General features: G+C 48.0%; 2 protein-coding genes and 1 pseudogene across 2 annotated transcripts; 2 read left to right on the top strand and 1 right to left on the bottom strand.

Annotated features, from left to right (window-relative positions):
* Window positions 1-25,381: 25,381 nt before the first annotated feature.
* On the bottom strand, window positions 25,382-28,780 carry LOC118618444 (annotated as a pseudogene).
* Window positions 28,781-35,264: 6,484 nt separating this feature from the next.
* PPP1R16B (protein phosphatase 1 regulatory subunit 16B) lies at window positions 35,265-113,912 on the top strand. The gene is made up of 10 exons (XM_036245013.1): window positions 35,265-35,514; window positions 91,225-91,295; window positions 95,057-95,202; window positions 100,053-100,156; window positions 102,140-102,264; window positions 104,021-104,146; window positions 104,690-104,765; window positions 105,894-106,023; window positions 106,116-106,284; window positions 109,351-113,912. The coding sequence occupies exons 1-10, from the start codon at window positions 35,265-35,267 to the stop codon at window positions 109,858-109,860; spliced, it is 1,707 nt and encodes a 568-aa protein (XP_036100906.1). The 3' UTR covers window positions 109,861-113,912.
* A 2,721-nt stretch (window positions 113,913-116,633) lies between these two features.
* FAM83D (family with sequence similarity 83 member D) lies at window positions 116,634-136,763 on the top strand. The gene is made up of 4 exons (XM_036245036.1): window positions 116,634-117,131; window positions 128,867-129,034; window positions 132,300-132,424; window positions 135,629-136,763. Exons 1-4 carry the CDS (start codon window positions 116,646-116,648, stop codon window positions 136,599-136,601), a joined length of 1,752 nt encoding a protein of 583 aa, XP_036100929.1. The 5' UTR covers window positions 116,634-116,645; the 3' UTR covers window positions 136,602-136,763.
* The last annotated feature ends 6,469 nt before the right edge of the window (window positions 136,764-143,232 follow it).

Raw genomic sequence — 143,232 nt, 5'->3', positions numbered from 1 at the left:
CTTGAACCAGAAAAAACCACCTGGGCATTCCTTAGAAACTACAGATCTCTTGCCCTGGCCAGTGTGGCTCAGTTGATTAAGCATCATGCTGTTCACCAAAAAGTCGCTGGTCCAGTTCCTGGTCGGGGCACATACCCAGGTTGTGGGTTCACAATCCTCCATTGGGGTGCATGTGGGAGGCAACTGATTGATGTTTCTCTCTCACATCGGTCTCTCTCTCTCTCTCCTCTTTTCCTCTCGCTCTAAAATCAATAAAAAATCAATAAAATACAGATCCTGGCCCTCACTCCAGGAAAACTGAATCAGACTCTCCAAGAGGAGGGGCTTAGGAAACTGCATTCTCCCTCCCCAGACATTTTTATTTTGAAAAATATCAAACCTCCGGAGAAATGGGAAGACAAGTACAAGGAACACTTGAATACCCTTCACCTAGATTCACTGCTTGTTAGCATTTTGGCACATTTATGCTTTTCTTTCTCCTTCTGTCGCCCTCTCTTCAGCATGCACCTCCTAAGAATTACAAAAAGGACCTTTTCCTCCATAACCACATTACCATCATCATTATCTCAGAATATTAACATTAACTCAATAATGTTATCTAGCATCCAAGCAATATTCAAATTCTCATTGGCCTACAACATTTCTTTGACTGCTCTTTACTTTTTCAATCCAGGAGCCAATCAAGGTCAGACATATATGTTCTGTTGTTGTTGTTGTTGTTAGTCCCTTTAATCCTGCTAATCTAGAATAACTCCCTTCCTTAAAAAAAAAAAAAAAAAAAAAAAAAGCCAACAACAAAAACAAAAAAATGACATTAACTTTTAAAAAGAGAGTCCAGGCTTGCGGAGTGCCCCACATTCCAGATTTGTCTAAATTTTCCTCATGATTAAAATCAGGTTAAGTATTTTTGGCAAGACTATGACATAGAAGATGCCGAGTCCATCACCCTGTGCCGCACCAGAAGCCCCCAGTATCAGCTGGCCCCGCGTCTGTGACGTGACGTGGATTGGATCCCTTGGTTCCAGTGGACACGGTGGGTCTCCCTGTTGTAAAGGTGTGTCTCTCCCTTTTCAATTAGGAAGCAACCTGTGGTGTGATGTTTTGAACCATGTGACTATTCCGTTGCCCCAAACCTGTCCCTTGATGGCTTTAGTATCTGCTGAGGACCTGGCTTCCTCAATTGATTTTTATATTGGTGACTGCAAAATGGAATTTGCATTTTTTAATAAGTGCCCCAGGTCACTCTTCTGCTCAGGGAGTTTGGGAAACCCTGTTTAAGTCAAGATAATGAGGTATTACATGATCTCACGTATTTGTAGAATATAATGAACAAAACAAACTGATGGACAAAACAGACCCAGAGACATAGAAGTAGGGTACAGACTGTCAAACTGCAGAAGAGGGAGTGGGTGGGGAGGGGAGATAAACCACAGAACTTATATGCATGTATGTGTAACTCATGAACATAGACAACAATGCTGGGGACAGGGCAAGGATCGAGAGGAGGGGGTCAATGGGGGAAAGGGAAAAACATCTGTAACAAAAATGAGTTAATAAAAAAAAGATAATGAGCCCTGGCCGTTTGCTCAGTGGTTAGAGCGTCAGCCTGCGATCCAGAGAGACCTGGGTTCGGTTCCCGCTGAGGGCACGTACCTCGGTTGCAGTTTGTCCCTGGCTCCGGTTGATTTGTGTGGGTGGCAACCACTTGATGTGTCCCTTTCACGTCGATGTTTCTCTCTCTTTCTCTCCCTCCCTCCCACTCTATCTGAACAAAATATCGAAAAATGTTCCCGGGTGAGGATTAAAAAAAAAAAAAGATAATGAGGTATTGTTCTCAGGGCAGCTGGAGGCATCAGCTAAGACGTACGGCTCATTAGAATCAGTTAAAATGCATATCCATCGGCCCCATACCACACCAAGGAATGAGGGAGGAGTACAAAGGGTAGGTCTAGGAAGCAGTATTTTGACACTTCCATCCTTACCTCCCCCAGGTGATTCTGTGCTCCCGAAGTTTGAAGTTTGAGAAACACAGACGTAGCTGGTGATCTTCAGTCTGGCTGCTCCTTGCACTTTCAACTCTCTTGGGGTTTGTTGTTGTTGTTGTTTTCATTTGTGTGTCTGGGTGTTTAAAAGTACAAGCCCCACGTCCAGAATTTGATTCAGATGGCCTGGGGTAGAGCCTGGGCATCAGCACTTTTCAAAGGTCCCTTTGTGATGCCAATGTACCGCCAAGATGGAGAGCCACAGGGCTAAGAGGGTTCTCTAGAAACTGAACGTGAAAATGAAAACCCACCTGCCCTGACCTGGTTACCGTTAAACTCACAGCGTCACAGGTCTGAGCGCACCTGTCAGCCACAAACATCTGGTGCTCCCTCCACACAGCTGGTGGGGCCCCCACTGTGTGCAAACAGCTTCACCTGTGCTCTTTGGGAGCTCACAAAAGAGATAGAAGAGAGGTCACTTCTCTCAAAAGTGTGGGGACGTGGGAAAAATGCACACAACAACACGCGCGAGTATTGTACAATCAGAGTTTCATAGACCAGGAAACAGACACTGGCAGGGGAAATGACTGCCCAGCGGGTTGGTGGCAGAGCCGGGACTCTTTCTTCTACTTGGCTCATTTCACTTGGGCGAGTCCCCCTCTGCACTCTCTGCACCTCTGCTGGCTGGGCCGGGCCTGGAGCCAGCATCTTCACCAGCAGCAGCAGCAGCCACCTAGCAAGGCATTGGGCCAGGCCCTGCGCTATTTGTTGAATGAATGAATGCTGACAGTTTAGCACTTGCCCACTGGCTGGCATTAAAACTAGCGGATTAAATAAATCCCTTTGAGCTGGATTAGCTACTGCTGCTGCTGCTTCCTTCTTCTCCTTCTCCTTCTCCTCCTCCTCCTCCTCCTCCTCCTCCTCCTTCTCCTTCTTCTATAGACTCAGGAGTCTCTAGGTCTTCCTTATTCTGGAGTCCTTGCCTTGCATCATAGTAACCATATAATTCACCCAAATTCTACCTTCCACATAATTTATATATAGCTATGAGTCCTTGAACTGCAGTTAATTGGTTGACCTAAAGTTATATAGATATTTAATTCTATATTTGTAAGCATCAGTGTTCCAGATTTTATATGTTGGAACCAACCCATTTATTTCCAGGTCCTCAAATATTTTCCACAGTCTATTAGAATGTTCATTAGCTTTGGACTGTCCTCTAATGTCTAAAAGATCATAGGTGACCTTAAAATAAAGGCATTTGCTGTTCATTGGTGGCCTGGGGACAAGAGAGAGAGATTTGGAGGACCTGGTCAATGTTGTTTTCAAGGACCAGAGAATAGTTTAACTTTTGGGGGGTAAAAACTTTGTTGAGATAGCTTTCACACCCTATACAGTTCACCCATTTAAATTCTACAATTCAATAGTTTGGGGTATATTCATAGTTGTGCAACCATTACCGCAATCAATTTGAGAACATTTCATCACCCCTGAAAGAAACTGGTGCCCTTTATCTGTCACTCTCTAGTTGCCCACCAAACCCCCTCCCAACTCTAGACCATCAGTAATCTACTTTCTGTCTCCCTAGATTTGCCTATACCAGGCATTTCATATCAACAGGCTCATACAATATGCGGTCTTGTGTCTGGCTTCTTTCACTTAGCATGTTTTCAAGGTTCATCCATGTTGTGGCAATGTATCAGAACTGCATTCCTTCTGATTGCCAAATAATAGTGCATTGTATGGGTATGCCACATTTTATTTGCCCATTTATCATTCGATGGGCATTTGGGTCGTTTCCACTATTGTCATTGAGGCTGCCATGAACATCTGTGTGCAGGTTCACGCAGATGCACGGTTTTTTCTCTCTTGGGTATAAGCCTAGGAGTGGAATTTCTGCGTCATCTGGTAACTCTATGTTAAACATTTTCAGGAACTCGCTACTGCTTTTGAGAGCAGTGATACATTTTACATTCCCACCAGCAATGTGTGGGGTTTCACCACATCCTTGCCACCACTTGATATTACCTGTTTTTTTGATGATAGCCATCCTAGTGAGTTAGAAAGTGTATCTTATTGTGGTTTTGATTTGCATTTCTTTAAGGGTTAATGATTTGAGTATCTTCTCCTATACTTGGTCATTTGTATATTTTCCTTGGGGAACTATCGAGGTTCTTTGTCCATTTATAATCAAGTTATTTGGCATTGTATTATTGCATTGTAAGAGTTCCTTATATATTCTAGATACAAGTCCCCTATCAGATACACGATTTGCAAACATTTCCTCCCATTCTATGGTTATTGTGTTTGTTTGCGAAGGCTGTCATAACTAAATACCGCAGATAGCGTGTCTTAAACAGCAGAAATTGACTTCTCACAGTTCTGGAGGCTAGAAGTCCAAGGTCAAGGTGTCTGCAGACTTGGTGTCTCCTGAGGCCTCTCTCCTGTAACTTCTCGATGGTCATCTTCTCCCTGTGCTTTTCTCTGGGTGTGCATCCCTGATGTCTCTTCCTCCTTGTAAGGACTCTAGTCATATTGGATTAGGGTCCCGCCTTAAGAGTCTCAGCTTAATTCAATGACCTCTTTAAAGAACTTTCAATGTGGTTACATTCTGAGGTATTGGGGGGGGGTCAGGACTTTGAGATGTGAATTTTGGGGGACACACAATTCAGCCCATAACAGTTATCTCTTCACTTTTTTGGCGGTGTCCTTTAAAGCACAAAGGTTTTTTTTTTTAAATTTATTTTAATGAAGCCCAACTTATCTGTTTTCTTTTATTTCTCGTGCTTTCGGTGCCATATCTAAGAAACCATTACTTGATCCAAAGTCATGATATATGCCTGTCTTCTGAGAGTTTTTCAGTTTTGGCTCTCACAGTTCAGTCTGATTCATTGTGAGTTCATTTTTGTATATGGTGTGAGGTAGGGGGTCCAACTTCATTCTTTTGCATGTGTGAATCTAGTTGTCCCAGCACCATTTGTGACAAACACTATTCTTTTTCTGTTAAATCATCTTGTCATTCTTGTTGAAAATCAATTGGTTGTAAATGTAAGAGTATATATCTGGACTCTCAATTTTATTCTGTATATGTCTATCCTTATATGCGTATCACACTGTCTTGATTACTACAGTAAGTTCTGAAACCAGAAAGTGTGAGTCCCCCACCTTGTTCTGGGCATACTTGAACCTCTGGTACCACACATTGTGAGCAGTGTGAATGGACAGCACCGCACAGAATTTGGGCCCCTTCTCAAAGCTTCATTTCAGGAACACAGACTCCAGATTCTTCTGCCTCAGAGAGAGGGTTCCCGCCCTCTCAGCCCCCAGCCCTTCATGACAATCAATGGAAACATTCTGTGGAGAACCATGATCCCCTTGAGTTATTTTAAACATCACTTTAAGTCCTCCCCACCTGTTCTGCTTTCTAACTGCTCTTACTGAAACAGTGTCATTCACAACTGGATTATTAATGAACTGAGAAGGAGCCAGGGGGCGAGTGAGAGAGGGGCTTTTAGAGGACGTGGGGGCCCTGAAATAAGCCGGATGCAGAGGTTTTCACTTCCCCATGAAAGGTTACTGAGTTTCCTTAGCTAAGAGATTCACTAAACTCAGGTTCAGCCTCAAAAGAGCATTGCTAAAGAGTAATGACCAGAGGGGTTCTTCACACAAGATGGCTGGGAATTAAATTAACTGGGTACCACCCCCAAACCCCAAATTTAAACCTTGTCTGCACCAGGCTGGCTGGCCGAGGGCTCTAATCTGGAGGCGGAGAAAGCTCAGGAAACAAGGCCCTTTGTGGAGAAGAGAATTCTATTGTTCCAAAGCCAGTGTTCAGGGAGTGTGGATTCCACAGAATGTTTTGGAATGGATTTTCCCCCCTTTGTTAACTTTCTCTTCTCTTCCTGAGGGGGTGGGGTGGGGGTGGGGGTCCTCGCAACAGCAACCTTAAGGTAGTTAAATTCCTTGTCTTGTAAAGAAAATATGGTGCTCAGAGCTTTTGGCCCAGGGAAAAGGCCTAAATTGGATGACAGAGGCCACTGGGAGTTTTCCTTTTCATTTTTAGCATTAAATCTCAGAGAGGCAGCCCCTTTCTAGACCGTGGCAGACGTCAGCGGAGGTACGACCACTTCCTTCCTCCCTCGTTTCACCTCCTTTCTTTCCAGAAAGAGGAAATGATGCGAGTCCACGTCGCAGACCACGGCCCCCTGCTCCCCTGTCTCGCTCCTGCTCTCCTCCCCCCACCAGCTGGGGAACCTGCACCCGCAGACCTGTTCCCAGGGCAAGACCTGGCCGGTCTCCTTGGAGTCTTAGGAAGCTTTCAGACTCAGGCTGCATAGGCCCTCAAGGTAGGAGACTTGAATTCTCGGAGTTGTACTAATTGCGTGTGACCTTGGGCAGGTTACTGCTCCTCTCTGGGCTTCGTGGTGCCCTTCCGTCAAATGGGAGCAAGGATACAGTCCTGGGCTTCCCTTTCCAACGGTGAGGTGAGGGAGGGAATGGGGGACGAGCATAAGGGGAACCTATTCCAAAGCCTGGCCAGGTCCCAACTTCCTTCCATTTCCAGCTGCTCTAAGGAGGGGCCCCTACTCTTAGAGCTCTGGATCCTCGCGCGCTCCCTCGCCCGCTAGACCCGGCGGAGCGCGCCCACCGGCTTCCCAGGAGCTCAGGCCCCGCCTTGGGGGAGGAGCCGAGGGGAGGCGCGGAGGCTCCGGGCCGAGCACAGCGGGCTCAGTCGCCTCACGGGCAGCCGCGGCTCGGGGACGGACCAGCGGAGCCGGGGCCGGGAGCCGCCCGGGCAGGGCTCGGGAGAGCGGGTGAGTTCCGCGGCGGCGCCGCCTCCCTGCTGCGCTCTGCGGCTTGACCTGGCGGGCGAGGGATGAGGACGGCGGCGGGGAGGTGGTCCCGGCCTCTGACAGCCTGGCTGGGGGTGTGTGGGGCGCTTTGGCCACCGGCCGGCGGCTTAAGATAATTGGGGGGGGGGGGGCACTGGAAAGGCGGCACCGGAGGCGCAAGGCCGAGGAGGCGGGCTGGGGTGGGGGCATTCTCCCGGGTCTTGAGCGCCAAGACGAGGCCGGTGTGTGTATGTGGGGGGGCGCATTGGCACGTTGTTGGCTGGGGTCGCCGTGGCCCGATCTGGGGGTGGGCAGGGGATGTAGGCTGGTTCTGGACTCCAGGTCGCTGTCTGCCGGGGAGCTCCATACCGGGAATCGGGAGCTATAACCAGCACCGAACTGCACGGCGCCCAGCCTCGGGGCCAGGCATGGGGGCGCCGCCCCCTCGCGTGGCGGCGCTTGGTCCCTGCAGGACCATGCTCAGGAAAAGCTCCTGCTCGGGCCGGGAAAGGTCCCCAGGGGCAAGAGACCCCACGTGCCTACCCACCCCACCGCGGGATCCCGCTGACCCAGCCCGCCGGCCCCAGGGAGACCCCGTGGTGGTTGCGCCCAGGGAGAGGTGCACCCGGCCTCTCCAAAGGGCCCCGTGCGCTGGCTGCTGGGTCCCCCGCTCCCGGAGCGCTCCTCTCCTCCAGAGTCCCGCGCTTCGACTCCGGCCGGAGGAGCGCCCCCGAGCGCCTAGGATGGGCAGAACCTGTGCGGCCCGCCCCAGAGAGGTCGAGCAGGGGGTCTCCCCAAGGTCACCCGGAGCACCCAGGTTGAGCTGCCAGACATCCTCAAGTGGAGAGCAGGGAGGGGGAGGCGCTCGCTGCCGCCTCCTTCCCTGATACAGACTCCTTCCTTCCCTCCTCCTCCCCCGCCCGGGCCCAGCTACACTGGAGATGCTGATGATGCAGCTCCCAGCCCCGGGCGGATAACTGAGTCTCGGTGCGCTTAGAATCTGGCCCTCCCGGGAGCCCGGGACCCGGCGCTCCCGGGCACCTCGGGCGCCTAGGGAGAGAGCCGCGTCTGCATAAGCGCTTCTAAGAACCGAAAGCCGAGCTGCTTGCGCGCCCATGTGATTGGATTCCACATAATGGGCCCCTGTTCTCGCTGTCAGAAAAGCCCACCAGCTCCCCGCAGCCCCGGCACCAGGTGCCGCCTCTGAATCGCCCTCTGTGGAGGACCCGGGCCCTGAGGTACCAGGCGCCCTTTCCCCTAGGGCTTTCTCGGGAAGGGGACTGTCATTAGCTGCCTCAGCCCGCGGGGGTACTTCCCTGTGTGCCCTGCCATTTCCTGCGGCTGGTGCAGCGCCGGAGAAAACCCCTCCATCTGGGAGGCCACCTCCTAGGCTGGTAATAAAGCTTTTTAGCTCCGCCAGTGACTAGCTGTCTGCCCGAGGGCAAGGCAATTGGCCTCTTCCGAGCCTCAGTTGTCTCTGGGAAATGGGGATAAGAATCCGCCTTTGGGGATGGGTTGGGGGACCCCTGGGAGGTACTTGGTGCAGTGGCGCCTGGCAGGAGGAGTGCTCCTAAGTAAACGCTGGCGCCTTTCCTACTGGTTTTGAGTGGGGCGTGTCTCTCTCAGGCAGGAGCAGAAGTAGAGCCCTGGTGGGTGGTTCTGCAGGGGCCGGGGAGTTTCCACATCTCCCTCCCTTGCTTTGTCATGAAGAGCCATCTTGCTGGCGGCTGGTGGGTGCTGGTGAATCCTTTCAGCTGGCAGCCTGCAAGGGGCCCTCCCACAACTCCCCAGCCCCTTCTGTCCCACCTGCCGCCAGGATGTCGCGGGTAAGAGGTCAACCAGACCAATCTAGATGTTCAACTTTGCGCCTTGCTGTCAGCTGAAGTCTACCCAGCCGTGTCCCCAACCATGGAACCTTCTTGACCCCTCTCCTGGTCCAGCTCTTCCCAGCCTCTGGACTATCTTCCTACGGGAAGAACACTTGATCCTTCCTACCCCTTTCAGTTTCCCCCACGGTGACGTTCATGTGGCTCCTTGCATCCTGGTGCTCTCTGGATCTTCCCGGGCATGGAAGGACATGGCAGGCAAGGCCAATGCATGCTCAGACCCCATCTCTTGGGTAATTGATGCTGGAGTGGAGGTTACATTCTAATCTAGCTAAGTCTGTTTGGGAGCCTGAGCCACAGGGCTCAGAAGTTGCTGCCACAGGAAGGTGGGTTTCCCCCCTAAGGTCAGCCCTCCCTGCAGAGCCCATTAGGACTGCTTGGAAACGAGGGCCCCAGGTTCCTCTTAAAACCTGCTCCATCATCCAGAGTGAGCTTTCTCTGACCCCCAGAGCCTGCAGCCAGCCTGGTTTTGCAAGTCTCAGAAGGCACATGCCTGGCTTCATGTGCTGTGCTTGGACCTCAAGATCCCCACCCAACCTTGCTCTCCTCCCCCAACCTAGCCGCCCCCACCCTCCACCTGCACCGAGGCCTTGGTGTATAGTGGGTCCCAACTGGCATCTTCCAGCAGAAACCAGGAGTTCCTGCCATGTTCTCAGGATTCATTGATTCATTCACCAGGTGACCTTCTTTATCCTGATCACATCTTAGAGACTGGGCTTCAAGGAGGGCTTGGGCAAGCCTGCCTCCTACAGAAGGGACCCTACAGGTCTAGTTCAAATTATAGCTCTGTGTTTAAAAGTTCTGTGACCCTGAGTAAATTATTTACTCTCTCTGAGTCCTGGTTTTCTCATCTGTGAAATGGGAGTAAAAGTAATGCTGACTTCATGGGGTTGTGATGATTCTGTGAGACCACAACACACAGAAAGTGCTAGAACAGCACCTGGCGTGGGCAGGAATGCAGGAAGTGTTTCTTGTCACCATCACCACCATTTCCTCCCTTGCACTGGGCTCCCACTGCCTCCGGTCTGGGGGAGTCAGACCTCTTCTGCCTCTTGCTACGGGGCAGGGAAAGCCTGTCAGCCTGAGGGGCCTGCCTCCTGGGAACTCAAGCCCGGCACAGGCCTGTCCCTAGGAAGTCCGTGCCAGAACCTTTCTCACCTGGCTGCCATGTCCTCAGGATTCATGCAACAGATGTTCACTTCATTCTAGACCTTGTGCTTAGCAAGCGATCTCAAGATGAATAAGGCAGCTCTCAGGGTTCTTTCTCTCCGGGGGAGAGACAGACCTGGAACTGGATAGTGAGGCCCCTGTCCCCCAACAGACAGCGAGGGATAACAGTTTCCCTGGCAGGAAGAAGAGTGAAGAGCAGAGCGATGGGTGAGCAGGTGGGCTCAGGCCAGCCTGCAGGTTTCACTCCCGACTCTGCCATCTTGTAGCTGGGTGGTGCTGGACAGATGCCTTGCCTCTCAAGCAGATATGCTACCTACCTAGGGTGGTGATGCGAGGAGAAAAGTGAGACCACGTGGGTAAGAAATGTAGCTAGGGCCTTCTAGATATTAATTCGTGATTGCAAATGTTAGTTGCTGTTATTATTAGTCTGTGATGACCAATAACAGGTGGGCAAAGTTTGCTGTGGGAACCCACTTGAGCCCTTCAGAGACAATTTTCCAGGTGGTGGGTAACAGAGGGGTAGGCAGCCTGAGCCGAGAGAACAGCTTGTGCAAAGGCACGGAGGCTGGCCATCTTTCAGAGCAGTGGGGAGTTGCAGCTGGAGCACCATCACCACAGGGCGTATGGAGACGGGGCAGCAGGCAAAGCCGGGGAGGTGGGCAGACCTGACAAGGGGTCCCAAATTATTAAACACTCGCGACCCGAATCAGATACCCTGCAGACTGTGGAGGGTTGTCTGGTTGTAGCACCTGAGAAAGTCTAGGACTAACTTCTGCCTGGGAGGAAGGGCCAGGCTGTGCTCGTTTGCCAATACATTAACTGTCCCTTCCTCTTCCTTCTACCCAGGAAGCAAAGAGGTCCCCTCCTTCTTCCTGAGATGCTTCCTGAGATGAGATACTTCTGTACTGTTTCTTTCTTCCTGGGACTGTTTCCCATTCGAAGGAAGGGGTTGGGGGTAGAGAAAATGTCATGATCTGGCGCCTTTATTGATCATAATATTGTACCAAGTGCTTTTCTGGGCGGTGGTCATTGTCCAACATCTTTGCTTGCATTGCCATGAATCCAACTCATCGACGTGGACACATTTATCCCCGTTGCACAGAGGGGGAGACCGAGGCACAAAGGATGTAGTGATTTGCAAAAGGCATACAGCTTATATGTGGTAAGAATTCGTGTCTGGGGGTCTCCAAAGTTGTTATGTGCTATCCTGAACCACCTCGCCTATGCTCCTTGTAAATACCTAAAGCCAACTGCCGAATGCCTGGCTTTCTTCACTTTGTACCTTCCTTGGATGCTGGGCAGTAGGCGCCTTGGAGGTGGGCCACCGTGGGGTGTGCTCTAGTTATCTGGGGGCTGCCCCCTTCTCTCCCTGCCCTGACTTTTAGGAAGGCCCTGTGTGCGGGCACTTGGTGAGGGGGAGGTGTTATTGGATGTCTCAGAGTTCAGGCCGCATTCCTCGGCCGCTAGTGTCCCACAAATGTGCCTTGATGTATGCAGTTTGCAGCTTGATTGATGTAGCAGGTGGTGGTTGAGCTCCGCAGTGACCCCAGGAAGGAAGGAGTCTTTTAGGATGGCTGGTCAGAGCATCACGTGACCACACACCCTACCTGTTTACAGAAGACAAAGGCTCAGATTTCCTTTTCCATGGGAAGGCAGCCTTTAAGGCCAGGGTTCAAATCCTTGCCCTGCCTTCCCCTGGCGTGTTGGCCTTGGACAGTTTCTTCATTTCCTTGAGCCTCAGTTTCTTCATCTGGAATACAGATCATATAGATGGTATATTATATAGAAAGCGTTCAGAGTTCAGAGTTGTCATAAAGCTTTGTAATTACACAAAAAATGCCTGGCTTCCAAGTTGTAGATAATATTGGTGTAGTATCCACAATGTTTTTCTTCACGGCACTTATCAAAATTGTGATTAGATGGTTATCTGTGCTCATTACTCTTTTAATCTGTCTCACCTGCTAGGCCAGTGGTCCTCAATGGGAGGCAGTTTGGCTTCCCAGGGGGATGTGACAATGTCGGGAGACACTTTGGTTGTCACCACTGGGAAGGGGTGCTATGGCATCAGTGGGTTGAGGCCAGGACAGTGCATAGGACAGTCCCCACATCAAAGAATTATATGATCCCGAATGTCAATAGTGCCAAGTCTGAGAAAGCTTAGACTGGACTATCAACCCCATAAGGTCAGTGACTGTGTCTAATTCATTCATCTCTGTCCCCACTTGCCCAGCATTATGCCCGGCTCACAGGAGACAATCAATATGCATTAAAGAGATGAATGAGGTCTTGGAACGCCTTATGTCCCCTGGAGTCCCAGAGGTTTGGCTTGCAGGATATTTTGAATGGGAAGAAGAGGTTTAGATGAATCTGAATGACGATCAACCAATTGGAAATTCAGGCCAAAGAGACTCACTCAGGTCATGCTGTTTTCCTTCCCAAGCAGGTGCTTTGGGGTCTGAATGACTTGAATTGCAATCACCACTGCATTTCGCTCATGTAGACACAGTACCCACCTTTATGTGGGCGAGCAGGCTGGGGCAGGGAACATAGGTGCTGACGAGGAACGCCCTGCCAGCTGAGCCCTTGGGCTCTGCCAAGCTGGGGCGCAGCTGCTGTCAGCTTCCTGTTTTTTCCCTTTCTGGTGGAATGAAGGAAACCCTCTGAATGGCTATTTTCCACTGACATTTACAGCAATGTGATAGGCCTTGGATTAATGAGGTCACGCTCCAGTGTGAAATCTGCCCAATCATTTGAAGCTCGGCCAACAGGAAGACATTGCTTGTTTTCTTTGGGCCATCCGATGGCTTTGGATGGCTTTGGCCAGGGAAACGGGGGTCGTGACTCTGTACAAAAGAAGGGAATGTTTCACGCCCCGGAACTGTAAAGCCTGGAGTTGTTGTCTCCTTTTCAATGCATTAAGAAGGTGTATTTTAATGTGGACCTTGAAATAAATAACTCCTTCCAGCAGAGGTTCACTGTGAGCCCGGCTGGCTGCTGAGCCCGAATCTGGGGTATTGAAAGGATCACACTGCATTTCTGGGGCTCTCTGAGAGCTTGAAGGAAAAGATTGGCCCCAAAGGGCATTTGGACAGGTTAGAGGAGCACACTGGTTAGAATTTATTTACATGGGAGAAGGGATCTCAGGTATATGTCTCAGACGCTCATGAATCATCTGAGGGCTCCTGGAAGAAGCAGACTGATTCAGTAGGTTTAGGGCCTGAGCATCTGCATTTCTAACAAGCTCCCAGGGGAAGCCATTCTGGCGGTCTGTCCACTGCACTTTGGGTAGCAAGGGTTTGGGGAACCTAAAGTCTACAGGTGAGGGGTCCTTGGTGCAACCCACTCAAGCACAAAAGCAAATCGAGCCTCTCGTGCCTGTTCACGTAGCCAGCCACCTGCCCTGCCGGCTGCTTGCAGAACTGCTTGTTTACTGCGCGCTGTCTCGAGCCCAGGCTGCCGGCTCTCAAGGAGCAACTGCGACAGCCAGAGCAAGGTGTGAGGGCTTCTGGTGCCTCCAGAAAAGGGTGTCCAGGAACACGCTCTTCCTGAGTCACCTGGTCACCTGGGGCTTGTTAAATTCACAGATTCCTGGGCTCTAGCCCAGCCCCCCTGGATCAGAACTGGCCAAGGGACATGTCGGTTGAAAAAGTGTGCCAGGTGATGCTGATTCACAGCCAGGCTGGTGGAGGGGTAGCCTGGAGGAAGAACTGGCAGGACGTGGGAGTTAATTGCTCAGCAGGTCGGAGGTAAGGTTGCAGAGTCCTGTGCTGCCCGATGGCACCCGGCTGAAGGAGGGGTTGAAACCCAGCCTGCTTCACCTGCCACACTGCACCCTGCAGACTTGCATCTGCCTGGAAGAAAGGGCATCTTTCTCTTAATATGAATATTAATTGTTAACATTTGGTACTTATTATGAGCCAGCCACTGTCTATTTAACTCTTTTAGTCCTCCTAGCAACTCTGAGGGGTGGCATGTTTACCGATTTTGCTGTGGAGGAAACGGAGGCACAGAGAGGTTTAATGACTTTCTGCAGGTCACACAGCCAATAAGTGGCAGAGCAAGGATTCAAACCCAGAACATCTGGCTTCAAAGCCTTTGGACTTGATCGTGATATTCTCTGGCATTTCTTTGGATGAAAATGCTGTGGTGCTCCACAGGGCTGCCCCTGACTCTGAGGGAGTGCCTCTTTCTAGTTCTTCCCCAAATGGGGGGAAGGCTGGCATGACCTTGGCTGGCTCTGGAGTCAGACCTGAGTTTGAATCCCGCCTCTACCACTTACAACATTGGGCAAGTTACTTGCTTAACTTCACCCAATTTCTCATTGTCTAAAATAGGAATAATAATAGCGTGAGATATTATGATTGACCATTTAGCCTCTGCTTGGCACGCAGGATGTACTTAATACATCTCAACTGTTATTGTTACATTAGTATCAGCAAAGTCAGCCCCTGGGAGCCATAGATGGCTTCAGAGCAGAGGGGATAGGTGAGCAGAGCCCTGTGCTGTTGCTGTCCCTGGTGGCCGGGTCAGCTGTTCAGCTCACCCAGGTCACGTGTGTCATTACTTACCTAGGCATCCCTAGCCTTGGCACTGGTTAGAGGCCCTCGTGTTTGTGCCACCCTGGTGAGTTCTCAGAGGTTGTTGGCTCCTAGAGTGGTTCAGAGTCTCAGTCAGAATTGGCTTCATTTCCTGTGATCCAACAGCAGGTAAAAGGCACACACGCTCACCTTACTGTCTTCAGGGCTCTTGGCCCTTCTCGGTGACTATCGCTGTCTCCAGGTCCCTCGGGAACTCTAGTCGTCATCACAGACTGGGCAGCGAGCAAAGGTTGCCTTAAAGACATTGCCTATTGCCTTCTTGTTTTTTCTTTATTGATTTCAGAGAGGGAGGAAGGGAGAGGGAGAGAGAGATAGAAACATTGATGAGAGAGAACATTGATTGTCTGCCTCCTGCATGCCCGCCCACTAGGGATCAGGCCCACACCTGGGCATGTGCCCTGACCAGGAATTGAACCAGCGACCTCTTGGTGCATGGGTCGACGCTCAACCACTGAGCCACACCGGCCGGACACCTATTGCCTTTTAAAGAAATAGGAACAATTTCCTCCACATTTTCCTTAGTTGTTTCTTTACATAGAAAATCCAGCTTTTGTTTGCTTATTGCTATATTTTATGCTTTTTTTTTTTTTCTTAATCCTCACCTGAGGACACTTATCTTCAGACAGATTAGGAGGGAGGGAGAGAGGGAGAGAGAGAGAAAGAAACATCGATGCGAGAGAGACATGTCGACCGGTTGCCTTCTGCATGACCCAGACCAGCGCCGGGGATGAACTGCAACCGAGGTATGTGCCCTGGGCCGGAATTGAACCCGGGTCTCACTGGTCTGCAGGCCGACGCTCTAACTGCTGAGCCAAACCGGCCAGGGCTATATTTTATGCTTTTTAATGATGAAAGAATACAAATACATTATTAAGATTTAAACAATATGGAAACGTGGAAAATGAAAAGTGATATTTCCCCAAACATTACCCCCAGCCATTCATGTTTCCCACAGAAGAAATTCCTGAATGTTTTATGTATCTTTCCATATACTTCTTATATCTATACACAGACCCACATTCATTTACATGTTTATCCTTTTTCCTTTTTAATACATCTATAGATGGTTCTTCTGAAACTCCCTTGCTTCAGCTCATTTGTCACATGTCAACGCATCTCAGTCTTTAAGGCTGCATGATATTCCAGGAATAAAAATTTACCATAATTTCTTTCTGCTTCCTTGCTGACAGTTGAGATTCTTTCCAGCTTTTTCCTGCTACAGATGTAAGATGCGCAACCCCCACGCTTGTATAGAACATATCTTTGTACACTGGTCTGATTTTCTCCGTAAGGAATATTTCCTGCAGTTTGAGTTATGACAGACATTGTCAAATTACCCTCCCGAGAGGCCGGACCAGCTTCTGTCCCATCAACACTATGTGGGTGCCTCTCCTCACCCCTCTTTTCCAACACTGAGTATTGGGTAACTGTCATTTTTGCCAGCCTGATAAAATAAAATAGGAAACGTGTTTCTGAGTCAGGTTCCGCAGTAATTCAAATTTTTTTTTCTCTACTGAGTTTTAGAGAGAGAGGAAGGGAGAGGGAGAAAGAGAGAGAAACATGAATGAGGGAGAACATCGACTGGCCGCCTCCTGCATGCCCCCCACTGGGGATCGGGCCCACAACCTGGGCATGTGCCCTGACCGGGAACAGAACTGGCGACCTCTTGGTGCATGGGTCAGCGCTCAACCACTGAGCCACACCAGCCAGGTAGTAATTCAAATGTTGACCCTTTACACTGCGGCTACATAAAGATTGTGAAATATTTAAAAACTACATTTTACCTTGCTTTATGTTTGGCGTAAGAGACGTAAAATGAGATTAAACCAGCTTCTGCCCTCAGCTGGTCCCTGTCTCCTGAGTCAGCAGACATGTGAGTAAATAAAAATAAGAGAAGAACAGTGTGGTCCAAGTGTGCTAGAGGAATGCATGGACTAAGCCAACTTCTGTTTGCTACCCTGTCTTCACGAAAAGCACAGATGAATTCATAAGATACAGTTATGATGGGGGTGGGGCGGGACTCGAAATCCTCAAAAAAAATAAATGACTTGATTAGAAGCAGAAAAATCATGCAGCTGGCCTCTAGTGGGGACAGCAGAACAGGTGGGCAGTTAGGAAGGGACAAGTCATTTTGAAATAGTCTCTTTGGTGGCTTCCATGTTTACTAATGGGTTTTTTTTTGTTTTGCTTTTTGGAGGGAGGCTGTGCAGAAACCCAGCTGAGTCTGGGAGTTTGCAGCTGGTACTTCTTACTGCTCACTCATACCTGGCAAATGTATGCCAGTCCAGTAAGAGTGAGAGCAGAGGAGCAGAGACTGGCTCTAAAAACCCACAGCCTTGGAGCTCGTAGAGGTTGCACGTGGGTGGCAGGAATAGGCAGTTACCCCAGGGGCTACAAGGAGATGTGCTCTGAACAGTACCCACCGGAGACTAGATACACTGAGTGGGTGTTCAATGAAGTGAGTGAGCATCCCAGATGTCTCTGTCCTGTAAAGGGGACTCCTACTCAAAAAGATTAGATCCCTTTAGAAAGGGGTATGTTCAGCTAATCTCCTCACCTGTGGGGAGCCACGCCTTAGCTATACATTTCCTTTGGGCCACCTGTCCTGGAGAGCTTCATTTACTCGGGATATCTTAAGAACAACACAAGGCAAGGAACAGTGGAGTATATCTGAAACAGTGCCGTGGATGGAACCTAACCATTGTTTTACAGCAAATCACCTAAGCCGGGTGTGTGGAGCCAATTACAAAGCAGGCAGAGTTGAAGAGGTTGTGAAGCCGAGGGCAATCCTAACCCACGCTTTCATGGAAGGCAAGGGGGTGGTGGGGGGAGCAGCTGAGCTGGGTCCTGGGTCTGGCCCTCAGTGTGACCTCTTCCCCCAGCAACCAGGCCTGTTTTGCCTGTTTGATGCTACAGCTCTGTTCCAAGCCAAAGGACCACTCCCTGTGCCAGAACTGGCGGAACAATCCCAGTGAATTTTCAGTCTCATGTCCACTCTCTCTCATTTTTTAAATACCGACCAAGTGCTGGGTGGCCCCGTTGCGGGACGTGCAGGTGGATAATGATACGCCTTGTCTTTCAAGAGCATCCAGCGCAATGGAAGCGGCCGATGTGAAACTAACAATTGCTGAAGGGTGCTGAGTGCTGCAGGAGAGATGTGGCCACGCGCCTTGGAACTGGGGGGGAGGGAGAACCCCACTTGGCACAGGGCAGGTAAAGAGCAAGTCAGAGGGAATCAAAAGAGCGTTGAGACACTATACATGAGACAAGGCCACTGCAGTGCCGAGTGCGGAGACTGGGAAGCACTTACGAGATGATAGATATGATTGTTATAGCATTTGCACCGGCTCGCAAAGAACAAAGGGCAGTTTGCCAGGTGGAGAGAAAGAAGGGTGTTGCCCCTCCATGGAACGGCATGAAAGAAGGCGAGGAGGTGGGTGTGCTGTAGTGAAAACCACATGGATTTGTAGCAGGGAAATCCAATTCTGGGTTCAAGTCCTAGTTCTGCCACTTACATTGGGCATGCCCAGATGAGCCTCCACTTTCTAATCTGTCTATTGAGGGCAGTGAAACCTGTTTTAAATGGCTCATTGTGAGGATTAAAGTTAGTCTACGTGTAGTACCTGGCACCTAGCGGGGTCTCAGAAAATGGCAGGGACCACTGCAAGGTGTGAACCTATCAGATCTGTTCAGTGTAGCTGGGCTATGAGGGTTTAGTGAGCCTGGCCATTAGCATGACCAGAGATAAAGTTAAAATGCCAAGGCCACACACTGGATGGCCTGCACCGTTAGGCTGAGGAGGTTAGACTTGACTCTATAGGCCATGGAGAGGCATTAAATGCTTCCCTACAAGGGAAATACAGAATCAGACTGGGTTTCAGAATGCAGAGTGGTGTGGATGGTGGGTTGGAAGGTAAGGGATGGAGGCAAAGAGACTGCTTTGGGAAATGCTATATAACCACCACTCACATTAGCCCAGTCAAAGCTCTGTTCAGTCCTACAGTTACGTACTGCCTGGGGAGGCAGACAGGGACAGTGGTTAAGAGCCTGCACTTCAGTCAAGGCCAATATGGAGTTGAATCACAGCCGTGTGTGTGGCTGTGTGACCTTGGCTATTACCCCACCGAGGTTTAGTTTACCCTCCGTAAAATAACAATTAACAGCACCTTTATCATAGGTTTGTTGTGAGGATTAAATGAGATGGTGTAGCTAAAGCACTTAGCTCCAGAAATGCAGTGCATAATTAGAATTTTTAAAAAAATGACTTATTTGATGATGGACGTCCTTTTCCATGTACCACCTATTAACCTCCCCTGGAGCTACTATGTTCTGCGAAGTAACATCTGTTTTCGCCTTTGTAGAGAAGCAGCAGCTCTTTCTGCTCCAAGAAATAGGAAGGAGGGTTGCCAAGTTCTAACACAGTGCTTCTTGGAAGCATGTTAGACCCACCAGGGGAGCTTTAAACATTTTTAATGCCTGGCTGCATCTCAGATCAATTAAACTGGAATCTCTCGAGGTGGGACCAGTATTTTAAAAAATTTTAATGAATTAAGGTAAAACAAATATAGAAAAGTACACAAACCTGAATGAATTTTTCACCAACAGAACAGGTCTGTGCAACCCATATCCTGCTAAAACAAAAAACCCAGAATATTACCAGTATGCCGGACGCACCCCTTACGTCATTTTCTAGTCACCCTTGCCCCCAAATCACTATCCTGATTGATAACATAGATCAGTGTTGCCTGTTACTGAATTTTACATAAATAGAATCATATAGTATGTATTTTTGTGTGTGTTTGGCTTATTTTGGTTAACCGTGGGAGAGTCCAACTGTATACTGCTCATTCTCATGGCTGTACAATGTTGCCTTGTGTGAATACACCATAATTCTTTTCTAGACTACTGTTGTTGGGCATTGTAGACAGTTTATACCTTGGGATTATTATAAATAGTGGTATTAAATTCTTGTAAAGGCCTTTGGTAAGTGTATATAGAAATTCCTGTTGGATACATTCCTAGGAATGAAATTGCTGGGTTATAGGGTGTGCGTCTGTTCAGCTTTAGAAGATACTGCCGAGAGGTTCTAAAAGTGGTTGGATCAATTTATATTCCCAGTGTATAAGGATTCTTGCCAACAGTTGCTATTTTCTGTCTTAAAAAAATTTTTTTTGGCCATTTTGGTGGACATACAGTAGTTTTGCTCTGTGATCTTAATATATGTCCCCAGAATCTCCAGGTGATTCCAATGTGTAGCCAAGTTTGAGAAACTCTTTCCTACCAGGTTTTCAAAAAGAAAAACATCTGTTAATGAAACTGGATGAAGAGATGTTACAACAGCCAGTGCCTCCCATTGACTCCCTCTGATGTCTGTACCCAGAGTTTTTTTTAGAGAACTGATCTGTCTAATCATTTAGTGGAGGATACTTTTGCTGTGGAAGGAGAATGTGGAGGTATATCAACCCTGACAGCCTGCCCCTGCCCCTCATTCCTCTGTGTTTTATATGGGGGCGAATCGCTCCATCAGAAGTGATCAGGGAGCTGGAAAGAGGCCATGGCAGGAGTTAATTCTTCTTCTGATTTAAGACCTGAAAGGGAAGGGAGGACCTGAGAAGTGTCATATCTCTCTCTCTCTCTCTCTCTCTCTCTCTCTCTCTCTCTCTCCCTCTCTATCTCTATCTCTATCTCCCCCCCCTCTCTCTCTCTACCTCTGCCTCTACCTCTCTCTCTCTCTCTCTCTCTATATATATATATATATATATATCATCTCTATCTATCTCTATCTCTATCTCTATATATCTCTATCATCTATATCTATCTCTATCATCTATATCTATATCTATCTGTCTCTATCATCTATATCATTTATATCTATCTATATCTATGTAATCTCATAACTAATAGATGAAAAGATCTGAGTGCTTTTTTGTGTGTGTGACCAGAGTTTAAGATTTTGTGTTGTATATTTGTTCTCCAAAGCATGCCCAATACCTTGCATTGGAAGGTGCATTAAAAAAAAATAGTCAATATTAGAACTGTGTAACTGTCCCTAGTGAAAAGCAAACTCACACAGTGCAGAGGAAGGTATTGTTGGGGATTTAGCTGATCTGATTAATCGTTTTTGTTCTCTGTACTTTCTTTACTGTGGCTGCTATTTCTTATTTGATCATTTATTACAAGCATATTTTCCTTTACACCCTTGAGCAAAGTTGTAATAGCAACTTTAAAGTTCTTATCTGTTAACTCCAACATCTGGGTCCTCTTGGGGTAGCTCTCTATTGATTGTCTTTCTTTTTGAGTTTGGGCCACATTTTCTTGTTTGTTTAAAAACATTTTTTTTTTTTTTTTAGTAGTTTTGTATTACCTCCTGAATATTATGAATGAGACTTGAAGAGACTCTTGATTTTATTATATTTCTCAAAACAGTAATTAATTTTTTTAGGCAGTTAACTTGACCAAAATCAAACTCTAAACTCAATTTCCCTAGAATGAGTAATAACTGAAATGTTTCTTTAGTTCTGTTAGCCTTAGTTGGGCTGTTTGGAACCTGCCCTATACAAGCATCATTCAGAGATATTTGGGAAGAATTTATACTCAGAATTTGGGGCAATTGTTCTGTGACCCTTTTCTGGGATGTCTCTCCTTACTTTCCAGCTGTAGTTACCTGAACTCTGTCCTCTAATTCCTCAAAAAGTAAGAGTGAAGTTTTCTATCCAAATTGTAGCCACCATGTACAACTTGACTTGGGCATGCCGTCTGGTCAAAGGCTATAAAAAACAGGGAAGTCACCTATTGCTATTTCTTTCTTTCAAGTGTTTACTCCCCTCCAGTTTCTGTACACTTGTTGTTGAACAAATCCAATGCCTTTTAATAAGTTACGTGTGTGTAGAGTTTATGATAGTTATATGTGAGAAGGGATATCTGCTAAGAGCTACTCTGCCATTACTAGAAGCAGAGCCTTTCTGGTGAATAGTTTTGCTCATCAAGGGACGCTCAGAACTACCCCCCACATTTTATTGCTTAGCACATAGTAGATGGCAATAAATATTTATTGACTAAATGAATGTGGCTTTAAATGAAAAATGAAAGTGAATTAGGGGAGAAAATTTCCTGAAACCAGTTAATTGGTAACATCAGGTATAGAATAGAGAGGGTGTTCAGTAATTTGCTGGAGAAAATGATGAGTGAGATGATTAAAATAATACTAGGACCCCAGATAGCTGAGTGTAGACCAAAGTGGCTGACAAAGTGAACCTGAGATTTCAACATAAGAAGATAAAATCATTTGTGACAGCCCTCTCGTGGGATTGAATCTGTGGCTTACAGAGAATTTCCCATGTTCAACGGAAATCCAGCCGGTCAAAGGGGAAGCATAGGTATGCTTGGAGTTCTCTACATCCAAGAGGAGCCATGAGGAGGGAATCAAAGTGAAGGAACTTTGGCTGGAGATCAAAGCGGGGAAGTAATGTAAAGGCAGTCTACTACAGCTTGCTTTTCTCTCGGTGGTGACCTGGAAGGTCACAAATCCAGTACTCAGAGACTTCAAAGACTGCATATTGGATGGAAAATTCATACCAACATGCAGAGCATCTGGGAACTTCCTGATTTAGCCTACTGACAATTTCATCATTCAGAGAGAAGAGGACAGAGGACAGGTTGCTGCTGGGTGAAACAGAAAATGAGAAAGTGCTCACCAAGAAAGGGGATACTGGTACTAGGGGCTGAGTCTACAGGGGTTTGGAAGATAGACGTTTGTGAGATACAGATCTTTTCTGTCGAAGCCTCCAAAGGTGATGTCAACTTCAATGGTAAGGGGAATTATGGCTTTCCTCTATTATCCTCACTCTGCATGGCTTTAATTTATTCTCCTTCAAGGACTCTTCTTGCTGTCAGTTGTGCTTTTGTGCACTGTCTTCCCTGGCATTTGTTTGTTTTCAAGCAGGGAAGATATTCAAAATACTTAACCATCACGGCTCAGGCAAAGACCAATCAGAAGAGCCGCTAGCCACCAACAACTGGAATGTCAGCCCAGCTTACACATTCCTTAACCTGTCTGAGCATCAGCTTTCTCCTCTTTGAAATGGGGACAATACCTACATTTCAGAGTGGGTGCAATGATTTCAAGAGCTGTTACATGTGAGGAGCTTGACCTGTGCAAGGCGGGCTGTGCACAGAAGCTGCCATTATGACCCTGCCTTCATTTCTGGGTTCATTTCATTTACATGTTTTTAGGTTCTACATGCTCATCTTTAGTTTCATTAAGCACATGTTTTACTCTATACTGACTTCAACAAATATTTGTTGTATTACATATTGATCTGTCTGGTTGCTTAGTCTAAATGTCCTCTTATATATCTGATCATGAATACTGTAGATTTTCTGAAATCCTGTATTTCATGAGAAAAATATTTTAAAGCACTTATGGATTTATTTTTAAAGGCTTTTCCTAGTTCCTTCTGCTCCTTCTCCTTTTATGTACATGGGCTTTGGAATCAAGCAGACCTGGGTTCAAATCCCAGCTCCACCACTTACTGGCTGTGCAGTTAATTGGTATCCGTCCTCTGCATTGTTCTAATTCTTCCCCTTCTCATTATTTCTTCCTCTAGTGTAAGACTGTCTCCTTTGAGTCCAACTCTGTACTTTTAAACAAATATATGTTTTTATTGATTTTCTTTAGAGAGAGAGAGGAAGGGAGAGAGATAGAAACATCAGTGTGGGAGAGAAACATCGATCGGCTGCCTCCTGCATGTCCCCCTCTGGGGATCAAGCCTGAAACCCAGGCACATTCCCGCACTGGGAATTGAACTGGGACCTCTCAGTCCTTGGGACGATGCTCAATCCACTGAGCCACATGAGCTGGGCCCAACTCTGTGCTTTTTATTGTCCTTGTTCCCTTGGAATTATTCTCTAAATCTCAGTGAACAAACAATGTGAAAAGCTTTTAAAAATTCCCATCCCAGCTACTTCCTAACTGGCTAAGAATACCTCTGGCTAAAGGGGAAGAGGAGGCTTGCTAAGGGGTATCTTTGGGCTTTCTGAAGTGGAGAGAAGGATCTTGTTAGGAAGCAGAACCACAGTCCCCCTCCTTTATGTTGGTAATGATGTGGGGTCCAAGATGGTTGGAAAGGACAAGACAGTGGTCCCTGGCTGGTAGTAGTGACTTTGTCCCTTCCCCTTCAAGAATGGACCCCAGTGAGAATGCTCATCTGCCTCCTCTCCAGGGACAGAGTTGGGAGAGGTGGCAGTCGGTGGCAGGGGCTGCCATCCTTTGCTTGAGTTGGCTCACATAAAGGATGGCAGCTTCCTAGAACCTGGATCTCATCAATTTAAGGGGATGGGGTACAGTCCTTCATTCTACCCCCTAGTATAAGTTATTGGAGAAATTCCTATTAGACCTGAAGATATTGTTGATTCTTATCTACCATTGAGGCCATGATGATTTGGGTTTTTGTTTGGTTGAGATAGTGGGATTTGAGGAGCCCTTCTACCCAGTCGGATAACTTTCTAGATGTTTGTGTTTAACACTAGGATTTTGAACAATGGGATGAAGGCAAGCATTGAAATCCAAGTGTAGGTCAGCACGATGTAGAATAGAGTTGCATGTCCGGTGTGCACGCAGCCACTTCCTGCTCCTTTATCTGTGGCAGGCATTACTAATCAATCAGAACACTCATTCCTCCTGTTATGGCCTCATAACCCCTGCCCTCACAGTGCTCCTAGTAGCCACGACAATCTAAGACCTGGCACAGCAGAGCAAAGTTTGGCCAAGGATGTCATGCTGAGAGGGGGAGACAGAGGAGACAGAGGCCGCTCCAGGCTTACCCAATGTGAGTGGCTGTCCTGTTTGATAAATGTGTAACCCAGGAGGGCATTCTGGGGCCACAAGAGGCCTCCTTTGGAAAATGATCCCTTCAGCTGCAAAGGGAGTATTTGTCTCCCTGCAAAGGGAGGGGCTGGACCACATTCCCCCAAGCCTGGAGACACAGTATATGTAACTTGAGTCCCATTTCCCTGTGCTTAGCTATTACATAAGCTCCTTTAGAAGACTGGCTGGTTTAGCACTGTCACTGTGACTGACTAATGTATTCATAGACATCATGTCAGCTTTGTGTGTACCCCATCCTTGGCACCTTCGTTCTGTCCCCTGCAGCCTCCCCCACATTGGCATTCTTACCCACAAGCGTGTGGGCCTCTCTGTGGGTTCAGGTTCTTGGGGAGAAGCTCAGCGTGGAAGACTGGTGTGTTCATGGGTTTTCCTTCATCTGTTTGAGCTGTAGCTTCCTTTGAAGTTTTCTTGGAGCTGAGCCTGAGAAAGCTGTCTCACCTTCACAGGCAGAACGAATCCAAAACATCATCAATTAGTATCTACTTGGAATCATTCTCCCAGGCTGTCTAGCCTGGTGGATCCCAAGCGCTGGGCTGCAAGTATGCATGATAGCGTGCTGGCTGCTAATACCGAGGATCGGCGTGCCAGGCCAGGGTTGGAGCTCACTGAGCCAGTCCCGCCTGCACCCCAACATGGACCTTCTCTCTCAGCAGCCTCATAAGTGGCCATGGGGTTCTTGGAGGTGGGGACCCCAGCATCGTGCCATGGCTGGGCTTTGTTGAATTGTCAACACTAGACAATTTCCTCATGCCAGGCTGATGCTACATCTACATTTTGCCTGTCCATGATCCCAACTCTGCTCTCTAGTCTTGGAACAAAGTTAATCCTCTCCCTCATGGCTTTTGTTAAGGCCTGGTCCTATCCTGCTGATATGGCCCAGCCAGTTCAGCGAGAGGCCCACTGGGCTGTTATCCTAGTGCTGGGTATGATGCTTTCTCTGACAGAGCTCCCGGTGCATTCGTTGTTTGGTCACTCTTCATTCTGCGTGAACTTGTGGTTTTTGAGTCCTGTTGCCCTCTCCCTACCCTCAAGTTTTGCCAGCTTGGGCCTGCAGAGGACAGTGACAAGTCAGGGCCAAGCCTAGGGCCACCAGTGACAGGTCTGAATGAAGAACCACCGTGGGGAAGGTGGGGTTAAGGAGCAGACCCTTGAGACGACCCACATCCCACAACAGATTTCAAACCAGGATGCCTGTCTAGGACGATTGTGCCCGAAGTCTAGAAGGTTCACCCCAGCAGGGATAGGACAGTCAGTCCACAAAATCCCAAGAGAATGGGGTTGGGGGAGACAAGGCTAATTCCTAATGCTGACATTCAGAGCATCAGGGGCCTCAGAGGTGTCTTTGCTAGTGAGTAAAGCATCTCTGCGGGAGGGGGAGGGGCAGCTGAGCTGCGTTTTGTTTTCCTCTGCCCCTCGCGCTCAGTGCTACAGGAAGCTCAGGGAGAAGGCTTCACCGCCCTCCTCCAGGCTGCTGCCAATATTGTGTGAAGGAGACTTGCTTAAGAACAAGGAAAAAAACTCTTGTTTTTTTGGACCATCAATGACTCTTTTCTTTACACTTTTTGTACATTCCAAACTTTCTACAATAAGTACACAACTTTTCTAACGAGAGAAATAATTAGATCATTTAACAAATAACTACCCAGTAACTTTCACGATCCCCTTGAGTGCGCCCAATTGCCAGCAGAGAGGTAAAGTGAGAAAAAAAACCAAAACACATCCATAAGATAAAAACATGTAAGAAAATAAGACACAAAGATGATGCAGACCCACAAGCTGCCTTCAATACATGCTTACAAATAAATGCAGAGTAGAAAAAAGTGTAGGCTTTCATCCCAAACAGATCTGAATTTAATCCCAACACTCCCATTTGCCAGCTAAGCAATAATGAGTGAGTCACTCTAAAGGCTTGTTTTCTCACTTGTAAAAATAGGATTTTAATTTCCATCTCACCGAGCTGTTTCAAGAGTCATCTGAAAGCATTATGTGAAGAGGCTAGCACAGTGTAAATACTGGTGTTCTTCAGCATCTTCGAGACGTTAATGAACGTGGGGATATAATGTATGGATTTGACAAATGGACACCTGAAGGCTGAGACCTGGTCGTTGAAGAAGAGTGACATGGGCAGAGTAAGGGAAGACTGTGTCGGTTTTCTGATCCACAAAAGCGAGGGGTATTGGTGCTTACTAGAAAGAGGAGTTATGCGACTGAATTGAGTTTGGATTCTAGAAGTTTGTCAGGTTTCAGAAAAAGTGACATAAGCCTAACCTGAGGGATGTCCATGCTAGGTGCCTATGGGGCCAGTTTGGATACTGCCAGACCGCAAGTAACCAAAATGCATCCGAAACTGCCTGATACGAAAGGGGAGCAGTAATCTGCGGCAATGAGAAGTTTGGGATTCGGGAAATTCCCATCGTTTGAGGATGCCAACCAAGACCGTGTTTCCTCTTCCTGTCCCCTGTCACTGTGCTCTCCTTGGTTCCAGGACAGCTGCTCACATCATGCTGTCCCTGATGCCCGGGGCAGGCACACACCAAACGGTCCCATTGGAAGGAGCCAGGAGAGAAGCGGAGAAGTGGCTGCTAGAAAGGCAGTAACAGGGTCTGCCGCATCTGTCTGGGCACAGGACATAGAGAAGTCGAACAAAACGTGGAGTCTGAGTGGGTAGAACTGTTATGCTACCAGGGATCAATACGGATGATGGGAAAGAAGATGGCCAAGAAATGGATGTCCCTGGGCTAGGATATAGGTAGGGATTCTTGAGCAGGGGAAGAATACCCTCATTTCCCACCCGTCACTGGTGGCACCACCAAAGATGCTAACAGGCTCAACAACAACAACAACAACAACAACAACAACAACAACAACAAAATTGGCCAGAGCCCTGAGACAAAAGACAAGAAAAGTGTGTCTGTGCACCCTATCCACAGCACTGCAGAGTGAGATGCTCCCAGCCCATGATCTAGGAAAACTCCTTCCCAATGAAGAGCTGGCTCTGGTAGTGGGACTTTCAGGGGAGCTTGTTAGGGGCCAGCAGCCAGCAGACAGCCCGGTTGCCCACATGGGGGCACGTTTCTGACCTACAGGCAATCCCCATGATGTCCTCTGGACACACCCCCACAGCAATCTCCGGGCTCTCTCAGTTCTCAGCTTCCCAGTAAAGTTTCCCTGAAGTGAAAACGTTTTTTCCCCCAAAACACAGGGTCCGTGTTGAAATCTTTCCCCAAATGTGTGGTCTGCTAAGGACTCCTCCATCCAGTAGAGTAGGTCCATGCTGTGGAAAATAACGGCCCAGAACCGGCTGATGCTCCATGTTTCACGTCCCTCCCTCCACGGGAGAAGACAAGTTTGGGATGAGCTGTGTTTTCAGCTAAACTAATGGCCACTTGGAGTCGCTTCAGCGTTTCCTTCACCACTGGTACAGGGCACACAGCCCTCACCTTTAGAACGTCAGGGGAATAGTTGACATCCTGGTTCTCACGCCCGGTCTAAAGCAGCTCCAGGATGGAGCTCTGGCTCTTCTCCCTGACCTCTAAGATGAGCATCTTCCCTTGAAGTGGTTTGATGGAGTCTTAATGTGTTCTCAGTCCGCTTCTTCTTTGTCTCTTCTTGGCTCAACCCCTGAAGAAACGACTGCTCTTCTTTGCAACCTCTGCACTGAATCTCCCTCGCCGGTGTCATCTTGTCCTTCCGCCCTGGAGCGTCCTTCACTCCATGTCCTGTAAACGCATGGCTTTCTTCATCTTGGCCGTTGGACGACACTGAGTGTTGTTTTTCCTGGTAGCCTCAAGGACCTCGTGATGGGCACCATGGTGTGGTTCTGGTGCTCCTGGGACTCCCTGCACAGCAAGCACACAGCCCCTGGATGTCCTCGAAGAAGAGCCACAGTGGCTCCCAGTGGCAGCCCCACAGGCCCTGGGTTCGGACCCTGGCAGGGTGCTGCGTCTTCTCCATCAGCCGGGCCAGGGCCCAGCTGGGTCACAGTGCAGTGGGTACCGAGTCGTGGCACCGGCAGCTGGCAGAAGTCGTGACCGCAGGCGATGGACACCGGATCCTCCAGACAGTCCAGACAGATGGGGCAGGTCAGCTCCTCCTGGAGGTTCTCGGTGTCCACGACACTTCTCTTCCCCAGAGTCACGCCTCCCACCGCAGGGGCAAGCGCGGCTCACTTCTGGGGCTGGGGACCCAGTCGGGCGCATACTGGCCCGGGCAGTGGCCCTTCTCACATGGGTGGCTGGGTGGGTGGGCAGCAGCGCAGGAGCTCAGTGTGCAGGGTTTCCGTGTGTGGCTGCCCGGGCCTGGGCACAGGGCATGATGGGATGTGGGATGTTCAAGAAAATAACATTTTCTTTTAGCAGTGTGAACTTTGAGACACTGTCTGACTCATGTTTTAAAGCCTCTTCCCTTTGAATTCACCTTTCTTCATGTTGTTTTTCTCAAGGCACTAGGCTCCAGTCCAAAGATGTGTCAATCAGCTGTTCCCCTGGGATTGAGGGGTCACAGGGCCTGGGCTCTCTTCTCCCATCTCAGGAAGCAGGAGCCTGGTTTTGACCTCCCCACCCTTCCTCAAGCTCACCCTCAGCTTGTGCCTGAAGGGCCTTAAGTGGCCACTGTAGGGAGTTGTGGGGGTACCTGGTAGCCCACAGTTCCTTCTGGGCTTCTGGCTACAAGTAACACAATTGGATCCAACTGGTCTAAATGATAAAGGGGATTTTGTTGGCTTGGATAGCTGAAGCCCAGAGGCCCCTAAAAAGGACCGTCTTCCAACTCCCAAGTATTGGCTTTATCCAAAGGCACCTTCTTGCATAACTGGCAGCAAGATCACTTCCAGCAGCAACTGGGGTCCCTGCTTCCGGTCTACAGAAGGAGCTTCTGATTGGGCTAATTTAGGTCATGTGCCTATCTCCAACCAATCACTGTGCTTGGACTTAGGCAGTTACTCACCGGCTCTGGCCAACCAGGGCCCAGCACATAGTGATGATGGGGGAACTGCAAGGACCATCACCAAACTGTCTTTCAAAGGACCCATGACGTTCTTCCTCTTCTGGTTTCCCCAGAGGCATCCTCATTCCCCAAACCATGTTCTTGTAATAGTCTGCTTTTCATTTCGGGCGAGGGGGTTCCGTCGTGCACCCTGCTCATCCCTGCTCCACCAGCTCCCAAGCCCCAGCACCTTCCTTGCCCTTGTACTTCCAGGCTCAGCTTGGGGAGTGCAGCCCCTGCTCCCCCGGATGGACACTGACTCAGTTTCTCCCCTCGGAGGCAGGGAGGGTTAGTGTGGATACAGCAAGAGGAGGCAGGTTCAGGCTCTGTCAGACAGCAGCAGATGCTGAATCAAGGCTCGCTGAGCGCCCGTTCCTGCTCGCTGAGGGTCCAGTGCCTTCCTTCAGACTCCCGGCTGCCCATCCACCCAGACTTCACACAGCCATTTGTTGGGAAAATGAAGTACCCCGCCCCAGTCCACCTTGCTTCTGATTTCTCTTACTATATATCACACATGCTTCTTGGATACCCTACTCCCAACACACACAGCTGGCTCTGCAGACCCTCCCACACATGCCTGGCTAGTCGGGCGCTCCATTGACTTGCAGCCCCATGTGCCCGGTTCTCTGCAGGATGGTATTAGCTGGATGGTCCCCCAACACACCAGCTCCAAGTCTCCAAGGAGCTGGTTTTCCTCCCAGCGAGGTCTTTGGGGATCCCCTTAAGTGTGGATGATGCTGTTGCTCCCTCGAGTCCTGGCAGCGTGGGCTGTGTCGCCGTCGCCACCCAGGGCTGTCTCTGGAAGTACAAGATAGGAGTGCACAGGTTTCAGGAGGGGGCCAGCCCCAGCTCTTTGGAGCCAGGACTTCTGTGGGCTACCCCAGCACCCAGGCCAGCACCCTGTCCCGGGAGTCGCCCAGCTGCTGTTAGCTGCAGGGTGGCAATTCTTTAATTAGACCAAGCAGGGTTTTCTCGGCCAGGGGTGGGAGGAGGTGTGCAGGTCTACTGGGGAAAACTAGGTCACCTGAAAACCAGTAGTCAAGAGGGAGCTGTCCTGGAGCCCCAGCTCCAGGGAACCCAGAGGGGCGAGGTGGGAGGGGCTGGCAGGGAGAGCAAAGTCAGAGAAAATGTGCTCTGGCCCCTTTTATTGGCCCTTGGGAGGCGTTGTCCTCACCTTTCTCCAGGGGGCTGGGCAACTGCCCTTAATTCCATAACTCTGAGCAAACTGCCTGAGCCAGGGAGCTCACTGCAGTGAGTGCCTTTGGCCTGCCTGGGGCTTGCCACCATGGGTTCCAGGGATGGCGCATTGCACTGGGAAGCAGGCCCAGGGTTCGAGGTGCCGCTCAATCTCTGTATCCTTGGAGCATGTCACTCACTCCCTTGTGCCTCTGCTTTGTCATCCACCCAGTGGGCAGGGACTGTGCCTATCTTTGACCCTGCTGTATCCCTAGCCCTTAGCACAGTCCTGATAACTATTTTTCAGATGAAATAATGAGCTTATATAAGTGCTTCTCTTATAAGATTGTCATCACGGAGGATGTCAGTCACGTATAATCTTTGCCAGCACTAAATACCACCATCATGTAAGTTTTCTTTGCTTACCACCTTGCTAGCTTGCCACTGAAGTAGATTTATTCAAAAGGGAAAATTTTATATCACTACCATAAATAAACGGTAACCGCGAAAACAAGTCCAAAGAAAACACAACAATGTCATTCCATTCTATCCTGAATATGATCACTTGCCCAAGGCCATGGGGCCTGCTTTCTCTTTGTTTACAAGGGAGACTGGTGTGGTTTTGATGATGTTAAAGGTCTATTAGTACCGCACTGACACTTTCTCCTGGAGAAAACCTGATAAATGAAAAAAGAAGTGAAAAGTATACTTGCTCTCTCTGAGGCCATGCTATATTAAGCCTTGTCCTGTACTTTTGAAAATTCTTTTGGAGTGGATTCTCTTTGAGATGATGGCTGGGCAAGGGATTGGGTGTTTTAACGGTGTAAGTGATGGGTGTGGTTATTCTTACCTTCAGCCTTAGCATGTTTTTGGTTCCTCCCACTTAGCAGGTGATCAGTAAATACTTAATAATGACAAATGAATAGCTGTCTGGGTGCAGAGTCTTAGGAATGAAAGAAATCTTACAGAGTCCTTAGGTTGATCTGATGTAGTGGAAATTTTATCGTCTAGTGAGTGATGAGGAATTTGCCACCCGTGGAGACAGTCACTGGACCATGAGCACCTTGTGGAATTGCTTGTTGGACAGCTTTGGTGTCTGTCCTGTGGGTGCACGCAATGGCTCCCCTGTACCTTGGTCTTGTTCTGCACTGGGGAGGCTCACAGACTATCTTCTCTTTCTTGTGCAGATTGGACCTCTGGGTGTTTGGAGACTTTGTTTCATTCTGCCTAAGACAGGGCTTGCAAACTCAAATGAGCATAGGAGCTGGCAAGTGACGTCATTTATTGAAGGAGGTCAGGAAAGAGTTAAGGGGGCAGGGGAGGAGTGGGGACTTTGGTAAGTTAGAGGGTGTGTGCCCCGTATGAAGGGGACAGCCCCACTCCACACTTGCTGAGTGTTGTCACGTGAGCCCAGCATGGCCAAAGCTGACAATTTGATTTTGATATAAAAGTCTAGGAAAAGCTGACAATTTGATTTTGATATAAAAGTCTCCAAGTTTTTGATGCAAGCAAAGAACTATGCTGTTGTAAAACATTGTGTGGATCACACTTGGACCATAGGGGCTTCCTGGTTAGGTCTGGCCCACAAGCACAACTTGCTCACCACTGCCCCCCAAGACTTCTGTTCCCTCTGGGCTGGGCAGCTCTGTCCCCTTCAAGCCACGTCTGTGTGTGTGGTTTCCGGAACTCCCTCCATGCTGGTCAGCCCCTCTCCATGCCTTTGAACGTGCCAAGCTCCCTCTCAGCCCATGTCTACCTTTTACCTCTTAATGCCTTCCTACTCATCCTTTGGGATTATCAGTTGTCCTTTACTCTGGAGAACCTTTCCTGATAACCCCAGGCAGATTGGTTTGTTCCTTTTCTAGCTGTGTGATGTTGGGTAAATTACTTAATCTCTCTGTGCCTCAATTTCCTTGTCTATGAAATGGAATGATAATAGTACCTACTTCATTAGCTTGTCAGGAGGATTAAATGAATTTATAGATAGGTTGACAGACAGACAGACAGACAAATGGGGATTTCCTAGAAGGCAGAGCTGGTCTCTAACCCATCTCTGAATCAGGGCTTGTCACCAGAGCAGGTGTTCACTGAATGTTTCATCACTTGAGGAAGGGTGGGGGGAGGGGTGTAGGCACGTGGCCTACTAGCTCCCAGTGAGATCTGACCATCATGATGATGCAGTGTGGTTGTGATTTCAACTCTTCTGAGCTCCTTTGAAAAAGGCAACCAAAATATCTATCTAAATGGCTAAAATAAAAGCCAGTGACAACACCAAATGCTGCACAGAAACCGGATCACTCATATGTTGCTGGTGGGAGTGAGAAATGGTACAGCCACTCTGGAAAACAGATTGACAGATTCTCATAAAACTAGACATGCAATTACCCTAGAAGCTAGCAATTGTACTCTTGGGTATTTACTCCGGAGAACTGAAAACTCACGTTCACACAAAAACCTGTACGTGGATGTAATAGCCCCAAACTAGAAACAGCCCAGCTGTTCTTCAATGCGTAAATGGTTAAACAAACTGGGGCACATCCATAAAATGGAATACTACTCAGCTATTAAAAATAAAAAGTAATGAACTATTGATATAGACAATAACTTGGGTGAATCCTAAGGGAATTGTGCTGAGTGAAAAAAAGCCAATCTCAAAAGGTTACCTACTGTCTGATTCTATTTATATAAAATTTCTGAAATGACAAAATTCTAAAGATGGGCAACAGATTAGTGATTGCCAAGGGCAAGGACAAGAGTGTGTCAGGAGAGGGTGGTTAGGGATCCTTGTGTGGCAGAACTGTTTGTGTCTTAACTGTGGTGGTGGGTACACGAACCTACCTCTGTAATGAAATTGCATAAACCTAAACACACACATGGGCTCGCGTAGATGTCAAACTGGGGAAATCTGAATGAGACTAATGGACTACATCAATGTCAGGTTCCTGGCTGTGATATTAACTGTAGTTTTGTGAGATGTTTCCACTGGGATAACTTGGATAAAAGGTACAAGTCATTGTTCTATGTTACTTGTTACAATTGCATGTGTATCTACAGTGATCTCAAAATAAAAGTTTAGTTAATTAATTTGAAAAGCATTGTAAGGTATTCAAAACCAAACCAAACCAAACAAAAGCAACCAAAGCCAGTTAGCTGTTTCCTGCCGAGCCTTGCCTTAGGCTTATGTTTACCCCTGAGGTCACTCAGATCCTTGGACCTTTGCCCTGAGAGTATTGCCAAGCCGCCCCTTCCCCATTCTGACTGTCTACCCTCCAGTCTCAGAGCTGGGAGAGACCTGAAGAAGGTTCTGACAGGCTGAGGCTGAACCCTGGTCTTTCTCCTCTTGAAGACAGGCAGTGCCCCTCCCCCCACAAGCCCCATGGGAATGAAGCAGGGAAACCAGGAGATAATAATCGCTTCCTAAAGCACAGAGCCATCCTGATCCCCTTTGTGATGATGGAAATTTCCACATCGTGCAAATGCCGACCTCTGCCAGTCTTTCTCTGTCACCCGTCATCCCCTGGTTCTCCACCGCCTTCCTGTGGGTTCCCAGATGCACTGCCTTTATGCGTCCCTGCCCGTCTTCCTCCACGCTGGTTTCTTTCGCTACTATACCAAGTGTATAACATTTTTGGTCAGCTCTTTGTATTCCCTGAGCATCCTATAAATTCTAGGAGGTGGGTCCAACATTTTCTAGGTGGGAAAACAGGCTTAGAGAGGTTCAAGTGGTTTCCTCTTTGTTTGAGAGCCCATCGGTCTGAAGACAGGGACCTATGGGCTTCGGACTCTGAAATTTTGTTGATCTCGTGTTGTCCAGGAATCAATGAGAACAAGAGGTATGACTTTTAAAAGGTTTTTTTTTTTTTTTTTTTTTTTTTTTTTTTTTAAGATCAATCAAAGAAGAACACTTCAAGTAATATTTTCTAGGTTTCAGTAGTTCAGCAATGATCAAACTTCATACTCTTAAAATTAAGAATCTCAGAGAGCTTTGGTTCTGTGGGTTATATCTGTCAATATTTAGCATATTACAAATTAGTACTGGGAAATTAAAAATATAGTATTAATTCCTTTCAATCCACAATAAATCCTTACGTTTCAACAATGTTTACAACCTTCCGTGTTGTAACAATATAACCACAATAAATGGTTTGATGTGGCCCTGGCCGGTTTGGCTCAGCGTTAGAGCGTCGGCCTGCGGTCCCGAGAGACCCAGGTTCGGTTCCCACTAAGGGCATGTACCTCGGTTGCAGTTTGTCCCTGGCCCCGGTTGCAGTTTGTCCCTGGCCCTGGTTGGTCGTGCGGGTGGCAGCCACTTGATGTGTCCCTTTCACATCGATGTTTCTCTCTCTCTTCCTCTCTCCCCCTCCCACTCTACCTGAACAAAAAATAGAAAAATGTCCTCAGGTGAGGATAAAAAAAAAAAAAAATGGTTTGATGTGATGGAGGTGTTAGCTAAGACCACAAAGGTAATCACATAGCAATACATGTGTATCAAATCAACACTTTACATTTACACAATTTAAAGGTCAATTACATCTTAAGAAAAAAAGACAGAAGAAAAACCCAATAAAGTAGGGAACAACCTGGACGGGGTGACATAATCCGATCCGAGTTTTGAGCCTGACAAGCATGTCCACCTGTCTCTCCCTGCCACAGGCCCCACCATGAGGCCCCAGCCCCGCCGGAGCCCCCGCGCCCCCGGGGCCCCGGGCGCACTGTGCTAGCCCGAGCCGGCGTGGGGAGGCGCGGAGGCCATGGCCAGCCACGTGGACCTGCTGACCGAGCTGCAGCTGCTGGAGAAGGTGCCCACGCTGGAGCGGCTGCGGGCTGCCCAGAAGCGCCGGGCGCAGCAGCTGAAGAAGTGGGCGCAGTACGAGCAGGACCTGCAGCACCGCAAGCGCAAGCATGAGCGGAAGCGCAGCTCGGGGGGCCGGAGGAAGAAGGTGACCTTCGAGGCCAGCGTGGCCCTGCTGGAGGCCTCCCTGAGGAACGACGCCGAGGAAGGTAGGCCACTCTGCTGCTTGTTCGCCGGTGGCGCCTCGGTCTTCGTGCCTCCTGTTGGGGGTTGGCCCCTCAGACTCTGTGCGCAGAGGTGCGGGCTGGGGGTGGGGGTCTGGCCATCCCGCGTCTGGTGGCCTCACGCGTCTGGGGAAGGCTCCGAATGTTCCTTAGACTTTGGTGGGGAGGGGAGATAAGAATCTCAGACTTTGGCTAATGAACATCCTCATAATTTTCCTTCCCTGCCACAAATATTCACTACTTGAATTATTATCCCAGATAGCTGGTGAACAGGTTGGATCGGGTCTCGCTCCTCCAAGAGCTCAGTGCTCACAGGCTCTGGCATTGCCGGGGCCCTCTGTGTCAGCCACCAGCTGGGGCTCCGTGTGCAGGTCCCTGTCATCTGTCTCCGCTGCAGAGGGAGGTGGTGTCGGTGGGTGACCGCGCAGGCGCTGCTGCCGACTCGCGGGTCCAAGACTGACTGTCAGTTACTCCCTGTGTGACCCTGGCAGGTAGATGTCACTTCGCTCCTGGACCTCAGTTTCCACCTCTGTAAAGTGGGGATAATAATTGTATCCACCTCGAGGGCTTCTGTGAACATTAAATTAGGTAATGTCCGTGAAGTTCTTGACCATTTCATTATATACATATATGTAATGAAATAAAATAGAGTAATAATATAATAATATATATGATAAAATGTAATAATAAAATAAAACAATCACAGTGTTTATAGAATATAAAGTGGTATATAATATAAACATGTTACAAATATATACATTATTATAATATATATGTGTATAAAAATCATAGTTATGTTCATAAAGTTTGCAAACAGAATAATATACACAATGTTGTCTAGGACATTTTCACTTTACAAAGTGAAGGAGTAAATAAATAAAACACATACACCACTCATTTTCACATTTTATGGATACCCTGTACTTGTTATATTTTATTTAATTATATTGTTAATTAAATTGATATCCGATGATCCAGATATCATGATAACCAAGAGTCGGGTATAAAACACCCATTTTACAGATGGGGAAACTGAGGCCCAGAGAGGTTCAGAACCTTGACCAAGTCGGCAGAGCATGATCAGAACTCCAGGATCCAAGCTCTTGTCAGTGGCCTCATAGACTTGTAGGTTTGCTTCCCGCTGTAAGATGCCTGGTTTGGCCTCCGCCCTCTTCTCTGAGCATGCCCTGAAGGGCCGGGTCTGCTCATTGTGCAGCCAAGAGTCGTGCTTGTGCCCCTGTCCACCCTCAGCAGCCTGTGGTCCCTCTCTGTATACCAATCCATTCTGGCTGTGCTGGAGGGGCCCAGCCATGATTCCCGGGTCCCTCTGGGCTCCTGCCTCTGCACACCCAGATGCTTGACGCTAAAGCTGTCAATGAAAGAACCGAGACGTGGTGGCACTTACTGCACTAGAGGGTGTTGGGTTTTACGCCTGTTTTTCCTCGGGTTCTAGAACCCTCTGAGAAGCACAGTTCCATTTCTGCCCTGTTCCAGAGGCATTCCGGGAGGCACTCAGCTGAGCCTGGGGTAAGCAGCCCCTCAGGGGCATGAAGTCCCAGGCTCAGGGGACACGACCCCTCGAGGCTCCTTCCCACGTGCCATTTGCTGGGTGACGTGGCAGGCCCTTTCCACTCTGTGGGAGGCACATCATGATGTCTAATTTCTGCCGTGGGCGATCGAGTTCATCAGCTCCCCTTTCATCTTTCAGTCCCTTCTTCCCTGAGGAAGTCCCCTTTCTCCCTCCCTGAAGGGCCTTTGCAGAGGCTCTGAGGGGCTGTGCCCCTTCAGAAGGTGGCCGCCCGCAGCCCCCGCCCAGGCCCACCCCGTACACCCTGTGTTCTAGTGAGAAACGGGCCCCTCGGCCCTGCGTGGGGCCTTGAGCAGCTGGCTTCACCTCTCTGTGCTCCGTTTCTTAATCTGCAAAATGGGGCTTTGAACCTTGTCCTCAAGGGGGTGTGGCAAGAATTAGACAAGATCCTGGATGTGACAGCTGTTCGAAAAGTGACCCTGAGTGGGGGAAGACTCCCGGAAGGTGTCCGTGGGGACATTAGACTCTCCACGCCCTCTGAGGCGGGAGCGTTCCCGTTCCCTCACCCACCCGAATGGCCCAGCACTGGCCACCCACCCACCGGTGGTGTGCACACAAGTGGGCCTCGGGACCCCAGGCCTTCCCCATCGGGGGACCTTCTGGAGCCCCCTGGTGATGCCCAGGGCTCGTGCAGTCAGTGCTTCGGTGCTAGTTACACCCCCATGAGGTGGGGCCACCCAGAAACCAAAGCCCCCTTGGAAATGAGTTTTTTGATCCTTCCATCAGGTTTGCCCATGGGGTTACAGCAAGGGACACAGTCTCAGAGGATGGCACGGGTGGGGAGACCACCAGGCACGGAAAAGTGCTCATGGCGGCAGGCACAGTGAGGGTGGTCAGGGCGCCCTCTCCCCTGGCAGTCTCTAGTCATTTCCTCTGCTTCCCCCGACGTGGATTCGAGGGCCACCCCTTGAGATGCCTGTTCTAGTCCGGTCGTAGCCACATGCCGTATGAGTGCCAACTCAGGGCTGCCCCCGGGAGGTGCCCTCTCCCTCCCCCATCACTTCCATACATTGTCTTGCCGCCAAGTATGAATAAATGGTATGGTGCCAAAAAAAGAAAGAGAAATGACCCTGAGCCCTGCACCAGCACAATGACCATTTTAACTAACCTTTTCTGTTTGTGGTCTTTTTTTTTTTAACAAGACAGTAATGTTTTTAAAAAACCCAAATGCCCACAAACATTCTTCTTGTAAAAAATCAAACACAGGCCCTGGTCGGTTTGGCTCAGTGGTAGAGCGTTGACCCTCGGACCCAAGAGCTTTGAGTTTGATTTCCGGTCCAGGGGCTACACCTCAGTTGCAGGTTCGATCCCCGGCCAGGGTTATGCGGAAGGCAACCAATCAATGTGTCTCTCTCACATCGATGTCTCTCTCTCTCTCCCTCCTTCTCTCCCTTCCACTCTATCTAGAAATCAATGGAAAAAGAATCCTTGGGTGAGGATTAACAACATCAAAAAAATCAAGCACAGAAATGTACAGAGTAAAAAGTATCTTCCTCCCTCCCTTCCTTCTGAAATTAGTACTGCTATTTCATGTGTTTCCTTCCAAGCATTTTTCTCATCTACCCGTGTATTTGTGGGCTTGGAGAAATAGAGAGCTACTTGGGATTTTTTGTTTTTTGTTTTTATTTTGTAAGTGATGACATCCTGGGTACATTATTCTGCAGTTTCTTTTTTTTCACCCAACAATACATCTTGGAGGTGTTTGCATGCGTGTGCATCTGCCGTGGAGTAATAGGTCTGTGTCCTTCCTTTAGCTGCTGCATACCATTCCATAGTATTCACCAGGATCAGTGACCTGGTGCCTTGCTGATGGGCATGTAAGCTTTTCAGTGGCTTTGCTTTTGTTGACGAGAACATTTTGTGCACACCTGCAAATGTTTATCTCAGATAGATGTGGAAAAATCAAGGAGCTGGATCCAAGGGTATGTGTGTTAAATTTGAACAAGAAAAGTGCCAGCCCCCACGGCTGGTCCCCTGGCTCTGGGGACAGCCAAGTAAGCATGTAGGGCCAGAGTTGTGCACTGTGGCAGGCTGTGGGGGTGGGTGAGCGGTGCCCTGGGGGTCCACAGGTGGCTGGGTTTCCGAGGAGGGATGAGAAGCTGCCATCCGTCAGCAGGCCATGTCTCCCAGCTCTGCTCAGCTTCCAGCTAGATGACAGCCCGCTGCTCCCAGCTGGTCAGGATGACTTCTGTGTGCCGGGGGAGCTGGTGTTGGGGAGGCTGCTGGGGCGTTAGCTCACAGCGGGATGGGAGCGTGGGGGGCAGCGCCCCCGCTTCCCTGAGCTCACAGCAGTGGCTGAGTCAACCTCCTCCACCTGCCAGGGCAATGTGAGTCGATCCAGAGGAAGGCAGTTGCTGGGGAAGTAACTGAATTTCCTTCTCCGACTCCACTTGCGCTCCGGCTGATGTTGGGGCACCAGCGACCCTCCTTGGCCTCAGACCTGCCTAAGCCTCACCCTCCTGTTCCCACTGCCCATGTTTTAAGAACAGCTTTATTGAGGTCTGATTTACATATTATAAAATGTGCCGGCTGGAAGTGTATCATCCAATCATTTTCAGTAAATGTACAGAGCTGTACATCCATCACCACAACCCAGTTTTAGAACATTTCATCACCCCAAAAAGAAACTTTGTGCCCTCTTGTAGTAGTCACTCCTGGTTCCCTCCCCCACCCCCAGCCCTGAGAAACCACTGATCTATCCTCTGCCTCTATTTATCAGCTTTTCTGGACATTTCATTGCTTGGACTCGTACAATATGTGATCTTTTGTGATGGCTTCTTCGTTTAAAATATTTCAAGGTACACGCAGAGTGTGGTATATATCAGGCTGTCATTTCTTTTTATTGTCTTGTAGTATCCATACCCCAGGATAAACATTTTGTTTATCCATTCACCGAATTGACGAATATTTAGATTCTTTCCATTTGGGGATCTGATAAATAATGCTGCTAAGAACATTTATGTGCAAGTCCTTGTGTGGACATGTGTTTTCATGTCTCTTGGGGCGTTTCCTAGGAATGGCATTGCTGGGTCATCTGGTAAATTTATGTTTAACTTTAAAAAATACTGCCAAACATTTTTCCAGAACCGCTGCATCCTTCTGTATCCCCAAACCCCATTTTCCCAATCCTCATGTGAGGGCGATGTCCCTTGCTGAGACCTGCAGTGGTTCTCAACCTTCCTGATGCCGCGACCCTTTCATACAGTTCCTCGTGTTGTGGTGACCCCCCAACCATAAAATTATTTTCGTCGCTACTTCATAACTGTAATTTTGCTACTGTTATGTCTTAGGCGACCCCTGTGAAAGGGTCGCGACCCCTGTGGGGGTCGAACGACCCACAGATTGAGAATCGCTGCCTTACAGGTTTCACATGTCAGACCCAGGGCTTAAAGGCAGAGCAGCTGCCCATGCTTTCAACAACCTGGCGGTCCTGCACCTCCTGCATTTGCTTTGCCCTTAAAAACAAGAGAACCACTAGCTCCTGGTTCTGATTCGTGTGTTTTTGGCTCTTACGGACCCTGGTGTTCCCGCTGACCTCCTGGGCCCTTTGTATTGGGGGGTCCTTGGGTAGGTTCCTCATCCTTAGCTGAAACTTCTTTCCAAGGCCACGTGGGCCCAGCCTGCCTCAAAATGACTGAACATTTGTTAATATGTCAGGGCTCCCGTTCTCTCAGACTCTATAGGGTTTTCTTTCTTTTTTGATTTTTTTTAGAGAGAAGGGAATGGAGAGGGAGATAGAAACATCAATGAGAGAGAATATCAATTGGCCGCCTCCTCCTGTCTGTCCCCCACTGGGGATCGGGCCCACAACCTGGGCACGTGCCCTGATTGGGAATCGAACCAGTGACCTCTTGGTGCATGGGTCAACACTCAACCCCTGAGCCACAGCGGCCGGGCTGTAGGGTTTTCTTAATGGAAACTCTATTCAAACTCAAAACTATGAGCGATTCTCCTGTAGCCTAAATTTAGCCCTTTAACTGTTACTCTCCTGGTAAAGGCTTTTAAACTTCAGTTTTAAGCAGTGGAAACTTTTCTTTAAATGAAATATCATACAGAAACCCGATATGTAAAGCAGGGGAAAGAGCTGTTCTGGTTGGTGCAGGCCAGGGGGAACCTTGTGCACCCCCACTCTTGTCCTACCCACACCTGCAACCTCTCCCCACCCCTGGGTGCATCGGCAGACACGGGGCTCTGCAGGGCATCCTGAAACCATTGACTTGTCTAAAGGAAACACAGCTCTGACTTCTTCTTTTTTAAAAAAAAAATTATTATTTTTTTAAATTTATGTTTTCTTTATTGATTTTTAGAGAGAGAGGAAGGGAGAGGGAGAGAGAGATAGAAACATCAATAAGAGAGAACATCGATTGGCTGCCTCCTGCATGCCCCCCACTGGGGATTTGACCCACAACCTGGGCATGTGCCCTGACCAAGAATTGAACTGGCGACCTCTTGGTGCATGGGTCGACACTCAACCACTGAGCCACACCGGCTGGGCAATCCTTTGATGATTTTGGAAAGGGAAATTTCTTTACTCCTAATTACAAAAATAATGCGTCCTTGTAGAGAATCTTAAAAGTGCAGGAAAAAAAAAAAAAGAAACACAAAGAAGAAAGTAAAATCACGCATACTTCACACTGAACAGCAACAACCACTGAGAATATTTTGGTATTGTTATATCAGCCAGGGTCCTGATAGGAGACAAATGATGCTCGCCCATGGGGTAATTTGAGTAGAGTTTAATAAAGAGGAAATTTGTAGTTTAGAGCAATAGTCTTCCATTTTTTTTCATCTCAGGGCTCCTTTATATTCTTAAAAAAAAAAAAAATGTTTGTGTTGCTCTGACCGGTGTTACTCAGTGGTTAGTGTTGGCCCATGCACAAAAGGGTCTTGGGTTGGATTCCCTGTCAAGGGCACATGCCTGGGCTGCAGGTTCGATCCCTGGTCCTGGTGGGGGCGTGTGCCGGAGGCAACCAATCAATGTGTCTCTCTCACATTGATGTTTTTCTCTCTCTCTCTCCCCCTCCCTTTCTCCACTCTCTCTAAAAATAAATGGAAAAATAACCTTGGGTGAGGATGAACAAAAAAATATATATGTTTTTATTAATTTTAGAGAGAGAGAGAGGAAAGGAGAGGAAGAGAGAGAGAGAAACATTGATGAAAAAAACATCCATCGGCTGCCTCCTGCACCCCCTATACTGGGCATGGAGCCTGCAACCCTGGCATGTGCCCTGACCAAAAATCGAGCCAGTGACCCCTTGGTGCATTGGATGATGCTCAACCAACTGAACCACACTGGCCAGGACCCCCTTTATATTCTTAAAAACTGAGAAAACCCCTAAGAACTTTTGTTTAATTGGTTTCTATCTATCATATTAGAAATTACCATATTAGAAATTAAAACTGAGGAATTAAAATAAGTATGTATTATTCATAAAAACATAACATAAAACCCATCATCTGATGTACTAATTATCTGTTGCTGCAAAGCAGATGAGCTCAATATTTGGCAGCTTAACACAATAAACATTTTTATCTCACACAATTTCTGTGGGTCAAGAATCCAGGAGCAGCTTAGCTGGGTGATTCTCTCTCAGGACCTCTCATAGATTGTGGTCACCTCCAGGTTTAGCTGGGACTGGAGGAACTACTTCCAAGATGACTCACTCACATGGCTCTTGGCAGGAGGCCTCAGCTGACTGCCGTGTGGGTCTCTTCACAGGGCTGCTTGAGCATCCTCTCAACATGGCAGCTGGCTCCCTTTAGTGTGACTGAGCCCACCCATGGACAAGGAGGAAACCTCAATGCCTTGTATGACCTAGCCTTGGAAGTCACATGCCGTCACCTCTGCTGTATGTGATTCATTAGAAAGGATTCACGGAGCCTAACCCATGCCCGGGGGAAGGAAGTTTGGCTGCATCTCTTCGAAGGAGGAGAACGTGGGAATATTCTCCCAAGCCACCACACGTGCTAACCTCACTGATATTTTTCAAAACAAAACAAGAAATAGCGAGGACAGTAGTCTTGGTTTATATTTTTGCAAATCTTTTTACGGCCCGGTTTAAAAGAAGACAGCTGGATTTGCTTATCTGCTTCTGCTTTCAATCTGTTCTGATAGGTTATTTTGGTTGAAGGAGACGAAGCCAATCTCATCTCCTGCAGATACGTAGTTGGAAAAGAGAGGAAGTATTTTAATTGCCTTTCCAGATAATTGTGGATATTCTTTGACACCAGAATCAAACTCCACAGGTGACAGTTTGTTGAAATTTAATTACAATGTGGAATCTGACACCACAGCAATTTTTAGCATTTCTTACTGTTACGTTAAAATTTGTTGGTTTGTCTAGCATTTTGAGTGGCCCTCTTACCCTTGCATGCTATTTTTCCCTCACAACATAATGTATTGGTCTGTTAGAAAATGTTGGTTTCTTCTTCTTTTTTTTTTTGTTGGATATGACACCGAAAGTACGAGCAACAAAAGCAAAGGTAAACAAATCCATACATCAGATATGGAGTTAATAGCCATAATACATAAGAAACTCTTACAAATCCAATTAAACATAGGCAGAGAACCTGAATAGATATTTTTTCCCCCAAAGAAGATACACAAATGGCCGACAGGTACATGAAAAGATGCTTAGCATCACTAATTATCAGAGAAATTCAAATCAAAACTATAATGAGATATCACCTCACACTGTTAGGATGGCTGTCATCTAAAAGAGAAGGGACAGTAAGTGTTGGTGAGGCTGTGGAGGACAGGGAACCCTTGTACACTGTTGGTGGGAATGTAAAGTGGTGCAGCCACTATGGAAAACAGTATGGAGGTTCCTTAAAAAATTAAAAAATAGAACTGTCATAGAACCCAGCAGTATACCATATACTGCTGGTATTTATACAAAGGAAATGAAATCACTGCCCCGTAGAGATAACCTGTACCCCAATATTTGTTGTAACATTATTCAACCAAGATATAGAAGCAACCTAAATGTCCATCAATGGATGAATGGATAAAGAAAAAAATATATATATATTATTCAGCCGTAGAAAAGAAGGAAATCCCCTGCCGTTTGTGACAACATACATGATCGAGGGCTTTAGGCTGAGTGAAATGAGTCAGAGCAAAAACAAACACGGTACGGCTTCCCTTATATGTGGAACCTGAAAACCCCAAACTCACAGAAACAGAGCCGAATGGTGGTTGTGGGGGGCCTGTGTGGGGTGAGGGAAAGAGGGAGATGTTCATCAGAGGGTACGCACTTCCGGTGATGAGTAAGTTCTGGGGATCCAACACAGCATGTTGACTGTTGTGAACAGCACTGTATTAGATCCTTGAAAGGTACTAGGAGAATAGATTTTAGGTGTCTCACCACACCACCCACCCCCACACCCCCACACACACATACTCACAAAGGTAACAGAGGTGTTAACTAACATTATTGTGGTAACCATTTCACAATATAAACGTGTATCAAATCATCACCTTGTAAACCTTAAACTTTCACAATGTTGCATGTCCATTATATGGCAATAAAGCTGGGGTGGGGGGAAGTATCTGTTCACAGAGTTAGGCAACTCTTCTATGTGTCGGCGCATTTCCTTATACCCTATGACAACTTTATCATTTCAACACCAATCTCACCAGAAAAGTCTTCAAAAGCCCTGGAAAACTGTAAGCTCATAGTGGTGATACAAGTTTTCCAAAATTCGAATTTTTGCCTGAAAGCTCAATTTCTTTTCTTTTTTTTTATCCTCACCTGAGGACATTTCTCCACTTTTTTGTTTAGAGTGGGAGAGAGAAAGAGGAAGAGAGAGAGAGAGAAACATCGATGTGAAAGGGACACGTCGAGTGGCTGCCACCCGCATGATCCAACCAGGGCCGGGGACAAACTGCAACCGAGGTACATGCCCTTAGCGGGAACCGAACCCGGGTCTCTCTGGACCACAGGCCGACACTCTAACCGCTGAGCCAAACCGGCCAGGGCTCGATTTCTATCATGGTCAACCAACACTATCAGTTGTTTACTTTAGAGAAGAAGACTGACAGCCGTGGTTTGCTAGTTGTTCTTGAGGTGAAATCGGTGCTCAGGGAGAGGAAGGGGTGGCTTAGCACTCAGCTCGTGGCTCGACCAGTGCAGGTGGAGAGACCGATCCTACTTCATGTGCACCTCGCATTTTGTCACACACAGTACTAAACAGAATGTACTTGAGGGCTGAGACTTAATACAATCAGTATGTTTTATTGCTTCATCAAGGACATTTTAAAGTGGAACTGGCATGATTTTTTTTTTTTTCTGGTTATAGTGTATGTGTTTTTATAAGACTTTATTTTATTTATTTATTTATTTATTCTATCCTCACCTGAGGACATTTTTGCATTTATCTTCAGATAGAGCAGGAAGGAAAGAGGGAGAATGAGAGAGAGAAACATTGATGTGAGAGAGACACATCGAGTGGCTGCCACCCACACGACTCCAACCCGGGCCGGGGACAAACTGCAACTGAGGTTTGTGCCCTTAGTGGGAACCGAACCCGGGACATTCCGGTCCGCCGGCGGACGCTCTAACCGCTGAACCAAACCGGCCAGGGCTAAGACTTAATTTTTTAGAGCACTTTTAGGTTCACAGCAAAATTTAGGGGCAGGTACAGATTTACCATATACCCTCTGACCGCACACATATACAGCCTTCCCCATTATTAACATTTTCCACCAGAATGGTACATTTGTTACAAGTGATAAGCATAAATTGATGCATCATAATCCCCCAAAGTCCACAGTGTACATTAGGGTTCGCTCTTGGTGTTAGGCAGTCTGTGGGTTTGGACGCATGCATGATGACTGGTGTTTATCACTATGGTGTTATACAGAGTATCAGTGTATGTTCCCTGCCCTAAAATCCTCTGCTCTGCCTAGGCATCCCTCCCCTCTCCAACTCCTGGCAACCACTGATCTTTGTACTGTCTCCACAGTTTTGCCTTTTCCAGAATGTCATATAGTTGGATTCATACAGTATGTAGCCTTTTCAAATTGCCTTTTTCACTTAGTCATATGCACTTAAAGTTTTTCCATGTCTTTTCATGGCTTTATAGCTCATGTCGGTTTAGTACTAAATAACATCCCATTGCCTGGATGTATCACCGTTTCTCCATTCACCCACTGAAGGACATCATGATTGCTTCAAAAAAGCAACTTATTCAGAATTTCGGCAATTTTGAATAAAGCTGCTATAAACATCTGGTTGCAGGTTTTTGCGTGGACATGAGTTTTCTGCCCCTTTGAGTAAATACCAAGGAGTTTGATTGTTGGATCGTATGGTAAGAGCATGTTTAGTTTTGTAAGACACCACCAAACTTCTTCCACAGTGGCTGTACCATTGTGATTCCCACCAGCAATGGATGCACGTTTGGCGTTGTTGGTGTTCTGCATTATGGTTATTCTCATGGGTGTGTAGCTGTATCTCATTGTTGCTTACATTTGCATTTTCCTGATGACATGCAATGTGGAGCATCTTTTCATTCGCTCATTTGCCATCTGTATATCTTCTCTGGTTTGATTTTTTTCACTGTACATATGAATCAGGGAATATGATGATTACTAGAACAGTTTGGCGCCACTGGACTGACGGGGATAATGTGAGAGTAGTTTTCCCCACCATTGCTTTTGCAGCATCATTACAGATGTCAACACCGTGAAGAAGGCAAATAACATCTTTGTGTTATTATAAAGATAGTTTTGAATACACTGGAAGAGTCTTGGGGACCACTTTGAGAACTACTGGTTTATAGGAACCAACATGGAATGATGCAGTCAGTAGCCTGGGGCTAGCAAAGTAGGTAGCTGTTACCACCCCCAAATGTGAAGGGGGTATGGAAAGGGGAACCTACTGGACCCTAAGGAGTGTATTTGTAGAGACGTCTGCCTAACAAGAGCAGTGGCTTCTTCCAGTCTTCTTACCATGCTCCCCATCACCAAACCCAACCAGAAAGCAGAATTCAAGGGAGCGTTTGATGTGGTCCAAGTGTTTGGGCTTCCCCAGGCATGAAGAAGGGTGGACTTGGAGGGACAGATAGGACATACCCAACCTAGTTGTCTTCAACTCTTTGGATCTACGCATGGACACAGAGTGAGTGTGTGTATATTTAAAGAAGAACTTTTGCCCTAGCGTTCACTTTTTTATTTTCAATAAAATTAGGCACCTATTCTATGCTTTGAAGAACCTACTCTGTGCTACGAATAAGATGGGAGGCCATGTGCAAGCTGTGGATTTTGAGGTTGTTTCCAATTTTCGCTACTATAAATTATGCCATGACGATGATCATTATGTAAAAGTTTTGGCCACTGCCTTGATTATTTACTTAGGGTAGATTCCTAGAGGTTCAGTAGATATGAGGATATGAACATCTACAAGGCTTCAGTATAAGCAGAGAGCATCCTGAGGAGGTGAGTTAGGCTGAGCTCTGAATGAGGAGGCAGAGGCTGCCCCATGGGAATCTGCAGAAAATGTATAAAGGGTCTGGGATGGGAATGAGCTTGGTGTGTTTGAGGATGAAAGAACACAGGAGAGCCCTGGCCGGTTTGGCTCAGCAGTTGGAACGTTGGCCTGCGGACCAGAGAGTCCCAGGGTCGGTTCCCACTAGGGGCGCGTACCAAAAAACAAAAACAAAAAACCAAAAACACAGGAGACAGAGAGGTAGCCTGGGGGATATTGATCATTGAAGACTGTGGTAGGACGTGTACATGTAATCAGATTGAAATGAAAAGCCATTGGGTTATGTGATGAGATATAGACGGTAAAGCTTTTCCTGGAGAGTAGATTGGATGAGGATATTCTCATGGGGGCATGAGAAGGGGCAGGGAGGCCTCATCGAAAACTATCACAGTAGCCTGGATAAGAACCTGTGGTGGTGGCATAAATCTGAGTAAGTTGGAGAAGTGAGAAGGTAGACATGACATGGCTGAGTGCCAGGTGACGAAAGGAGGGACTCAACGGTGACTCCTTTTGGCTTAAGCGCTTAGGTGAATGATGGTGCTATTTGAGACTGGGAATGTTGGGGTAGGAGGGAGATGGGGATCTGGAGGAAATTAAGAGTTTTGTCCCTAGCTAGTTGGGCTCAGTGGTGAGCGTTGGCCCGCAGACTGAAGGGTCACAGATTCGATCTCTGGCCCAGGTTGAGGTTGTGCTGGAGGCAACCAGTCAATGTGTTCATCTCACATCAGTGTTTCTCTCCCTCCTTCCCTTCTACTCTATCTAAAAATCACTGGATAAATATCCTTAGGTGAGGATTAACACACACACACACACACACACACACACACACACACACGAGTTCTGTAGGCCTGTCCAAGTTGACATGTCCTTTTAACATCTTAAGTGGAAATTTTTAGGAGGCAGGTGAATAGGTGAGTCTGGCTCAGGGGAGCTATCAGGGATGGATATAAAAATTGGGGAGTCATGAGCTTATAAATGCAATCTTTCTAAAGCTCTGGGGCTGTATGAGATCATCTAGGAAGCAAGGTAGAGAGACCAAAAAAGGAACCCCAAGAGAAAGCCCAGGGACACCTCAACAGCTATATGTTGGGCCCCGAAGAACAAGAGAACAAAGGAGAGACCAAGATGTCAGGGTGGTAGAAAGAACACTGGGATGGTGTGGCATTTCAGAAGCCTAGGGAGGGAGATGTTTTTAGAAGGAAGGACTGTCATCTTGCATCACATGTTCCTTAGAGGTTGACTATTTTATCTTGTCCTTACATAGTCTTTGGGAAAGAGATTTTTTTCCCCTTTGTTTAGATAGAGTGGGAGGGAGAGAGAGGAAGAGAGAGAGAGAGAGAAACATTGACGTGAAAGGGACACATCAAATGGCTGCCACCCACACAACCAACCAGGGCCAGGGACAAACTGCAACTGAGGTTCATGCCCTTAGCGGGAACTGAACCCGGGTCTCTTTGGACCACAGGCTGACGCTCTAACTGCTGAGCCAAACCTGCCAGGGCAAGGGAAAGAGATTTTTAATGATGATTTCATGAGGACACGTGTCTGAGTGTACTAGAATTTATGTAATTATTCCTCTATTCCTCTATTTTTGGATTTTGAGGTTGTTTCCAATTTTTGCTACTATAAATTATGCCATGGCCATTATCATTGTAGAAAAGTATTTGGCTACTACTTTGTTTATTTACTTAAGGTAGATTCCTAGAGGTTCAATAGATTTGAGGACCTAAACATCTGCAAAGCTCATTCGGTCACCAGAAAGGTTGGGTCAATTTCACTCCCACCAGCAGTGAGTACCAGGCCTGCCTTCCTCGGCAACACCAGGACACTGAAAACACACCTTTGTGCATACACTTGATATATGGAAATAGTCCTGTTGTCCTAATTTGCATATAGTTGAGAAGTTGAAGGTTGAATGCTCACCTATTCACAAGCTTACTGGTCATTTGTTTTCTTTCTCTGAGTTCTACATTTTTAAAATTCATTTTCACTAGTGTGTTCCTTTTTCTTATTGATTTTAATGATTGTGTTTGTTTGTGTGTGAAAGAGGAGTGGGGGAAGAAGGAAGAAAGGGAAAGAATGAAAACAGAGAAGGAGACGTCAACCCTTCATTGTCATGTATGGTGCAAATATTTTCTGTACTGTGTGTGTGTGTGTGTGTGTGTGTGTGTTTTCACATTTTGTTTATAGTGGTGTTTTATGTCCTGGAATTCTTTTTTTTTTATCCTCACCCAAGATCATTTTTCCATTTTTTGTTCAGATAGAGTGGGAGGGAGGGAGAGGAAGAGAGAGAGAGAGAGAGAGAGAAACATTGATGTGAAAGGGACACATCGAGTGGCTGCCTCCTGCACGACCAACCAGGGCCAGGGACAAACTGCAACCATGGTTCATGCCCTTAGTGGGAACCGAACCCGGGTCTCTCTGGACCGCAGGCTGACGCTCCAACCACTGAGCCAAACTGGCCAGGGCTGTCCTGGAGTTCTTAATTTTCATGTAGTCAAACTAAATGATATTGCTTTTTTCTATTATCTTGTTCTTCACTTTTTTTTTTTTTTTTTTTTTAATCCTCACCCAAGGACACTTTTCCATTTTTTGTACAGATAGAGTGGGAGGGAGAAAGAGGAAGAGAGAGAGAGAGAAACATCGACGTGAAAGAGACACATCGAGTGGCTGCCACCCACATCACCAACCAGGGCCGGGGACAAACTGCAACCGAGGTACATGCCCTTAGCGGGAACCGAACCCGGGTCTCTCCAGACCGCAGGCCGACGCTCTAACCGCTGAGCCAAACCGGCCAGGGCTTGTTCTTCACTTTTATCCCTCCTAAAACAGGGGTCAGAATATGATGGCTGGAAGGCCCAATGTTTCCACCATCTGTTTTTGTAAATAAAGTTTTATTGGAACATAACCATGTTCACTCATTTACATATTGTCCATGGTTGCTTTCCCACTATAGCAACAGATGGGGTAGTTGCAACAAAGACTGTCAAGCCTGCAAAGATGAAAATATTTAACCTCTAGCCTTCTTGCTCTAATGTGTTTCTCATCCAGCTGTGTGTATTATTAACCTACATATTCTTCTAGATTTTTGTGGATGTATTTAAATAAGTTAAATAGGTGACGCTTTAAAGTCTCATTTCAGTATAAAGCAGTAAATTCAGTATCTCTATTTTGTTTCCAAAGAGTTACCAGTTGTCCCAGCCTCTTTCCCTTCACCTTCGTACCCTAGAGCCTCATCTGTGAAGAAGGGTAACTTTCCAAGCTGTTTATTCTGTCCCAACAACCTGTTTTTGTGCCAGGTACATGCTAGTTTGATCCTTCTAGCTTTATATTGTGGCTTAGTATCAGATGACAAACCCTTTCTCATATTGCTCTCCTTTTACAAAATTGCCTTGGTTATTTTCAGCTGTTCACATATCTTCTGGTCGTTTTGCCTCCAAAATATCAAAAACAGATTGCTCCAAAATTGATGAATGTTATAACTGGGCAGAGTTTCAGTTCTACAAGATGGAAAGAGTTCTGGAGATAGATGGTGGTGATCATTGTACAGCATTATGAATATATTCAATACCACAGAGCACTTAAAAATGGCATATTTTATTATGTGTATTTTACCACAGTAGGAAAATGAAAAATAATTTAAAATCCGAGAAAAACCAAAATTTAGCTAGGGACTGGAGCAAGGGGAGAATAAGAAGTTACTGTCTAATAGGCACAGAGTTTCAGTTCGAGAAGATGAAAAAGTTTTGGAAATAGATGGTGGTGATGGTTGCACAACAGTGAGAATGGACTTAATGCCACTGAATTATACACTGAAAATGGTTAAAATGCTACATTTTATGTTACCTGTATTTTTACCACAATTAAAATAATTGATTTGGTAAATGGATATCTTTGTCTTAATGAGTTTTCTAAGTAGGCAAATGCTACACAACTCCATTGGGCCAGTATTCTTTTATGTCCTTTAGGAAAGCTGTAGGTTTTTTGTTTGTTTTGTGTATGTGTGTTTACCACATAAGTTCTGTTTATTTCTTGAAAGGGGGACTTTAAGTTTTTATATATTAATTTTGTAACCATCCATTTTACTGAATTCTCCTTAGTTTCAGTTTTTCACTAGGTTCTTTTGGGGTTTTCCGTGTAGAAAATGAGATTATCTGCAGATGATAAGGGTGTCTGTTCATTCATCCCAGTATTTCACTGAGTTTATTGTGCTCACAGCCTATCCGCCCATCTCTTCTCTCCAGGCTAACTACTCCAGGTCCTTTTGCTGACTTCTATGTGACTTTGAGATTTGTGAACATGCTCTACTTTGTCTCAGTCTTTCGCAGTCTGATCTGGCTCACCTTAGGGTGAATGGGACTGTCATTCTCCTCCATCTGGTAGCAGGGACCAAGTTTCTGTTGGCTTTTGGGGCAGCCACTGTGGACTCATATTGGGATTATAAGAGACTAAAACCTCCAAGTCGGTTTCCTCTTTGTGAAGTGACATCTTTCCCATCCTGACCTTATGCAATTGATATTTTACAAACTATTTGTGGAAGTAGATTGTTCATACAGACAGGGGAAAAACTGTTTGCATTTTCTTATGTTGGGTATACCCCTATAACCAGTACTCCCTCAGATCAAGAAACAGAACATTACCAGCACACCCAGAAGCCTTCCTGGATACACAGGTGATTTTCAATATTCAAATCAAGACCCTAAATTTATCTTGTTGAGTTCTGAGCCCATTATCCACCAGCTCAAATAACTTTGGATTCTTTTTTTTTCGTTTGTTTTCCTAATCCTCACCCGAGGATATTTTTCCATTGATTTTTTTTGATAGAGTGGAAGGCAGGAAGGGAGGAGAGAGAGAGAAAGAGAGAGAGAGAGAGAGAGAGAGAGAGAGAAATAGAGAGAGAAACATTGATGTGAGAGAGATACATTGATTGGTTGCCTCCCACATGATCCTGACCAAGGCCGGGGATTGAACCACAACCAAGGTATGTGCTCTTGATTAGAGTCAACCTGTGACTCTTTGGTCTGCAGGCTGATGCTCTAACCACTGAGCCAAACCAGCCAGGGCTACTTTGAATTCGTGAATGATAAATTTAGACAGAAATCCAATTCAAACTAACTTAAGCGTTTGTAGATATAGGGGGCTTACAAAAAATGTCTGAATAGATGACTGTCAACAACATAAAGTACATAATTTATTCTCTTAGTAACCCCAGTAGGAATAATTTCTCTTTCCAACAGTGTCCCAGGTTCATCAAGTCCCAGAATTGAATCTCATTGGCTACGATTAACTACATACCTCCCTCTGAACCAATCACAGTGGCTAGAACAGGGATACAATGCTGTGATTGGTCTGATCTGAGTCATAAGTCCACCCCTGGAATCAGCTCCTCCTAAAACCCATGGACTGACACTTGGAGATATGTGGTACGTACCTTAAGGAAAATTGGGATGCTGTTACCAGAAGGAGGGAAAATGGATGCTGGTCAAGCCATAAGTAAATATGTCTACCTCAAATTAAATATTGATCAGCAATTTATACTGTACAAGCATACCTCAGAGATATTGCAGATTTGGTTCCAAAACACCACAATAAAGTGAGTCACAAGAATATTTTGTTTTTTTTTCACTGCAATTAAAATTTATGTTTGCAAGATATTGAAGTCTAGTTAAGTGTGTAATAGCAAAATCATTGTGTCTTAAACACTACATACCTTAATTTAAAAATATTTTATTGATAAAATATGCCAGCCATCATTTGAGCCTTCAGTGAGTTGTAATCTTTTTGCTGAAGGAGGGTCTTGCCTAGATGTTGATGGCTGCTAACTGATCACAGATCATGATAACAAATATAATAATAATGAAAAAGTTTGAAATATTGCGAGAATTACCAAAACATGACACAGAGATATTAAGTGAGCAATCACTGTTTGAAAATGGTCCTAGTAGCCCAGCTGGTGTGGTTCACTTGGTTGAGTGTCATTCCATGCACCAAGAGGTCACTGGCTCGATTCCTGGTCAGGGCATGTGCCCAGGTTACAGGCTCAATCCCCAGTGAGGGGTGTGCAAGGGGTAACCGATGAATATTTCTAGCTCATTGATATTTCTCTGTCTCTCTCCATCTCCCTTCCTCTCTCTGAAATCAATAAAAACATATTTTAAAAAAAGAAAAGAAAATGGTCCAAATAGACTTGCTTGATGCAGGGTTGTCCTAAATCTTCAGTTTGTAAAAAGCACAATATCTGTGAAGTGCAATAAAGTGAGGTATGCCTGTGTGTCGTTCATAAATGCAAGGAGCATTTGCTTCTAGACCAGAGTTATCCAACAGAACTTTTTCCAGTGATGGAAATACACCATCCAATGTGGCTATTGAGCACTTAAACTGTGACTAGGATGACTGAGGAACTAAGTTTTGATTTAATTTAATTTAAAATAATGTAAGTAGTCAACTGGGTTAGGCTACAAGCTAACTGTTAGGCTATTGTATTAGACTACAGAATCCTGGACCATTATTTAAATCCCTGATAAAAATGGTAGACAGGTTATGACCAAAGACAGGGTTTGGGACATAAACCATATTAATGTATAGTAAATGCTTTTTCTTTATTGATTTTTAGATAGAAAGGAAGGGAGAGGGAGAGAGAGATAGAAACACATTAATGAGAGAGAACATCGGTTGGCTGCTTCCTGTGTGCCCCCCACTGGGGATTGGGCCCACAACCTGGGCATGTGCCGTGACCAGGAATTGAACTGGCGACCTCTTGGTGCATAGGTTAACACTCAACCACTGAGTCACAATGGCTGGGCAATATTAATGTATATTAAAGAACAAAATCCAACCGAGTAAATTTGAAGACCTACTTGGCTTTATTAAGCAATTCATGAATCAGGCTGCATCCCATCTGGCAACTAGAAGGGTGTTCCAATGATTTGTACAAAATGGAAGGTGTTTATAGGCAGAAAGAGGATGGAACTAAAAGGTTAAAAGAGTGGATTATTTCAGGCAAGGACACCTTTCCTTAGGGCAGATTACCTCACTAGTGTTGGTCAAGAAATTCTGGATTGATTGATTGATTGATTGATTTACAATTTCAGTCCTGGGAGGGGCTGAAATAACAATTAGTTAGTAAATTTTTGGTTTGGTGATGTGGCTTAGCAAAAATGACTCCATTTTGGTCTGTTGTTTCTTTTTTTAAATATGTATTTGAGTCAGTCATTACCCATTGGGGATGGTTGTTCAACTGAAATGAATTTAACTATACTGCTATTTACAGTTGGTATGTGGGAACAATAGCAAGAGTCTCTACTTTTTTTTTTTTTTTTTTTAAAGAGAGAGCTTTCCCTTCCTATAAAATCTTGGCAGATTTCTCTCTGAGGATTAAATTATAGCAGAGGTTCACGCACAGACATTCCTGGGACACTGTCTGGACATCTTCAGACCAGCACTGTGGTTCCATAGTGAATGAGAGACTAGGCCAGACCACGTTGGAGCTCGGAAACTAGCAAAGTCACTTTGAAGAGAGCACAGCGTAAACATCCTTAACAATGGATAATGTTATTATAAAGAGAGCCTTGTCAAGAACAGATGCCTAGGAAAAGGAGGCTAGGAGATCATTTATGAGCAATGCTGTCTACATACTGTCCAGGGGAGAGGATAATTTGATCATCAACTTTGAAGATTACCATTCTGTTGCTAAGGACAGTGTGATTATGGAAACCCATCCTGACATAATGGCATTAAACACAATGATCATATACCTCCTTGTACATGATCCTATTGCTTGGATCATATGAGACTGCTGTTGGGGGAAGAAATCACTTGTGGTAGACTTGTAAACCATAGTTCATCACCCAGGTGATGCCACACTGGGAGATTCAGCCAGTTGGAACTCTCCTGGAACTTCCTCAAACCCAAAACAGCATGACACTCAAGCAGCATTTCCCCAGAGTATTGGTAAGAAGCTACATGAGAGGCTTGTCAAATGCTCACTGGAGTCCAGACATCCGCTGTCTTTGACATTTCTCAGTCTACTGACCCTGTTGAGGAGATAAATGAGATATTTCTAGCATGATTTATTCTTGCTTGGCCTTTAGGGACCACTGTTTCCTTTTTAATGGAGTGAGAAAATGGGCATTTGTCAAAGAAACTCAGAGGCTCTTTAAATACAGATAGAAGAATGTTCCAGAATCTGCTCAGAGTATTGCATTGTCCAGCACATTTATCTCATGTTTGTACCAATAAAACAGAACTGGCCTCACGGCCCCATCCTGTGTACCATATTTGATGGAGGAAATATGTCCAGAGCAGAAGTGAGGATAAAGAAAGGAGAAATATGCCCTGGCCAGTTTGGCTCAGCAGTAGAGCATCGGCCTGTGGTCCAGAGAGACCCGGGTTCGGTTCCCGCTAAGGGCACGTACCTTGGTTGCAGTTTGTCCCCGGCCCTGGTTGGGTCATGTGGGTGGCAGCCACTCAATGTGTCCCTTTTACGTCGATGTTTCTCTCTCTCTCTCTCTCCCTCCCACTCTATCTGAACAAAAAAAAAAAAAAAGAAAGGAGAAATATGAAACCCGCTAAGTCGAGAAGAGGGAACTAGTACCACTGTCATTTACACAGGAAAAGCTAAGTGAAGCCCAAAACTTGATGAAGGAGTCAGGGTTCCTGGTCCTTCATGAGAAATCCTAGGACCCAGGCATGTTGGTTTAAGGACCTCAATTCCCTGGGCACCACAAAGGTAGTAATGGAGTTCTCCAGGTGAGTCATCACCAACAACTCTGCTGTATCCGATGCCTATTGCTGCATAACAAACCACCCTGAAACACTTAGTGGCTTAAAACAACAATTTACTTCTCAATGATTCTTTGGATTGATTAGGCAGTTCTACTGGTCTTGCCTGGGCTCATTCATTAGGCTGCAGTTAGCTACTGTCTCAGCTGAGATGGCTAGGATTCTGTCTCCATGTAGTCTTCCACCCTGGGCTTCACCTAGCATGGTGGTCTCAGGGGTCCAAGAAAGCAAGCTCCAATGCACACGTATTTATTAACCACTTGCCTGCATCATGTTTGCTGGTGTCTCATTGGCCAAAGTAAGTCACATGGCCAAACTAAGACTCAGTGTGGGAGGAGTCTATACAAGCACAGGGGCACTGAAGGGCGTTGCATTGGCAGCCATTATTGTTACAATCTACCACACACTGTATACTTTGCTCTGATCTAGACCAGAATTCTAGCAACCCAGTGTGATAACCATGGGCATGTCACATTGATCAAATGCTGTGATTGGCTGTTGATATTCTGGAATGCCTTGGGTGTACTGGGTGGACCAAACGCTGCTACCAGAACTCTCTATCTGGGAAAGCTGGACGCTGAATTGAGCATGCCAAGTATGTGGCTAGCATCGACGCTAAAACCATGGCAGTCAGAATTCAGCACTAGGGAATGGTGCTTATGCTTATCAAATTTTATTGCTTGTTAGCTGCATAGCCATGACAGTGATTTATGTGATTTCATAATATTATGGTGAACCCTCAGTAATTGATGTTAGAGTCTAGATCAATGTTGAAACAGAAACAGGAACAGAAAAAGAATCAACTGCCAGATGGAACAAATTATTAGTTCATAAATGCAGTGTGCTCAATAGATAAAATCTTTCGGAATATGGATGGCACAGGGGAAGTGGAATTAAAAGGGGCCCTTGGTGGAAAGGTCAGGAAGTTGTGCAGAAAGGTGCCAGACCTTGGAAGTCAGGAACATGGAATCAGACAAAACTAAATTTTAATCACCATTTTGTGACCTCGGGCGAGTTGCAGAATCTCCTTGTGCCCAGATTTCTCATCTGTAAAGTGGAAAGAATAATGACTGTGGGGGTGGTGGCTGTGAAGATTCACAGAGATAAAGGCTGGACAGTAAACATAGTTAAGAAGCTATTACTACCATCTGCCACTAGCCTCAATTTCAGTGGGCCAGAGGCAAGGTTAACATCTCTTCCTTTTTCTTTCTAATCCTTCTGCTCACCCCCATTGCCACTATTATCCTTATTTTCTCTATCTCTGTTTACTCAGTGTCAGCCTCCTGTCAGTCATTGACACAAGGGTATTCTGATTGTAGTCATTTGCACTTTAGTATGAATGAGTTAAAGCTATTTTTTTTTTTTTTTAAACAGCAGTTTTCATTGTGAACCAGTCGGAAGGGAAAGGCTTTGGCCACCCCACATAATGCAGTGCATAAAGCCTGCATCAGAGAGCCCTTCCAGAGTCCCTAAAGTGAAAACCCGCTGCTGCAGAACTTGTGTGAGACTCTTATTGAGACCATAGAACTCAGGTGCCTGGGATTTCCTGATTTCCTGTATCATTTCTTAAGGTAATCACAAATACTCATTTTGGTTGGCTTGAGCTATTTGAATATTTAAAACCCATCTATAATTACAAAAGCTCTTTGAAGGGACCCTAATTAGCTTCTATAAATTGTTTTCTCTAACCTTTCTGAGTTAATATTATGTTCCCTTATTATTAAAAAACAAAAACAAATAAAACCACTCTAGATTGTTTCACAAAACTTCTCCCAAGTTACTTGGCACCTAATATTTTGTCAAGGAGACATGGTGGCCAACCTTCCTCTGAATGGGCCAGTTTTCTACATAGTCATTCCTTCTGGCTCTTGACTTTCTTCATTTGCTGCCCACGGATACTGAAAATAACTTGTTTTCTGGCAAGCTTGGGATGAGATTCCTTACATTGAATCAGATCCGTAATGAAGCTCCCTCAGCTTTTAGGAGAGAGCATCCTGACTGCAGGGATGGTTAGGAGCAGGGCCTTGGGGGGGTGGGGGCTCTTGTCTCCGCATCACACCTGGAGCTAGGAGAGTGGTTCAGGGCCATGCCATCCAGCCCGCTAGGGTCCTCCCAGGTGGTTGAGTCTCCTGGCTCTGCCTGCCTTGTACCATGTGGTCTCTGCCTTCCCATTCCCTGTAGTCCAGACCACAGGACTCAAAGATAATAAGCAGAAAATCTTCCGTCTCTAAATCCGCTGTTTGGTTCAGGAAGACACAATTTCAGTTGTGAGTATGAGAAACACAGTTTATTCCTGTACTATTATTTATTAATTTTTGTATTATTTTTCATATGAACAACTGTAAACCTATCTTTGCCCAATCGTGTGTGTGTGTATGTAAAATCAGGACAGATTTGTCCTGACTAAAGCCAAGATTCCCTGGAATTGTTCCACGCTGGTGTTGAATTAGAAGATGATACCTCTGGATAAGATGAGGGTGAGGGAAGCTGGGGAGTAGCAGACTAGCTGGGTGATGAGTGATCATCTGAATGCTTCACAAGGAGTTTGATAATGAAGGAGCAACAGGGAGTTGGATAATGAAGGAGCAGCTAAAGTATTGGGGAAGTAACTGGAGAGACAGGGAGTAGCTGGGCAATGAGGGAGTAGCTGAGCAATGAAAAAATAACTGGGTAAAGCACCAGGTGGGAGTTATTACAGTGGGACAACAGAAGAGCCCAGACCTGGAGTGGGGGCCATTCTGCCCTGCTCGGGTTGTCTCCGTTTTGGTACTTTCTTAGGTCTCACTGGTGTGGGACAAACTCAGTCTAAGTCTGTATCGGCCAGCTGGAGCCTGGGCTGCTGTAACTGGGGTTGCATCTCTCTGGGATTAAGGCTGAGGCTGTGGTAGTAGTGGGTGGGTGCAATGTGGCTGGATGAGTTTCTTCATTTTAGGGAGGGGCTCTCTCTTCTCTCAGCCCCTCGAAAGATGGGTGAGGGTCCTGCCAGTGGTCCTGGCATAATCCAATGTGAGTCCCCCTCTGCCCCGTTACCACCTCCCCCTATTCTCTCTGCCAGTTTTCACGGACCCTTAAATGCCAGGCACCGTGCTAAAAGTCTTGCCATGCATCCTCTCATTGCACCCTCTTGACAGCTCCATGAAATAAGTACTATTGGTAGCCTATTCTACAGGTGGATAAGTGAAGGCATAGAAAGTTCTAGTAACTTTCCTGGGTAAGAGACAGACCCCAGCCTGTCTGACTTCAGAACCTGTACTCCAAGCCTTCTGCCACAGCCCTGGATTGCTGTGTAACATTCACAAAAGCCCAGTCCTCCCAGTCACAAGTTAACAGCATTTAGCAAAGTCGGCCGGGAGTGAGGGCTCAGGTAGTGTGTCCTACCCGAGGAAGGAGCCCGAGAAACAAGCCAGGGGCCCGTGGCCCCCACCTGTGTGTGGGTGAGGTCTGTCAGATAAAGTCACAGTTTAGCACCAGGCTTCCCAGGGTGCACCCACCACCGGCAATCAGACCTCATTTGCACTGAGACATTTATAGTCCACCGTGAATTTCCATCATCTGTATAGGAAGAGGCACAGCAAGAGAAATCGCGGTCTTTGGGAAGTTTTTCCTTTTCTCTTCTGTACATTTCTGCATGTCTTGGGGCAGATTCCATGCCAAGGGTCATGCCCCGCTGACATTTTCAAAAGCATTTTCTGACTCTCTAGGTGCTTGGAGAACATTATATAGCAATCATGTCAGGCTTTGGGGGAAATTTTTTTTTAATTCAAAGAAGATTTACATTTGGGTCCCATAGAGCCTGACTTCTCCTTATTTTATGAAAGCAATAACAGTGCCTTATTCATAAGCTGCTGGGTCCAAGAGAAGCCGTTCACTCTAGGAGGATCATGGTGGGTGAAATTGTTTCTCACGGAAAGAAACTTAAGGTTAAGCTCTGATTAGTGAAGGGGTGTTGGCTGTTACACAGATCGATCAGAAGGTAGGTTTGGGGACCTGTCCAATACACTATCTTTGTCTCTGCAGTTGAAAATATATTCATCAAGCCCACACAACTCTGTAGAGTTCTTAAAACTCCATTTTTGGCAAGCATATTCTGGTTTTGGTATGCTCTGGCTAATAAGCAGCTTCTGACTCATGGCACCCGGTGACTGTCATTGCACTGTCCCAGGTGTCATTTAGGGCATAGCTGATGGGGGCCAGTCTCCCAAGTCATGTGAGCCCAAAGTATTTTCTGGTGACCATGGCTTGGGGACCTCAGCCAGGCCACTAGGGCACTGTCTTGGTTATGCTGGGCTACCAGAGCAAACTACTATAGACTGGGTGGCTTAAGCAACAAGAATTTATTTTCTTGCAGTTCTAGAGGCTAAAAGTATAAGCAGGCTGCAAGCATGGTCAGTTTCTGGTGCAAACTCTCCCCCTGACTCCGCTCTGGGTATGTCTTTACATGGCAGGGAGAGAGGGAGAGACAGACATAGAGAGACAGAGAGAGCGCACCTAAATTCTCTGGTTTCTCCTTTAAAAAAAAAAAAAATTTATCTTTACCTGAGGATATTTTTCCACTTTTTTGTTCAGATAGAGTGGGAAGGAGAGAGAGAGAGAAACATCAACGTGAAAGAGACGCATCGAGTGGCTGCCTCCTGCACAACCCAACCAGAGCTGGGGAAAAACCACAACCGAGGTATGTGCCCTTAGCGGGAACCAAACCCAGGTCTCTCTGGACCACAGGCCGATGCTCTAACTGCTGAGCCAACCTGGCCAGGGCTGGTTTCTCTTCTTATAAGGGCACTAATTCCATCATGAGGGCCTCACCCTCATGGCTCATCTAAACCTAATTATCTCCCAAAGTTACCACCTCTAAATACCATCACATTTGGGGTTAGGGCTTCAACATAGGAATTTGAGGGGGTCACAGTTCAGTCCATAGGGGCGATACAAAGGCTGCCAGAGGTTAGGGGGTTATTCCAGAGGGCTGGACACGTTGAAGGAAAGTTCACTGAGGACTGAAAGAGCTCTAGAGTCCCCAGCTCCTAGCAGACTCTGGATTTACCTTTTTCGGGGAGAGAGCCCTGATCTTTGAAAACTTTCTGGTGGAGAGGAAAGGAAAGGACTAAACCTGTCTGTTGGGGAAATAAGTGTGCCTAGGGGCTGACATCTTCAGGCCATAGATTGGAGGAGAAGGATGTGATTCAGATCTGCAGAACCATGGAGAGGGCAATGGGCAGGTTGACCAAATCCCTAAAGTTACCCAGAGAGGTTCTAGAAACTTGAAGGAAGTAGGGATGGGGGTGGGGGTGTATTATCAGGGAGATGTTCTGATTCTCTTTCGCCAAGTTAAAAAAACAACAACCAAAACTCCCAAACGTAGTGGCTTAAAACAATCACCATTTTTTAAATTTTATTTCTCATAGGTTAGGAATTCATCTCTGCTCCATAATGTCTGGGGCCTCAGCTAGGATAACTTACATAGTGGGGGCTGGGACATCTGGGAGCTGGCTGGGCATCTCTCTCTCCACATATCCCAAGGGCCTCTCCAGCATGGTGGCCTTGGCATAGTCAGACTTCTTATGTGGTGGCTCAGGTCTCCAAGAACAAATGTTCAGGATGCAGGAAAGGGAAGCCCCCAATATCTCGAGACCCAGAACAGTTACAAAAGCACTCAGATTTAAAGGTAGGAGGGGTCCTGCCCAGTTTGGCACAGCGGTTAGAGCGTCGGCTCGCGGACCAGAGAGTCCTGGGTTCAGTTCCTGCTAAGGGCACGTACCTTGGTTACAGTTTGTCCCCAGCCCCAGTTGGGGTTGTGTGGGTATCAGCCAGTCAATGTGTCTCTCTCACATCTATCTCTCTCTCTTCCTCCCTCTCTCCCTCCTGCTCTATCTGAAGATAAATGCAAATAATAATAATAATAAAGGTGGGGGGGATGAAGACCCAACCTCCTGATGGCAGGAGCTTGATGGTCACAGTTGGTGGCCATTTTTTTCTTCTGCCTTGCTGAAGCAAGGCCACCAAAAATGTGGTCACCTCCCACAAGAGAAAAAATGGGAGAGAGAGAAAACATGGTGGCCATCTTTAATCTACAATAAGAGGCCAACTGCTATGACTTGTTGAAGTTTCTCCCTTCTTCACATAACAGCCCAAGGTGGGTTGTCATGGTTAGCTAGCACTGGAGTTGGTTGGGGGTGGGAAATGAGGGATAACTGCAATGGGTATGGTGTTTGTTTTTTGGGGTGCTGAAATGTTCTAAAATGGATTGTGGTGATGGTTGCCCAACTCTGGAAAGCCATCCTGGGTGGCCCTCCTCCAAGCACCGACCCATGCCCAGGTTCCTTCTATTTTATGGCTCTGCCCTCCAGATCCGCACTACCCAATAGAAATAAAATGCAAGCTACATACGGAATTTTAAATGTTCTGGTAGCCACATTTAAAAAGGTAAGAATGGCCCGGCCGGTGTGGCTTAGTGGTTGAGCATCAACCCATGCACCAGGAGGTCGCCGGTTCGATTTCCAGTCAATCAATGTTCTCTCTCATGGATGTTTCTATCTCTCTCTCCTTTTCCCTTCCTCTCTCTCTAAAATCAATAAAGAAAAAAGAGATTGTTTATTAAAAAGAATAATAATAAAAATAAAAAGGTAAGAATGAATAGGTGAGATCAATTTTTAATAATATATTTTATTTAACCCACTATATCCAAAATATTCAACATGCAATCAATATAAAAACTTGTTAATGGGATATCTTACATTCTGGGTTATTTTTTAAAATAGAATTTTATTGATTTTTAGAGAGAGAGAAAGGGAGAGGGAGAGAGAGATAGAAACATTGATGAGAGAGACACCTCGATTGGCTGCCTCCTACATGCCCCCCACTGGAGATCAAGCCTGCAACCTGGGCATGTGCCCTGATTGGGAATCAAACTGGTGACTTCTTGGTCCATGGGTCGATGCTCAACCACTGATCCATACCAACTGGGCCATTCTGGGTTTTGTGTGTGTATATAAATCTTTGAAACATGGTGTATACCAACATACCGTATGTCAGTGCCGGTTAACCATATTTCAAGTGTCCATGGCCCCTTGTGTCTTGTCGCCGCTCTATTGAACAGTTTAGCTCTAGGTGCTCAGGTCCCCTGCGTCCAGTCTAGGGATGGAGTGTATGGGGACTGCAAGGGAGGTTCTCCAGGCCAGACCAGCAAGTGGCGGAGATCACTGCTGCCCACATCACACTGACAGGACCCAGGTGTGGTCACACCTTTGCAAGGGAGCCAGGGACAGATATTCCAGCCATGTGCCCAGGAGGATAAGGAATAGGGTCTGGTGAACAGACAGCAGATTCTGTCCCAGGAGCCAATAATTTTTTTTTTTTTTTAGAGTTGTTTATTTCCTCTTTGATCTTTATTATTTCTTTGCATTTACTCACTTGGGACTTTGTTTAACTTTTTCTCATTTTTTAGGTGTAAAGTTAACTTGTTTACTTGGCACTTTTCTTATTTCTTGAGGTAGGCTTATATTGGTATGAATTTTCCTCTTAAGACTGCTTTTGCTATGTCCCATAGATTTTGGATTGTTGTCTTTTAATTTTTATCTGTCTCAAGGTACCTTTTGAGTTCTTCCTTGATCTCATAGTTAACCCATTCATTTTTTTTTTTTTTTAATCCTCACCCGAGGATATTTTTCCATTTTTTGTACAGATAGAGTGGGAGGGAGAGAGAGGAAGGGAGAGAGAGAGAGAAACATCGACGTGAAGGGACACATCGAGTGGCTGCCACCCGCACGACCAACCAGGGCCGGGGACAAACTGCAACCGAAGTACGTGCCCTTAGCGGGAACCGAACCCGGGTCTCTCCGGACCGCAGACCGACGCTCTAACTGCTGAGCCAAACTGGCCAGGGCAGAGCCAATAATTTTTTGAGCACCTACTAAGTGCTAGTTGGCCTGGTCGGCAGGCTTTGTCTATGTTTAGAGTAAGTGGGAGGAAGTTTCACTTTCTGTATTGGTTTCCCTTGACGCATAGGCCATAGTCCTCAAAGGGGCATTCAGGGCCTTGACGCCAGCTTGCTGCCCGTGCTCCTCCACCTGTGGACTCCTGCAGATCATCCGCACGCTCTTGCCCACACCATTCCTCCTTCTGAGAAAGCCCGTGTCCTCCTCCGGGCCTGTGACCACCTCTTCCCTTGGCCCTGTCTCCGTCTTTTACTCTCCCCTTTGTTGCCCCTCCCTGCATGGACAGCATGGGGGAGAGACATGCAATGCAGAAGCAGTCAGGCCTAGATTCCAGCTCCAGTGCTATTACTCACCTGCTGTGTGACTCTGGGCAAGTCACTCAACCTCTCTGAGTCCCAGCCTCCTCCTGTGTAATGGAATAATCAGAGCTGCTGCAGGATGTTGGCATTTGCCTATCCCAGTTCTACTCAGTTGCGAGTATTTGAGCCAGTCCTGATCTGGGAAGACCTTAGAAGAGGGCAGACCCCTACCCATCGAAAGGGATGGACTTGATCTTGCTATTCCAGTCCGATCGGTGAGATGCCTGGCGTGGGCTGAGACTCCTATGTACCTCTAATGTGATGGCTCACCTGGAGGGCTCAGCTGTGCCTCAGTTTCACCATCCAGCTCTCACGGAGTTTGCCTAAGGGCCTAAGAACCTCAGCCTGGTTCTGATGCGGACCCTCCCCTTTCTGTAAGTTTGTTCTGTGGCAGTGGGCTGTCTCCCTATCCCCCTTCCCAAGCCAGCCTGCATCCATCTCCTGTTGTCCATCTGAAACCAGGTCAGCGGCCCCTGGCCGGCTACAGTTCCTCCTCTGCTTCAGGACTCCTGTGGGCCTTCTCAGCAGCTGAATGGACCCTGGGAAGCTGATGCCAGCCCTGATCAAGCCCAGCCTTCTCGGAGGAGAGGCGTCAGGTCAGCTCACACAGTACAGGGCCCCAGCTTCATTGCCTCCCACACCTGGCCGCCTGCCATCTCCTAGGGACAAGCCATGCTGGACTGGCTGCTTGGGGCACCCAGAAAAGTTGTGGGAAGTGGACTGTGAATGTCAAGCAACCAGTGGCCCTGAGCCAAAGTGCCTATTCCTTATGTTCAGTGGAGACAGAGCAATGTTGGCTCTTGAATGTTGAACTGGGCCAGGAGGAGTGGAGATAGAAACTGTAAGGCAGAGCTTGCCACGCCCATTTTACAGAGGAGGAAACGGAGGCACAGAGAGGTTCAGAGTCTCAGGTCTCACAGCACCAAAGCGGAGAGTTGGATTTCGATTCCCGGTCAAATGAACGTTGAAGGCTGTGTTCCTAATTTCTGTAGAGCCCTACCACCTTAAGAACAAGAAGAAAGATGTGGAAGCAACTATATGGTATTTGGCAAATATATAGCTGGTACCTAGAGGTAAAGTGAGAAGCCCCTGTGACCTAGAAATAAAGTCACTGCCTGACCCTTGGTCCAGAAATCTCCCTAGTTAGTGCCATGATGAGATAGGGACCCTGAGAAGCCCCGAAGGGCTGCCTGGGTCAGGGCAGGAGAAACAAGTGTTTGAGTAATGACGATGTGCGTGATGGAGAAGGGTGCCCAGGAGGGTGCCCAGGCCAGGAGGGCGGCTTCGGCCCACCCGCACAGCGGACAGGCAGAGCTCAGGGCCTGCGAGCTCTGGGCGCCCCTCCCCCAGTCTTCGGCTCCTCCAGGTTCCACCAGATGCGGCCTCGAAGCCTGTCTGCGTCTTTGCTGCTTCTTGGCTCACCTAGCCTGTGCCTGTGCCCCGTTCAGCCGCGCGGGTGGTGGGCGTGAGCGTCTGGAGGCCGGGAAGGGGTTGGCCTGTGCCAGCAGATACGGTGCCCGTCGCCTGCCGTGCCCTGGGCTTGGGGATGGCCGAGGCTCTGGGTCGAGAAGCAGAGGGCATTTCAGGGCTCTCTTGGCTGATGACTGAGCCTCCTAACCCCGAAAGGCACAACCGCAAGGAGTCCGCTGCATGTAAGACGCCTCTCTCGTTCTACAAACCGCAGCACACAGAAGGGGCGGAAATGGAGAAGTTTCCGGAGAGCTTCCTGCAGCGGAGATAACCTTGGTCCGGCCGCAGAGACCGATGCGCCTCTCGCTCCCCCTTTTGTCTGTAAAGCACGCACTTGGCTGGTTTCATTCTGCCTGGGCCCAGAGGCTGTCGACAGGCTGACCTCCGGGGGGAGCATGACCCCCCTGCACTGGGTGGGGGCGAGGGCCTTCGGTTCCCCTCCCCCTCCGCCTCTCCTGGCCCAGATCCCCTGTTCTCTTTGACTCTAGCATAGATGATAGAAAGACTCAGGCCCTTTTCAGGTTCATATTCTGACTCCTCTACACATTACCCGTGTGACCCTGGGCAAGTGGCTTTTCCCGTGGGCAACTGGATTCTTACGTCTACTTGGCAGCTTGGAACATGACAGCCGCCTCAGTGGACCGATGAGGATACGTGAAGTTGTGTGTATACGTTCACCTGGAGCAGGAATCGGCCTAGAGGAAGCTGCTCCAGAAAAGTCAGTTCCTCATCTTCTCTGCTGGGTGGTACCAGAGGAGAGGAGGATGTTTTATTTAACAAAAACTTACATAAAGAAGCAGCAATCCACTCCTAGGCATTTACCCAAGAGAAACGAAAACATATGTCCACGCAGATACTGGCGCCGGACTGTGCAGAGCCGTGTATTTATAACAGCCCCTCAGTGGGAACAGCCGAATGCCCATCGGCTGACACACGGGTAAACACAATGTGGCACATGCCTCCAGTGGAATGCTCTGCCGTGAAAAGGAACGAAGGACGGGTCCAGGCTCCAACGTGGATGAACCTTGGAAATACGCGCAGTGTAAGATGCCAGACACTGAAAGTCACGTAGTGTATGATCCCATTTGTGTGAAATGTCCGTAAATGGCGAATCTATAGAGACAGAAAGTAAATTAATGGTTGCCTAGGGCGTGGGTTGGGAGTATGGAATGGGGGGTGGCTACTAATGGATATGGGGGTTGTTTAGGGGGTGATAAAATGTTCTAAGATTGATGGTGGTGATGGTTGTACAACTCTGCAGACACAATTTTTTAAAAGCTCATTGAATAGTGGAGTTGTATGAGATGAATTATACCTCGATAAAGCGATTTAAAAATGAAAAGTTGGGGAGAAAAGAAAGAAACCAGCACTTGCGATCAGGCACTTAAAGTGCCTTATCAATATGCACCCACTGAATCCCCATAACAACACACTGAGGGGTACTGTTATTACCTCACTTAGGCAGTTTTGGAAACAGAGGCACAGAGAGGTGAAGTTATTTGCTCAGTCACACAGCTAGTTAGTGGCAGACCTGGGAACTGAACTCGGGCTGTGCCCAAATTGCCCCCTTTTGCAGCAATCAGAGGTCAGACTGTGTGCATGACAGAGAGAGGGTCACAGGACTTCATTAGCCCAGAAGGACCCCCAGCGTCCCCCAGGGACCCTCTGGAACCTGGGCTCTTTCCCCTGTTTGTGCTGTCTCAGGGGAGACATGCAGATTGTATAGCCGGTTCTGTGGGGAGACAGGCGCCGATTAGAACAGCAGAGCGCACGGTTACTCAGCTGGGGCTTCCCTTCCCCACTCTCCAGCCTTCTCGGCCAGCTCTCGCTTTCACTATCACCCCTGCCACCCGCAGCCTCGGAAAGCCCCCCGCTGCCCGCGAGAGCCAGCCTGTACCCTCAGCTTGCAAAACCCCCTCAGAGAATTGGGGGCTTGCCAGGGGTCCCAGCTTACCCTCCAGTTCAGCTGGCTTCCTTCCACCACAAGCCCTCCAAGCCCTCCCAGGGCCTGACTCCTCCTTTCACCATCTCCTTTGGATGTGGCCTCCTTGCAGCCCCCCTGGACCCCAGGGCACCTACAGGACACGGGCAACTGGCTCCTGCAGTGTGGCCGCATTAAGCGCCAACTCCAGGGAGCTCACCGCGCCCGTGAGATTTGCAGTCACAGCAGAACCCAAGGCTGGTGAAGCCCCAGCAGCCAGCCGGCCACCGAGGGGGCACTGTGAGATTTCCCCAGGAGTCAAGGGGTAGATTAGCAAATGGTGGTTGCAAGGACTGAGGGTCAGCCAGGCCCGGGGGTCGGCCCCAACTCCCCTGTGGCCTTGGGCCAGTCACTCCATTTCTCTGAGCCTCAGTTTCACCGTCTGTAAGATGGGGATGCTGACTGGGTGCTTCGAGGTTCAAATAAGGGAACGTATATAAGGTAGGTGGATGCATTTCCCAGCACACAGCAAGCCTCTGCTAAACAGAACTTTCTGTTCCTGTTAGAGTAGCTCCAGCATATATCTGGGCCGTGGCTGATGATGGCTTTTATTGTCTGAGCTCTGCTCCTCAGCCTGGGCCTTCTAGCTGGTAGTCTTCAGCCCCCAAGAAGCCGCCTTGCCTTCTATTTGGACCTTCATTTGGGCTGGTTCCTTCTGTTTTCACTGATGAACTCAGCAGGTTCTACTGGGCCCAGCCCAGAGGCCTTGACCCTGAACCAGCCATGATACATGGCCATGCCCTACCCAGTTGCTGCCCCCACCAGGCGTGACTTCAAGCTCACTTGGATCTCTGAGTCTGGCACTTTGGGGTAGCTGGGGGACCAGTGTCTCGGGAGAGGAATGTAATGCCTACTGGGATGGGCTGGGCAGTTGAAGAGAAAGACCTTGGTCAGTGATCCGAACCCAGGCGTCCGTGTGGGCTGGTGTCGGGCCTGGGTGGACCAGCAGAGAGCCTGGCTCGGAGATGAAGGTGAGAAGCGGGTGTTTCCAGGAGTCTCTGAGGGACCAGTCTCTGACCTAGTTTGGGAGCTCCTGGCCCCTCTCGGACTTGGAGCTGCAGAAACCGGTTTGCAGAGCGACACATTCCATTCAATTAGTGTGGCCTCCTTCTGGCTGGGAAAACACCATTAAATGGGCTGGGTTGGCCTGAAATCCTGATGGTGGCCTCAGTCCCAGTCCCACAGGTCTGTCTGTCCCTCGGGCTCTGTCCCCTTAGCCAGGCTGGAATTCAGAATGGCCTGAGTTTCTGATTTGGAGCGTGAGACAAACCCTACCCACCACAGGAAACAGCTGGCTCGAACATGGCAGGTGTGAGACGGTCCTAGGCCTGGGGTGTGAGCGGGCAGGAAGGAGGGGAAGCAGAGCGTTCACCGAAGCACACGCTGCCTCTCACCTCCTCAGCCCGTGCCCTGCCCTGTCCCCGCTGGGAGCTATGACACAAACCTCCCTCGCGCCCTGCACATTGTCACAGCCTTTGCACGCTTCTCTCCGTGCCGAAGCCCTGCAGTGTGGGCTTGACGTCACAGACGGGGAGACTGGGGCTCAGAGACCTCGCCACTTGTCCCAAGTTCACGCAGCCAGAGTTCAGGGTCTGGATTCTTACCTCCAGGTTTCCTGGCTTCTGGTGCAGCCCCACTCAGCCCCTGCAGAGCCTGGCTCTGTTGTGAAGGCAGCACTCATCAGCTATGGTTTCAAAAGTCTGGGGGGGTGTGTTCGAGTCCTGCTGGTGGTTTCGGAGGGACAGCGATCACACAGGAGAACCCCCGGCCCCGGGTGTGCTGGCCTCTGTCGCTGCGTGTGCAGCAGGAAGAGGAGCGCCTGTGGGTTCTACCACTTCCTTGCCATGTGAACTTCAGCAGTGAACTTGATCTCTCTGAGCCTCTTTGTATTGTTTGTAAACTGGGGTTCAGCAGCACGCACCCCAGGGTTGTTGAGGATGACAAAGGAGGACATGCAAAGAGCTTTGCCCTTAGGAAGTGTCCCCTGAGTGCTGACAGTGTCTCAGCAGCCCTTCCGTGTGGCTAGAGGCTGCTCACTGTCCCCGCACTGTGGAGGCACAGCGTGGGCTTTTCCCAGAGGGCACCGCCGGGCGTCCAGAGGGCAGCCTGGGGTGGAGGGCGGGCCTCCCAATCTGGCTGTGTCGGGAATCGGGGCATAAGCTGTGGAGTTAAATCATCCCGCAGTCTGGAAACTGCTGGGTTTTAAAACAATGGAAGTGAAATTCGTATAATATAAAATTAACTCTCAAACCTCAGAGGGATGGGGGTTGGGGGTGGGAAGAGATAAACCAAAGAACTTATGTGAATATATGCACAACCCATGGACACAGACATTAGTTTGGGGAAGGCAGGAGAAGGGTGGGAGAGGGGAGGAGGGGTCAATGGGGAAAAATGGGGGAACAACTGTAATACTTCCAACAATAAAAATAAATAAATAAAAATTAATTGTTTTAAAGTATACAATTTGGTGCCATTTAGTACATCTACACTGTTGTGTAACCATCGCCTCTACCTGATTCCAGCACTTTTTCATCACCGCAGAAGGAACCCTGGCCCTGGCCAGTTTGGTCCAGCGGTTAGAGCGTCGGCCTGCGGTCCAGAGAGACCCGGGTTCGGTTCCCGCTAAGGGCACGTACCTCGGTTGCAGTTTGTCCCGGGCCCTGGTTGGGTGGCGGCCACTTGATGTGTCCCTTTCACGTTGATGTTTCTCTCTCTCTCTCTTCCCCTCTCTCCCTCCCACTCTATCTGAACAAAAAATGGAAAAGTGTCGTCGGGTGAGGATAAAAAAAAAAGAAGGAACCCCGATACCCATTAGCAGTCATTCCCCAGTTTCTTCTCCCCCAAGACTCCAGGAAACACAAATCTGCTTTCTGTCTCTATGGATTTGCCAGTTCTGGACTTTTCATATAAAGGGAGTCATACATTATATGACTTTTGCATTTGACTTCATTCGCTTACTATAATGTGTTCAGGTTCATCCCTGTAGCATGTATCAACACTTCATTTTTTTTTTTTTAATGTTTGGATAAGTCATTGAGCGGACATACCACATTTTGTTGATCAATTCATCAGTTGATGGAGAAACTGCTGTTTTTATTTTATTTTTTTAATCCTTACCCGAGGATATTTTACCATTGATTTTCAGACAAAGTGGGAGGGAGGGAGAGAGAGAGAGAGAAACATTGACGTGAGAGGGACCCATCAACTGGTTGCCTCCCTCAGGGCCAGGGATCGAACTGCAACCAAGGTACGTGCCCTGGACCAGAATCGAACCCATGATGCTCTAACTGCTGAGCCAAACCGGCCAGAGCAAAACTGCTGTTTTTTAAAAAGGACTTGAAAGAGGACAAGGCTGAGCCCAGAGGGACACACACACACACACACACACACACCCCTACCCTAAGGCCCACCCCCTGCAGTGATGGTCAGAGGGCACTGTGCTCGAGACTCCTCTGGCCTCGTCAGCACGTTAATGCTCAAACTTCAACCAGGTGCTGATGAGGGCAACGGAGAGAGTGGTTCCAGAGGGTGGAGATGGTTAAAGATCCACCGGGCACAGAGGACCAGCTTCCTGTGTGGTCAGCTCAGGGCTCACCAAAGTGCATAGGTCACACCTGAGGCTCTGGAGCAAGACATCTGGGCTCAAATCCCAGCTCCACTGCTCACTGGGTGACCTTGGGCAAATCACTCAACCCTCTCTGTGCCTCAGTTTCTCTTTTGGTTAGATACATATAGAACACCTACTTAAAAGATTGTACCGAGGACTACGTGAAGCCTTTCTTTAGCTCAGAGGAAGGTTCCAAAACATGTTTGCTATCAGCTGTCATTACTCTTTCATTATATCAGTTGGCATTCAGCCCTAACATTGCAGTCTCGGGGTTGTGCCGAGCCCCTGACTGGGCCAGGTCCCTGTGGTGTGTCCTCATGGCATGGCCCCATCCAGTTGAGTGGTTATCTTGTTCCTGTGCATCCCTGTGACCCCCTTCCCCCACCAAGGCAAGGGCTGGTCGGGTTTGGCTCAGCCCAGTATATATGCATGGCGCAGTCCCTATAAATGGCCACATGCCCACACTCTGCCTTTATTCTCGGGAGTCCAAGACCCTGCCCCAGTGAGTGGAGCTCATACCTTTCTATTTTGGCATAATTTTAGATTCTCATGCAGATTTAAAAATGAATAGAGCTCTTCTACCTTTAGCCTAGTATACCCCAGTGATGAAACTATAATTTCATATCACAACTGGAAAATTGACGTTGATACAATTCACCAACCCTAGTCAGATGTCACCAGTTTTCACGCACTTGTGTGTGTGCATTTAACTCTGGGCAGTTTTTAAAAATCACAGACATAGATTTATGTGACCACCACCGTAGTCAAGATATAGAATGAAAAAATATCGACATGTTGAAATAATGATATTTTGGATAGAGTGGGTTAAGTAAGATATGTTATTAAAATTTCACTTGTTTCTTTTTTGAATTTGCTACCAGGAAATCTAAAATTGCATATATGGCCCACATTATATTCCTACTGGACAACACTGCTCTAGAACATTACAATTGTTCCAGAAAGTTCCCTCATGCCCCTTGCCAGTCAGCCGTGTACCCACTCCCAGGCAAGAACTGTTCTGATGTGTGTTTTTAAAACCACTACCGGTCAGGGTTTTTTTTGTTTTGTTTTTGTTTTTTTGAGGTGAAATTCACATAACAAAATTAGCCATGTCACCCTAAAAGGAAACCCTGTATCCTTTGACAGTCACTCCTTCCTCCAGCCCCTGGCAACCACCAATCTGCTTTCTGTCTCTATGGGCTCACCAATTTTGAGGCATTTTATATAAATGGAGACATATAATATGTAATCTTCTCAGTCTGGCTTCTTTCACTTTGCATCATGTTTTCAAGGTTCATCCCAGGATCAGTACTTCATTCCTTTTTATGACAAGTGTATGTTCACACTTGGGTCAGTACCACCCTTTGTCTGTTTTCTAGCTATTGCGCACAGTGCTGTTATGAACACGAGTGTACGTATATTTGTTTGAGCTCCTGTTTCCCATTGTTTTGGGGATATACCTAGGAATGGTACTTCTGGGTCATATGGTAATTCTATGTTTAACTTCTAGGGGAAGTGCCAGGCTGTTTTCCGCAGCAGCTCTACTATTTTCCAGTGTACGAGGGCTCCAGTTTCTCCACATCCTCGTCAACACTTGTTATTGTCTGCTTTTTTATTATAGCCACCCTAGTGGGTGTGAGGTTAAAGTTAGTTTTGCTTGTTCTAGAAAATCACACACAGCATGGCTTCTTGTATGTGAAGCTTGTTTCAGTCAACCTACAAATGAGGATATTTGGAGTGTGTGGTTTGAGTGCCTAAAAAATAGTGTCACGGCCCGTGGTGTATATTAAAGTGGATGATAAGATTCTTTAAGGCAAAGGTAGCAGCTTGCTCCTTCATCCCTACCCCCAAATCCCTTGCTATGAAGGAAAGACAGGTGCTTTGTTAGAGGATAAAAAGACTGTGATGTATTTAGGGAGGTCAATCAGGGAAATTCTCTCAGAAGAGGGGACTTAGGAGACCTGAAGGATGAGAGGGAGCCAGGTATGCAGAAAGGAGATTGGGCTAGAGGAGAGCATTCTAGGCAGAAATAATAGCATAAGCAAGGGCCCTGGGGCAGGGAAATCCTCCAGTAGTTTAGTGGTAAGTTGGGAAAGGTGTGAAACCAGTGGAAAGGGATGAGGGATGTTACTGCTGATGAGCGGTGGAACTGGGGCCACAACCTTGTGTTAGCTTTGAGTGGGCATGGGACGGAAAGGCCACACACCATACCAGCCTTCTTGCTCCTTCTCAGCTCCAAGGGGCATCTCATCTGAGATATTGTGGCACATTCCAGTGTCTTGTGGCCTCTCAAACTAAAGAAAGGGCTGGGGTGGGGAGGGTGCAGTCAGGGGCAGCTGAGTCTGATATTCCCAGGACACAGGCCTGTTGTACCCACAATGACTCTTGTCCAGGCCCTGCAGGTTTGGAAGCCTGACTCTCACCCATGTGCACCCTCACCCTCTCAGGCCCGTGGGGGTGGGGTGGGTGGCAGTGCAGGGCTCAGCCTGGTGCCCTCCCCTCACTGGAGAACTTGGCACTAATGCCCCAAGCCCAGATCCACACTCTGGCCAGCCTCCTGGAGCTTCTAGAACAAACTGTCCTGCACAGAGTGTCCTGGCCCTGGGACCTGCGTGCACCTGAGCCCCGCATGCAAGAAGAAAACTGATCTCAGCCCTGAGTTACATAAGGACATCTTTGGAATTTGGCTCCTTTAGAAAGGAAATGGGAAAACTGCACCCACACAAACAGGTATGGGGAATTAAATGGGAGGGACGTTCCCTCAGGGTCACCGCCGGGTCAGTCTGCATTCTGAGTGTTGGTTTATTCATTCAGCAAACGGTATTGACACCTACACTAGCCAAGCCTCACGGGCGGGGGTGGGGGCACAGGAGCAGATAGCCAGTAAGTGTTTGTGGGGAAGAGAGAGGAGGAGAGAAGAGATCAGGAAGGAAGGGAGGGAGGGAGGGAGGGAAGAAGGAGGTGGATTGAAATGCCCCCACAGAGCTCACAGCTATGCCCAGAGTCACGTGACTAAATATTTACAATCTAGCTCAGCGTTGGTCAATAGAAAGAACGTGCACCACATATTTAATTAAAAATTTTGTAGTAGCTGTATTAACATAGAAAAGAAACAGATGAAATCAGTTTGTATAATATATTTTCTTTACCCCAATATAGCCTTGCCACATGTCATCAAGTACAAAGACATTGAGCCATTTTCGATATCTTTCTTTGGTGCTTAATCTGCCAAGTACCCTCATAGCACAGGTTCTGCACATGGCTCAAGGCCACCGTGAAGGTGACAGGCCCCCTGGCGGTGGTGCCCACTGCCTGCTGAGGGCAACTCAATTCAGGGTCAAGGGAGACTGAACAGAGGTCGCACACTCAGTCATGTATTCATTCGCTCCTTTAATATTCAACTCGTGTCTATTGAACGTCTCCTGCTCCGGTGTGAGGGCTCTACAGGGATTTGGCTGCTGGGAACAAGGGAAGAACATTCCAGACTGAGGGGAGGGCAGATTGCAAGCTTGAGGAGGGCATAGCAGGTGTCTGTCTGGTTCACTGCTGCGTGCCCACAGCTGGTACGGAGTTGGTGCCCGGTGAATACTTGTGCAGGAGGGAGAGAAGTTGGATGTTTCTAGAGCACAGGAGACTCAGGAAGGGATGGTGAAGAAGCTGGAGATCAGAATCACCGGGAGGACTTGGGAAGCCCCAGATTGCTGGGCCCGCCCCCAGAGTCCCTGATTCAACAGGCCCGGGAGCGGGGGGCAGGGGGGGCACAGGACATGCATTTCCAACAAGTTCCCAGGTGATGCTGCTGTTGCTGGGACCACACTGAGAACCACTGGGCGAGCTCAGGGGCAGTGTGAAGGCAGTGGGGAGCCATGAGAGGCTTCTGAGCGGGAGAGAAGTTCATTCAGGTCTGTGATTTAGAACATTGTAGGTGGGGACGGGGATGGCAGTCTCCTCCCTACCTCTCTCCAGCCAGGTCAGGGGTACACTTAGCTCAGGAGGGTTCCTCAAAGCCCAGTCCCATCCTCACACAGTAGAAAAGCCCAGGTGGTGTCCCTAGAACAAGCCAGAAAGCCAGGGGAAAGCTGACATGTTTTCCGCACTGTGGGTAGAAATAGAAACCCTTAGTCAGCTGTAGGGCTCAGTGAAGAGTTTTTCTGGTTAACGGAAATTTGACTGACTGTGGTGGGTGGAGGCTTTTTATACTCTAGCTCTCAGATAATCTTATGAGTTTGTAACTCCTCTTTTACAGACAAGGGAAACTGAGGCTCACACAGAGGAGAGGATGCACCTGAGATCAAATCACTGGGAAATGGTGGGGTCTGAATTCTTAGCCATCACACCTGTGTTTTCATGCCAGGTGCAATGCTTAGGTAGCTTGCCTGTCCCCCAGAGGTCCGTTTTGGTGGTCTGTCTCCAGGGTGGGAGTGTCAGAGTAGCCGCCCCCCCCAGCTCACTGGCTGAGAGTCTGGCACTGGCTGGTGGAACAGGAAATGAGAAGTCTCCGGGCTGTGGATCCTTAGCCCTGACACCTGGGCTCAGGTTTAGCCCCAAGACATGCACTGAAACCACTGGGGTGGAGCAAGCCTGGAGTTCCAGTGTGGGGTGACTGGAGCCTCTTACCAGAGTCGTTTGGGGCAAGTAGATTAAACTCGCTGTGCCTCAGTCTCCCATTTGTAAAATGGGAGAGATCAAAGAAGCTGCCTCGCTCCTGTCCAGGGCTGTCACGGGGACTGCACGAGACCGTCTCTGCACAGTGCAGGGCACGCCGTGGGTGTTCCACAAACATGAGCTCTCGCTCTCACCAGCTTATTAGATGCAGATGTAACTGCTCCTGTTCCCACACCAGCCTGAGTCCTGGGGACAGGTTGAGGACAGTCCATTTTCATCTATTGCTGGGAGCATCGGCCAGTGATGTCCAGGCCCCAGGGCCGTGAACATTCCTAGCAGAGGACTCCTGAGTCCTGCACCGAATGAACTCTGTCCACAGCAGCTGCCCTGGCCCGTCCAGCGGGCCTTGCTAGAACAGTGGGTTCCAGGTGCTCTGCAAAGCCTGCAGCCTGCCCCCTCCCAGCCCAGACAGCTCCTCTCTGACAAGACAGTGGTTTTTTTCCATTTCATGCAGTAGAAACACTTCCTTTCCTCTCTGCCCACCCAGCCTCCCCAGTTTCTGTTCCTGAGCAGGCAGAAAATGGGTATCTCCATGGCACAGGAGGTGGCGCGGCAGGAGGGGTGGGGGCAAAGGACAGGGGCCCTGGGGCAGGTGGCCTGGTGGCAGGCAGCTGGCCCTTTGAGGAGATAGTTGTCTCTGTTCTGATGCAACAAGGGAGCCGAGTCTGTATCAGAAATGACAAAACGAAATACCAGCAAATACACTGCCTCCCCACCACCGATAAACAGGAAGCAGGAGCGAGATAAAAATACCCTTCTCTTTGCAGCTGCAGCTTCCACCGTACAGGTTGCAGAAGGTCACTCTCGACAGGAAACGTGACTGCTTTCGGAAGGGAGAGGTGGCTACGTTCGGGGGTTTGAGATGATGGGGAGAAAGGGGAGCGACAGCAAGTGAAGAAGTCGGGCCGATCTGCTCGTGCCCCTCCTGGCCACTAGCTTGAGGCCCACCTTGGACATACGTGTTACCTCCTCCTTGCTACCTGGGGCCATTCGAATTCGATGGCGTGGGTGAGACGGTGGTGGTTTTCCACGTACCTTCTTGGCCACAAAGCGCTGCACCAGGCCTCAGCAAACTGTTTCTGTAAAGGGCCAGCTAAGAAATGCTGTAGGCTGTGGGGGCCATCCAGACTCTGTTACTAACAAATGAGTGGATGTTCCCATTGAACTCGATTTATGGACACTGGTATTTGACTTTCATATTTCCAGGTGTCATGAAATATTATTCTTTTCGGAACCCTCCCCCCCCCAACCATTAAAAAATGTATAGAAACCATCATTGGAAGTAGTTCACCATTGCAAGACTTGGCCATCGGACCAGACAGTTTGCCAACCTTTGCATGATACAAACAAAGGGGTTATTTTTGTTGTTATTTAACTTCCCACCCAACCCAGGAATCCCAGCCTCGGCATTCCCTTCGTGGCCTCAGCCAGCTTGAGAACTCATTTCCGCCCTAGAAACCCTTAGCAGAAATACGATTTTTTTTTACCCACTGGTTTCTGTGTTGTCGTGAAATCGGAAAATTGTGATTGTAAAAGTAATACATACCTACTTTGAAATGTTTGGGACATTCTGGCAACTCTAAGATAGAAATCAGTGATAACCACAGTTAATATCTTAATATTTTTCCGGTGAGAGGTGTGTGCATGTGTGGAATGTACATTTCCTCTCCAACTGAGATTGCATCGAAGCGTAGTTTCGATCTCTTCTCGTTTTCCATTCCACACGATCTATCTAGCCCGTGTGGTTAAAAATTCCTCAAAGATACCATCTGCAGAATGTTCCATTATTCAGATGTTCCATCATTTACTTAATTAGTTCCCCACTGTTGAAACGTAGGGGCTGCTTCTAGTATTTCTCGATTATAAACAATGTATATAAACCGCGCTGCTGTGAACATCTTTGTCCATAAATCTTTGTCCCCACCCCTCTGATCTTTACAATGTTTATGGGCTGAAGATTACTAGGAAGGACTGTGGTTTTGACTTATATACTGATTTTTGTGTCCCCGAATGTTGCTTTACTGATGCATCAGTTTTCCTGATGATGACATCTTTCTCCCCACCCCACCGCTAGCCCCCAGCAACTGCAGATCTGCTCTCTGTTTATGATTCCATTTTGAAGTATCTTTTCAAAACCAGTCTAAAGTTGATTACAACTTCCTTCTATTCTGCATCATAGTAATAATGTTGCCTTCCCCGTTGTGTGTGTGTGTGTTTGCATTTGCTGTTTTCCATTTGAGCATTCCTTTATCATTGTTTTTTTTTTTATTGTTGACAGTATTACAAATGCCTCCCCCCCCATTTGCCTCCCTCCACACAGCCCCCACCCCACCCGAGGCCTTCCCCACACTATTGTCTATATCCATGGGTTATGCGTATATGCATATCAGTTATTTGGTTTATCTCTTCCTGTCCCCTCTACCCCTCCCCCCTTTGAGATGTCAGTCTGTTCCATGTTTCCATACCTTTGGACCTATTTTGTTCGTCAGTTTATTTTGTTTATTAGATTCCCCATATAAGTGAGATTACACGATATTTCTCTTTCTCTAACTGGCTTATTTCACTTAGCGTAATAATCTCTAGGTCCCTCCATACTCTCAAATGGTAAGAGATCCTTCATATATATATATATATATGTGTGTGTATATATATATGTGTGTGTGTATATATATATATACACACACACACACACACACACACATATTTCTTTATTTATTTTAGAGAGAAAGGAAGGGAGAGGGAGAGAGATAGAAATATAGATGAGGGAAAACATTGACTGGCCACCTCCTGCACGCCCCACACTGGGGATCAGGCCACAACCTAGGCATGTGCCCTGACTGGAATCGACCTCATGGTGCATGGGTGGACACTAAACCATTGAGCCATACGGGCTGGGTGACATCCTTCCTTTTTTTTTTTTACAGCTGTATAGTATTCCATTATGTAAAGGTACCACAGTTTTTTTATCCATTCATCTACTGACGGGCACTTGGGCTGTTTCCAGATATTAGCTATTGTAAATAGCGATGCTATGAACATAGGGGTGTATATATTCTTTCTGATTGATGTTTTGGGATTCCTAGGATATATTCCCAGAAGTGGGATTGCTTGGTCAAATGGTAGTTATGGTTTCACTTTTTTGAGGAAACTCCATAATTTTTCATCTCTCTTGTTATTTTGTTGGGACATATCTCTTGTAAGCAGCACACAATTGAATTTTTGTTCTTTTGGCAACAAAATCTTTACTGCTTTATAGGGGAGGATACATGATTTATGTATTGTTATAGTAGAGGTTTGGTTTTTGGTAATCTCATTTCATGCTTTGCGACTTTGATGTTTCTTTTTTTGTTTTGTTTACTTTGTGACTTTGAATTCTATGCTTATGTATGTTATGTAATGAAATTTATGTTTATTTGCTTTTATATTTTCCATCGATAGGGAAGATATAAATCCTGATTTCAATTTCTTGGGCGATTACCTTTAAAATGTTCAAATCGTGTTTGACTTCCTGGGCTAGACCAGCAGGGCCCAGAGTAGGATTTGCCCCTGTCCCGAGTAGCAAGTGCTGACGAGAGAAGCAGGACAGCCTCTGCGGGAGCACGCTGAGAACTAGGCAGGCAAGGGGGTGGAGACCGTGGTTATGAAACAGCTGAGCGGGACCAGGGAAACCGGACAGAAGGTTCAAAGTGGGCAGGTGAGAGCAGGAGGAATCCCCACCCCCTACAGGCAACTTGTTTTTTCTGCCTAAATATCCACAGGAGTGGATTTTATTCCTGGTTATATTGGAGTGAGGACGTCTTATCATTATTTGCTCTTAAAACACTGGTTGTGCCTGGACGCAGCCAGACTACATCTGAGTCTCAACACTTATTAGCTAAGTGGGCTTGAGCGAATGAGAGACGTCCTCTATTGAATGGGTTGGTAATAGCAGCTAAGTCATGGGGTTGTTATGGGGATTAACTGGGAAGAGAGCGTCTTAGCATGGTGCCTCTCACTTGGAACATACTCAGTACACGTTAGCTATAACCATGAGGGCTCTGGAGCCGTTTTAGTGTTTCTGTGTATGCAATCCTACCTGAAGGGCTGGGGATATTTTTATCTATTATTTGCCTGAAGATATGATATAATTGGGCTATTTAAAAAAATGAAGGAGAGAAATAAGAGAGACGAGGTTAGAGGGGCAACAGGAATTCAAGAGGAGGAGGGCAGGGCATCGGGCAGAGAGGAGCTGGGGTAGGTGCAGATACCTTGGAGAGTTCCCAGGCTCTGCAGAGCCAAAGGAGATCTGGCTCCTGGGTCTGTGGAGAACTGCAGGGGAGGCACTGGGAGAATCTGGAAGCAGAATTAGTGATGAACAGGGACCTGGCACAGGTGAGGTCCAATGTGTTCATGAATGGAATGGGGAAGTTCCAGGGTCGTGTTTCTGGACCAGGAGCAACATGATGAAGTCTTGCAGGAGGAAGGCGGGTTGGGGGTAGGCAAGTTACCTTTTGGGGGTGGGGCTTACAGAGGGGGAGGGGGGAAGTGCACACAGACATAGTCTTTGCAGCTTTGGTGGAGAAACCTTAGACTCCTGTCTTGTCCACATTAGATGAGTTACATGCAGTTCTCCTTCCCTTTGAGGAAATCTGGTGCAGAAATGTTCGCTCCCACATTAGGTAGGAAGCAACTCCTCCCCACCCTCACATTTCAGAAGGGCTGCACATTTCTCAAGGAGATTCACTGAAGCGTGTTTTGTACATGGGCTTCCCTGGTTCCTTCCTTCCTTCCTTCTTTCCTTCCTTCCTTCCTTCCTTCCTTCCTTCCTTCCTTCCTTCCTTCCTTCCTTCCTTCCTTCCTTCCTTCCTGTTTAGACTTTATTCATTTTTTAGAACAGCTGTAGTTTCACAGCAAAATTGAAGGAAGATACAGACATTTTCTCTACATCTCCTGACCTCACATATGCACAGCCTCCCCCATCATCAACAGCTCCCACTAGAGTGGGAATTGGTTACCATTTATGAACCCACATTGACACAATCCCACAAAGTCCATAGTGTGCAGTAGGCTTCCCTGTTGGTGTTGTGCATTCTATGGGTTTGGACAAATGTGTAATGACAGGTGTCCATGATTAGGGCATCATATAGAGTATCTTCTTGCCGTAAAAATCCTCTGCACTCCACCTATTCATTGTCCTCTATTCCCCAACTCCTGGCAACCATTGATTCTTTTACTGTGTCCATAGTTTTGTCTTTTCCCAAATGTCATATAGTTGGAATCATACATTATATAGCCTTTTCACATTGGCTTATTTTACTTAATAATATGTGTTTACATTTACTCCATGTCTTTTCATGGCTTGATAGCTCATTTTTTTAGCACTGGATAATATTCCATTGTCTGAATGTATCACAGTTTATCCATTCACCTACTGAAGGACATCTTGGTTACTTCCAAGTTTGGGTGATTATGAATAAAGCTGCTATAAACATTCACGTGCAGCTTTTATGTGGACATAGTTTTTAACTCTTCTGAGTAAATACCAAGGATCCAGCAGTTGCTGGATTACATGGTAAAAGTATGTTTAGTTTTGTAAGAAACCACCCAAAGTGGCTGTACCATTTTGCATTCCCACCAAAAATGGATGAGAGTTGACTGTATTTATATGGGTCTATTTCTGGGCCCTCCATTCGGTGCCATTGATCTATTTGTCTGTTCTTTCACCAATACCACTGTAGGTGATAGTAAGTCTTGAAGTCAGGTAGCGCCAGTCCTCTCTGACTTTGTTCTTCTCCTTCAGTATCGTGTTGGCTATTCTGGGCCTTTTCCCTCTCCATATAAACCTTAGAATCAGTTCGTCAATATTCATAAAATCACTTGCTGAGATTTTGATTGAGATTGCATTGACTCTGTAGCTCCAGTTGGGAAGAACTGACATCTTGGCGTCACTGAGTCTTCCTATCTCTGAACATGGAATAGCTCTCCATTTTCACATTTTACCTTGATGTCCTCCATCAGAGTTTTGTAGTTTTTCTCACTGAGATCATGTACACATTTTATTAGAATACCCTGGTAGCCCTGGCCAGTTTGGCTCAGCGGTTAGAGCGTTGGCCTGCGGTCCGGAGAGACCTGGGTTCGGTTCCCACTAAGGGCACGTACTTCGGTTGCAGTTTGTCCCCGGCCCTGGTTGGTCGTGAGGGTGGCAGCCACTCGATGTGTCCCTTCACATCGACGTTTCTCTCTCTCTCTCTCCCTCCCACTCTATCTGTACAAAAAATGGAAAAATATCCTCAGGTGAGGATAAAAAAAAAAAAAAAAAAAGAATACCCTGGTATCTTTAGTTTTGTTTTCTTAGAAAACAAAACAAAACTGTACGTGTCCATTCCTTCAACAAATATTTGTTGAGCTCTAACTCTGGGTGCTGGATATCCCAAGTAAGAATGTGGACAAGAGTTGCCCACATGCAGCTTGCATTCTAAAGGGTCTGCTATCACTTTTCCTGCACATAGTACTAGATACAGGTTACGTGTGCAGGGGCATCTGGGTAGCTGATGTGAGTCTCTGTCAACAACTCCTGTTCAGCACAGCCGTGTGCCCAAGGCGTGGACGTTCTGGAAAAGAGAAGATTATAGCTACATGCCTGGTGTGCCCTGGGCCATCATTTTTTTTAATCCTCACCCGAGGACATTTGTTTTTGCATTTATCTTCAGATAGAGTGGGAGGCAGAGAGGGAGGAAGAGAGAGAGAGAAACACCGATGTGAGAGAGACACATTGAGTGGCTGCCACCCACACAACCCAAACCAGGGCTGGGGACAAACTGCAACCGAGGTACGTGCCCTTAGCGGGAACTGAACCTGGGTCTCTGATCCATGGGCCGATGCTCTAACTGCTGAGCCAAACTGGCCAGAGCTGGGCCATCTTGTTCTCATGGTCCTGAGGGTATCAGAGATGCTAAGAAAGTAACTGGCCCCTTGGTATAATCCAAGGGTTGAAGATGCTCTCTGAGATGAAGTCTGTGGTCTAGCCTGAGACCATTGTGGTCCACAGGACAAAACATAGAACAACCCAAGAAAGGATGCTCTGCCAGTTCTGAGGCTCGAGTGGAGGCCAGGCAGGCTGTTTGCTCCCACAGTCATCAGATGTTGACCAGGACCCTGAGCTATGTCACGTTAGCTAAAAAGTTTATGGTTCCAACCCTCCCACCTCTCCAGAGCCCAAGTCTAGTACAGACACAGGTAAATCCACACACGACTACAGTACAGTGTTGTATGTTCTTGGGGAGGGAATAGAAAGTGCATAAGGGTGACTGGCCCAGTCTGGGCGTGTTAGGGGAGGCTTCAGAGAGGAAGTAACATTTAAGGTAAGGTCTGGAGGCTAAGTAAGAATTAACCAGGTAAAGTGAAGGCAGAGAAGGACAAGTAGAGAGAGTAGCACCCAAGAAAACTCAGAGATACAAGAGAGGGGGATGCATGGGTGGTCCTGAAAGGGTCTATGGTGGTTAAAAGGGATAATGCCAGGAGAGGTGGACAGAGGCCAGATCATGTAGGACCCAGAAGAGGCCAAGTGGCCAGTGGCCTTCCCTCTATGAAATAATGGTTGAGGACCCGCTGTGTACCAGGTACTGACCTGGGCACTGTGGGTACCGTGATGAATGGGACAGATGCGGTATTGACCTCACAGACCCCCAGGCTGGCGGAGGAATGAGTTCCCAGCAAGATGCTCAAGGCTCAGCTTGGAGCTCTGCCTGTTCTTTTAAAATTGAGATGTAATTCACATACCACAAAATTCACCCTTCTAAAGTGTGCAATTTGTGCTCTCGAGTGTATTCACAAGGTTGTATAACCATTACTAGTATCTAATTCCAGAAAATTTTTATCACCCGCAAAGGAAACCCTGTACCCATTACCAATCTCTCCCATGCCCTACCCCTTAGCTCCTAGCAGCCACCAATCTACTCTCTATCTTTATAGATTTGTCTATTCTGGACATTTCATATCAATGAAATCATACAATATGAGTTTTTGTTTTTTTTAGAGAGAGAGGAAGGGAGAGAGAGATAGAAACATCAGTGAGAGGGAACATCTATTGGCCGCCTCCTGCATGCCCCCCACTGGGGATTTGGCCCACAACCTGGGCACAATGACCTGATTAGGAATCAAACCGGCAACTTCTTGGTGCATGGGTCAATGCTCAACCACTGAGCCAAATCGGCTGGGCAATGTGAGATCTTTTGTGTGTGGTTTCTTTCACTTAGCATAATGTTTTCAAGGTTTATTAATGTTGTAGCGTGTTCTTTGTTCTTTTTTATGGCCAAATAATATTCCACTGTATAAATATAACACATTTGAATTTTTCATTCATTCATTGATGGATATTTGGGTTGTTTCCACTTTGGAGCTGTTATAAATAATGCTGCTGCTAACATTTGTATACAAGTTTTTGTGTGGACGTATGTGTTCATTCTTCTTGGGTGTGTACCTAGGAATGGAATTGCTGGGTCATATAGTCACTCTATATTTACTTTTTGAGGGACCACCAGACTGTTTTCCAAAGCAGCTGCACCATTTTACATTCCCACTAGCAGTGCGTGAGGGTTCCAGTGTCCCCAAATCTTCACCAACACTTGTTTGTGTCTGACCCCTCTTCTTCTCGAATGGGCTCTGGAGAGAGGCACCATGGGGAGGAGCAAGGCCTGGCTCCCCAGCCCAGGCATGTGACTTTGAGGGACGCCAGGGTCTTCCTTGCCCACCCTCCACCATGGTGAGTCATTGCCCGGGACCCTGGTGTGAACTGCTGGTGCTGTGCCAGGCGCTGCAGAAGCCACGTTAGGTTCGACTGAGTCCCCACCCCCACCCCCAGCCCCAGGCGGCTAGGCTTCCCTGGAAGCAGCTATTTCTGGCTATTTCTGCTCCAGGGAGGAGCGGTGGTGGGTGGAAATTTTGAAATTGCTCAGTGGGGTGATTTTGAAGTGCAACGCATTAAGGACTCAGGACAACCTTGACTTGAGAGCAGAACAAAGGGCTGCTTTTTGAGAGTACTGGCCCTTCTGCATTGTTCAAGCAGCAGGCGGGGCCTCCTGCAACCTGGCAGCCCCTGAGGAGTGGGAGGGGCATGGTGGGCCAGTGCTGGTTTGACCAGGCTGCACGTGCTGGACCCCATGAGATGCTGGGCGAAGCAGACCTGGGACCTGAAGAAGGGGAGGAGGTGGGCTCAGTGCGGTCAGGATTTTCCACGGAGGAGGTGCCACCCAGTGGGCCGGCGTGGCAGCTGGAGGCAGGCCGCCAGAGTTCTTGGGATCAGGGCTGGGAGGTAGAAGCAGCAGGAAGCCGGACAGGGAAGTGTTGGAGCTCAGGCTGGAGGTGGTCTCAGAGCTGCCACTCATTTGCTGGGGGACCTCAGGCTAAGTGTTGACCTTGGCATCCTCATCTACAAAGGACTCTGACCAGGTGGTTGCAATGACTGAGCGATGGTTGTCTTAATGGTCGTGCAGTGCTCCTGACCTTTCTTCTAGCCTTTGCCACCTCCCGGCTCTCCTCACTCCGACATCTGCATCTCATCCTGCACTTCCCCTTGCTAACCCGTTCCCTTCCTTCGCTAAAATCCAGCCTTTGGAGGCAGCCAGGTCTGGGTTCAAATCCCAGCTTTGCCATTCCCAGCTACCTGCCGCAAGTCATTCCCGTGTTCAAACCTGAGCCTCAGATCTTCCTAAATTGGGGCAATAATGGCAGGCAGTTTATTAATAATAGCAGGTCAGGAACCCTCATAACTGGATTAGGAGGGCTAACGGTTTGATGGGGGTGAAGCGCTAACACCATGCCCTGCACACAGTTAGTGCTGGGTGGTAGAAAGGACAACCAAGGGCGCGGGGCAGGGGAGGTGAGGACTGGGGTCCTGGGCAGGGAGGAAGTGCCAGGTGCGGGGCCTGGGACTGGGGCTGAAGGACCCCTCCTGTCAGCGGCCAGGTCTGGCTGCATGGACAGCACAGGCTCAGGGAGGGGTGTTTGCTGCTTCATTTATGGACAGAATCTGTTCTCGTTGCCTTTCAGTCCTGAGTCCCACTCCTTGTGGTGCCCGTATCCACAGGTCTGTGCACCTGTCCCCAAGAGGAGAACATGTCCCCACTGTCCCGTGGCCCCAGGAACAAGCAGCCCTGTGGGCCCTGGACCATTCTTCCCTTCATCTCTTCCTTCCTTTGTTCATTTACACAAGGATTATTTCTTTTGTAAAAAACAAACAAACAAAAAAAACAAACAAATTTTTTTAAAATCCTCACCGGAGAATATTTTTCCATTTATCTTCAGACAAAGTGTGAGGGAGGGAGGGAGGGAGGGAGGGAGGGAGAGAGAGAGAGAGAGAGAGAGAGAGAGAGAGAGAGAGAGAAACATCAGTGTGAGAGAGACACATCAAGTGGTTGCCTCCCACATGACTCTGACCAGGGCTGGGGGCCAAACTGCAACCAAGGTACGTGCCCTTGACCAGAATCGAACCCAAGACTCTGGTCCGTGGGCTGATGCTCCAACCACTGCAAAACTAGCCAGGGCTAAATGTTTATTTTTAAAGAAAATTGTAGGTATTTAAGTGTACAACATGATGTTTATATATAGGGATAGGGAAATGATTAGTACAATAAGCTAATCAACATATCCATCACCTCATATATTTACCTTCTTTTGAGATGTTGGTCAGAGGGGACAATGTTGCAGTTATGCAGGACGAATAAGGGTAGAGAGCTAAGATCCAGCATGATGACTATTTAGTTAAGGATAATAATTTATTGAGTCCTGGAGATTTGCTAGGAGAGTCCATTTCAGGTGCTCTTGCTACAATAGATATTTTTTGCCATTTCTGCTATGAGCCAGGCCCCATGGTGGGCAATGGGGACACTAGTCAATGAGACTAACATGTCCATGTCCTCATGGAGCCCAAAAAACTAAATAAATAGCTATATAGTTCTTACACACTAACTAATCACCCTGTCATTACAAATTGTGACAGGCACTGCTGTGAAGCAGAAATGCAGGGTACTGTGGAGGAGAATAACTCAGGCCACTCAATTGAGATTGGAGTGATCAGGGAAGGCCTCTCAGAGGAGGTGGCATTTTGGCTGGAATCTGAAGGATGAAGAGGAGATTGCTGGCTTAAGAATGGGAAGAAAGTGAGTGTGTAAAGGCCTCGGGGAGCTCAGTTTTTGTTTTGTTTTGCTTTCAGAAATGAAAGAAGCCATTGTAACAGAATCAGTGAGTGACTGGGAAGAGAGGTGGGATGATGGGACGAGGTGGGGTGAGGAGAGGCAGGGACTTGCAGAACCTTGGAGGCCACATTGCCGGAAGGGAGCTGGGTGGGAAAGGAAGTGAGATGGGAAGGCAGGAGGGTACCCCATGAACACGTCTGTGCACATCACATGGCCTGGAGGCAGCAGCTGAGCCCCAGGGCACCCTGGCAGGTGTCGATGGCCCAAGGTCCACCTCCAGGGGCAGGTACCTCTGTCTTGCTGTCCCCATTCCCCCAAAGCAGGAGCAGGAACCACACTAGTGGTTGCACCGACCAGCTCGAGGTCAGGCAGTCTGCTCTGTGCGGCAGGGAGGGTCAGGTTGCAAAGAAAACCCGAGCTTGTCAGTGGTGATTTCTCCCAGCCGAGGCAGCCACCATCAGCTTCCTGCCGAGATGCGCCTGTTCGGCCTCCCTCACTGCAGCTGGAGACGGAGGGGAGCAGATGGCCCTGCTTGGCCCAGATTCCAGCCAGATTGCCAGGGAGGTGTGGGCAGAGCAATGCGGTTGGTGCCAGGAGTGGGACTACACAGGAGGAGGGCGGGAACCACCTCTTTGCCATCCCCCGTGGGTCTCGTCTGTATGGGGGTGGGGTGGAGACATCGACTGTGGCCTCACTGTGGTCCTTGAACCGCCAGCTGCTTGGGTTCCCTGGAGAGAGATGGCCTCTGTCTTTTACAAGCACGTTGAGATCTCCTGAGAGATAGAAGATGTCAGTGGCTGTATTCCCAGCTCCCAGCACAGGGCGGGGCCAGGCAGGAGCTCAGTGGTTGTGTTTTATGTTTATTTCTAAGAGAAATGATAGTAGTAGCTCTCAGATGTTGTCTTACTTAATATTTACGGCAGCCCCACAAAGGAGGTGACCCCATTTTCCTGATGAGGACCCTGAGGCACAGAGCGGAGGCATAACGTGCCTGAAGCCACAGCTAAACAAACGTGCGAGAGCAGATGGGTCCCTGACAAATTGATGGCCAAGCCCGGGCCTTGGGGCGTGGGGGACAGGGAGCAGACCCGAGTGTGGACCATGAGAAGTGGTGGGTGAGCCTGGCTGGGGGGCACCGCATGCCCCCTCTTTGTGTTCCCTGAGCCTCAGTCGACCCCTTAGGCCCTACCAAGGCAGCGTCCACCATTGTGTAAGGTGCCCCGGGAGCAAGAGATGAGCCTGGAGAGGGGCCCGCGAGGTGTGGCTGAGCAGGCTGCCACCAACACTCCAGAGGAAGCCATTCACGGGATGACTGCATAATTCCCCTGGAGTTACGCCAGGGGACAGCCCTGTAGGCAGGACCACAGCGTGCAGGACCTGGAAGACCAGGGTCTGCAAACCTGGTCTGTCAAGGGCCAGAGAGAAAATATTCTAGGCTGTGTGGGCTGCAGGTCTCCGTAGCTCCTCAACTCTGCTGTTGCGGGGTGAAGGCAGCCACAGGGGGCACGTAGGCGAACGTGTTCCGGTAAAACAGTTTACAGAATCAGGCTGCACGCCAGCCGCGGTGCGTGGAGCATCCTTTGGCGGCCCCAGTGGAGGCCGCAGAAGGTCTCTGAACTTCCTTCTAAGAGCAACATGGAGCCGCAAGAGGGCTTTGAGCAGAGAGTGAGAGGAAGCCAATTTTCATGGAATATGGCCCTGGAAGATCTGGCTGTGCCCTCCCCCAGGGCAGTGTTTCTTCTGTCCTGTTTCTGGATCCCTGAGCCCTTCTGTCTGCAAGAAGAGGCTGGGAACTGAGGGCCTCTCATGCTTAAGAAGGAGAGGTCACTGCTGTCTGTTCTGCGGTCACCCGCCTCCCCACGCCAGCTCTCAGCACGGGTCTGGCCACTCAGCAGGGCCCCAGCAATGCGGGTTCCCATTCCTGGCCTCAGGGGCGCAGGGTAGAGCAACTCTGTGCTCATCAGCCTGGCTTTGAAATCATAGGGTCTGATTTCCTCCACTTGGCCACGTGTGACTGTGAGCTGACCCTCTGTCTCCTCCTCTTCATAAGGGGAATAATTACAGACACGAATCCATGGAAGAGTGGTTCTGCATTGACCTGGGAAGGGCTCAGTGAGAAGACACTGTTGATAGAATAATCATTTTTCTTGCTAAACCCCAGAGGCAGGAGAGCCTGGTCATGCCCTGGGTGGGGAGGTCTTTGCTCCAGGAGCTGTGTTCAGAGCCACGCTCCAAGCTAGAGCAGAAGTAGAACCACTGAGGGGACCTTGGCCCCCGAGTAGTAAGGGCTCCTTAGAGATGAAGTGAGTAGTCCCACCTCTTGGACTGAAAATAACTGCCTGACGTTGGAGTAATTACATGTCTTGGGCTCCCACACAGCATGGAGAACACCCCAATAATTGCTGTATACACAGGCTGCTTTTGGCAGCTGAACCTTAATTTCTGCCTTAACGGTCTCCTGGATGGGAAGCCTGGTCCATCCCCTACCCCCATGGGACATGAAGCTTTGCTTCATGTGAATAGAATCTCCCTGGACAGGGACACAATGACCACTTCTACTCTCCAAAGGCCATCGCCAGGCCCGGAACATCCTCCCTGGCCCATGAACAGGCTGGGTCTGGTGATCAGTGGCTTTACCATAGTCTCCTCTCATGACCCTCAGGCTGGGACCAGCTACCAGGTCATCCACAACTCTGCAGGAGAGACCCACGGGCCATGCTGCTGATTCCAGACACAAGCCATCTGGGGTCAGCACCGGAAGGTGGCCTGCTTGGCTCAGAGATGGAGAGGCTGTGTGCTTGGACAGAGCTAGGGGGCTGCTGATTCGGTCAGGGTCCTGGAAGGGTTGTGGAGGATTTACTGTGTGCCAGGCCTCAGGGAAAGAGCAGTAAATGCTGTCACTGTCCTGCCCTCTTGGGGCTTAGTGCCCTATGGCAGACAGACCCAAAGCCCGTAATTACCCAAATAGTTATGTGATTGTAGTTGTGATAAGGCTATACGTGAAATGCATAGGGGTGGTGGGTGTATATAACTGGGGGGATGCCCTCGTCTTGGAGTTTGAGTTGAGACCCAGAGGATGAGTGAGGTAGTGAGGTAGATGTGCGTGTGTGTGCATGTGTGTGTGTGCATGTGTGTGTGTGCATGCGCGTGTGTGTGCATGCACATGCACATGCTAAAAATGGAAGCATGGATGGCAGATGGGTGGATGAATGGAGGATGATTGAGTTCTTCCAGGCAGAGGGAACAGGCTCTGCAAAAGCTCAGAGGCCAGAGGAAGCGTGGTGACCCTAGCTGACAAAAGACCATTGTGGAATGTGTTTAGGGTTTGAGAAGAGACTGGAGAGGTGGGTAGGTAGGTGCCAGTCTTACAGACCAGGGTGTGAGTGGTGCCCACTGGGACTGTGCAGGGTGGATGGAACATGCAGGCAGGGATAAACCCCATGCAAGGGTTTTGACTGTTCCTAGAGCAGTGGGAAGCCATAGAAGGACTTTAGCAGTTGGTGATGGGACCAATGTCCATTTATAGTGCCCCAAGGCAGTACAAACAAACAAGACCCTTTGTGTCAGGACCTGGGGAGAGTGCGTCTGCCTGGGCCCCCTGCATGCCTGCACACCCAGTGTGACGGGACGCTCACTCCTGTCCCCTCTGTTGCAGTGCGCTACTTCCTGAAGAACAAGGTCAGCCCTGATTTGTGCAACGAGGATGGACTCACAGCCCTGCACCAGGTAAGGCCGGGCTGGCAGGGGTCCCTGGCTCCCTGCTCCCCACCTGGACAGGTGCCCCATCTCCCTGCTTTTTCCTGCCCAGAAGCCTCAGGGGGGAGGAAGGGAGGGAGGGGGAGCTGCAGCTGCCCCATTTGAAAGGCCCTTGTGTGCTTCGGAGACGTGTGTGCCTGTTACAAACACGCCCACAGAGCCCCTGTGCACGCTCACGCGGTGTACACACAGCCTCTGAGGACAGGGAGCCTTTGTCCACTGCACCCTCCCTTCCTAGCAAAGGGTTTGGCAAGCACAGCAAATCTGTTTGCAGCTCGACTGTTTACGAAGCACGCTTGCTCACACCCACCATGGCATGCCCCCATCCTGCCGACAAAGGTGACTGACAGGGGTGATGCGACCTGTAAGGTGGCTTGGTCATGAGCTATCACCATGAACCATATGTTGTCACAACAAACGACCTTTCTAGGGAAGTGTGTTGGGTCCAGCCCCCTGGCTGGGGAAGGGCTGCTGGCTGTCACCTCCCGCCTGGATGCTGCCTCAGCCTCCTAACAGGTCCCCAGCGTCTAGCTGCCCTGCCGTGATTCATTCCCCACGCTCAGGCCATAGGGACGCTCAAGCCCAGCATCTACTGGCGTTACTCCAAGCGCTGTGGTGTCTTCCTGTAAGGCCCCCGAGCGGCCTGGCCCCCTGAGCTCCAGCCGTACAGCTGTTTGGTTCTTTGCACACACTCTGCTGATCCCTGCCACCCTTTCCCTCATGCGCTGGTTATCCCCAAGGGTTATGCTCTTATACACATGTCCTTTTCTCCTGGGCACCCCTTTGGCTGGTCGTTTTAGCCATTACTGTGATCGTTTGGTTTGGTCCCTGCACCCAGACTCCGAGCCGCACCAGGGTAGAGCCCAGGTCTCTTGCTCATTGGTGGACCCCAGCGCCTCCCCAGGCTGGCATGCAGTAGGTGCTCCATCTGTGCACGCCAGTATAATGTCACACGGAGCCTTCCTGTGCCGTGGCCCAGCTTTGAGCAGGTGGGAGGCCAGGCTGCCGGAGCCGGGTTGGTGAGAGTTTCTCCATCTCCCTGCGAGGGCAGGAAGAGGTGAACAGACACCAGCCGCTGCCCTGCCCGTAAGCCCCAGGGCAAGTCCCACCCTCAGCCTTCAGCCCCGTGACTTCCTGTGTGTCCTCCACGCTTCTCCTCCTGCCCCTTCAGGGGCCTCACTTTCCTCATCTGTGAAAGACGAATAACCAGTAACGCATCCCACTGGGTTGCTATGAGGATTAAATGAATTCACACAGAAACCCTGCGAACACCACTTGATACTGGATAAATAGTAGCAATCGTTACTATTAAAATCTGTCACCTGTTCGTTTTAAGGGCAACTTCACTCATGTGAAGTGTGGGCCGATTCTCACAACAGCCCTCTGAACTCTTACCCCCATTTTACAGCTCGGGGAACTGAGGCTCAGGCCCAGCACTGTGTAACAGAACTTCCTGTGACGATGGAATGTTCTGCGCGTCTGCAGTGTCTAGTGTGGTGTCCAGTGGCTGTCGAGTCCTCAAAATGTTCTGAGGAGGAAACCAGGCCAGGCATGGCCGAGGGCTAGCAAGGCGCATGGCCCTGGTAACTCCTTTTATTGATGAGGGGGCGTGTTTTTATCACTGCCGTTGCTGGGGCTGTGGTCATTGCTGTCTTTATTGTCACTGTTGCTCCAGTGCCACAAGGAGCACATGAAGCGCTTCCTGTGCCTGCCCAGCAGCGGGCATTTGCACAGGCAGCCTGCCTGGCTTGACCAGGAAACCCGGCCGTGGAGGATGTATGGAGGGGAGCGGCAGGGAGAGGTGATGACGCCTCAGCCAGGGCAGTGGGGGTGGGGCAGCAAGGAAGAGATGGGATCCACACCCTGAGATAGCTTGGACGTGGAAAGGGAGGGGGCAGAGTGGTCGTCCAGCTGCCAGGTGCCATGTCCCACCTTGGGGAATGCAGGAGGGGAGGCCTGCCCACTCCAGCATGCACCCCACCCCCTTGCACCTCTCTGCCCAGTCCCCACCTCAGCCCTTGCTCAGCCCAGGCCTCCCAGGTGCAGGCTGCTCCAGACTCTGGGTATCCCTGTCACAAGACTGCAATTCTGGGTGCAGTTCTCTCTCCCCCTTCAACCTGAGGCTCCCTCCCCCCAAACTCATGTTTTCTGAAGCCCCCAAGTGTAAGATCTCTGGCCCTCCTATCTCCTGACTACAGGGGCTGGGCTGCTTTCCTTGCTAGGCACTGGGGCTCCTCTGACTCTTCTCTGGGTGACAACCTGGGGCGCCTCGCCTTTCCTCTCCGCCTCACTCTGGCGCCTCTGGCGCCCTCTGCGGGCCGCGCCACGCCACTGCATGCTTCTCCCCACCACCCGAGGCAGCGCCCTGCCTCACTGGGTCACCGCTGTGGGGACACAGCCAACCCCAGACTGGTGAGTGCAAGAAGAGAACCTGGGCCTCTTGCACTATCTGTGCAAGCGACTGTCCTTCCCCACATGTTCTGGTGCTGAGCCCTGGTTCCACTGGGGTAGGGGTGGGGGCTGTGGTGCTGCCCCGTCCCCGTCCCCATCCCCATCCCCACACACACCAGGGGCATGGCTGCCACCAGTGCCCCTCTCCATCTGCTGGCATCCAGTTACTGCTCCCCATGCCTACTGTCACTCCTGTAGGCCAGGCCACCATCATCTCTTATCTGGGCGATGTCAGTATAGCTCCCAACCATCCCTCTTCTTCTCCAAGAAGCTGCACTTGCAATCTGTTCTCCACATGCAACCAGAGGAGGGATTTAAAATAAAGTCTGGTTGTGCTGTACCTCCAGATATAACTGCACTATGTCTCCCACTGCACTGAAGGCCAAGCCCTGGCTGGATGGGCAGCACCGAGCACTGTGCCCCGCCGACTCTCCTCCTGCAGCCTGTCTTCCTGCCCTGTCCTCTCCTCTCCCCGCCCATCGCCCTGGCTTGAGGCCTCTCTGTCCCCTTGGAATCTTTCACTCTCTGTCCCTGGAGTCAGCGGCTCCAGTGACTGTTGGAGCCCTGAGTCTATCTGGGGGGCTGCAGGCTCCCGACCTTCTCTCTCTGTGAGGCTGACCCCCGTGTGGACAGGCAGGAGCACAAACGTGGCTGCCTCCTTGCAAGGACTGTCTCAAGACTCCCCCTCCCCACCCCACACAGCCTTCACACAGAACTAGGTTCTTCAGGGGGAGGTTTGGTCACTTGGGGCTTCCCCAAGAACTGAGCTCCTGAGTCAGAAATTCCTAAGTCAGAGGTTTCAAACTTTGATTGATCTAGGGCCACACCTTGGAGGCCACTGGTAGGTAGGGGAACCCCTCTAGTTCCCAGCTTTCTCCCTCCCCAGAATCGACCGAGCAGCCCTGCCTGAATCTATTGGTTATCTAAGTTAGCGTTCTCCATCCAATTTTGTTTGAAGAAAGCCTTCTGGAATTAAAAGAAAAAGGTTTTAAGTCCTCCTTCAAAACTTTGTCTCATTTCACCAACACTTTCAAAGCTTTTTATAGCTGACTTCATAGAAATATTATCTTTATACTTTTATCCTGTATATTATTAACTTATAAGGAAACAGGCTCAGAGAAGTTAAGTGGCTTGCCCAAGGTCACACAGCATATAAATACTGGAACTGGATTCAATCTCAGGCTTCAGTGTCCTTGTGGCCTCTCGAGGGGAACTTGGTGTGTCCCCCCTGGGGCCCGGGGCCTTGCCTGGAGCTGACCCTGCCTGTGTCCCCCTCACAGTGTTGCATCGACAACTTTGAAGAGATTGTCAAGCTGCTCCTTTCCCACGGTGCCAACGTGAACGCCAAGGACAACGAGCTGTGGACACCCCTGCATGCCGCGGCCACGTGTGGCCACATCAACCTGGTGAAAATCCTCGTTCAGTAGTACGTACCCTTCTCTTCCTCAAGAAGAGCCTCCCTTCTGCCTTTGGTTTTTTTTACATTTCTCTTTTTTCATCTCTTTCTTTTTTCTCTCTCCACCCCTTTCTCCTTCTCCTCACATCCTGCCTTTATCTCTGCTTCTTTTTCTTTGTTTCCACCTCTCTCCTCCTCCTCCCTCAATTCCCCTTTTTTCTCTTCATCTCTGTGTGCCTTTATCTTTTTTATTTTTTTATTTTAAAGAGAGAGAAAGGAAAAGAGAGAGAAACATTGATGAGAGAGAACATCGATTGACCGCCTCCTGCATGCCCCCTGCTGGGGATTTGGCCCACAACCTGGGCATGTGCCCTGACCAGGAATTAAACTGGTGACCTCTTGGTGCATGGGTCGATGCTCAACTACTGAGCTACACCCACCTGGCAGGTATTTTTTTCTCTAGATCTCTGTCTCTCTTTCACTCCTAGTCTCGCTCTGTCTTTTCCACTCTGTCTCTCTTCATTATCTCTCTCTCCTTACGTTCTCTTCCCCTTCCCCAAGTTTTCTTGCAGTAAAAATACACATGATATAAAATGAATCTTCTTAACCATTTTTAAGTGTACGGTTTAGTGGTAGTAAGTACACTTACATTCTTGTGCAACCATCACCATCCATTTCTGGAACCCGTCTTCCCTAACTGAAACTCCACCCCCATGAACAACAACTCTCCATCTCCCTTCCCCTCTCCCTGGGAGCCACCATTCTACTTTCTGTCCCCATGATTCTGACTACTCTCGGTACCTCGTCCAGTGGAATTATGTCGTATTTGTCTTTCTGTGACTGGTCTTATTTCACTTAGCATAATGTCCTCAAGGTTCATTGGGTTGTAGCATATATCAGGATTTCTTTTCTTCTTAAGGCTGAATAATAATTCATTGTATATGTATATACCACATTTTGCTTATCCATTCATCTTCCCATGGACACTTTGGTGGCTTCTGTGTTTGTAGCTGTTGTGAATCATGCTGCTGTGAACATGTCTCAAGACCCTGCTTTCAGTTCTTTGGGGTCTACACCCAGAAGTGGGATGGCTGGATCGTAGGTACTTTTTTTCACAGTAGCTGTGCCATTTTACATTCCCACGAACAGTGCACATAAGTTCCAGTGTCTTCACATCCTCCCCAACACTTACTTTCTGGTTGTTGTTTGTTTTGTTTTTATCATAGCCATCCTAATGGGTGTGAGGTGGTCTCTTATTGCAGTTTTTTTTTTTATCTTCACCCAAGGACACTTTTGCATTCATCTTCAGATAGAGTGGGAGGGAGAGAGGGAGGGAGAGAGAGAAACATCGATGTGTGAGAGACACATTGACTGGTTGCCACCCACATGACCCCAACTGGGGCCAGGGACAAATTGCAACTGAGGTACGTGCCCTTAGTGGGAATGGAACCCGGGACTCTCTGGTCCACGGGCTGACGCTCTAACTGCTGAGCCAAACTGGCCAGGGCTCTTATTGTAGTTTGATTTGCATTTCCCTAATGATTAATGATTTTGAGCATCTTTTCATGTGCTTATTGGCCATTTGTATATCTTTAGAGAAACATTTATTCAAGTCCTTTGCCGATTTTTTAATTGTGTTGTTTGCTTGATGCTATTGAATTTTATTTCTCTATATATTCTGGATATTAATCCCTAATGACTTGCAAATATTTTCTCCCATTCTGTGGGTTGTCCTTTTACTCTGTTGATAGTGTCTTTGGGTGCACCAAATTTTAAAATTTTCATGGAGCCCCTTTGTCTATATTTTTCTTTCGTCGCCTGTGCCTTTAGTGTTATAGCTGAGAAATCATCACCAAATCCAATGTCATAAAGCTTTTGCCCCATGTTCCTAAGAGTTTTAGTATTTTAGGTCTTGCATTAAGATCTTCCTCCATTTTTGAGTTAATTTCTTTTATTGTGTTAGGTAAGGGTTCAACTTCATTCTTTAGCACCATATCCAGTTTTTTTCCAGTAACATTTACTGAAGAGACTTTCCTTGCCCAAGGCCTTGGGGAATGGCCTTGGCGTCCTTGACAAAAACCCTTCATCATGTATGTGAGGGCTCTCTATTCCTTCTGAGCTCTGTCTTCTATTCCTTTGGTCCGTAGGCCTATATGTCAGTGCCATGCTGTTCTGATTACTGCAGCTTTGCATTAAGTTTTGAAATCAGAAAGTGTCAATTCTCCATATTTGTTCTTCTTTATTAAGGTTGTTTTGGCTATTGGGATCTTTGAGAGTCCACGTATATTTTAGGATGTCTTTTTCTGTTTCTGCAATATATATATATATTATTTATTGGGATTTTGATGGAAATTGCATGGAATCTGTAGAGTGCTTTGGATAGTATTAACGTCTTAACAATATTAAGTCTTCACTTCATGACATTTATTTATGTCTTCTTAAATCACTTTCAGCATTGCTTTGTAGTTTTTACTGTACACGTCTTTCACTCCATTGATGAAGCTTAATTCCTAAGTACTTTGTTGTAAATGAAATTATTTTTTTAACTTTCTTTGCAGGTTATTCATTGTTAATATATAGAAATGCAACTTGTGTTTGTATTGACTTTGTATCCTGCCACTTTGCTGAATTCATTTATTAGTCCTAACTTGTTGTGTGTGAAATCTTTAGGGCTTTCAAATAATTTTACTTCTGTTCCAATTCAGATGCCTTTTATTTCTTTTGTTCCTCTTATTTATTGTTTGTGCCTGATTTATCTGGCTTGAACTTTCAGTGTTGTGTTGAAAAGAGTGGTGAAAGCAGACATCCTTGCCTTGTTTCTGATCTTAGAGGAAAAGCTTCCAGTCTCTCTCCATTAAGTTTGATGTTTGCTGGGAGTTTTTTATATATGGCTTTTATTATGTTGAGGTAGTTTTCTCTTATTCCTGGTTTGTTGAATGTTTTTTTTTTTATCATGAAAGGATGTTGAATTTCTGTGTCAATTGAAATAATCATGTGGTTTTTATCCCCTCTTATTCTGTAATGTAGTGTATCATATCAATCAATTTTTGTATATTGAACCATCCTTGAATTACAAGAATAAATCCCATTTAGTCATGGTGTATAATCCTTTTAATATTCTGTTGAATTTGGTTTGCTAGTATTTTGTTGAGAAATTTCACATGTGTTCATAGGGTTATTGATCTGTGGTTTTCTTTTCTTGTAGTGTCTTTCTCTGGCTTTGGTATCAGGATATTATTTTCTTTCTTAAAATATCTTTTTCTCTGTCTCCAAGAATGCATGAGTCTATATTCTTTTCCTCCACTCATTTTATGTGTTGTTTCCCTTTTTGTTTTTCTTGCTATCCAAAAAACAAGCATACTTCCTTGGCTCCGCCCCCCTCCCCAATCCTGTTGCTTCGGGGGCTTTGGACAGCAGTGTCTTTCCCATGAATAAGGCCACATCTCTCTCTACTGCTCTGCTGCTCTTTTATCTCCCTGAAATTCTTTCTAGTCTGCAGAAGTTCTATAATCACACACAAAAAGGCAACATTTAATTTCAAGTGCATTCAATTGAATTCATCAATAATTGGTGGGCACTTGAGCTGGATCAGGCCTTGTGCGCCCAGATGCAAAAGTTTTAAGGAAGCAGACAGGAAATCAAGTGATTTCAGTACCAGAGCCAAGATGAGTGAGACCAGTGGGTTGGAGCCCCAGGAGGCCAATGCGAGCACCTGAGTGCAGGGAGTCGGGACGAGTGGCTCAGCAGGCGACCTTATGCAGAGGTCAGGGCAGAGCAGCAGGGGCCCACTGAGTGACTCCTAGGGGGATGACGATGACGCACTGCTGCCCTGGCTCAGGGAGGAGGATTCGCTTGCCCAAGTGCACACGGGAGTTCAGAGAGGTCACAGTGGAGGCTTGCGAGGCCAAAGGACTGGCTAGTGGCCTATGCCCGCACCTCTGATGAGAACCCGGGAGTGGCTAGGTCTGACTGGAGCATGAACTGGCCACAGCCCGATCAGTGATGGTGCAAGAAGAAAGGGAGTGGTGGCTGCCCGGTACAGTGGGTCCCCAATGCTGATGTGTGCCAGAGCCAAGTGGAGATGGATTTAGAATACATAACCCGAGCCTCACCCCCAGAAACTCTGTTTCAGGAGGTCTGGATGGAGCCCAGGTAATTATTTTAGTAGTCCAGGTAATTCTGCCAAAGGACATCTCAGGACCATGCTTGGGAACTAGTGGCCCAAAAGACAGAGCCTGCCAGGGAGCCCGAGGCTCTGTCCTGTCAGCCTTTTGGGCAGGGACTTTGAGGAGGGGGAGGGGGTAGCCAAGGATGTTTCTGCATGTGGGCAAAAATCTAAATAAAACACAGAGAAGTGAAAAATGCTGGCCCGTCAGAGACCCAGATTTGAGTCTTGACCCTCCCACATCCTGGCTGTGTGACCTTGGACAAGTGACTAAACCTGTCTGAGTCTCTGTTTCCCTTTGAGAACAATAAATACCAGGCCGAGAGGACTGTTATGAGGATTAAATACGAGGATGTGTATACAGGGCTTAGATCAAGCCTGACTCTAAGCAAATGCTTAGTAAGTGGTGCTGCTGTGGTTAATGTTATTTATTATTGTCACCAGGGAGGACTCTGACATCTGTCCTCCAGTGCCTGCCTACTGGCTCAGAGCAGGCAGCTGGGGAAGGTCTGTTGGGACAGCTCTGCTAGGATTTTGGCCTCTTTGCATCTGGGTTCCCAGGATCCTGAAGTTACTGTCCTTGCTGGGGTACACTTTGGTGAGGCTGTGCGTGCTGTGTGCACAGTGGGTATTGGGTGAGAGGCCAGAGGGCAGAGGCAACAAGACCAGTCCTAGCAATACCTACCTGGCCCTCACCCCAGGCCTTTCTCTGCAGTGGGGCTGACTTGCTTGCTGTCAACTCTGATGGGAACATGCCGTATGATCTCTGTGAGGATGAACCCACCCTGGATGTCATCGAGACGTGCATGGCCTACCAGGGTAAGAGCGCAGCAGACGCCATCAAGTGAGCTCAGGGCAGTGTTGCGTTGAGCATCTGTCTCTGAAATCGATGCAGGTGAACACATTAATTAGCAAGCTACATACCTGCCTGCCTCATGCTCAGCGCTCAGGAGATGGGGTGGGCCCCCGTTATTATTATTGTCATGTGATTAACAAGTTGAGGACACATGCTGTGCAGAAGGGAGGTATTGTTCTCTGTGTCACCCACACACACATGCGGGTGGCCTCAGCTGCACTTGTCTCCTCTTCGTCAGCTGTGACAACTCGATAAACATTCACAATAAAGATATATTCCCACTTGGGAAAATAATAAAAAAGTCAGGAACATTTGCAGGTGCCTGCCAGGCACCACACTGGGCTGCCAGAGGCCGGCATAAACAAGATGTGGGCTGTTCTCAGTCACAAATGAGCTTCAGAATGGAAACAAATGTAGCAATCAGAGGGACCTGCCTGGCTCCCCGCATGCAGACTCTGAAGCTCCTCTTCAGAAAGAAGTATCAAATCCAGACCATCACTGCAGTCCAGGGTCCTGCCCCAGGCCCTGCCCTGTTTCTTCCCAGCAATAACGCCGATTTGTGTGCTCATTCCCTGGCACCCAGATTTTAACTGTTCATCTTCTGCAGATGCTCTGAACCGTTTTTGTGCCAATCTTGTGAATCTATGGACCCCTTCTCAGAATAATATTTTAAATATGGTTATGAAAATCACAGGATTATAAAGGAAACCAACTATATTAAAATAAAGCTACCAAAATATGTTTAAATGCAGCTACAAAGGTGATTAATTCCTGAAACAATCAGATAATAAGATATGAAAATACATACAGTTTCTGTTGGTGAGAATGTCACAGGCATTGCTAATTCTACTGTGGGTTTTGCCTAGTTCTGGTGGAAGGAAATGCTCTAGTTCATTGAAAGGTTAATAAAAATAAACTTTTTTTTCTTCTTTCCAGTTTACAGACCTGCCCTTAATTCTACCCAAGAATGTTTGGCTTAATGGACCTTTTTATAGAGCATGTCACTCTGTCATTACATACTGTTCGTAGCTGCCAGTAACACTTAAACATTTTAGCAAGAGGTTCAGGCTTTAATTTTTTTTCTTTATTGATTTTTAGAGATAGAGGAAGGGAGAGGGAAAGAGAGATAGAAGCATCGATGAGAGAGAACATCGACTGGCCGCCTCCTGCATGCCCCCCACTGGGGATTAGGCCCACAACCTGGGCATGTGCCTTGACTGGGAATCGAACCAGTAACCTCTTGGTGAATGGGTTGACGTTCAACCACTGAACCACATCAGCAGGGCAAGATTCAGCCTTTAAAATGTCTTTCTGGGTCCCTCCACTTCAGTTTATTCAACTGTCCATTTGAAGGTTATACAAGAGTGGGCAAAAGTAGGTTTCTAGTTGTGAGTACATGCAACAGTTTCTTCTTGTATTATATAATTATTGTATTACTTGCATACAAATAACTGTAAACCTACTTTTGCCCACCCCAGTATATTCATTAATTCAGTCATTCCCGTAACAAAAATTCATTGAGCCTTGTGCTACAAACACAACTGTGCACAAGATGAAGGAAACTAACAGACCCTGATCAGATAGGGTGGTCAGGGGAGGGCACCTGGGGTCGGGGTGGGGTGATATGTGCCGGACCTAGAGTGTAAGACAGAGCCAGCCGTTTGGTCAGCTTGAGGTGGGTACGTGGATGGTAGGGATTTCCAGGTAGAAGAACAGCATCGTAACAGCAACTGATGTCATCACAGTGCCTGTGGGGTGCCAGGCTAGAGTGGCCTTTGTTCTGTGGGCCAGCGCATGGAACATAATGATCTGTGGGCGTGTCTGTCTACCCCTTTGACTGGCAGACCCTGGGGAGCAGAAGCCCTGTCCTCCCTAGCTGCCTCCCCTCCCCTCCCTGTTGCGGCCTAAGCCTGGGGTGCTGACCAAATCCTCCCTGCCCCCCGCAGGCATCACTCAAGAGAAAATCAACGAGATGCGGGCAGCTCCGGAGCAGCAGATGATCTCGGACATCCACTGTATGATCGCCGCGGGCCAGGACCTTGACTGGATCGATGCCCAGGGTGCCACGCTGGTGAGGACACGGGCCGGGACCAAGACCAGCTAGAGCTGAAGTGGGCCAGCACCTGGTGGAGGCCACACCTCTCCAGCTGGGGCTCTGTTTCCTCCCAGCCAGGCTTCTGCTGGCTTCCTGGCTCTCACCTCTATCTCCCGCCTTGCCTGGCAGCTGGTTTCTCTTTGCCTCTTCCCCTTCTCCATCCTTTTTCCATTCCCATGGTGCACTTTGTGATCACCGAGGGCTCTCTAAGAATGGTAATCACTTCCTGAGTGTTCATCACGTGCTGAGGATTTCCTGGGAGACTGAAATGGGGCTACTAAGGTCTGCAAGGTGGCATCCATCGTCGGAGGCCTTGAACGGGGCTGGGAATGTACTGTTACTATGGCTACATAACAAACTACCCCAAAACTCAGCATCTTAAAACAGCAAGAAGTATTTATTATCTCACATTGTTTCTGTGGGTCAGGGAATTGGGAACAGTTTGACTGGGCGGCTCCAGCTTGGGGTCTTTTATGAGATGGCAGTGAAGAGGTCAGCCAGGGCTGCTGTCGTCTAAAGACTTAACTGGGGCTGCAAGACCTGCTTCCACGGTGGCTGGCAAGTCCTTGGGACTTCTCTTGAGGGCCACTTGGGTGTCCTCACAACTTGATGGCTGCCTTCTGTAGTGTGATTGATCCAAGAAAGCATATGGTAGAAACAGCAGCACCTTTTATTTATTTAACATTTGTCTATTATTATTTTTTCTTTATTGATCTTTAGAGAGAGAGGAAGGGAGAGGGAGAGAAAGAAACATTGATGAAAGGGAACATTGAGTGGCCACCTCCTGCATGCCCCTCCCTGGGGATTTGGCCCACAACCTGGGCATGTGCCCTGACCAGGAATCGCACCAGCGACCTCTTGGTGCATGATCAACGCTCAGCCACTGAGTCACACCAGCTGGGCACAATACCTTTTATGGCCTAGCCTCAGAAATCACACACTGCCCCCTCACAATATCCTATTTGTTAGAAGCTAGTCACTCAATTTGGTCCACGTGGTCCTCACTCAGGGAAGAGGAATTAAGCTCCATCCTTATTTTTTTTATCCTCACCTGAGGACATTTTTCGATATTTTGTTCAGATAGAGTGGGAGGGAGAGAGAGAGAGAAACATCAATGTGAAAGAAACACATCGAGTGGTTGCCACCCACACGACCCAACCAGGGCTGGGGACAAACTGCAACTGAGGTACGTGCTCTTAGCGGGAACCGAACCCGGGTCTCTCTGGACCGCAGGCCGACGCTCTAACCACTGAGCCAAACCGGCCAGGGCAAGCTCCATCCTTTAAAGAGAGATGCATCAAAGAATTTGTAGACAGCCCTGGCCGGTTTGGCTCAGCGGTTGGAGCATCGGCCTACGGACCAGAGAGTTCGGGTTCGGTTCCTGCTAGGGTCATGTACCAAAAAAAAAAAAAGAATTTGTAGACATAGTTTAAAACTGCCATATTGGACCCCGGGACCTCTTCCACAGGGATCAGTGTATAGTAGGGTCTCAGTAAACACTGTTGCCTTGACCACAGGAGCTCTGTGACCAACCCCAGGGGAGAAGAGCTCACCTCTCTGCCTTTTCTTCAAGGTCCATATTGCAGATGTAATCATTCTCTGCAATGTGGCTGATATTTCCACCTCATTCTGCTCCACTCTCCTGGGACTCGGGTCAGGGAGAGGGCTAGCCCATCTCCACATGTGGGACCGACCTCCCTTAGGGAATGCTCACTTCTTTCCTCTGCTTCAGCTGCATATAGCTGGAGCCAATGGATACCTGCGAGCAGCGGAGCTCCTCCTGGACCACGGAGTGCACGTGGATGTGAAGGACTGGGATGGCTGGGAGCCCCTGCATGCGGCTGCCTTCTGGGGACAGGTAGTTCTCACCCCAGCGCTGTGGGAAAGGCCAGCGCAGGATCAACCTGCTGTCCTTTGGTATAGTAGTTTGTTCAAAAGAACGCAAGACCCACGTGAGGTGTTGAATGCAGCTAGTATATGGGCTACGAGAACACCTAGGGAGTTTGCAAAAACATTTGACAAGTTGTATTCTAACAGGATGATGATTAAATTTGCCAAATTAGAAAATCCCAGGGTTTCTGCTTTGAGTGTTTCTCCATTTGTTTCCCAGATACAAAACCCTGGTGGCGGTTTTGGCAGTCCCTCCACAGACACCTGGCAGCCCTAGAGTTACAGCTGACCCCCTTTTCTTCTGTCCCTTGGTCCAGGCATACTGGGGGTGGTGTCAGTCCATTGCATCCCAGGATTCCTGGCCCCCGGGTTCAAAGCCTTCCCTGGGAATCAACGTTCTTTGGGCCAACCATTCTTTGGGTCACATCCCAAGAGGCCTTGGACGTTCTTTCTGCCTCCTAGGCTCTCTGAGCCTGGGCAGTGGGAACATGGGCTTCTCCCTGTGTTTCAGATGCAAATGGCAGAGCTGTTGGTGTCCCATGGGGCCAGCCTCAGTGCTAGGACATCCATGGATGAAATGCCAATAGGTAAGTCCAGCACAACACCTGGTACACACATAGGCTTTCATCAATTTTTTGAAGGGCAGAGGGATAAATGGATGAATATATGGTTTGATAGATGCCGGATTGGTGTGTAGAAGAATAAATGAATGAATTAATTAATTAATAGATGATAAATTAATAGATAAATAGATGGATAGATAAATATATGGATAAGTGGATGGATTATGGATGGAGTATGAAATATGGATGGATGGATGGATGAATGGATGGATGGATATGAGGATGGGTGGGTAGAGGACTAACCTATAGGTGGATGACTGGGTCACTGAAAAGGTAGATAGATGAATGAAAGAATTAGGTGGGTTGAGTATATAAGATTTTAGCATCTTGACCTGGCCAGTTTGGTTCAGCGGTTGAGCGTCGGCCATATGGACCAGAGAGTCCTGGGTTTGGTTCCCGCTAGGGGCATGTACCACACACACACACACACACACAAAATATATATATATATATTTTAGTATCTTTGTATAACTTCTTGCTTGGGCTACATGGTACCTGCTTGTTTCTTTCTATTTTTTGTTGTTAATTTTCACCCAAGGATATTTTTTCCATTGATTTTTAGAGAGTGGAAGGGAGGGAGGGAGTGGAGAGAGAGAAACATCAATGTGACAGAAACACATCGATTAGTTGCCTCCCGCATGTGCTCTGACGGGGGGCCAAGGATCAAACCTGCAACCTAGGTACGTGCCCTTGACTGGGAATCAAACCCACAACTCTCTGGTGTGTGGGCTGATGCTCTAACCACTGAGCAGCACCAAACAGGGCAGTACCTGCTTGTTTCTATTGATACTTCTTGTGTCGGGGGAGAGTTGATAAGTCCTACTAGAAAGTATCAAAGGTGCATGACTCCTTCAGTCATAGCTGGGAACCTCAGGAGTTGTGACCATGTATGGAACCTGGGTTTTCCGTTCTTATTCTTCTCGAAGGACTGGGCTGTAACCCAGGACATAAGGGTGACATTGTTTTCTCCTCTCCCTGCATGCCCCAAAGGGTGCTGGGAGTTTTCAGTCAGTGGGAGGACAGCTCCCCTGATCTGGAGGGCTCTCGGGGACCACCAGCTGCCTCCCCCAAGAGACTCCTCTGCCCTTTCAGACCTGTGTGAGGAAGAGGAGTTCAAGGTCCTGCTGCTGGAGCTGAAGCACAAGCACGATGTGATCATGAAGTCCCAGCTGAGGCACAAGTCGTCCTTGAGCCGGAGAACATCCAGCACAGGCAGCCGTGGGTGAGTCAGGGGCCGGGCAGCCAGGGGTCCCCATGCGTGCTCCTGCCCGTGGTGCCCGGATGCAGCCTCCAGCACCCCATCTGTCCCTGCAGGAAGGTGGTACGTCGAGCCAGCCTGTCGGACAGGACCAACCTGTACAGGAAGGAGTATGAGGGCGAGGCCATCCTCTGGCAGCAGCGGAGTGCGTCTGAGGATCAGCGGACCTCAGCCTACAACGGGGACATCAGGGAGACCAGGACAGACCAGGAGAATAAGGACCCGGTGAGTGGCCCAGTGGCAGCCGTAGGCGGAGGACAGGGCCCCAGCCTGGTCTGGCCTCTTCACCTGAGAGCCTTCAGAGGGAGGTTAGCTGGGGAGGGCCCTTAAACCAGCTGAATCAAGTCTGGTGGTGGTGGCTACTGTGGTTCATGAGGCCAGAGCCGGGGGCCTTGGCACTCAGCAGGTTCTCATCATCGACGGGGAGGGAGTGAGCACCGTGCCTGCTCGTGCTCTGGCAGATCTGATCCCGGGCTTCCCAGAAAAGGGTTTCAGTAGGGCGGCCACCCCGGCAGTTAAGGACACTAAAACCCCCAGGGGATGTGCTAGTGGTGTCCTAGGCTGCTGTAACAAACTCTGCCTCAGTCGTCACATGGCCGTCTTCCTCGTGTGTGTGTCTGTCTCCGTTTTCTCTTATTAGAAAGACACCAGTCATTGAATTTGGGGCCCACCCTAACCCATTACGACCCCCATCTTAATCTCATTCTATCTGCAAAGATCCTACTTTCAAATAAGGTCACATTCAGAGATACGGGGTGGACAGTGTCACTCTCAGATTTGGGGGGACACTATTCAACTGAGCGCCGAAGAACTCAGGTCCATGCCTGGCTGTGTCTGCTGAGTGGGGCGGAAGTGTGGGGCCAGAGCAGAACTGCTGGAGACCAGAGGCCCACGGGACCCGCAGTGGTCTGCCCCCTTTGGTTCCACCACCACACAGTGAGCCGCCGAAAGCATTTCTAGGGAGTACTGCTTTGGCGGGATGCAAAGTGATTAGTTGCCCAGCGTGCACACACATCTCAAGGGGACCCTGCTTCCCTGGTGAGCAGGGAGGTCACATGTGGGCCTGTCTCAGCAGCAGGACTGGTGGTGCCTATGGAAGGGAATCCCCATCAGAGTAGCTGGCTGGGATGACGACAACTGGGAGGCTTTGTCCCATCTAGTCCCCAAGCTTGGGGACAGGGAGAAAAGAGTTGTAGGCAGAAATCAAATCACATTTTAGATGCCTCCAGCTCTGCTCTATTTTTTATTTATTTAAACATTTTAATATAGTTTTATTGATTTTAGAGAGAGAAAGGGAAAGGGAGAGAGAGATGCTGCCTCCTGCATGCCCCTCACTGGGGATGGAGCTGGCAACCCAGGCATGTGCCCTGACAGGGAATCGGACCCTCAGCCAACTGAGCCACACCAGCCAGGGACATGCTTTATTTATTTTTATTTGTGATTTATGCATTTCTTGGAGATCCCTGGAATTCTAAGTCAGCACATGGAGACTGCCTTCATTCTTAGCTGCAGAATATTCCATAAAAACATGCCATTTGCCTGTCAGTGAGGCTTAGTGGTTGAGCGTCAACCCATGCAAGAGGTCACCAGTTTGATTCCTGGTCAGGGCACATGCCCACATTGTGGGCCCAATCCCCAGTGCGGGGCATGCAGGAGGTGGCCAATCGATGTTCTCTCATTGATGTTTCTCTCTCTCTCTCCCTCCCCCTTCCTCTCTCTCTCAAATTAATAAAGAAAAAAATTTTTTAAAAAACAAAACACGCGCCCTGGCCGGTTTGGCTCAGCGGTTAGAGCATCGGCCTGCGGTCCGGAGAGACCCGGGTTCGGTTCCCGCTAAGGGCATGTACCTCGGTTGCAGTTTGTCCCCGGCCCTGGTTGGTTGTGCGGGTGGCAACCACTCGATGTGTCCCTTCACGTCGATGTTTCTCTCTCTCTCTCTCTCTTCCTCTCTCTCCCTCCCACTCTATCTGTGCAAAAAATGGAAAAAATGGAAAAATGTCCTCGGGTGAGGATAAAAAACAAACAAACAAACAAACAAAAAAACAAAACACGCCATGATTTCTCACCTGTCTAATGAGGGCTTTAAGGCTTTGCTGTCCTGGGGAGTGTATCTGAAACAAAGTCCTGGAAATGAGCTTGCAAAGGATTCATTCATCTTTAGAAACAAATTTTTTCAGCTGCTGTGACCTTGACCTCCAAGGAGACTGGCAGTTTCCATGCCTTCCTATTCCCCATACCCTTGCCAGCACTGAGTAACATCACTTTAAAAACAATTGTCAATGTGATCGGCAAAATTTTTGTTGTTTTAATTTTTGTCATTAATTATTAGTAAGGTTGATTATTTTAATTTTTTCCTGTGTTTTCATGCTGTATTTTGCCCTGAGCTGTATATTAGTGTTTTTTGTCCATTTTTTCTTCTGGGTGGTGGGGCTTTTATAAATGAACTTTTAAGAGCTCTTTATTTATTTGGGAAATTAGTCCTTTTCTGTCATATATGTTGCAAATATCATTCCAGTTTTGTCATGTACCTTTTGACTTTGTTTATGGTGATTTTTGCTAGGTTTTACATTTTTGTTATTGTCACATGTATCAACCTTTTCATTTATAGTTTCTAGGCAGCTCTAGTTGCCCAGGGATTTCCGGGTCAGAGGCCCTCTGGGCAGGAGCCTCTGCTGTTCGGAGTGGCGATATGCTGGGAACACAGAGGAGGGCTTGCAGGCGACCAGAACCCCCGCTGAGGTCGACTCCTGTGACAGGAGTTTACCAGTCACGTAACTGGGGAGTCTGGGCCCAGCTGGGTCCAGGGGCTGAATGCAGTCATCAGGACGCATTCTCTCTCTCTCTCCCTCCGTCTTCCTTGGCGTCAGCCTCACTGTCAAGCAGGCCCTTAGACATAGCATCTCCCCAGCCCCTAACTTGTGTCATTGTCACCACCCAAATGCCTACACAAACAGAACTTCTCTTCCCAGTCGTTCTAGCAAAAGGCCCAGGGTTGCGTTTCACCAAACCAGTTTCAGTCAAGAACCCATCCCTGAGCCAGTTCCTGTGGTGTATGTGTGGGCTGTCCAGGCCTGGGGTCTGGGGCCAGCCCTTGGGGCAAGGATGGGGGTTGGTCAGCCCTACTAGAACACATTGACTGGTGAGTTCCCCGAAGCAAAATGGAGGTCCTGTTACCCAGGCAGGGAAACTGGATGGGGTCAGGTCCAGACAATCAGGCCCTCAGCGGAGGTGCGCATGGGGAGCGGGTTCAGATCCTCCAGCCAGCTGGTGATGTTGTCCTTTCACTCTCAGAACCCCCGGCTGGAGAAGCCCGTGCTGCTCTCTGAGTTTTCTACCAAGATCCCACGGGGTGAAATGGACATGCCTGTTGAGAACGGGCTCCGGGCTCCGGTCAGCGCCTACCAGTATGCACTGTCCAATGGGGATGTCTGGAAAGTGCACGAGGTGCCCGACTACACCATGGTCTACGGCAACCCCGCAGTGGCTGACGCCACCCCGCCCTGGAGTGGCTACAAGGAACAGAGCCCCCAGACGCTTCTGGAGCTGAAGCGACATCGGGCTGCAGCCAAGCTGCTCAGCCACCCCTTCCTGAGCACCCACCTGGGCAGCGGCATGGCCAGGACGGGCGAGAGCAGCAGTGAAGGCAAGGCCCCCTTGATCGGAGGCAGAACTTCACCCTACAGCAGCAATGGGACCTCGGTGTATTACACGGTCACCAGCGGAGATCCCCCCCTCTTGAAGTTCAAGGCCCCCATTGAGGAGATGGAAGAGAAGGTCCATGGCTGCTGCCGCATCTCCTAGTCTCCATGTGACAGAGGAGGGAGATGCTCTGGGGAGGGGGGTCCCTGGGTTCCAGGCCAGCAGTCCTGTCCAGGGAGGCTTCAGAGGGCAACTGGGGGGGAGATGAGCTCTGCTTTCCAGGGGAATGCTGACCCCACCTCTCAGCCAGCTGCCCCCGGCATCACCCCTTCCCACGGTCTGCTTCCTGCTGCATTGTCTGCCATCAGAATCAAGGCCCCTCGCGGCTTCCTGACTCACCCTGCTGTCTGATTTTGGGAGGGAGGGCTGGACTCCAGTTCTATTGTTGGTAAAGGCTTCTCTGGACCAGAACTCACATCACACACACACACACACACACACACACACACACACACACACAGTATGAATGACAATTGGGCTCATGGGAAGCAGGTGGGACAGAGAATTTGTGCTCCATTACGGAGAGGACTGAGGTTAAGACTCAAGAGTTTTGTCACCACTGCCAATGTGCTTTAGCAGGAGAGGGGGCCTGCTAAGCTGAGACCCATAGTCCTGCCCAGAGTCCTGTCTGGGTCTGGGCCACCATCCATATCTGACTGGAGCAGGAAGTCCTCTCTGTGTTCAGAGGAAGCCATGAACCCACATGAGTAGATGGAATGGACACAGGCCTGCTCCCCACAGCCATGCCCATGCCAAGGGCCAGCTGTGACCCCCCAGGGGCCAAGGTAGCAAACCAGGCTATTCCATTCCTGGAATGATCCAAATCACATTTTGTTCGTGGGTAGAAGCATCAAAAAGTGGAGGGGGGAACAGAGTCAGTATTTCCAAAAGTGCATTTGCTAAAAAGATTATCTAAGGCTGTGAAATCCAGGCGGGAGGGAACTGGGTTTGACTGCTGTCATGGAGAATGTCATGATCACTAGGTTTTACTGACTTGTGCTGGGAAAATGAACTTCAGGGAGCAGCTTCAGCTGGAAGGGCTTCTCCAAGGAGAGGGGTTAATTCATGCTGGTAATTTCTCAGCCAGCCCTCCTCAGACTGAGCCATCAGAGGGAGGGGCTGCTGGGGCCCCCCACTCCCAGAGTGAATGGTCAGGGCCCCAGGCCCTGCTTTACCTTTTCTGGAATGCTCAGTGAGACAAGTTGCCGGTTGGCCCTTGTGAGTTCCTGCCTGGCCCAGGGGCTCCCAGACGGCTCCTGCCGGAATGGTGACACCCCAGAGCTGCAGATGCAAGGAGCCCATGGCCAACACCCTGACCTGCATTCAGTAGAGCAGTGGTGGGGCTGGAGTTGGGTCTCACCCCAGCTCTACAACTTCATAGCCCCAGCCTCCCTGGGGAGGTGGACACGGGCCTGCTCCCCACAGCCTCGCCCATGCCTGGGCCAGCTGTGTGACCACCCATCAATTCTCCCGAGGGGCAGGTGCCCACCCCCTCTCCACTGCATTCTCTCACGAGCCCATGCGTTGGGCACTGTCCACTGGCTCAGCTAAAACCTATTGGTGTAACTAATGAGTAGGCTTGTTCCCTGCTCTGTGCGCCTTTTATTTGTCCTAAAACTACCTCCTTAGAGCTCTGCAGGTGCCCCCTAGATCCAGATTCTGTAATATGGGGGACAAATCTGGGTTCCCTTTAACCCTCTTCTTTCTGAGCCTATGAAAAATTCTCCCAGGGGGCACCTGGGCCAGGGGGCTGTGGCTGGAGAAGTTCCCCTTGTACCAACCACAGCCTTAGTAACGGGTCTGCTGTTTGTCAGTCCTAGCCCCCACTGTGGCCCCCACAGCCATCCATAGCCTAGAGAGGGAGCTGGCTTCGGCCTGCCTGATGCTTTACCAGGAGTAGGTGACTCTTGGATGCAGGGAGGGTCACAGCACCAGGCCACCCCCACCCCAACTCCAGGACAATTCCAGTCTAGGGTGGAGGGGCAGGTCAGGAAACTGCAGACAAGTGTGTGTGAGGCCTCCTATGTCCCTGGAGTCTAAGGTGGGCTCTCCGTCATCTCAGCCTATGGCTGGAGCAGGGCAGGGATGATCTACAACACACATACCTTTGGCTTTAAAACAGTGTTCAGATTAGACTAACACTGGAATTTCTCTTGAGCCAACTTAAGCTGCAAACTGGGGAGTACCGAGGGAAGCCACACCCCTCAGGAGAGAGCTGTGCAGGTTGGGTCTGTTTGCTCAGGGCCTGGAGACTGAAGGCGTTTCCTGTCCACTCTAAGCTCTCTGGCCATTCCCTCCTCCCCCCTTGCTTCCTTCCTCCTGGGCCCTTCCTCTCCATCCAGAAGGCTGGGAATCCCGCCGATTCCCCAACAGCAGCCAACTGAAGACTCTTGAGCACAAGCTCATCTTTTCAGTCAGGGATAAACCATTCCCTGTTGGGGCTTCAAGTACCTGGGGTACTTTTCCTGTAGGTCTCTTGGGTGCTGGAGGACACGCTGGGGCCAAGGTCATCCATTTATCCACTCGTGTAGTTTATTGAGTAGTTGTGACATACCAGGCACTATGTTAGGTTCTGGGGATAAAGAAGAAACAAGATTGAGGAGACTGCTCTTTATGGTTTTCATCTCTTGAGGGCCATGGATGTCAGCAGCAGCCCATTCAGTTCATCTGAGATAAAGTGACTGCATCCTGGTCCAGCATCCCTTTGCTCTTCTGCTCCTAGACTCCCTAGAATATGAATCTCTTTAGCCAGGAGATAGCTGTCGACCAACCCTAGATGACATTTGCCATTAAATGCAGAAGCTGGATCTTGGGTTCCAGGCAGATACCATCCCAAGCCTATTTGGAGCTCTCAGGGTTCCTAGCTGCCTTCCGGCCAGCATCTTTGAGGCACTATATAATAGCAGTTTAGGTCAGTATGCGGAAGAATAAGGAGTCTGCAGTTTGCTGCCAAATGCATCTCAGGTTTGTAAACTCATTGTCTCTTGCTCATGTCTGCTATTATGTAGACATCCTGCCCCACCAATGGATAATGGGAGGACAAAGAGCTTCTCCTTTAACACGAATCTGCCTCTCTTCCGAGCAGGTATGGATCAAAGAGCTGGGACAATGCTGGCAAGGTTGACCAGATGCCCAGCTCCTGCTGCGACTTAGGTCTGGTGGCAGTTCCTGGCAGATTGAAGGAAGTTACTTCCAAAGCAGGTGCCACATGGCTCACTGTGAGCCCTGGCCCTTGCTCCCATCCTATGCCCCAGACCATTGAAAATTGATGGCTATCACCAGATAGTGAGTTTCTGGCCAATAACTCAGGGAAGCTGAATGAACCCTAGATCCAAGTCTACTAAAGACTTCAGGATGTAACTGATGAAACTGCTCTGCACTGTTTGATCAATTTAAGTGGATGTAAACAAGGGTATGTCCCCTGTCCTATCCCACCACAGTTTGCTGGCTTTGTAGTAACATAAGACTGTTTGGGTTATTGGTGTCAGATACCTTTTGATCTTGAGCTCTCTCTTCCACCTGCTTTCCCAGAGCAGGATCCTGGGGCACTTCCCAGAAGGCGCTCCTTATAGATGCTCAGAAGGACTATATTTAACTCTTGCTATTTTAGCCCAGGGGACAGCTTCCCCTCCCCCAGGGCACATAAGAGCAAAGGGTCATGTGGTCAGTGGATAACTCCACAGAAGTGATCCCTTTTCCACAAGCTATAGCCCTGTACTTGATAGGAGTCTCCTGCTGGCCATTTGGCCAGAAACCTGCTTCCCATGGGCATGCAAGTGCCATAGCGCGGGGCCTGGCTCTGCGCACCCAGGAAAAGTCTGCAGACCCCCAGCCCTCCGCAATAATTCACCAGACCAGAAGCCACTGATGTACAGAGAACACAAGAAAAATGTATTTTATGTGAAAAAAGTTAAAACTCTGTATACTGTATCAACAGCTTTGTGTAAAAATGGCAATCAAGAGAGTCTAATATATTTAAAACTTTTTTAAAAAAAAAAAATCCTTGCAGATCTTTGATATTGTATTGAAGTAACTTTCAGGTAACTCCTCGCCATGGGGCAGTGGTGGGCCTCGTGCCCAAGACCATGGCCCCAGCACATCCCAAAGGGGCATGCCCCTGGAGTGGCTTCCAGCTGCCAAGGCCTGTGATGGAATTCGCTGTTGAGTTTTTAATTAAGATTATTAAATTCCTTTTAATAACACCTGTTAGTGTGGCTGTGGTCATTGCCATGAGCGCTCTTGAACTGTGTTGAGTTGAATTCACAAAGAGGTGACGCCTGGGATAGAAGATGGGGAATCCCCCCTGCCACCACACAGAAGACTCTCCCAGGAGGCCCCTTAAGCAGAGGGAGCTCTGAGGTCTCAGATATGGAGCGGGTGTCTCTCTAGACTGGGAGATGATGAAACCCAGTGGATTCAAGAAAAGATGAATGATTGAGAATGACCTGCACTCTGTCAGTTTCCTTTGGAATTAGCATGGAGTCCTACAATAGGTCACCCTTTCAAAGGTCTGTCTGATGACATATGTATATGTAACAAGGCTGCTCCTCTGTTCTGTTCTGGGACTGAAGTGCACTGACCTGTTTTATCCTCTTGCCCCCATCCCACACCAATCCTTTTCCTCATTTAGCTTATAGTGAGGAGGTAAAATGCTATATACTACTTCACTTTATTACAACACAGCAGCTGAGACCCTGGTTATTCTGGCTTTTCCCTCAGGCAAGAGAGGCGTTGACAAGTTATGTGGTCACACAGCCCCAGACCATGGACCTTGTCTTTGTCATTCTCAGACATTTGTTGGTATCTCAGAAGAAGATGGAAAGAGTGCTTTCTTGGACCCTTCTGGACAATGGATGCCAGAGCAGGGACACAGGAAAGGCTGCACCCTTGGGCTTGAAAAGCTTCACAAACAGGGTGGGGATGGGGAGAGGATGGGAAGAACAGTGGCAGCTTTGCAGCCTGGGGCATCCATCCATTTAAATAGTTTATTGGTTTCTAAATAATAATGGTAACCTCTTACATTTAGGAAGCACTTTACAGTTGTACATTTGGTCTCTCATTTACACACAGAAAGTGAGGCCTGAAAATTGACTCTTGGATTTAACACTGGAGCTCATGATGACCTTGATAAGAGGTTTTGGTAGAACAAAGGAGGCGTAAGCTTGATTGGACAGGGTTTAAGAGAGAATGGGAGGAGAACAAGACAGCAAGTATACACAACTCACTTGAGGTTTTATGCTATCAAAGTGAGCAGAGAAATGGGGAGGAAGAAATGTAGGATTAAGAGAGGGTTGTTTTAAGATGAAAAACATTTCAGCATGTTTGGATGCTGATAGGAATGAACTAGTAAAGAGGGGAAATGGCCCTGGCCAGTTTGGCTCAGCGGTTGGAGTGTCAGCCTGCGGTCCAGAGAGACCGGGGTTCGGTTCTCGCTAAGGGCACGTACCTCGGTTGCAGTTTGTCCCTGGCCCTGGTTGGGTCATGCGGGTGGCAACCACTCAATGTGTCCCTTTCACATCAATGTTTCTCCCCCTCTCTCTCCCTCCCACTCTATCTGAACAAAAAATGGAAAAAAATGTCCTCGGGTGAGGATTAAAAAAAAAAAAAAGAAGGGAAATGAAAAAAGAAGGGAAATGGATGACCTGGGAGAGAGGAGACAATTGCTGGAGAGATAGATATAGGTTAGTAGAGGGGCTAGCAGCTAGGGCCCAAACGGAAATGTCAGTTGATCAATAGTAACAGAAGGCCCAGTATGTAGGAAGAGATGAGGATGGGTAGTTAGATGTGGTGAGAGCAGGTGGAAGTTCTCTCTGATTGCTTCTATTTTCTCAGTGAAATAGGAAGCAAATGAAGAATAAGAAAGAGGAAAAGATAGAATGAAGGAGGGAAAAGTAGGCTAGCAGGCACTTGAGATCATAAATTTAAGGCACAACCAGCCAGCCTGGTTGCGTTTTCTTTTCCCCAGTACTGTACGGCTGCTCAGGTGCAGGTGGAAAGTAAGTGGAGAGTGGGTTGGAGTTTTGCCAGGCAAAACCCCATGAAGTGAGAGAAGAGGAAGCGACCTGAGTGGGTATTATGATGGACCGTTATTTTGGAAGGAATGAACGAATGATTAAATGCAGGAGATAAAGGCGACATGGTTGGTCACGCCAAGCTCTGAGCACCCAGGTGCAGTGCGGTCCCGGGAGCTGGCGCCAGCCTCTCCTCCACGTGCCTAGGTTTGACAGCTCCGGGCCTTGTAGGGCGGGCCGGCAGGGGGCGCGCTACGACGGCAGGGGCTGGGCTCTCGGGCTTCAGTTCGGGCTCCGCTGCCTGCGTGCGCCGCCGGACCGTGGGGCCAATCAGGCCCGTCCCCTCTTTAGCGGACTGGGAAGAGTTCGGTGCCCGCAGGACCCGAGCAGTACGTCGGGGCAGGACAGAATCACGAGAGAGGAGCAAACGGATTTTCAAAGAAACACTGAAAAACCAACCGTTTTTGTGTTGTTTTTGTCTAAAACCTTATTTTAACATTTTAATACTACTTTGTAGAAGCTATTTAAACTGGAGAAATTCGGTTTAAAAAACAAAAACAAAAAAAACCCCACCAGAATCATCAATATTAAATTCTATGAAGCAACCCCAGAACGAAAGCCAGGGCGGGACCGCAGCCAGCCGCCAATGAGGAGACGCGGGGCGGGGCCTGGCCTGGGGCAGCCAATGCACGTCAAGGGGCGGGCCGTAGCGGTATACCCTGCATCCGAACTCATGCCGTTAGGAGAGAATAGCCAATGGGAGAGCCAGGGCGGGGCGGCGCGGCCAATGGCGCGGGCCGGTTTGATTCAAAGGGCCTATAAAAGTGGCCCGCATGTCCGCATTCTCCCCGAGCCTGGTCGGGTCGGAGCGCCGCTATGGCTTTGCTGCGTGAGGGACTGGACGAGCTGCCCGCCGCCTGCCTGTCGCCGTGTGGGCCGCCCAACCCCGCCGAGCTGTACAGCGAAGCGCAGCGCCTGGCGCTGGAGGAGCTGCTGGCGGGCGGCCCCGACGCCTTCGCGGCTTTCCTGCGACGCGAGCGCCTAGGTAGCTTTCTGAACCCCGACGAGGTGCGAGCCATTCTGCGCTCGGCCGAGCGGCCCCGCGAGGAGGGCGCGGCGGCGGCGGAGGTCGAGGACTCCTTCGGCTCGTCGCACGACTGCTCGTCCGGCACGTACTTCCCTGAGCAGTCGGACCTGGAGCCGCCGCTGCTGGAGCTCGGCTGGCCGACCTTCTACCAGGGCGCCTACCGCGGCGCCACGCGCGTCGAGGCGCACTTCCAGCCCCGCGGCGCGGGCGCGGGCGCCGGCGGCCCCTATGGCTGCAAGGACGCGCTGCGCCAGCAGCTCCGCTCCGCGCGAGAGGTGAGTGGCCGAGACCGGCCCCTCGGGACGCCTCGGTCCTCGATCGGACGGGAGACTCTCTTCAAGGATGGGAAACAGGCCTCTTGGGAGCACCGGGCCGGTGGCCCCGGGGCCCCGACTCGCCCCACCCTGCGTATCACCCCTCGCATTCCTGATCTCCCAGCCTCTCCTCCTGGTAGGGGAGTGGGAGGAGTCTCCGTCGCCAAAAAATGGGAATTGTGCCGGAGTTCCAACTCCTAACATTGACATCCCCTGGAAAAGAGGACCAGAAATACTTCCAGTTTCAAATTTTAGGTAAACCAAACCAGATTGCCAGTTTTCCTGGCTGTCAGCCAACACTAGATCCCACTTGCAGGGCCTTCTTAAGAGCTACTTTACTTAAGTATCTCATTACCTAGGGAAAGTTCCTGAAAGATTGTCCCCAGAGACAACTCTGGAGCATTAGGAATCTGTTACTGCTGGGCACCTCCACGTGTCTTTTGTAGTAAAAAGCAAACACGTAAAAGGGTGGTAGTACATGCACAATGTGGAGGGAAAGTTGCTCCTGTGAGTTGGTGGGGCAGGGGGTTGCTTTTCCATAGGCTGGGCGATGCCCTAGTTAGTGGCTTCCTAAAATGCAGACCCTCTGCATTAGGCTGACTCTGCACAGCGGGTGTTGGTGCAGTTGTCTGACTCTGTAACATGGTATTGGGGTGTGGTGAGAGGTCTTGTCTTGCCAGCCAGGATGAGACTGCAGCAGGGTGCTGGGTACCTGGGGGTCAGGGAGGAAGAATGCAGCACACGAGGTAGGTAGAGCAGGTTCCGTATGGAGGTAGACACCTTAGTCCAGAGCCATGGTCAGCTGCCACCTTGCTTGCTGACCAGCAGTGCTCACCTTCCCAGCTGTCTCTGCCATGAACGTGGCAGTAAAGCCCTTGGCCATGGTAAGACTTGCTAGGGGTGATGCTTGAGCATGACTGTGGGTTATGATATCTGTACACCAAGTCTAGTTGAAAGAGCCAAGTCTAGGAACATGCCCCGTCTCCTAGTGTTCCGGAAGCTAGCAGTTCTTTGCCTGATTATGGGGTTGTATCCCATAGGCTCTATGGCATAGGGGATATAATAGGCTAGTGCCTTGCCTTTGGGAGAGTAGATGGGGGCTCCAGTTAGGCCAGTGTCAGCCCTGCAGTGCTTCGGGTATGCTGAGGGTTCTTTTGATGCAGCAGACATTTGTGGATTCAACGAGAGATTAAAAACATGGGAAAAGGCTCTATTGTGGGGTAGGTGTGCATTCCCAAAGCTTACCTCTAGGACGAGAACCTGGGCACTTGGAACTTGAGAAAAGTAATGAATGGGTCTCCCAAAAGAGAGTGATTGCCCTCACCTCATGCTCAGCTCTAATTTTTAGTGGTAGTGAAGGGGCACTGGAGCTAACAGCAGAGGAAAAACTGCCTATAAACTCTTAGGCTAGCTTTAGAAGGGACTTGAGGCTGGCGCTCGCTCAGACTCTGCTTTGTCCTGGGCATTGTGTAATGCTGACATTTCTGGGTACAACCTCCTGTCCTGTTCTGTGCCCTACTCCATCCACACACTCATACTTTTTTTTTCTTTTTCTTTTTGGTATGTGCCCCTAGCGGGAACCGAACCTAGGACTCTCTGGTCTGCAGGCCGACGCTCCAACCGCTGAGCCAAACCGGCCAGGGCCACACTCATACTTTTGAGATTCTGTATTTGGAACCTGGGTGATTTTAACTGATAACAGTGGGACAGTACCTTTAAATTCGATAAGTATTTTCAGCATTTCTACCATATGCCCAATACTTGCTTTTTCAGTGTCTACTGTGTATCAGACACTGTGCCAGGGCTGGGGCCACAGGTGGAGGGCATGATCCTTGCCTGTACTTGAGAGTTGACATTCTGCTGGTGGGAAGCCTGACGAAGTTGCTACAGGTAGTAGGGGAGCACTTTCGACGGGTCTGTTTTTGTGCTAAGCCCTTTTCCTGGATTCTCTTATTTAACACTCCCAGCCCTAGGAGGAAGCCACAATGAGGAAGAGACCAAGCACAGAAGGGTTAAGTAACTTGCTCAAGATCAGGCAGTTAGTGTGAGACAGAGCTGGGCTCAAGCCCAAGTCTGCCTGGCTTCTGAGCCCATGCCTTCAATTCCTGCTCCACGTGGCCTTCCTGCGGTGTGAGGAAGGATTGGTATGTTGGTAGCTTTCAACAGGCTGAAAAATTTTCAGTTTCTTAAGATTTGGACTTTTAATTTCCACATGACATATTCTATTAACAGAAAAATGACAATGACAATACCAAATCTGCCCTTTTCAGGAAGAAGACTGGAGGGATCAGGGTACAGGCACAAAGCAAGGTCACTTGGCAAATGCCAGTGTCTAGTCCTGGCTTTGTAGCCTGAATGAACGGTTCTGGGATGTTTCATCCTCACCCAAGACTCACGCTGCTTTTTGAGCTGTTTAGGCTTCTAGGGCATCTGGCACAGAACAGGTGCTCAGGAGATACTGTGGAGGCCCATCATATGCACCTCTGATCATTCAGCTACATGCATTTGGGTGGGATGGGGAGAGGTGGCAAGGAAGATAGTGGAATAGTTCAGGTGATCAGCCTGCCTTTCCATGCAGCAAGGACTTGTCCCACAGGAAGTGTAACTGGGCCTGTGAATCTGCCAGTTTCTCTGTTGGCTCAGTTTCTATGTGCCTTTCAAAGCATGGGCATTCTGCCATAGTGAGGCGCAGCATTTAAAAAATGCATGATTTGCCCAGCCGGTATGGCTCAGTGATTGAGCTTCAACCCATGCACCAAGGGGTCGCTGGTTCGATTCCTGATCAGGACACATGCCCAGGTTGTGGGCCAAACCCTCAGTGGGATGCGTGCAGGAGGTGGCCAATCGATGTTCTCTCTCATCTATGCTTCTATCTCTTTCTTCCTCTTTAATCTCTCTCTAAAATCAATAAAGAAAAAAAAATTTTTTTTAAAAATGGATGATTTTCCCGGCTGGTGTGGCTCAGTGGATTGAGCGTCTTCCATGGACTGAGAGGTCCCGGTTCGGTTCCCTGTCAAGGCACATGCCTGGGTTCATTGGCGGGCTCATTCCTAGTGCGAGGCATGCAGGAGGCGGCCAATTGATGTTTCTCTCTCACCCTCAATGTTTCTAGTTCTCTTTCCCTTTCCTCTCTCTCTAAAAAATTAGTAAAAACATTAAAAAAAAATAAAAAGAAAATGCATGATTTATGTACAGCATGGCTTCTGCATACAAACTGACTACTGCCTTGGTGCTCCATCATGCTTCACCAGAGCTGGAGGAGATGTGGACTGCTTTGGACTCTTGGAGAGCCCAGGTGCTTGCTTCCTAAGGAGTTTTTAGAGTAATTTTGAACTATATAGGATTTTCCCCTTGTACACCTACTCCAGAATCTGTACTGTTGTATTTTTTATAAAGTATTTTTATGGATTTTTAGAGAGAGAGGAAGGGGGAGAGAAACATCTATGAGAGAGAAACATTGATTGTCTGCCTCCTGCACGGCCCCTACTGGGGATTGAGCCTGAAGCCCGGGCAGGTGTCCTGACTGGGAATCGGAACCAGCAACCGTTTGGTGCACAGGACGACGCCCAACCAACTGAGCCACACCGGCCAGGGCCCTGTTGTATTTGTTGATGAATCATTAGGGTTTTGTGTTTTTTTGGCCTCTGTTGCCATGTGAATCAGTGTTTCCTCTGGTCTGGCCCCCACAAGTCAGTTGGGAGTGGAGACCTAGCTGGAAGTGTGGCGGCATGCCCTCCCTGGGCCCTGTGCTTCTGCTCTGGCTGCGGGGCGGACCCGCTCTCTGCATGGGAGGGAGTCCATGGGTAAAGCTCATTGCACCTGGAGGCTCCTCACTCCTCAGAGCCATCGCTCTTACCAGCTGCCTGTTCCCTGTGTGCTTTTGTTTCGAAGTCACTTTTGCTGTGACCTCACCCTTGGGCATCCTTTTGATAACCTGAGCATTAGTAGAAGCTGTCATTGTGTTGACCTAGAGTCCTGCCGGGATGAGTGGCAGCTGAGGAACCTGTCGAGAGCCCTGGTGTGCATGAGGACAGATCTGAGTTAAGGCTCTCCTGATGTTGCTCAACTCTCCTCTGAGTTACAATAGAACCTGTGCGGCATGATCAGTTTCTGTTCTGATGCTCCTGTCAACCCAGGGCAGGCTTTCTCAACTGCACCACTATTGACACTTTGGGCCAGATAGTTCTTTGTCCCAAGGGGCTATCCAGTGCATTCTAGGGTGCTAAGCAGCATTTCTTTTTTTCAGTTGTGGTAAAATATATATATAACAACTGACCACTTTTCAAAGTGTACATTAAGTACATTGACACTGCTGTGCAACCGACACCACCACCAATCTCCAGAACTTTTTCTCCTTCCCAAATAGAAACTCTTACCCTATCGAATCCCCTATTCGTCCTTCTCCCAGCCCCTGACAACCATTTCATTTCTTTACTTTTTCACCCGTCAGACAGAGAAGCTGTGGGATTCTTTTGTGATTCCTTTATGGATATAGGGTGAGTTATCTTAGGAAACATACGTAGTGGGTATGCACTGGCTTTCTAAAAATCCTGAAGCACGTGACAGAACCTCTGCACTAGGGCTTGGGGGCAAAAACATGAACACACATGTGCAGGAGGTTATTTGATGTAACACTAATCTCATAGCAAAAGACTGGAAAGCTCAAATGCCCTTCAGGACAGGGTTGGGAGTAAACCGAGCCTTCTACACAATGATGGAGTGCCCGCAGTTCTAAAAAGGAATGAGGATTAACTCTATTTTCTGGTATGAAGTGTCTAGAACTACAGTGACCAATGCGGTCGCCATTAGCCACATGTGGCAACTTAAATGTATATGAATTAAAGTGAAATACGATAAAAAAAAACCAGTTCCTCTATCACACTAGACATATTTCAAGTATTTAATGGCCACTTGTGGCTAGTGGCTGTCATGTTGGACAGAGCAGATGTGGAACATCTGTCACCTCAGAAGATTCTGTTGGACGGCACTAATCTAGAGCAATGTGTATTATATGCTACCTTTTATCTACAAAGGGATATGAACACAGGTACACACGTGTTTATATTAAATAAATGTGTTTATACATTACATACACACACATACTTCTTCTGTTTTTAAAAATATAAATAATAAACCCAAAACTAATTGAAATTACTATCTTAATGGGAAGGGAAAGAAGAGAAAGGAGGGAAGGAACAAGAGTGTAATCCAGGGTGTCTGAATGTTCCTTGTTTTGTAGATTGGATTTTGGAACGAGGCAAATGTTTTCTATAATTATAAAAATAACTCAGAATGCTAGACTTACAAGCCCTTCCCCGAACACCCCTTGATGCCTTTCCTTTGCTTTCTAAAAGCCCAGCCCACCTGTATGCTTCAGGCTGAAACAGTGCAGAGAAAATGCAGCTGTGTGATTGGTCAGTCCCTCTGCAGACCAGTGAGAAGCTGGCTGCCCTCCCCCTGCCTTCCCGCAGAGGCACTGTGCCACTCTGCAGGTGGAGGCTCTACCTGCCCTTCATTCTGACACTTGAATTGCTAATTTCATAATAATAGCATGTGCAATCTAGAGAGAACATGCACAAGCAAATTTAGGCTTTGCTGTGGAAATTTACGGTTTTCTTTTTTTTTAAACCCTGAAGATGATACCACGATAGTTATAAAGATTTTAAAAGAAATCCCAAGGAGAGAGTTTCTGGTCTACTAAAAGATGTAAGAAATTGGGAGAAAATGTATTTTTTTGCTTTTTTAGCGAGAGGAGCTTCAGAAGTGGCAAGAGCCCTAGGGAGTTGAAGGAAATTGACTTTGGGTGTCATGTGGTCAGCACGAGGAATGCAACAGACAGGCTAGGTTGACCACTGGACGGGTTGACACATCTCTGAATGTGCGCAGAACTTTGGCAGCATTCCAAGCATATTGCACACGTGTCCTTGCTTTATGACTATGGGTGGGAAGGGAGGGAAACTGAGGTGCAATAGGAAGGGGTGATTGACACAAACATCTTGCTTCATGCAGAGGAAGAACTGGAATGACTGACTGAGTGAGTGACCCCTTGAGGCCCAGCCCAGCCCATGGAGGGCCCGTGAATCAAACTTCAGAGCTGGAAGGGGCTGTGTTCGGGGACACTGAGCTCAGATAGAATGACTTGCCCAGGAATAGTGGCAGAAGGGGACTAAATATGACTAGATGCCATATGGGGACTTTATGCCAGGAACTGTCGAATGTTTACATGGATTCTCTCGCTGACTGAACCCCGAAATATTATAAGATATAGGCAGTATCATTTGCACATTATAGAAGCTCACAGAACTTAAGTAACTTGCTAGAGGGTACATGGTGCTTGAAAGTGGAAGGACCAGATCCATGTTCCAGGTCTAACTCTACAGCCTGTTCACATAGCATCTTTGTTTCCCACGATGTCCTGATTCAGTCTGTCGGGAATGAGCAGGGCCACCTGCAGAGAAAAGGTGCCTGCTGTCCTGGCAGCTCCATGTTTCCTTAGTGTTCGCCCTGAATTAGTGTGTCATTTGTGATCGTGCTCTGTGGGGGCTCGAGCCCATGTACTTGATGCAGTACTCTGCTGATCCTTTCAAGGTGTAGTTCAGCTCTCAGTCATTTGCAGACTGAACATTATTAGATCTGTTTGGAGTAATATTTAGTTCCACACTTTTCTCACGTAGCTCTGGAGTCTCACAGACCTGAGCTGAAATTCCAGCTCCTGCATTTGCTTAAGTGTGTCACTTGGGACAAGCTACCTAACCTCTCTGAGCTTTAGTTTTCTCATCTGTAAAAGGGGGTAACAATTAATGGGGTTTTGAAATCTCCAGATATCTCTTTAAAGCTTTTGTGCAAGAAGACATGTAGCAAAGACTCCGGTTCTGTGTGAAAAGTAGCATAAACAGGGTTTGTGCCCTTCCCAAAGACCAAGAATACCCGAGATTTCTACTCCATAACTACATGGACCACCGAGTCCCTTGGTATAAATCAGCAAGGGGTAGTTGGTAGGGTGGGGTAAGACTTGGGATTGACACACAGCTGTGGCTGCTCCAGAGGGGGCTGAGGAAACACAGGAACGGTATACGGTAAGGTACCAGGCAGCACTGAGTTTCAGATGAGTGTTGACACTGGAATAGACTCTCAAAAGTCACCACTTACTGAGTTTCTAGCCGTAAGAAAGTGGGCAGGCTCTGTGCAGCACAGGCTAGGACAGGGTAGTGCACACAGTGACCGTGGGCACTTGATGGCTATGGGATGCCCACCTTCCTGATGGGTCTCTCCCTTGTCCATCTCTGCGTTACTCTTCAGGGAGGGAGCAGGGACTGGTTTCTATGCCTCTGCCAAGTCCAGGTTTACTTCTGGGGCCCAGCAGCCTGCAGCAGGAACACCAATACCTAGGAGATGTGTCTGGCCTTGGAAACAGGCACTCGGCTGGCTAGTGAATGAGTCCAGTTCATTGCTTAGCTAACTTCAGAAGCTATTCCTCAGAGATTTGAGAAGCCCCAGGTCTAGTTCTGCTCTGCAGAGCTTGGTTGCATGGGGGCTGGTGGGGCTGAGGAGGGAGAGTGTAGGGCAGCAGGGCTTGGGTCTTGAAGGAAGGAAGGAAGGACTTCTACTGACTGCTTCCACATATAGGGCTGTTCTTCCTGTAGAAGTCTCAAGAGTACTGCTCTAGTAAGGGAGGAGGGGGTGTTGGGTATGGGGAAGTCGGGAAGAAACGCCTCCATCCACCCACTAAATACCCTGTGGGTGCTGGGGACCAGCAGTCAAATCCAACTGTTTTCAGTGAACAGGAAGTGTTGAGGCTTTAAAACAAAGCAGTGAAACCAATAACAAATTAAATGCTCACTACCTAACAAAGTGTTTGTTCGGTTGTTTTATGGAGTTGTGAATCTAGATTCTGTTTGGCAGGTGATGTATATTAATGGCCCTGTTCCTGGATCCCCGCCTCCAGCAGTTCTCCAGCCTTCTCTAACCTGGTCAGCTGGGCTGGCTCCCTTGGTCCCTGTTCTAGTGGCACCTTGGGTGCACATCCGTTGGCCCCATCATGCTGTGTTACCCCGGCTCAGCTCCTGTCTCCCTCATTACACTGGGTTTCTCGAGGACAGTGGTTGACCTTAGGTCCTCAATGGCCAGCACCGTGCCTGGCTTGTGGGAGGCTCACTGAATGTTTGAAGGAACAGTGGGGTATAAGAGAAGCAAGCAGGTTCTGTTCCTCTAGCTTTCTCTTGTGACCTTTACTCTCCTTAACCTGTGCATGTAGAACCCCTCTGAAGGTTTTCCTGCCACCTCAAAATCCGTTTCGAAGCTTCTCTCTCAAGTTTCTTTCTTTTTCTGTGTTTCCTGTTTGTGTAAACCTGACTCTTCCTCTGCGTTTCCCACCCTCCTTGCGCCTGCTTTCCTTCTCCAGCCCATGCAGTCCATTGCTTGGCTCTCCCACGGCCCCTTCCCTCCTCTTTAACCTCATGGCTTCCATCGTTGGAACCTCTAGCACTGATTTTTCTTCTTCCGCTGTTAGTCCTCCTAAGTGCTTGCTGAAGCTAAAAAGTATCTAAGTGCCCACTGTGTTGCGGGCATTTGGGTACATGGACCTGTGTTGGAGGAGGTGGGGCCAGATCTTCAGCCTACCTCTGCCTCTCTTCCAGCATCAGCTTCTTCTATCCGGGCAGGGTCTTCGCATTGAACTCATTACTCTTCTTACACCTCCTCCCCTCCATTGCCTGTGTGATGCTGGTTCCTTGGTTGGCATTCGAGGCCTTCTGTGATCTTGCTCATTCATCTCTCCCAGTCATGTCCTGTTGATCCCTTTCGTGCATACCCCACGTGCCAGCCGAGCTGGTACTTACCCCATTATTTCCTACCTCTTCCTCTGTCGTCACATGGCTTCCTGCCAGAATGTCCTCCCTTCACTTCTCCCCTGTCCAGATCTTGTCCTTATTTGTGATTCAGCGCAAATGCCCTCTCCTCCAGGAATCCTTCTCTGCTCTTCTTGGGTAAACAGTGAGTGCCTGTAGTGTGGCCACCATCGCAGGCAGATGCTTTACTGTCCCCACCCCCCCCATAGCGCCCCCTTATCTGATTGCCTCTAACAGTATGTATCATTTTACTTCCTTGTGTCCCGTGTTCTCTCTTCCAGATAAGTAGGGTCTAGGTCAAATTCTTTTTGTGTTTTTCTTAATCCTCACCCACGGATATTTTTCCTTTATCTTTAGACAAAGTTGGTGGGGTCGGGGAGAGAGAGACACACACATCAGTGTGAGTGAGACACATTGATTGGTTGCCTCCCACACGACCCCGACCAGGGCCAGTGACTGAACTGCAACTGAGGTACGTGCCCTTGACCAGATTGGAACCCTCAACTCTTTAGTCCGCAGGCCAATGCTCTAACCAGCCAGGGCTAGGTCAAATTCTTTATAGCCACCTTTCTGCCTAGTACAAGGATTCAGCCCACTGTAGACGTTGAAGGGGTGCTGGCTGCATAACTGAACAGCAGTTTTAAGCCTAAGCCCTTTCCAGACTCTGTCTCATTTAATCTTCACAATAGCCCTTTGACGTAGACGCTAGTATTAGCCATATCTTCCAGAGGCTCAGAGACATTAAGCAGTTTGCCCAGAGTCACACAACTAATAAACCGTAGAGCTGGGATTTGTGTGCCCAGGCTTTTCTGTCTTTTAACCACTGTTACGTACCTGAATGAATGGGATAGATAACACTCAGAATAGGACATATAAAAGCCCGTCAGAGGATACAGACTTCTGAAGATGCCACCCATTCAGAAAGAACACTTTATTTTTTAAATTACTGTGCCCAGTGGGTTTCGCTGTACCCTTTACCAAGAACAGCTCGAAGCTGGGGTTTCAATCCAGATTGGGGAGGTTACAGGGGCTGGGTGGAAGTGGGGGGGAAATGGGGACATCTGCAATAGTGTCAACAATAAAAATACAGTTAAAAAAAGAAAACAACAAAAGGATTGGAGAGGGGAGGAAAAGGAAGAGTCAGCCAGAGACATAAATTGATCTTCCCAGACTCCTTCATAGCAATGACTTCCCGAGAGTTGGTATTTCAAGGTCCCTCCGGGTAGACAAGACTCTGGGTGTTGGAGAAGGACAGCAAAATTGCCGCTCTGTCTGCACTTCTTTAACCCTCTCCCCCTGCAGTACTTAAGGGGTAACGACTGGAAGGTACTATCTTGAGTCCTCTCGGGCCAGAGATTGAATCAGTCCCCTTCAAATGCCTCTGCTTCTGTAGACGTGACACCTGTAAATACTCTCATGTTCAAAACAGAGTTAACGAGATTATAAAAGACGTTTTGACTGTTGAGGTTGGGAGGAGAGAGAAGCCCTCACAGCCGCAGACTGTAAAAGGCTCTAAGCCTTGGCTTCAGGGGGCAGTTTCTCTCGCTGACACCCCCACTTCTGACTCAGTTTACAGGGACTTGTTTTTTTTTTTTTTTGGTATGTGCCCCTAGCGGGAACTGAACCTGGGACTCTGGTCTGCAGACCAACGCTCCAACTGCTGAGCCAAACCGGCCAGGGCATGCAGGGAGTTAGCTGAGGGCCCCGGTTTGAACCTGCAAAGGGTGTGATCAGAGGCTTTGTGGCTGGAGCAGCCTCTCTTCAGCAAGGAAAGCTGGGAGCCGGTGGATGCCTCCCTGTGCTGAACTGTCTGGAAGGCTCGGACTCTGGACTAGTCAAGTGAATCAATGAGCAGGTACTTAAGGCATCTTTTGTACCTTGCACTTCATGTAACCTTTTTGCAGCTAAGAAAACGGACGTTCGAAACAGCTGTAATTTTCCCAAAGACACTTGGCTGAAGCAGCTCTTAACTGTAGTTTCATGCCAAGAGCGGCCAATGGGTCGGAGGTACGAATGGAGCCCTGTTTTAGGGGAGAAGAAAGGACCGTCAAGCTTCAGGACATAATCCTTAGGCTATATTCCCCTATTCCTGTTCTTGTGGGCTTGTACTGTGGGCAGGTAGATACTAAAGAACTAGAGACCACCTTTCACCGAGGGGAGGCTGATGCTATGGGAGACTTTGGTTGGATCCCGACTAGTGGAGGGAGTAGAGTATGGTGAAGATTTGGTAATAGTGTTAGAGGCTCTGCTTGCCCAGTATGATCATTTTCAAGTCCTGAGTTGGTGGTGGATGGGGTGAGCCTATCTCGATTGTAACGAAAACTCAGAGCTTATGAGCCAAAATCAGACAATAATCAAAATCACAGACTTAGAGAATGCTACACCCAGAAAGGGCCTCAGAGAGAATCTAAGGTTTTATTTACTTCTTTTCCAGACATAGAAAACTAATGTCAGTGTGGAAGCAACAGACCTAAGACAATAGTGTGTTAGCCACAGAGTCTAGACCGCTTGCTGGTCTGAGCCAAGGCTGTAAGACGGGAGGGGGGTGTAGTGAAAGAAGAGAAGTCGAATGGAACAGGTTCATAGGAGGGCAGGGCGGGGGATTCATTCTGTTTCTGAGAAATTTGCCAGTGTGGAGGAGAATGGCTAGGAAGCAGTGGCCCGAGTGTCTCTGGAGATGGAGAGGAGTCCACGGTGAGGGGAAAATTGGTACTGCAGAAGAAGGACGGATATCATAGGATGGGGACCCTTTCCAGCTCTGCGATGGGGTCTAGGTCGGACAGGGAGCTGTGAGGTGGCGGTGCTACGAGCTGACACTTGCTCTTCCTCTGCCTCGCCCTGGCCCTGCAGGTGATCGCCGTGGTGATGGATGTGTTCACAGACATTGACATCTTCAGAGACCTGCAGGAGATATGTCGGAAACGGGGGGTTGCCGTGTACATCCTTCTGGACCAGGCTCAGCTCTCTCAGTTTCTGGATATGTGCATGGATCTGAAAGTTCATCCTGAACAGGAAAAGGTTTGTGTTACACCATTTCTGGTTTCACCACAGTGAAAAATAGGACCTATCTCCGTGGCAGTTGGTAGTGGTATCCCCATTGCAAGAGAGGGAACCTAGGCCACGAGCAAAGTGATTCATCTGCCTGACGTCTCAGAAAAGAAACGAGTGTCAGGATTCATCCCTGGCCTCTCCCTCACGTCATGCTGCCTCCTAACAAGGAGCCTGACTCTTAAGGTCCAGAGGCTGCCTTGGGGGCTGCTGCTTTCGACTGGTGCTGGTAGGCTCCAGTTTTCATCACGGTGCCCACCATTTACGGAGCTCCTGCTCTATCCTTGGCACTATCCTAGGCTCTTGACCGAGGTTTTGCAACTTAGTCTTCACAGAAGTTCTGTCGAATAAGTGGCATTCTGTGTTTCAGAGCAGGAGGTGGGGACACAGAGCCCAGTGTCTACAACCGGATAGTAGCAGGACGGGGGTTTGACTCCCATCTGCCATCGCCGTCACATGGTGCCTCTCATGTCTCATTATTATAAAATTAGACTTTTTCTGTCCTTCGCTCTGAACATGAAAAATAATTTGAGCTTAAATATTTAAATGTAAGGTTGTACAACTTAGCTAGCTTGATCTCTTTAGTGGAACGAGGCAAGAAAAATAGTCATACTTATTATACCATTTAAAAAAAAAAATTAAGCAATAACTGAGCTTCAGAATTTAATTTATCAACTTAGTTCATTACCTGTGAGCACCTACTATGAGCCTGTTCTAGTTATTAGAAATAAAGCAGTCAGAAAAATGAACAAAGAATTTGGGTTACTGCATAGAGGGCATAAAGTTACTCCCTTCTTGTTGTCAAGCAATTTAATTTTGCAAAATTTTAGTTATTTAACTTCTCCCACAGAATTCTTGTTGGTTATTTTCCCTAATGAGGAAACCGAGGATTGGGTTTAATTAGGTAGGTTCCAACTTGTCACTAGTGGTGCTACAAAGCAAATCATGGGGGAGGTAGATTTAGAGCTTAGAGACCCAATGAAACGAACCAGCCATATGACCCGGGTATAGTGTGTGTCTATAGTCAACGGTAAAATGAAAGATGAGACCAGGTGGACCTGAGGAACATGCAAATCAGGCATGGAAAAGCACATTGTCCTGTAGCCAGATGTTCAGTCCGGACTGCTCACATAGAGCCAGGTGAAGAAATTGAAGGTGCCAGTGTTTAATTTCAGGGCACTCTTTCTGTAATTAAGGCGGTGTGTTAGCAGTAGGAAAATCACAGATTAGTTCTAGCCAACACTGGTCAAATGATTGGCTCTGATTCATCTACTCGGCAGAAATCTCGGAGCACTATCTGCTTACTCAGTTGCCCAGTGCTGGCTGGCGTCTTTATGGGTGTCCTTTATGTCTGTAGGAGTTGAAGGGAGGTCTGTACCTCTGGCCTCACCAATTTTCATCATGTCTTAACTCCTTCCTAGGGAAGCACCATCTTCCCTGGCTGCTTCTCTCGCCTGGCTGTGCCTCTGCTGGTGAACGGAGATCCTTCACCCAGTTTCCCCCAATAATTATATCTGTGTAACTTAATAGTGCAATAGCAAAAGCTGGAAATCGACATGGGTATAGTGTGTGTGTCTATAGTTCTGTGCCATTTTATCATGTGTACATATGTATAAGTACCACCACTATGAAGATACAGCGCTATTCTACACCACTGAGATCTCCCTCATGCTACACCCTTACAGTCACGCCCACTGCCCTCTGTGCCCTCCTCCTCCCATCTTTGACCCTGGCAACCACTAACTTGTTCCCCATCTCTACAATTTTGTCATTTAGAGAATGTTGTATAAATGGAATCATGTAGTATACTACCTTTAGAGATAGGCTTTTTCCCCTTGAGATCCGGTCAAATTGTTTTATATATCAATAGTTTCTTTTAATTGCTGAGTAGTGTCATAGTGTGGTTGTACCATAATTTGTTTAACCATTCACCCATTGAAAGACATTAGCATAGTTTCCAGTCTTTTACTATTATGAATAAAGACACTATGAGTATTTGTGTACAGGTTTTTATGTGAGCATAGATTTTCACTTCTTTGGATGATTTAGTCTAGCTATAGTTTTTAATCATTCATTACTTTTCTCTCTCCTGTCTAGTCCTTGCAGATCAAGAGCGTGCCTTCTAGCAAGAAGCATGCCTTATATCTCTTGTCTCAAGGCCTGGCACATAGTAGGGCCTTTCTTTTTTTGCGGAATGAATGAGTCAAACAAAAATCTTAAATGTTTAATTTGAATGTGCAAGATTTTAAAAGATATTTAGCTACCGATCTGTCCCAAAGAATATAGATTGTCTTAGTATTTTGCATACCATTGTATATACATTTATGTGTGTCATTTTACAAAGGTAATTACACATACACATGTAGTGTATAGCACCAGTGTGGTTCCATTGTACCTTTCTGATAAAGACATACTTGTAGGAAATACGACACTGCTGATTAAGCCACATGTGATATGAGTGTTTTCCGCCTCACATCCTGTATTAGAGAAGGCTCGTTCTGTGTTCTCTAGACCCATTATGGTGTGGGGGTGAGGATGGGCTGTTACTTATTGGTGATTCTGTTAAGCAAAAGAGGTAGGAGAAATATGAACTTAGCTTCTTTAAGCCTTTGTTTAGATGTTATTTATTACTAGTGTGTTTCCTTTGATAATTTAATCCCCCATGTTTTGTTTCAAAAATCATTTCTTGGATTCTGCTGTTTAGTATTACCAGAAAGTGAGTCTTCTTTTATTTTTTAATTTATTATTATTATTTTATTTTTAGAGACAGAGGAAGGGAGAGAGAAGGTGAGGGGGGGCATCAGTGAGAGAGATACATCAATCAGTTGACTCCTGTACGTGCCCCAACTGGGGATCGAATCCACAACCTAGGTATATACCCTGACTGGAATCGAACCTGCCACCTTCTGGTGTGTGGGACAATGCTCTAACCAACTGAGCCATACCAGCCAGGGCATGAGTCTTCTTTTACAGCACATGTACACATGAACTGAGGGTCTCAAAAATAAATATAAGAAATGGGCATGTGAGAAGCTAGACTAAATGAGAAGCAACATTACTTGAGTCCCAAGAATTGCCTGGCTAGTCCACCAGGTACATTGTTATGGAATGGTGACTGCGAACCACTCATCGGCCAATAAATGTGTCTGTTTAGGAATTGTAAACTAAGCCCTCTTGTCTTAATCATTTGTTCACTAGATTGTTCATTTCTTTTACCAAACTCTCCCACCAACAGCTGATGACAGTTCGGACTATTACAGGAAATATCTACTATGCTAGGTCAGGAACTAAAATTGTTGGGAAGGTTCATGAAAAGTTCACACTGATTGATGGCATTCGAGTGGCTACAGGCTCCTACAGGTAAGTTTCCCAACCGTCCATGCTTATTAATCTCAAGTTTTTAGGAGGAGTGACTATTGTAAAGGCAAAAGCTTTTTTCCCCCTGTCAACGCCAGGCGTTATGGCCAGGCATTCTGGGATGTGTGCGTCTGTGTGTAAGTAGGTTAATCAAAGCCTCTCCTGTAGGAGGTAGTTAGGGTGGAGGTCACTCCCCACACCCCAACCCTGTGGTCCACAGAACTGAAGTGCATATGTTGAGATTTGCCTGGAGACCCTATGGTGAGCAGATCCTAGATTCAAGTCTCAGCCAGCTCTGCAGAGGATGAATTGGGGGTTAACAATGGCAGGAACAGTCTTAAGTCTTGTTCTTTGGGTACTGTGAACCCCTTGTCCCTGCTCATTGGAGGTAAGGGCAGTCTCAGCCATGCACATCAGTGCAGAGGGTAGAGCTGAAGCTGTCAACTTCCACTTAAATCCTTCACCTTGCTTCAAGCCTTGTAATCTAGTGCTTTAGCCTAGAAAGTACTGATCCACATTCCTGCCCCATCTCTGAAGTCTCACTTTGGCAATGGCATCTTCAGGGAGAGCGCAGGGAAGTTGAGTACAGGGTGGAGGTAATGAGTGGTTAACACTAATCTCCAGAAGTTAAGGATGCAATTTTTTTCCTGCGGCTTCAGTGTTTGGACACCCCTGCATCAGATTGTCTGATGGAGGTGCGGTGGATGAGGTGTGCCAGTAGAGTTTAAAAATGAAAAACTCAGTTTTGAAGAAATGCACATTCCTGAGTGATGGTTATGTGTCGGCCCCGGGGAAGGCAGACATGGGAAGATTTGTGGACGATGAGGTGATATGAGGAAGAAAGTGTTGATACTTTTCTTCTCAAACAGTATCATCAGTGCTGGGAAAAAATTCACACTCTTCCTTGAGATTTCCTTCTTTCTTTCTTTATTTTAGAGAGAGAGGAAGTGAGAGGGAGAGAGATAGAAACATCGATGAGAGAGAACATTGATTGGCTGCCTCCTGCATGCCCCCCACTGGGGACTTGGCCCACAACCTGGGCATGTGCCCTGACCGGGAATCGAACTGGTAACCTCTTGGTGCATGGGTCGACGCTCAACCACTGAGCCACACCAGCCGGACAAGTCTTCCTTTCATAAGAAGTTTTTAGATAACAAGAGGGAACTGGATTTTCATCCAAAGTAGGATTGAGCTATATTAGCCAAACTTAGCTCAACTGGTTTTTGGCTATTGTAAAATAGAAAAATACAAAAACTACCTTCTACAAATGAAAAAACTTCTATTGAGGATGAGGATGATGACAGCTTTCATTTGTTTTTTTTGTTTTTGTTGTTTTTTTTTAGTCCTCACCTGATGACATTTTTTTGATATTTTGTTCAGATAGAGTGGGAGGGAGAGAGAGAGAGAGAGAAACATCGACGTGAAAGGGACACATCGAGTGGTTGCCACCCACACGACCCAACCAGGGCCGGGGACAAACTGCAACCGAGGTACATGCCCTTAGCGGGAACTGAACCTGGGTCTCTCTGGACCGCAGGCCAACGCTCTAACTGCTGAGCCAAACTGGCCAGGGCGTCAGCTTTCATTTGTTGCAGACATTTTCTAACCCTGGTATTGGATAGTTGTCTTGTTTACATGACCTCTTCGAGGGTTTTCAGAGGACTCTTCTCTATCAGTTGGGTGGCTGCAAGTTCAGAAAGCTAACTCACACTGTTGATTGACTCCCATGACGTAGACGCGTAGAAAGGTTTTCAGCTCTTCTCGACCTAGAGGCCATAAATGTATCAGGACACTGTCTCCTGGTTCTGCTTTTCTCTAGTTGGTCTTTATTCCCAGTCAGCTCTCCATTTGAAGGCAAAGAGCCAGGCTTTTTTCTGTGGCCTTTAATAGCTGTTTCCCAGAGACTGAGCCTATTTCTCTCAGCACTGGTATCAATCCTTGAGAGATGACTTGGCTCCAGGTGGGTCACATGTCCACCCTGGATAGCTTCCTCTATCCAGGATAGTCTGGCCAGCCTGGCCATATGCTCACCCCTCTTGTGACTGGAGAAGGTGAAATGAAGGCCTTCTTGGTGGGCATGGGGTCTGTCACCAGAAGGAGGGGGATGCTGGATAGGCAGGGCACGTGGTCTGATCACCACTAAATGTGCTTCAGCAACAGCGTCACCGTCAGGCTCACAGCACTGTCTCCGTGGTGAAAATGGCAGCGCTGGAGGGAGCTCAGAGCAGTGCATGGCCATTTCTTTTTTTTTTATCCTCACCCGAGGACATTTTTCCATTTTTTGTTCAGATAGAGTGGGAGGGAGAGCGAGGAAGAGAGAGAGAGAAACATCGACATGAAAGGGACACATCAAGTGGCCACCACCCGCACAACCAACCAGGGCCTGGGACAAACTGCAACCGAGGGTCGTGCCCTTAGCGGGAACCGAACCCGGGTCTCTCTGGACTGCAGGCCGATGTTCCAACCGCTGAGCCAAACCTGCCAGGGCATGCATGGCCATTTCTTAAGGACAGCCTGGTCCGGGGTCCGCCATGGCTTCTTGGTGTGAAACCACTAGCTGCTCTCTCACTTCGAAAATGAGTGTGCTGGCCAAATAGTTTACAAATCCTTTCTAGTTTTGTTGTTTTTTTTATCCTCACCTGAGGACATTGTTCCATTTTTTTGTTCAGATAGAGTGGGAGGGAGAGAGAGAAAGAGAGAGAGAGAGAGAAACATCGACGTGAAAGGGACACATCGAGTGGTTGCCACCCGCATGACCCAACCAGGGTCGAGGACAAACTGCAACTGAGGTAGGTGCCCTTAGCGGGAACTGAACCTGGATCTCTCTGGACCACAGACCGACACTCTAACCACTGAGCAAAACCATCCAGGGCTTGTTTTTTTGTTTTGTTTTTGGTACATGCCCCTAGAGGTAACTGAACCCGGACTCTCTGGTCCACAGGCTGAGGCTCCGACAGCTGAACCAAACCAGCCAGGGCCTTTCTAGTTTTTGAGAACTCTGAGGCTGAGGATGTGTAGGTTTTAGTGTTTTGGTTAAGCAGTTGGCCTTTGAGGCTGGTTGAATTCATACTACATGATAGACATGCTGTCATCTGAGTTATGACGCCTATGTTGCAGGGAATCTGGGCTTTATTACTCAGACTGACAATAAGAAAACTAAAATTGCTTATTCTTACCAGCTTCTGTTTGTTTGTTTTTAATCCTTAGTTTTACATGGACAGATGGCAAATTAAATAGCAGTAACTTGGTTATTCTGTCTGGCCAAGTGGTCGAACACTTTGATCTGGAGTTCCGAATCCTGTATGCGCAGTCAAAGCCCATCAGCTCCAAACTCCTGTCCAGCTTTCGGATCAGCGGCAAGTTTGACCATCTAGTTGACCGGAAACCACTGTCTAAGGAGCTCACGTTGGGCAATCTGCTGCTGCAGCGGCTGGCCAGGCTCTCAAGCACCCCCAAGAAGGCTGAGCTGGACTGTGGGGCACCCACCAAGGACAGGGCAAAGGCCAGGCGCCACGACTCTGAGACCTCCACCATCAGTGAGAAAGACTACTCTAACAGCCACAAGGATGGACCAGAGGGTGGAAAGGTCACTGATGCTGCCACTCAGACAGAGCCAAGAGAGGAGAAGCCCACGGTGAGCGTGAGTGACTCAGGAACACAAACCAGCACCGCTGTCACTAGTGCTGGGACCCAAACCACAGTTGCCACCAGGGCCACAAGCTCCCAAACCGTGGTTCGGTTCATGTCAGCCACCACCCAGACGGATGTGGATGAGAATGTGCTCTTTCCTCAGGGAACCCAGTCTAAAGAAGGGTCACCGGTATCCAAGATGTCTGTCTCGAGATCTTCTAGTTTGAAGTCGTACTCCTCGCTGTCTTCCCAAGGCTCTGTGGCAAGCTCCATCGGCTCCCAGACTTCCTTCAGAGCCACCAACCTCATCCTTCCTGGACATTCCAAGTACTGGGGCACCCCCCACTTTGATTCATTTAGAAACTTGAATAGAGAGCGGCATTTTCACTTTACTGCCATCAGGTCCCGGCTCCACCACATGCTGGCCATGCTGTCAAGGAGAACCGTTCTTACTGAAAACTATGTTGGCTTTAATTCTGGAAATTTTACCAGAGCACCAGTTAATCTGCTGGCTATTAGAGACATTACACTCTATCCCTCCTATCAGTGACTGCTCAGCGTTCAGAGCCTCCTGCGTTCATCCAGGCTTGCAGTAGATACCATCAGAGCATCCTGCTCTGCAAAATGTCTCCTCTCCCTAATTGTTTTTCTTTCGCCTGACTTTTATTTTTTATTTTACTTTTTGTGTTAGTCCTCACCTGAGGATATTTTCCCACTGATTTTTAGATAAGCGTGGAAGGGAGGGAGGGAGAGAGAGAAACATCGATGTGAGAGAGACACTTAGATTGTTTGCCTCCTACATGACCCTGAACAGGCTGGGGATCGAACCTGCAACCTAGGTATGTGCCCTTGACTGGGAATGGAATTTGTGACCCTTTGGGCCGCAGGCTGACGCTCTAACCACTGAGCAAAATCGGCTGGGGTTCTTTGATCTGACTTTTAGTCACCCCAATTTTCTTTGAATTCTATTATAAACTGCATATTATTTTACATGCTTTTACTTTTATTTTTGTCATGTATAAACCAGCTATTGGTTTTATGGTTTGAACACTATACGTACAGTTTCTTTGCACAATTTTAATATTGATATCTCTTAAAGAGGTGAATTCCAGTAAGAGATGAAATGTTTTGCATTTTTCTAGATTTGTATGTTCTTCTGTTTTAGAGCTTTGAATCACTAGTTTTTATGATCAAAATCTTTAGAATAAACTGTTTCATAATTGTCTCTTCTTTAGGATATCTGTGTTCTTAGGATTAACTAAATATAAACAACTTTTATTTGGTGATTGCTTGAGTATCTTTTTTTTCTTTCAGGCATCTTTAACTCTGGCAATGTGTCACAAGAAATGCAGCTAATAGCCATGCAATTTTTAATATTGTTGTGTGGAGGAAAAGTAGATGATCCAAATCATCTTGTAAAAAAGAAAATATTCACATGAAAGTTAGAAGACATACAGAAGCAAGCGTCAGGGTTGCCCCTTCCTTAGCAATATGACTATCGATGTTACTCTTCCTATAGTTTGCCAGAAATCACAGGTCTTCTCATGTGCCTCTAGCTGTCTTTTCTCAAAGAAAAAGCTTGAGCTATTTAGACAATGACCTTGGTTCTCTGCTCCTCTGCCAAAGAAGGCCTTAGTTGCATTTCTGGATTCATCCCTGATATTAACTGTAGTGGCCCCGTGGGTTTAATTTCATCAGATGGGTGTTTTGACAATGATTTAGCAATCTAATATCCGGGAGTAGGGGTGAAGAGGACACTGACAATTATCCCGGATTCCTAGTCCATTGGCAGGCCATGCAGCTGGTTTCTACACCCTGCTAATCAGGGTTGGCATGGCTGTGGAATCCTGTTTTTATTTAGTCTCATTTGCATGGACAGAAAAAAGGAAGAGAGTTAAATGATGGCTTCCTCCTCCTGTGATGGCTAGAGCAAAAGTGGTCTGTAATAGGGGAGGGGGTTGTTTGCCATATAGACTATGTACCAGACTATGAGCACACCTGCAGGTTTTGTTTTTTTTTTTAATATGTTTTTATTGATTTTTAGAGAGGATGTTGCTCCAGCCAACTGAGCCACACCAGCCAGGGCTCCTGTGTGTTATCGTTGACCCTCACAACAATGTAGGGATTGAACAGCTGTTATTCCCAATTTTCAGGTGAAAAAACCAACCCTCAGATTAAATAAGGAGCATATTCAAGGTCACATGGCTGGTAAATGGTGACACAAACATACAGGGTTTTGGATTCTAAGTTCGGTACTCTTATACTGCTGCTGCTGTTCAGGGAATATGAGGGCATTAGAAGGTGCACCTTGAGAAATGGCAGTTGATGCAATGATGAATTGAAAACACACATTTTAACCTCATGAACAAACGTGGGCACGACTGAAATTTCAACTCAGTGTGTTCTGTGGAACTATTCATAGGCATTCATAAAAAAGTGTTCAGTTTGGGAAATGATGGATCAAATACATTTAAATAGGATTCTTTACTGCAGGACTACTCAGACGTTTGAATGAAGCAATGAGCACAATGGCTTTCTTAGAGGAGGGCAGGTCTGTGGCCTGGCACAAGCTTACCCTGACCACAGAGTCCTTTTTGTGCGTACAGGACTCCAATCCATTCTCTGAAAATGTTAGTGACTAGAAATGAGAACCAGAGGTGGATGTCATCCTAAGAAAATGGCCCGATCTCCGAGTGAGCAAAGCTTTCCTGGGCTCGCCTGGAGAGGACCACTATAGGGCAGTTTCCCAAGGTGAGATCTGAGAACCAGCTGCATCAGGATTAGCGGGACCCTTGTTTCAAGTTCAACAGTTTATTGGCCCTGCCCCCAGGGGAGGGGGAAGGTGGGTGTGGAAAATTGTTCAAAAAATATTTGTTGCTATTCCTCGGGAGAGGATTCTGTTTCCTTATCTAATGTCAGATGAGGGTGTAACTTTCAGTATATATCTAAAAGATAAAAGCTTACTTTAAAAAAAAATGTAGCCCTGGCCAGTCTGGCTCAGCTGTTAGAGTGTCGGTCTGTGGACCAGAGAGTCCCGGGTTTGATTCCCGCTAAGGGCCCGTACCTCGGTTGCAGTTTGTTCCCGGCCCCAGTTGGGGTCCTGTGGGTGGCAACCAGTCAATGTGTCTCTCTCACATGGAAGTTTCTCTCTCTTTCCCCCTCTCTCCCTCCCACTCTGTCTGAAGATAAATGCAAAAATGTCCTCAGGTGAGGATAAAAAAACAAAACAAATGTAAACACACTACCATGATCACACCTAAGCAACTTTGATAAAAATGGCTCAGTATCATAAAATAATAGTATTCAAATTCAATTGTCTCATTTTTTCTCCTCCCTGATTATTCTGTTTGAATTAGAGATCCATATAATTTCAAGATCAGCACAATCAGACTACAGGGTCAATACTCTCTTGAAAGACTTAAGGAGTCAACTGAAGAGATGGCCTCCCCACCTTTATAGGTAGTTGGCCTGGGGAGTCTATTTTTTACTTATGGGACTTAAAGGTACAAGATCATGTAAATCAGTGGTTCTCAACCTTCCTAATGCTGCGACCCTTTAATACAGTTCCTCATGTTGTATGTGGGCGTATCTGCACGTGGGCGGACCCGCCTGGAGACGGATAGAGGAGCGGTGTCTTGGTTCCTAAGACCATCAGAAATATGTGTTTTCCGATGGTCTTAGGTGACCCCTGTGAAAGAGTCGTTCGACCCCCAAAGGGGTCACGACCCACAGGTTGAGAACCGCTGATGTAAATGGAAAGTTACATGAAAGACCCAAGGGTGGGGAAATACAAAATGGAGTCAGGAATGAGGCTACAGATGCGTGCCACAGTGACCAACACACTTACTTTGGGTAGGAAGCTTCTCAGTGGCTAGAACAGAAAGAGAAACCTGGTTGGACCCACTGTTCACAACATCCTTGAGGTCTAAGATGAAGGTAAATCCAGGTACAGGAAGAATAATCCTCAGTACTAAAATCAAGAAAGAGCCCTGGCTGGTTTGGCTCAGCGGTTAGAGCGTTGGCCTGCAGACCAGAGAGTCCCGGGTTCAGTTCCTGCTAAGGGCATGTACCTCGGTTGCAGTTTGTCCCTGGCTCTGGTTGGGGTTGTGTGGGTGGCAACCACTTGATGTGTCTCTCTCACATTGATGTTTCTCTTCCTCCCTCTCTCTCTCTTACTCTATCTGAAGATAAATGCAGAAATGTTCTTGGGTGAGGATAAAAAAATAAAAAATAAATAAAAGTAAGAGTTTCTCACAAATATCCTCTTATCAAAATGATAGTGAAACATTCTGATAATATGCACAATGACAGATATTCTGGGTGTGCCCAAACACTGAACTCCCCAAGGCAGTTGTCCATACCTATAAATGAGTTGGATGTACTCAGATGTACCATGTGAGCATGGAACGTGTGCCTTATTTTGAATATGTTTAGATGAGCATTATTACAGTAGGCTCAGTGGTGCCAAACACCTGGAAATACACCCCAGTTTGCCTGGCAGAGTTGCAGTTCGTGCCCATGTACACCCCTTTTCATTCTCAAGTGTCCCAGTTTAAATAATAAAATACACAGTCATCATATCTAGAAAGCTCTGGACCAACCTCAAGGAGTCCTCCCCAACTTGTCCAACTCCACAGATGTGCATGTTCCTCAGGCCAACATGATAGACTCCCCTGGAAGCTGAGTTTCCTTCCTTAGTGCATCTCTCCACACCTCTGTACCCTAATCCTTGGAGCTGAGTAAACACTTATGCTAATAACATGTGTGAACTTGATCCTTTGTGCGCAAGCCAACAAACCATTTACATATGATACAAGTTGCAGAGGGCTGCACCTTAGACTCATTGGAAAATCCCAGTATGGTACAATTCTGTAAAAGCAGTTCTACAAAGGACAACCTCTTTTCAGGCGAGGAGGTAGCTCTCTCTGATGTGGCTTGGTGAAGCAGATCCGAGGGAAGTTAGGATTTTTCTTAGGAAGCTAAGAGTTCTAGCACATGACTGCATGGATGGTATAATAGACATCTGTTATTTTTACTTCATTCATTCATTTGCCTTCTGATACTCTCACCCTCAGATTTCCCTCTGAGGAACCCAACTGTTATTCCATGTGGTTCTAGTGAAGATGACCACACCTGACTGGGGCAGAGGGCCTGACCTAGGCAGTACATCACAGTCGCTGGCCTTTGTGACCGATTCAAGGATGGCTACGTGGCCAGGTACTTTGCCAGGGATTTTAGGAAAGTGACTTGATGCTGAGAGGATGTCGTGGCTAAGCTGACATGGCCATCTAGTTATCACAAGACACCTGGGTCAGTAGAAGACAGGCTGATATGATCACAAATGCAGCTGTGTGTCAAGTCAGAACTAGTCTTGGACTTTATGAGCCATTTTTGCTTAAGCAAGAATATCCCGTTATATAAAAGCCTGAACTGGTACAAAGACAAAAACTCCTAAATCTGCCTCCTAAACATGGCCAAGACTGGAAATAGTTCAAAACAGAAAGTGTCAGTTACCATAGGTACAGAAAAACTTCTATCATGCACCCACGAAACAAGATTTTGAGGAGCATCTTTCTGGAATACCTGTTATCATTCAGAAGTTGCAAAATGTAACTCTTATGTAACAAAATGATCAAACTTTCATGGAATTGTTGGCAATGAACTAAATAAAATCTGGATACCATCTCAAGTCATGGTTTTAATTTTAGAGTTATTTTTTTAGGCCATTCTTTCTGAAAATAGTTAATTAGGAAGGATAAGATAGTCTACTGAGACCATTCCCAGCTTGTGACAGTAAAACCAAACCATCAACATCTAGGTTATTACTTAGGTGTTTTATCCAATAGACATCTGTAAGCAAAACAACCTATTCGGGACAGTTGGGCTTTGAGAACTTTCTGGGACAGATAAAGTAATTCATGTCTAGGAGAGCTCAGCTCTGATGGTTTTAATTGGTCCATGTTGTTGAGAAACACTGGCCTGGGAATTAGAAAGCCCGAGTTCTAGTTTCAGTTCTGATGCAAAATTAACTCATTAATTCTCCTTTTAACCTCCATGGGCCTCAGTTTTTGTTTTTCTATAAAACAGAGTATTTAGACTAAATTTTAAAAAATTATAAGATTTTATTTGAGCCAACATGATGACTGGGGAGCAAGATCTCAGATGCTTTCCTAGACTAGATGTTGACTAAAGTCTCCTTCAGCTTTCCTGTCTCTTTGTAAATAGAAAGACTTCTTTATATAAACCATATGAATAATTTATAAAATACAGAGATAATAAAAGTGGCATTTATTGCATTTTCCCTTGTATTCATGTATAAACTCTGTTTTCTATACTTGGGCCTTTAGTGAAATAAGACAAAAATAAATCAAGGATCAATGTTATGAAGACCTAAAAGAAAGTATAAAGCATGGGTTTCACATATATATTACTCAATAGGCACTTTCTTATTGGGCTAGGAATATGAATGTGACATGGTCCTTGTCTTCAAGAAGCTTGCAGTATAATAGTAGAGATCCACTATAGTTCAACTAAGTAAGCTTGATCACAAAAGTGAGCACAACCAGGCCTGTGCAGCTCAGTGGATTGAGTGTGGTCCCATGGACTGAGAGGTCCTGGTTTGAGTCCCAGTTGGGGCACATGCCTGGGTTCCGGGTTGCAGGCTCGATCCCCAATAGGGGACGTGCAGGAGGCAGCCGATGGATGTTTCTCTCTCACATAGATATTTATCTCTTTAAAACACCAATAAAGCCCTGGCCGGTTTGGCTCAGCGGTTAGAGCGTCGGCCTGCGGTCCGGAGAGGCCCGGGTTCGGTTCCCGCTAAGGGCATGTACCTTGGTTGCAGTTTGTCCCCGGCCCTGGTTGGTCGTGCGGGTGGCAGCCACTCGACGTGTCCCTTTCACGTTGATGTTTCTCTCTCTCTCTCTCTCTTTCCCTCCCACTCTATCTGAACAAAAAATGGAAAAACGTCCTCGGGTGAGGATAAAAAAAAAAAAAAAAAAAAAAAAAAACACCAATAAAGGCCCTGGCCAGTTTGGCTCAGCGGTTAGAGCGTCGGCCTGCGGTCCAGAGAGACCCGGGTTCGGTTCCCGCTAAGGGCACGTACTTTGGTTGCAGTTTGTCCCCGGCCCTGGTTGGTCGTGCGGGTGGCAGCCACTCGATGTGTCCCTTCACGTCAATGT

This window comes from Molossus molossus, unplaced genomic scaffold (assembly GCF_014108415.1).
Source record: "Molossus molossus isolate mMolMol1 unplaced genomic scaffold, mMolMol1.p scaffold_m16_p_6, whole genome shotgun sequence".
NCBI classification, from domain to species: domain Eukaryota; kingdom Metazoa; phylum Chordata; class Mammalia; order Chiroptera; family Molossidae; genus Molossus; species Molossus molossus.
The sequence above is the reverse complement of the archived record's forward strand: the minus strand, read 5'-3'. Positions and strand labels throughout refer to the sequence as shown.

What these genes read in the sequence shown, in the direction of transcription:
- PPP1R16B (XM_036245013.1), top strand. Translation starts at nt 35,265, where the DNA reads ATGGCCAGCCACGTGGACCTGCTGACCGAGCTGCAGCTGCTGGAGAAG. An exon ending in GTGAAAATCCTCGTTCAGTA is followed by an intron (nt 95,203 to 100,052) that starts GTACGTACCCTT and finishes CTTTCTCTGCAG; the next exon opens with TGGGGCTGACTTGCTTGCTG. An exon ending in GACGTGCATGGCCTACCAGG is followed by an intron (nt 100,157 to 102,139) that starts GTAAGAGCGCAG and finishes TGCCCCCCGCAG; the next exon opens with GCATCACTCAAGAGAAAATC.
- FAM83D (XM_036245036.1), top strand. Translation starts at nt 116,646, where the DNA reads ATGGCTTTGCTGCGTGAGGGACTGGACGAGCTGCCCGCCGCCTGCCTG. An exon ending in AGCTCCGCTCCGCGCGAGAG is followed by an intron (nt 117,132 to 128,866) that starts GTGAGTGGCCGA and finishes CTGGCCCTGCAG; the next exon opens with GTGATCGCCGTGGTGATGGA. An exon ending in TTCATCCTGAACAGGAAAAG is followed by an intron (nt 129,035 to 132,299) that starts GTTTGTGTTACA and finishes TCCCACCAACAG; the next exon opens with CTGATGACAGTTCGGACTAT.